Source organism: Serinus canaria, chromosome 1 (assembly GCF_022539315.1).
Source record: "Serinus canaria isolate serCan28SL12 chromosome 1, serCan2020, whole genome shotgun sequence".
NCBI classification, from domain to species: domain Eukaryota; kingdom Metazoa; phylum Chordata; class Aves; order Passeriformes; family Fringillidae; genus Serinus; species Serinus canaria.
Window position 1 is genome coordinate 109,276,892 of NC_066313.1, and position 144,179 is coordinate 109,421,070.

Here is a 144,179-nt window from a genome sequence, read left to right on the forward strand (position 1 = left end):
CTTCCCCAGGAATTGCAATACAAAAATCTAGCCAGAATTGATGTTGCCAGGTCAGTTTTAGGTTTGGGGCATTTTTTTGTGACTTCTAGGTATTTGACATAATGTGGCATCTTGACAGTAATTATTTCAGCATACAGAGCATCCTGGTACAGCTCACTACCCACACTTGATTTATTTTCTAGGCTGCAGAGTTAGAGAAGGAAGGAAGGATGCTCTTGGAAAGGGTTCAGGGAAGGCAGGGAGGAGAGGGGATGAGGTTACACCACGCCGGGTCTGTCACAGCTCCGCGTTCTTGATTACGCCAGTGGCACTAAATACAGTAATTAAGGAAGAAGCTTGTGTGAAAGGCTTTAGTTATTGGCTTCATACATCACCAGCCTTTTATGTGTGTTTTCTTTTGTTCCTTTTGTCTGCATGCACCACAAGGTTCCTGTGTTCCTCCACCTGTGCTCTGTAGGTCTCTGCCATCTTGTAGCCAAAGGAACAGAGAAAGGTGAATGGAAAAGGCAAGCTTTTATGGGGAAGGAGGGCTTGGGGGAGTTCTCAGCACAGATTTGGAGTGTTTCAGACCTGCAATAAAGCAGGTTTCTGTCCATCTGGTCCTGCTTTATGGAACCATGTTACCTAACTATCTCTATTCCAGCCTCACTTTTATGTGACCCTGGAGTCTTGGGTTTTCATGCTGTCCTCCCTACAAATCCTAGAAAATTTTTTATTCTCTTTTTTTTAATGTTATTTTCTCACCTTGTCTTTTCATCTAGGGAAAAAAAAGTTTAGCAAGAAGGAAACAAAATGTTGCTTGTTCCCTGGAGGACATTTTACATTGTCAAAGTGGTGGAAAAGACTTCCACATAGAGGACAGTCATGTCCCTGATGTGAAGAGATTTAAGAGTAACATTCTGAAAAATCTCCCTTTGGGGCTTTTTGCTAAATATATCCTAGCCTAGTTTTGCCCCAGAAGAAGTTTTCAACAAGAAAAAAATTCATTTTCTGTGTACCTGTATACATTCCTACAAGGAAACTAATCCTTTCTAACACACCAAAGTCATCAGCTAAACAATCTTTGCAGCACAGCCTGGTACACAGAACAGGAACCACTGTTCTCCAGCACAGACTTGAACAAAAAGAAAAAAAGATTATGCATGACCTGTCTTGGATCAGACTGTGAAGAATGAAACAGATCTGATTGATGCAAGCTCCACGTGAGAGGTGGTGAATATGTATTAGTTCAGTGCATTACCCTGCTCGTGGTTCAGAGCTCCCCCTTGTCATTACTGCAGGCTTGAAGGTGGTTTGTGATTAGAGCTTTCGTTAGGCTCCTTGGAGAGATTTCCTAAAGTACACATGCAAATGGCTTTCTCTCCAGCTTTTCGAGGTCACCTGCACAAACCTTCACCTCACCTTTCCCAAGCTGGTGCTGTCAGCTTGGTGTGGCAGCACTTTGGGAGATGGGGAAGGTGTGACACCACCTGTCTGGAGCCACATGAGTGGCTGGACCCAACATAGCAGCTCTGCCCCAAACCCACAGACACCCACTGGGATGGTGGCACCTCATAACCTGTGCTGAACACACCAGTGCTGGAACTTTCCTGCAAATCCCAGCAGCCACAATGAAATTGTGAGTGGTGCTGCAGGCATCAGCCCACCACACTCCACTTCTCTCACTCCCCACCAGAACAGTTTTTTCTTTCAGCCACTTTGCTTTGGACTGCCAGTACATGGCTATGGCAGAGCAGTGTACCTGTGACTCCTCCCCACTAACCTGGCTCATGGGTGGGCACAGGAGAACAGTGAGATGGGGCTTTCTGGGTAGCCCAGAGCCAGGTGCCAGCGCATGCCCCAGCTCCTCAGGGCTCTGAGGGAACACAGCAGGGTACAGGTGTTCCACACCAGGCAGAGGGGGCCTTTCCCCAGGAAAAGAGGCTGCTGGAGGAGAGGGAGACAGCTTTGCTGTCCTCCCTGGACATGCCATTGCCAGGGACAGCACCAGAAGGAAATCCTTGCAAAAAACCACCTCTACCCAAGAAAAGATCCAAGAAATCAAGGCTGCTCCATAGCCCTGAACCAGAACACAGATCCAGCATATGGATGTTTTGTGCCCTTCAGAAAGAATTTATTAATGGTATGAGATACACAGGCTTGTGCAGGAGCTGGCTTCTTTGGGAGTTGGCAGCAGGTTTGGAGAGCTTGGCATGGTAGCACATGGGAAGAGCACAGCTCCCCAAGGGCTTCCTGAGGAAAGGATCTGGGCTCTGCCATTCCCACCTTGAAGCTCCATCCCCAGCAGATTCCTGCTGCTGTCAGGGGGTGATTAGTCAGGCTTAGCAGTAACATACCCTGTTGGAGGAATGAGCTTGTTTTCCATTTTGTTCATTGCTGCACCATGTTGAGCACCTAAAATAACTCACATTTCTGCAGAACACACCATCACTTCTGGGAAAACAATAATACAAATTGCAGGGGCCTTTCAGGACAACAAGGGCAGCACAAAGAACCCTCTGTGCTGGTCTGCTGGCTGTTGTTGTCTGGCATTGAAAAGAGGGGCACAAATGACTGTGGAGACCCAGGTGTGACAGACCTGCAGAGCTACATCTGCAGCAAAAGGACAGCAGTTGAGAAACAGGAGGGTTTGTCCCTGTTTGACTCTGGATCCTGGTAGCATTTCCCTTACCAGCTCAGAGAGTAACACAACTCACTGCTGACTCACAGATTTCCATTACTCTCCCCCCTTTTCCATCCTTCTAGTGCAGGGAAGGGTCCCTCCCCAGTGTTTTTCCTCAGGACTGATTACTCATATCATCAACCCTGTTTTCAGCTGCCCCTCATCCTCCTGCAGTACTTTGAGGGAGTTGTGCTCCTCCATACCCTCCTGGCAGATTTTGCCTGATTGGCTCACCCTACGCCTTTTTCCCTGCAGCATCCTTAATGTTGTTTCTTATGACTCCAGATATTTGATTTGCTTGATCTGACTGAGGCACTGGAGAGAAATAAGATGCTACCTGTCATCTCTAAAAGTTTCTCTCCCAAGTTAATACTGTTACCTAAAGGACAGGTGATGTTATCTTCTACCAGTTAGGTCCAGCCAAAAGCTCAGGAAACTTTTCTGTTTGTTTTCCCAGCCTTCACTGTGTGACCACATGTATTATCCAGGTCCTTTCCCCAGATTTTTTTTAATTATTGAGGAATTTGCACAAATATTTTGTGCTGCATGAGTGCAAGACTAGTGATCCTTTCTGAGGAAAGTCAATTTGATTGCATGAACTGATTGAGCTGGACAGGTCAGCCAAGCAAGGTGAGCAGGCTCTCGGTGAACGTGTTTTGGCTCAGCCAGAAGTCCCAAACACAATGACTCAGAGAAAAGGAGGAAACAAACCCAACTTTGTGGTGACCCCTTCAGCTTGTGGACTGTCTGGAGATCAGCTAAGAACACTATTTTATCTGCACTCATCATAAAAGCAGGATCAGGGCAAAAAAACAGGTTCTTTTTTTCTTCCATCACTGCTTATTTCCTTCCTGAAGCGATAATCCTCGGAGCCATCAAAACTGGTTGCTATGGAAGTGACGGAAAGCACAAAAGCACAAAGAGAAGATTATGGTTTCAGGTGAGAAAACAGCAATGGGCACAGACAAGCTCCTAAAATCTAGTTTGGCTCCAAGAAGCAGCAGTGCAGAGAGGCATTAGAGGACTCTCTTTGTTTTGTTTGCCTTATTTATGTGTTAGCTCCAGCTGCACAAGAGCAAAGTAGCAGATTAGAGCTAAAGAAATCACACATAAGTAAATAGAGAGGGGGCTGGAAGGGCTGAGAGGAGGGCTCTGTGGGGAAGCTCTCTGCAATGCAAAAGCACCCTGGAAATCTCTGCTCCTTTCTCTTGCACTCAGATCTCACAAAAACCAGTCAGAAACTTCCTCAATCCAGCAGCCAAAGCTCGATCTGGGTTTTTCTGCAGAATTCTTGCAACTGATGCAATGACAGATATCCATTGATATGTCCTTTGTCACCAAAAGATGTATCTAAAAAATTGTGAGATCATAGACTATCCTGAGTTGGAAGGGACCTACAAGGGTCATCAAAGTCCAGCCAAAAGGAGGTGGCTTTACTGAAGGAGTACACTTTATTCAACCCAGGGATGTACTTGAGAAAGATCCCCAAGGAGTGGTTATGTGAGGTGGTTATGTGATGTCCTTACCAATCCCACAAGCAGAGCAGCAGCCCTGGAGTCCAAATCTGTGTCAGTCAAGGAGTTTGGACAGGGATGGCACCTGGGAAAGGCAAGCACAGTCAGCTGTTCAAAGAGCTTCATTTCTTTCCTTTCAGTTCAATCCAGCCTTGCCAGGGCACTGCTGTGAGTTGTGGCAGTTTGATGGAAGGGGGACAGGCTCGACAAACATTTGTGCATGGTCCTGCTCAGCAAAGATCTCCCTCAGACACAGCCTGTGCTCCCAGCGCGGCGCTACCTGAGGAGCAAAGCCATCCTTTGCACGAGGAGACGTGCAGGCAGCAGGGCCAAAGTGGCTGGAGCCCTGTCTGTGTTCTCAGCACGTGTGGTTAAGCTCAGGTCAGAGGGTAAAGCCCCAGAGATGATGGTAAAAGTGCTTTACGAGAACTCAGGTCATCCTTCCTCCTCCCCACAGCCTCAGCCAGGGCCTGTAACACTACACCGTGTCTAGGTGGAGAATATAGCGCTCTTGGGCTAGATGGGGTCTGAAAATATATTTGTTAAAAAAAAAAAAAAAAGAAAAAAGAGCCTGTTGGCACAGCTTAGGGAAACTGTGCTAGAAATAACTGTGCTTATGCAGAGCTGTCAAAAACAGGCTGTCGCCGGTGCCGCTCGGACGGGAGCGCAGCCAGGGCCGCGCTGCCCGGCGGGAGCAGGGAACAGGCCGTGGCCGAGCCCTGCCTTTGTCTCCACACCGAGGAGGATACCTTCGATTAAAAGCCCGGGAGGTGTTTTTGCTGCCTGCAGAGGAATTTCCCCACTTGGCAGGTGCGGAGGATCGCAGCCCTCCCGGCTCCGGCCTCGGCCGCGTGAGGGCCGGAGGTGGGAGAGGGCGACCGAGCCCCGCTGCTGAGCACAGAGGTAACCCCAGAGGAGCCCTGCGGAGCACATTTGGCAGAAAACTCCTCAGTGGATTTTTCCACTTACACAAACTGGGCTTAATTAGGCCGGACAATTTTAGGAACTCTCAGAGGTTGGCTGGCAGTTTTCTTTGGCCGGCAGCAGCAGCGCCTATCTTGTGAAATTCCCGGTCAGAAAAGGCAGCTACAGGGTCTCAGGTGCTAAGATGAAAGGGGGAAAAACTGAGCAACTTTGTAGAAATTTGTCCTTGCATGGTTAATTACACAGACCCAATAAAATAGTTAATTAACAGTACAGTTGTGAAATAGATAAAACGAATAAGGATGTTTGACATTGATTTAATTGCAGGAAAGCAAAGGCTGATAAACCATAGCAGCTCCCATGTACGGTTTCAGGCTAAAAAGTGAGACCCTTTTCATCTTCTGGGTCTTATAAAAAAAACTCTCAGAGAGAGCAAAGATGACTGTGACTGTATCCCAGGGTACAGGCTGTTCCTTACTTCCCAGTGCTGACATACAGTCGTGACAAGGAATTATATATTGCATTCATCACGCCTGCTCTCCAGGCATGATCCCCAAATAATTAATCCTTTTAGCTTGCAGTAGCTGCCATCTGGCCAGTTTCCAATCAGCCTGGCTGGTTTTACTACGGAGTTGCCAGTTGCCTGTGCTCATGTGGGCATGGATTGCAGTTTGCTTGCCTCAGGTGCCTGGGATTTTTATTTTTTAAATTGTAAGTTTTAAATATGCCACGTGCTGCCCCAGCACGGAGAACAAACCAGCCTTTGCCTCAAAGCACTTAATGTCCAGAGGGAGAAGGAGGGGGAGTTGTTGTACATAATACACAGAGCAAGAATCAAGCAGACCTTTCTTGTTTGTTTTGTGTTGAAAAACTGACTCTGAATAAAAGGCTCAAATAAAATCCAGCTGTTTTTTTTTTTTCCTCAGTCCTTTTGGTCCCACAGCACAAACAATGCAAAGAAGTTAGAAAAGGGGAGAAAATTATTTTGACACTACAACTCTGGAGAAGGGTGATGAAACTGAATTCAGTTTAAAAGAAGCAAAGCTGTGTTTGCTCCAGTGTGTCTGACCTGCCTTAGGTGTGGTGGGCAACCCTGTGGGTGGAACTGATGTTCTGGAGCAGCTGTCCCACAATGGGGACATCTGGAACTCTTTGGAAGGGGATCTCTAGAATCATCCTCAGACCCCCACAGGGCAGAGGATCCTCTCAAGGCTTTGCAGGGACCTATGATGAAGCTCTAACACCCATAAAGAATGAATGCCTGTATGTTTCTGAAAATAATCTGGTTTATGCAAAGTTCATAGTTTTACTTTCATACTCTCCCTCTTTGCTCTGCCACTGGCCCTGGGTCAGGCAGAAGGAGGAGGTGACCTTGGCTCTCAAGCTGCTCCCTGCTGTGGTCAGTGTGGAGCCACATTTGCTTGCTGTTTTAGAAGAACTCCACAGCAAACCGAGCAGGTCTAGAATTCTCTGTGGACCTTTCCAGGCTTGAGCTATGAAACTGCTTGGATCCAAGGGAATTTGGGTAGCTGTCCAGATGAATATCTGCACAGTGGTGGCATCTTCTGTTCTTAAGCCAGGACCCTGGTTAAAGGATACTGAGGAAATGTAAAAGGGAAGGAATTATGGGAAAATGTTTCTGAAAATCCCAGGATTGGAGGAAAAAAAACATAAAAATGAAGTTAAATGTTTTGTGAACGTACCCCCAAGTGAGTATCCTCCAGCCTCCATGACTGGAAAACATATTGTGGTTCTCCGTGATGTAGTTCTTTTCTGAAAAGGGGTTTTGATACAAAAATTAAGATTCTGTAGAGACCATTTGGGTGAAAAGTGAAAACAGGTGTATTTTCATAGCTGTTTTTCTGTCTCAGACTAAAGTCAGAACCTTACTTCCTTAGGCCACCTGGCCAGTGGCAAGAACCAAGGTACTGCTGGATAAATCAGGCTCCTGGTGACACCTGAAGAAGCCATTGTCACCAGCACAGACTCTGCTAGGGCAGGGCTGCTGTGGAGAATTCAGTAGGTAGTTCTGCCAGGATGCAAGTCAAAGAAGATATTTTAGCCTACTGCCTCTGGGGTACTTTATCCCTCTACATGGGAAACAGAAAAAAAGCACCCAAAGCTTTGCTCTTCATTGTGTTTTCATGATCACAGTCTCCTAACAGCATTAATCCCCATGGGAGGAGATCAGCAAGCATCTGTGCAGGTCTGAGTGACTGGGACAGAGCAGCTGTATCAGAATTCAGATTAACAGCTGCTCTGCCAAGGTAAGCCCCTCTCTGAAGTTTGCTTATAATTGGAATAGTTGGGGTAGATGGATAAAGCCTCCAGATACAGCAACCTTCTTTTATTTTTTTTTTTCCCTGAAGCTTTTTGTATTTCCATTGAAAACCCTGAAACTTCTAACTTTTTAATCTCAGTGGCCACCAGTCCATTACCTGAATCAATATCAAAGCTGTTCAGCCAAAATTGTCTCAGAAACCAACTTGTGACGCTCATGGGTTTCTTTTGAATAGAAACAATTAAAGATTACTTCCCTTACACACACACACACACACACACACACACACACACACACACACACACACACTCTTGCACATTAGCATGTGAAATTCCTGGTTGCTAAATCCCAAACTACATAGCAGCACTTTATAGGTATCAGATGGACTGTTATATAGCTGGATAACAACATTTCTCAGCTCAGGAACTCTGTTGGAGCTGGGTGGATGTTGGATATCCTTGGTCTGAGCTGGCTGCTACAGTCCTCTGTGAAAGAGATCCTTTATTTTTAAGGTTATAAAGGAACAGGAATTAAAAACTAACTATGAGTGTGCTAACACCAGAAGAGCAACACATTCTTCCAAACAAAGACATGAACTGGTCAGATCAGCACTGCCATTAACTCTTTTCTGCTTCTGACTTTCAGGTTTGTGATTGGTGAATCCTGTGCTGTCAAGAGATGTTTGGAAAACGGCCTTAGGATCCAGGGCTGCAGAAATCAGTTCAGAGACAGGATGGAGCTGCCACTCAGACCCTGGGGATTTGCCCATCCTTCAACCCAACATCTGATTTATCTTCTTTTCTCCCATGGAAAGCTTTATTTTGTAGTTAAAAAAAGCCCTAAGGGTTAATTCTTTCTTGTTTTCATGATTCATCTCCCAAATGTGGGTGTATTACCTTGTTTTCCCTGCATGGGATACTCCCTTCTTTTTTCCCCAAGCAGAGCTTTGCTGTTATTTCAGTGCCCACTGGCACAGTTCTCAGTGCTTCTTTGTTCACCTAAAAGTAAAATGCTCTTTAAGGAGCAGAAATCCCTTTTCAAGAAAACAAAAGAATAAAGAAATTGGATTTTACAGAAGTGAGGTAAAACATAATTACAAAAAGGGCATCACAAAAATCTGTTCACCAGCCCAGTGGTCTTGCAGCCCAAGACTTCTGGTTTATTTATTTATTTATTTTTTTAATTGCTCTTGTTATATTGGCTGGAAACAACTTTAGGTTCTTAAAGCTTTAACAAGCACCTTCAAGCATCTCAGTGGCTTGTCAGCCTACTTTGGTGTTACAGATTTCTTCAAAACTACTGATTTTTCTGGTAGAAAGAAGCACTGCAAGGTGCAAATCCAGCACAGCCAGAGGAGTAGGTGAGAATAGAGCTTTCACAAGGTAAGGTTTATGAACACCCAGGCTGTGAGAGTTGAAAAAAAAAATAAAGAAAAGTTTTGGGATGTTTTACAGTATCTAATGAGATCTCCATCTCTGCCTGAAGGTAAATGGGTCACTGCTGGATGAGGAATTTGGCTGTGTTTTCTCACTGTCTGACAATTGGGAAAGTGCAGTGTGCCACCCCCTCACCTTCCCAGACCTGCTCTTCTGTAAAAAATATAAACGTAGGGGTGAGAAGGGGAAGTTTTCAAACCTTCTCCTTCTCCTTTTTTGGGCAATCTCAGACAGTAATCTCAAGCATGAGCTCCCTTCTTTCCTGACAAGTCCCATGGAAAGCCAAACTCCTGCTTCAGGAGGGGCAGCTGGAACCTCTTAGCAGCAGATGATCTGCTTTATGTTTTGCATTAAGTAATGAAGGGGTATAAACAAATTACCATCGTTGTCTGGGGCTTTGGTGTACGTTTCAGTCGGGGCTGGATTCTCCCCATAAGGACAAGCACAGGCGGAATAGCCGGGCGGCAGCAGGAGCAGACAGACGTCGCCAAATCTCTGAGAGAGGGTGTGGAGCACTGAGGCAATGGGAGCAGCAGGAAAAAGCACTAAGGAAACGCTGGGGCTGGCGTGGACATACGGATTAACCAGCCAGCAGCTGAGTGTGTGTCCAGGGCTACAACCCTGGTGCGGGGTAGCTGCAAAAATGAACTGAAGTACCGAGTGATTAATGGGGAATGTCAGATAACAGCCTGGGAATATTTGTGTAACTGACAATCCCTTGTAAATAACTCCCATTATCCTCGAATGCTGAGCTACCTTCCTTCAAGCCTAATTGAAAGGGCATTTAAGAAGTTTAATTTAGTGTTTTCCCCATATGACCACGGGATATTTTCACCCTCTCATTCTCTGGGGGGAGGAAACTGAGTCAGCATCTTCCCTTTCTCCAAAGAGGTTCCTCCCGTTTATAAAGTGTCTGGAGGCCATGAGGAGTTTTCCCGGCAAAAATGAAAGAGCTGTTGCTACAACAAACAACTTGGTCCCTTTTTGCCTTTTGCCTGCTTAGGCCCTCGGATACACTTTGAATATGAAAGCATGTGGTGGTGATGATGATGCAAGAGGTCACTAATAATGCTCATACCCATTAATTACAAAAGTATAAATAACATGTAAGTAATAAGTCCTTCATCTGGTAGCCGAACTGCAATAAAGAAAAAATAACAAGAGCAAAACTCTGGTGTGAAATGTTTCAGGGTTTGGGTTTATTTTCCTCCAGTGTGACCCCTCCACAAACACTGCTTTGTTCTGAGTCAGCAAAAGGCAAGCTCAGACCAAAGACTCTGTCTCATCTTCAGGGCAAAGTTTTCCCCTACATCTTTCCTACTTAACATGTACACAGTATGAAACAACAGCTCTATCTTAAAATTAACACTCTGCCTAACTTGTAAAACATCAATTCCTTTCAAAATGTTTTACTCCCTCAATCATTTTTAAAATACAATTTGTCAACCAGAGTCAAGTTGGTAAGTATTTAAATATGTAAATGACACTTATCTCTCCCATCTCTGCTTTTATTATTTGTCATGTTCAAAAAAATATTTTGTTTAGCTCTGACTGTTCATTGCTCAAGTTCTTGTATGTAGATGTGGTGGTCTACTCCCAGTATAGAATGTCCCTTTGTAGGAAACACAACAGGAGGCCTGGTCTTGCCTTCCCTACATCAAATAATTTCACCCCAAGACCTAATCTTATTAGACAATGTGTGGAACTCATCTGATGCAAAAGAAAGAGAAGGGAAAAATACAGTTAGGGTTGTTTTGTTTTGGTTTTTTTTTCCTATGAAAAACTCTTGAAAATAATATACTGGATGCTTTGAGGGTTTTCAGTCAAACACAGAAAATCATAACCTGAATGCTGACCTTTCAGGGAAACATTGGTAATAACAAAGCACTTTTTCACAACTGACATTTTGGGCCAAAGGAAGTGTTTTCTTTGGTTTTGTTTTGCTGGGGATTTTTTTTTTTTTAACTGGATTTTTTTAAAATCCAGTTTAAGAAAGTGTAAAGGTTTGATGACCAGTCATAAATACTACTTTTTAAAAAAAAATTTCTATCAAGGCAATAGCAACCAGATCAGTGCTTTACAGGCCACAAATCCCATTATTGCTCCCAACCTCAAGCCTTGGACAGCAGCTGTAAAGTGGAAGTCCCAGAGGAAGGTGCTGACTCTGTTGCAGGCAGATCAGAGGGTTCCAGGCTGAGAGAGCATTTGAGTGTTGGGCTCTGGGGAAAAGTGAACTGATTGCAGTGACCAGAATTGTGGGTTTTATAAAGAGATTGGGAAGGTGCAGCAGCCCAGTGCTGACACTTTGGAAGTTTGTGTGCCTTGGGCTACCTCTGCTTTGCAGAATTTCCCACTCCACCAGAGCAAGAGTGCAAAGGGGAGCTAGAAAAAGGCAAATGGGAGGTGCAGATGAGAGGGGGGTGGAAGCCAGGATCTGTGTCAGACTGGCAGGAGCGAGGCCAGACGCGGTAAGAAGTGGGTGCTCCATAAATTCCCTGTACATGTGTTTTGGGTGGGTTAATAGCTTGACTCAGCACAGAGGACAGACAGATTTCCTTCTCCAGCACAGCTTACGAGCACAGACCAAGCTTTTGATTCACACTTTGAGTGGGTTAGTTTCACAAGTCTTCTAGTGAGCCTTTGAAATTGGATAAGAGCAAAACCATAGTAAAAAGGGCTTCTTGCATTTCTGAGCTCATAACTGCTGCTGTTTCATTATGATCTAATGTTTCATTGACCAAACCTTGGCTTGGGAAATAGCAGAGACGTGGTAAAATACGATCCCTGAATGACTGATATGTCGGGAAGAGGAAAAAAAGCGAGAACTGTGAAGCAAAAAACCTGGTATTTTTATAATTAAAGTGTGACCTTTTCCCTTTAAATTTATTACTGCTCTGAACCTGAAACTACCAAAAACTAAACAGTAGCAAGAACAGTGCCTGGGTGCCCCAGAAATGGAAATGTGATACTAAATCCCTCATCCCAGGCTGATTTAGTCCAGGCTATAAATCTGGGCTCTTCATAGGTGGGATGTTCTTGGCCAACTCCCAGGCAGCCCTTGAGGATGCTGAGAATGGAGCAGATGAGCTGCATGGGCCACTCGGATGTGGCCCATCTGCACAAAGGACTGTCCAAACTTTAGCAAAACTCAAACTTTTTCTGCTCCTGAGTTGTTCGTGGTGGCCTGTTTCACAATGGGGATTGCCACCAGATACCCCAGTATGAACAGTTTAAATGCAGTCCAGAAAACCTACCCGCTGCACCTCTGGCTTTTTAAACAACAGAAAGCTGAAACTCTTTGCAAAGGACAAATGAGGTCAGAAGAGCTGGAAAGAGGCTGTTTCTTGGTGCCATGTTACTGCTAAATGCCCCTGTCTCTGGAAAACTAGTAGGTGCCTCTGTGAACAAGGCACACATTCCTTTAGATAAGCTGAGAAAATAATCTTCCTGAAACCTGGCCAGACATGTTACAACTACTGCCTTGGTTGGTGTTTTAAAAGCTACCTGTATTTAAAACTTTCCTGCAATTCCTTCACAGAGCAAGAGCCACCTGCAGCTGTGCCACCCAAGAGGGGGGAGCTGCAGGATTAAAACAAAAGCAACACACGTTGAGTTTCCAGCCCTCATGACCATGACTGGGAAGTTTGGAAATTTGATAGCACGCACTTCAAGAGCTCAGAAGGTGGAAAGCAAGGAGATGATCTGGTGTTTGTCATCTTCTAATATTTCCTAGCTTTTAAACCAACAAGGGGCCTTGCTTATTATTTTGCAGAGCTGTCCAGCTGATTTAAACTCTGTGATGAGCTTTAGAAAGCGGCTGAAGCCGCCAACAAACTTCATGCATATCTGAAGAAACAACGAAATAAATCAAAAGCCTGGCCCTAATGCCCATGTTGAGGCAAAAAAACGTTAAAAAAAAAAAAAAAGAAAGTCTTCAAGACTGAAGTAATGGGTACAGGAATCCTGTTGTTGTTTTTTTGTTCCTACGCACATGCCTTTGGTGTGAGGTAGTGTTTGTACTTCGCTCACAGTGGCTGGGAACGTCACTGTCTGGCACTGTGCAGGTAATGAATTCAGGGCAGCTTACAGGTGGTGGCACAAGGCTGCACTTGTTTTTCTTCCCTTTTTGATTAAGGGTGTTCATTCTGCCACCAAGGTCATGGCGTGTGAGAGAGGGAGAAAAATGAAAGGGGGAAAAGAATGGGCAGTGAGAGGTGGGAATTAAGGAGTTCTGGAAAGTGAGAACAGCATGGTGCCTGCTGGAGGAGCTGACTTGGTGCCTGGGGAGCTCAGGAGCCCCCTCTCTCAGGAAGCCCTCCCTGCCAAAAGCCAGGTGCTCTCAGACCTTGGAGGATGGAGGCTTTCAGGGTGGTGTGGGGAAGAGCCAGGAACGTAGGTACATGGTGTGGCCATGGGCTGGGCTCCACTTGTGCTTCCTGGCTGCTCTTTGCATTCAAAATTGGGGTATCAGATCACAGAATATTCTGAATTGGAAGGGACTCACAAGGATCAACAAGTCCAAATCATAAGTGAATGACCCACATGGGGATCAAAGCCATGTGAAGCTCATCAGAACTAACCCAGGTAGGGGTGCAGAGCAGGGGTCAGTGACTTTGCTATTGCCCCCACCCCATTTACAGCCCTCACCTGTGACTCCCCTTGACACAGGACTTCATACTTTAAGTGTTTGAAACTTGTAAGCTGTATGTGCAGTTTTCCACATTTTCTCCCCAAACATAAATTAATTTTCTTAATAGATACTCTATTGGAATCTGGAAGGTGAGTCTTACTGAGATTTGTGTCTATGGTTGAACTTGGGGGAAAGGGAGGAAATTTTGCTCAAAGAGGGTGAAAAAGACACTATTTTTTCACTAGTTCCTGACAAAATCCAGAAAGTTTCTTTTAATCCAGAGGGTGCTCATGATTTCACAGTAGTTTCCTTGTTAGCAAATGCCTGGCTTCATGCATGGGTTTTGTTGCGCTGAATTGATTTGTTTAAAGAGTACACACCATGAAAGAAACATAGGAAGCTGAGGACACTTTACCATTAGAGAAATGCCACCTAACTGAAAGGGAAGTAGTTTTCAGTCAGGCTAAAGTTTACTACACTTTAATTCATGTAGTCAAATGTAACTCAAGCAGCAGAAACAGCCGGGACAAAAGGACAAACTAACCTGGCCCATGTGGGAAGGATTCAGCTCCTTTGCTGCTGCTGTTGAAGCCTTCGGGAGCTGTCTCAAGCCACCCTCCTTGAGGGTTCTTTTGCAGGCTGACTACTAACAAAATGTAAAGAGGAACCTGAAGCATTTCTGATAATTTCAAGGTAAAACAAACCAGTGGTTTAATAAGCAAACAGAAAAAAGTTAACCTTTCAAGGCTATGTCATAAATCATAAAAATATGATTCTTTTACTCAAGTCTCAACACTGTCTTAATTTTTCTGCCACCATTTGTTTTTCTTTTCATGGCTAGGACTCCCAGAGTCACCTGGAAAGATTAAAAATGACTTTACACAAATGAAAAAGAAATTATCAGCCATGGGGACCACTAAACAGTCCCTTGACAGTCCTTCCCTTCTCACATCTCTCCTTCACAAATCCATGCTCTGGCAGATGAAAACACCTCAGCTCAGGAGCCAAAAATGCTCTGATCTTCCAGAAAGGCAGGAGAAAGAGAGCAAGTCTTCATCCCAGTGGGGATCCTAGGAGGTGGATGGTGCTCCATGCCACAGGAAAAGGAAGGGGCCCTACCCCCTCTCCAATCTCACCTTCAGGGTAGCAGGAGGGCTTTATTATACATCCAATAACCAGCTTGACCTTAAGTAGAGAAGTAAGAGAAAAAAACATGGAAATATGCAGGTCTTCCAGCAAATGCAGGTCTTCCCCACATCCTCTCTTCATCTGTATTCCCCCATGTGAGGAAGTGGGACAGGAAAGGGTCTTGGGAAGAAAGGTGTTTTCCAGGCTGTTGTGGCCAGTCATCAGAAACATGTGATCATTTAAATTGCAGACATCAGGTGCTCACAAATACAATCAGGGAATGTTAATTACCTTTCTTTGCTTGAAACCTAGAGGAAGGCTAAAAAATATGTGTCCAGGAGAGATTTTATAAAGCACAGATCATTTGGAGATTTAGGGTCTTAACTTTTTATGAGACTTGCAATACTTGGTGGTTTTGATCACTGAAATGAGAGGAAACCTGATCTGCTATTGTCAGTATTTCTGCTTCCTCTTTGTTCAAAACTGGAAAGGTGTGTGAAGGAGAAAAAAAAAGAGATTAAAGTTGAAACAACCCAGGGCAGGATGAGAGAGGATCATTAAAGTTTTGGGTGTAGTTTCAGGTTGTTTTTTATTTTATCTGAACCAGTTGTCCCACCCCTAATTACAAGGGTATTAACACATTCCTGGGTGTGGTCACTTGAAATTCCTAAGTGGGCAAAAATTTTCAGCTCTGTAATATGCCTAAGCTGTGTATCAGCAGACCACTTTAAATGGTCTGGTGTGGTCCTGCCAGCTTCTCCACCAGCTTCTGACCCCGTGTTGGTTGTAGCTTTGGCACAGAAATGGTCACGTCATTGTTTTTTACTGATCCTGAGCCTTAGTCAGCACCTCAGTGGGCCCTGTTCTCCCAGCCACAGCTCAGATGCTCAGATAAAGCTCTCCAGCTCCTACACAGTCCTACAGAAGGAGCAAAGGGATCAGAGCAGCTCCCACTGCATTCTCAGTGAGAGTCTGCAGGGTTTGTTTATCTCAGGTTGCACTGCTGGTGGTGTTTTCCCTCTTCTCCTCATTGGAGGAGGGTTTTTCTCAAAGCAGGTAAAAATGTCAGTTCACAGAGCAGGTGGTGTAGTGAGACTCTCTGGCTCACCAGGGGCTTTTATCTTGTGTCTTGGGACCTGTTGTAGATCATGGTGCATGTGAGACACCAGTTACAGTAGTGCACAAAACCTACTCTGGGCAATTTGGGAGCTTGTTAGCCACCAGCAGACTAATCTGACTCAAAACACAGAGATTCTGCCTCTTCTGACTCCATGAAAAGCAGGAACATCTGGAAAACTTTCCCAACAAACCCAGATAACCTGCTGCTGTTCAAAATTCCTGTTGTTGCAACTATATGGATATTTAAAACTTACTGTAAACATACAGACATTCAGTAGAACTGGACTGAAAGTCAAGAACAACTGATGCATCATCCAACAGCACAAGCTATATTTCTGGCTCATATTGGATGAGTATAGGAAGCCTCAAAAATTCAGGTTCTGCATTTGCTCTGCTGAGCATCCCAAACTTAGATTGGATATTATGAAAAATTTCACCACAAAGAGGGTTCTCCAGAATTGGAAAGGTGGTGGTGGTCAATATCTCTGAAGGTATTTAAAAGATATGTAAATGTGGAACCTTGTTTAGTGGTGGCCTTGGCAGTGCTGGGATAAAGATTGGATTCAATGATCCTAAAGGTCTTTTCCAACTTAAACAATTCTACCATTTTATGACTCTGTACTGCAGTGCTGTGTGGGAAGCCTCCGGGGGAACTCCAGATTCGTCAGAGGTGTAGCTGTGTCAACACAATGTGAATATTAGGTCAAACCCTCAGTACTAAACCAGCCATTTACACCCTCAAAGTGAAGCCCAACTGCATGGCTTCGGTCTGAGTTGAGCTCATGAGTTTGAGTAAAAACCCCAACAGCTTTGCAGCTAAAAGCCTGGAGGGTGAGCAGGGTGGAGAGCAGAGTTGAACTGTCTCAATTCCATATTCAGAGGGGCAGGGATGAAATCCCACCCTAGTGACAGAGGTACACTTGTGGCAGAGGGGATGGGAACCCTCATCTTCAATTAAGTGGAGGTTTTAAGTTGTCATGCAAAGTGAAACGTCAGCAGGAGAAACTGAGCTGTGCCCTACTTGCTCCCTTTGCTCCTGGCTGTCATCTCATACGTTCAGGACAGTCATCTAAAGGACACAAGGTGCAGGGTCAAACTCTTTTGCATGGAGAAAGGGAAAATATCAGATCTCCTGCACTTCAGATAAATGATGTGACTGCTGGGCCATTAGATAAGGGAGAACATCTGCTCCTCAAGCATCCCAGGAAACGAATTCTTCACTTCCTTCATGCTGTAAAAGAAAAATGTTTTACCTGGGACAGATGCAATATTGATGTCCAGCATCCAGCAATTCTTTTGGTTTACTGTATCACAGGAAAACTGAAAACACAATGGGGTCTGAACACTTTCCTCCACTTTTTTTTCTTTCTCATCAGACTAGGGGAAAACTGTTCCTTCACACTTTTAAAAGGTAGGTAGGTAGGTAGGTAGGTAGGTAGGTAGTCTTGTGCTCTAGGTGCTAAATAAAAAATCCTGTAGAAATTCTAAAAAGAATAACTGAAAGAATATCAAAGAATAAGTGAAACTTTTTGCTTTCTTTATTCACCTTCTCCCTACATTTTTTATTCCAAACTGTTTGTATTAGTTCAATTGTGCAAGCTTACAACTTTTTTGCAAGGTTATGCTTTGAATACTTGGTGCCAAACACCTGATAATTTAGGCCTGTGATTGAGACTGGCCTCATTAAGCAGAGGTACTGGGCTCAAGGTTGCATTGTGCTTTACACAGACCAATAAAAAAAAAAAATCAGACAGGTGGGAGGGTTTCAGGCTGCCTAAAGGTGATACAATTTGCTGATTTCAAAATGCTTGATGGTGATTTTTATTCAAGAAATGAATTTGCATGAGTTGCTTCTACGAAAGACAAGGCACAGCAACATAATAAAGGAGACGGAAACATGGACAGCTCATTGTGGTAAACTCCTTGCTATTAAAATAAATAAAAAGGTTTGAGGTTTGTGGGACTCACACCTCACAAGATTATTCTGGCAAAAGCCTCACCAAGCACTGCACATTAGAAAACCAAGAGCTCTTTCTTGTTATGGCAACAAGAACAACAGCAACACATGAATTCAAGCTCCAGATAAACCAGAAAGGTTATCTTTCTTTTAAAAGCCATCCTAGCCATAGATCACAGAATCACAGAATCATTAAGGTTGGAAAAGACCTGTGAGATCATCGAGTCCAACCTGTGCTTGATCACCACTTTGTCACCTGGCCCAGAGCACTGAGTGCCATGTCCAGTCGTTCCTTGGACACCTCCAGGGATGGGGACTCCAAACCTCCCTGGGCAGCCCCTTCCCAGGCAGGAAATTGCCAAGGTTGAATGATACAATGCTTGCCTGGCCAGTGAGAACTCTGCTCACCTGAGGTGTTCAACCAAGGTGTACAAATAGCATTATCAAATGGATGAAAGTCAGGATAGAGTAGATTATAGTGGGGGAGGTCCTGGCTAGAACAGGTTCTGGGAAGTTTTGAGTCCAGACACTTGAAAGCCTCCCTCCCTGTGGAACCCACCAACGCCTGGCCTGATGTGTTCAACAAGATCCTCCTGCTTTGTGTCCTGCCAAGTGCACAGGGATCCAGCCCCACATCCACACACCTGCTCTCCTAAGGAGCCATTAAAGGATGGATATGGCAGGACAGTTGCTGTCTAAAGCACACCACCACACTTCCCTTTGAGCAGCACAGAGGTTTCAGCTGCTGGGCTCTTCTTCCTGCCCTCTTGCTGCTGGCCTGCATTTCAATCCAGGGAAGTAAGTCCCTAGGGATGAGGACAGGGGGAAGGAGAGCCCAGTCGTGTTCAAAAGCTCCCCCTCCTCTCTCTTATCAGCTGTTTTCTACATCCTTTCCATGTGTTTTGTCTTGCCTTCACCCAGTTCTGAGAGAGGATGCAGTTCAAAGAGTTCCCAAAGCTCTGGGGTTCTGCCGTGCCCGTGAGTCCTGCTGCTCTCCCAGTGACGTACCAGGGCACGTCAGCCAGCTCAGCCAGCCACTGCTTTCCTCCTCAAAGGTTATTCAGCAGCACAGAGGGATTTCCTTAAATGACTGCTACAAGTCTCAATTAGCAACTTCTGAAGCATGAAGGGCTTTTTTCCGTTCCTTTCTGAAGGGGGCCACTTGTGTTACTGTCAGCAAGGTCAGAGTCTCCATCCTTTCCCAGCAGAACTTGTGTCTCTGCCCAGCCTCCTCCCAAACCAAGGAGACACAGGTCTGTCAACTACAAATTTTACCAAGGAAAGCCTAGATACAGCAAAAGGTGACCCTGAAGACAATTCTCTCATTGTGTATGGTTTCTTTTTAATCAAACCAAGGTGATTCAGCCTCTTACAGGGACTGCAGTTGGGGTTCGCAGCAGTCGCTCTGGGCTCCCGTTATCGTCAGGGAGAAGAAGCAGGATTTTCCATGGTGTGAGTCATCTGATCTCTGTCAGACCTCTACAAGAGGATGAGACAAACTGTGTCCCAGAAATGTCCACTTCTCCCCTCTTTCCAGCAGCAGCCAACTCAGCTGTAAATGTCCACTTTTGGTGTTTGCTTCCTATTTGTTCCCAAACACAGATGCTTTCAAAGAAAATAGGAATTTTCCTATCTCTCTCTCTCTCTCTCTCTCTCTTTCCTTTCCCTTATTTAAATATCACATCTCATCTACTTTTGCATGGAAGATCTCTGGGTCATCTGTTGGATTCCAGCCTATGAAACTTATGGGATTAACTGTCTTTTTTCCCTTCCTGGTATGGTATGGGAACCCCAAATCCAGGTGACTGGTTGCCATTTGGTTGCATGGCATTCTTTGAAGAAACAAGTAATTGAGCCTTGCTACAATATCTATGTTTCAGTTGGGGAAAAAGAAAATATTGTTTGTCTTGAAGGATATTGCCTGTTTGACACATTGGATACATAATTGCATTCTGTTACAAATTGGGACACTGTACAAAAATAAACTGTGGCTGTTTGGCAGTCAGTCTGTTCCTTCTCATCCCCATCTCTGTGGCAGACAGCTGGATCCTCACCGGGAGCCTGGGAAGCTTTAGAACAGGGTTTCCACCTTGTATTTACACATTATTATGGCCATGATTTAGTGCTGACTCTAATCCAAAGAGGCTTCTCATGGGCTGAACCTTAATCAGAGGCTACTTGTGACCTGGGCATGTTTTGGGAGCTGTTGGATGAGGACCACCATGCAACTCCTCTTTTTCCTCACTGCTTATTGCTGTTAGTGTTTCTACTCCCCATGGGTGCTGGGAAAGGCATGTCCTTGCTCTCAGTCAGGAATGATATCACCTGCCCTTAGCAATGTTATTCCCTTTCCTGCTGAGCTTGGGCAATGCTCTAACATGCCTAAACAGTGCATCCACAACAAGGAATGGCATCATCTTGCTTTCAAAACAAACCTGTGGTGGGTGGAATTAGCTATGCCAAATGATGCTGGGCTGATTGATAAAGATCAGCCAAGAAATTTCTTCAGCTCTGCTGTCATTCACCTCTGGTCACCCCGGTTGTAGAGAGGGTGGGAGCTGGTTGTGCTCTGGCTTCACACTGCCAAGGTGAAGGAGAACTGCTGGTGTTTCTATGTTTTTTTAGTCCAATGTTCATTTAAATGGATAATGAACCAGGGGAAGAAAAGGGGGCATTTCTACATTACCTGATGTGATTGTACCTAATCTGTCTACTCAGTCTACCTTTGTGTCTGCCCTTAATGCAAATCTATCTGCTCCTGTGAACAACAAAAACCACAGAACACCTACCTGTAGCCTGTCCTGTGCACATTGAGACATAGTATTTCCTTCCTAAGCTGAAAAAATGTCTGAGTAAAGGGAAGAGCATTCACTCAGTGCAGTTTGTGTGAGTTCTGCTGCCTGATCTTGTACATGTGTCCAGTTTTTCAGAAATATGTGACTAATTTCAAAGACACTGTCAGCTCATCCCATCACTGCCTGGGGGGTATATAACATGATGAGTGAGTACACACCTGGGTTATGGGGTGTGGTTTCCTCCCCCTTTTGTAGAAAACCCATTCACATTGTGAAGCTTGTAAAGAGAAGGCTAGAAGGATGGAGAGAGGAATCTGGGCAAGAAGATGGTAAGGGAGATCTGTAAAGAGAGCAGAGTGAGGCCTGGGAGACTGCAGGGGGGATTAGGAACATGATCAGGGCAGGAAAGGATACAGGGATTAGGAGGATAGCTCATGGAAAGAAGGCAGAATGGCTGGTCTGACTCCAGGCAAGGATGGGAGTGGAGTTGGGATCACTGGGACAGAGCTGAGCTTTTCCCTGAGATTTTGAGAGAAAAACCTGAGGATGGGAGAGGACCAAGCCTGCAGAGTGCAGAGGTTGCCCAAGCAAGCAGTGATTTACTGGTGTTCAGTGGCACAAGGGTGATTGCAGAAAGCCTGGCTTGTCTTATTCAAAAACCAGGAGCTGGATGAAGACAGGATTTAGGCATGGGGCAAAGGCTGGTGCCTGTGAATTGAGTGGCTATTACTCAGCTTGTGAGACCTTAGATGGCAGAGAGAGTCAGTGCAGGCAGCTCCAAGGCTGATGGATCTGGCTCAGGAAAGGATGTCTGGAATGGCGAGGACTTTGGCTCATCACAGGAGAGAACAGCCAGGGAGCTAAGAGGGAGAGAAAGATAGGGCTGAAACAAAGATATTTGCTGACCTCTCATTCTTCTTCCCAGCTCCAGGATGTCAAACCAGCAGAGAGCATAAAGAGAAACATGAATTGCCCTGAGAAAATAGCATTCCTGGGCACAGCCAACAGAGCCTCCTGAAAAATGCTGTCTAATTTCCTTTTTTTGGTTGTGTATAGCTTCATACCCAAGATATATGAAATACATATAAGTGTAGCTTACAGTGTATCTAACACGCACCCTAAAGTAGAGATAAGTGCATAAATTCCCTTGAAGGAAGCAGTCAGAATGTCAAACATCTTTTGTCCAAGATCATGTTTTGGTAACAGAACTCTGTTGCAACCTATCCTGCAAAGTTCTTGTTAAGATGCTAAAAAGTGGCTGAAGCCCAGAAGTAATCAGCTGTTCCTTTGGTTTGGTTACAGGTAGAAGCACTGGGATTTACCTAGCAGATGTGCTGTGGTTTTGGTTTTTTTTTATTATTCAGCTAAATTTGGTGGTTTCTGTCCTTACAGATACTTAGCACTGGGAAGGCTCAGGCTCTGAGAGCTTCACATTCCCAGTCTGAGTGCCAAAAATGGAATACTCATTTATTTTCTCTCTTGCTGGTTTCCCACATTTAAATGAACTTTTGTCAAGCTGGACAAGCCCCCACTGCACATGCCCTGATACATTAATGATGGGGAGTTTGGGAAAAGCTTTGAAATAATCATTTTCTGACACACAAAGCCCAGTGTCAGTGGGTACAGAACAGGTCAGAGACCAAACAGCAGTGCACTGCCCACCTTGTGAGCTGAGTGAGTAAGAAACTGTGGAGCAGGCAATTAAGAGAGTGTTTCCCAACACAGACACACGAGGCTGATGAAGAAAAACTGCACAGGTGGCCTTAATCACAGCACTTCCTAACTTTGGACTCTGCACCTCCACAAACATGGCTTTTAGGGGTGTACTTCGTGCTGTAAGGAGCTGATTCTGAAGAACACAGGTCAGCTGTATGAGCAAAATTTCTCTGGTGTGAGAGCAGGCTTTGCACAAAAGACCACTCTGCAGGCTAGGCTGCAGGCACTGGTTAAGAGCTGATAATTTCCATAGAAACACCTCACATCAGGGAGGTGATCTAAGGAAAGAACATGCTTTTAAAGAAGATGGACCCCTCTTCCTGTGGCCCCACACAGCTGCCTCATTTAGTCCCCACAGTGGGCTGGGGGAAAGAATTGGAAAGGTAAAAGTGAAAAAACTGGGTTGAGATAAAGGCATTTTAACAGGTAAAACAAAAGCTGTGCATTTCAGAAGAGGAAAACATGGAATTCATTCCCCACTTGCCATGGCAGGTGTTCAGCCACCCCCAGGACAGCAGGGTTTTATCACAGGAAACAGTGACTTGGGAAGACAAATTAACCACACCAAACATCTCCCCCTTCCTCCTTCTCCCCCCATACTGAGCATGGCCCCATATGGTGTGAGACATCCCTGGGGTCAGGGCTGTGTCCCCTCCCCTCTCCTCGCTGGGCTGAAGGGCAGAAAAGGCCTTGGCTCTGTGTGAGAGCTGCTCAGCAGCAGCTGAAACAGCCCTGTGCTGTCACCACTGCCTCCAGCACAAACCCAAAACACAGCCCCACACCAGAGAAAATCAACTCTCCCCCAGCCCAAACCAGCACAGGGCTCTTCACAATCCTTGATAGCCCTGACCAGTCTTACCAGAAGCTTCACCCCACACCCTGGCCATGGGTTCTGGAGCCTCAGTTCAGCCCCACCTGGGGCTTCTAGTCCCCTCCTGGCCTAAGGTTTAGGTGTGGCTCTCTCCAGCCCTGCCTCTTGGACAGCCCTGAGGTCTGTGCTGTAGGCATCCTGTCTCCAGCCCTGCCCTCAGCCTTGTCTCCTTCAGCTCTTGAGTGGATCCTGATCCTGCCCCATCCCCTCACTCTGCTGGGGGCTGTCCATGGAGCTCCAGAACCCCCCAGGGGTGTCTGCCATGTGTGGATCCTGCAGGATGGTTTCTGTCACTGAGGGCAGGGACAGTGCTGGGGTCAGCTGTGCACCCAGCTGTCTGCTCCCTTCTCTGCATCCTGATGTCCTCCACTGAAATGGGAAGTGGCACTAAACTCCTCCTAGTCTTTTATGGGTTCTTCATCCTCAAGCTTGTCCTGGTACCCTCTGAAGAAACATTTTTAAGAAGGTTGGGAAAGCTGGGATACCAGGAAAAGACCAAGGAACCCTTCCCTGGAGGTGTCCAAGGCCAGGCTGGCCAGGGCTCCGATCAACCTGTGTTAGTGGGAGGTATCCCTGCCCATGGCAGGGGGTTGGAACAAGATGATCTTTAAGGTCCCTTCCAACCCAAAAATATCCTTTGATTCTCTGCTAGCTGGATGATGATCCAACCCCTTGCTTTGCCATCTCCCCTGGAGACTTTGCTGATAGGGGGCAAAAATCTTCTTAAAGTGGTCCATCAGAGCCTGGGAGAGCTGCTGGGCTGCCTGGTGAGGTGGATCAGGCAGGCCATGCACAGTGCCTGCCTGGGTGCCAGTGCTCCTGCTCACTGGCCATGACACTGAGGGTCAGTGTGTAACCTGGGCTGAGGGCTCCAGATGACACTCAGAGCAAACATCCCCCACAAAACCCCCTGTGTGGGAGCACAGTGGTTTTGGAGAGGAAGAGGGAGGTTTGGGCTGAGAATCCAACCTGCCCAAATACAGATATTTTGATCTGCTGAGTCAGAACAGATTCAGGTTCTTGGATGTTTAGAAATATAGATTAACTCATTTTCCTCTCTGCTAGAGGAATCTCTTCCCATTTTCCATGTTAATCTGCAGGAGCAGTGTCAGAAATTCCTCCTGGGATAAGTCTCAAATTGCTGTGGTCTGAAAAAGAGTATTGGGACTCTTACAAGAGACCACCACACTCCCTTGTGACGGGCAGTAGAAAGAGGGTTTGGATTGCTCTTAGAAGAGGATAGAACTCAGTGGAAAGGGGCCCAGAAATTTGCAATAAAATTAAGCCTTGGATATTTCATTCCAAAATAATTTCGAATGTTCTGCAACCTGAGTGTGTCTTGTGGTGTCTCCCTGCTCTTGCCCCTTCTCCCTGCCCTGCATCTGCCCTGGCCTGATCCACATCCATCAGTGCTGCTCCTCTAATCAAACCTCCATCAGGCCATGGACCAGATGGCAGCAATCCTTCTGGCACAGCCCCAGCACAGCCCCAGCACAGCCCCAGCACCTGCCAGGTTGAATTAGCTGCCTAAGTCTATTTAACTTTCACATTTTTTGTGATAGTGCATCATGCAGATAATTTTTTTGTCTTTTTCTCTATTCAGTCCAGAGCAATAATTTATGTCCAGTCTTTACATTTCCTTTTGGCTCATTGCTTTGGTCCTGTCAAGCCCTTTACTGGACCCCATCATACACTGGGCTGTGAGCCTTTGAAGGGAAGAAAAGAATCTTTATAAACCTCCTGGCAAGGTGACTCCCCTTGTCCTGACTGAGGACACCATTAAACAAACAAGGGGAAAATCAGCTTGACTTTCAAAAGTCCTTGGAGCCTGTTTTTACAGCAATTCATTAGTTCATGCCAGTGTAAGGTGACACTGTCAGTCAGCTTTGCTTTGTGCTAGTGGCAAATTACGTGATGGTTCCTTGCTCTTATGATGAATTCTGAATCTTGTGATGTTTGTTGCTTTCTAAATGCCTGGATGTTTGCAGTCACATGACAATCTGAGACGTCAGTTTTTATGCTGTTTCTACGTGTCACAGTCCTAGGGAGATGGTTGAACCCCTCCCCAGTGAACCTGAAAACAAAGATATCAGAAGACAAATAGACCTGGCACTAGGCTGAGGTTTCTTTGTTTGCCTTTTTTCTCATTCCTTTTCAAAGCAAAATACTTAAGTCATTTTTCAATCCAGTGTCACAATTTGGGGAACTTTCAAGCATGGAAATTGGTAATGTTTTATTTAGATTGCAGCTCTGTTTGCCTGTATGTCCTCTTCAGGCTTGCTTTCTATCCTGACATTTAGACCACAAGCATTTTTTTCCTCAGGCACAGAGTGTACAGAAGTTGGATGGGAAACTGGTAAGCAATCAGAGCACTCCTCATCTTTTCTTATCCAAAGTTTTCTAGGGAAAGAAATGCTCCACGCCAAGGTTTTGGACAGCTTTGGAAAGTTCTGTCCTGAGGTTCTGATAAGGTTGCCCTCCTCCCAAGCAGCCTTGGATTCCCCCACACTCCACTCCCTGCTCCAACTTCTAGCTCTCCCAGACATGGAAACTAGCAAATAATGGAAAAAAAGGAGGCAGGGCTGCCCTTTCAGGAGGCATTTTATAATGTCACGGTGTTTCCCTGCTCACAGCCTGTAGGTGCTGATGGTGTTTACAGGAAATGCCATGAGTAATTCACAAAGCAAAAGCGTTCTGTGCTATCAGAGAGGTCGGGGCTTGTCTGACTGGAAAGTGTCCTGCTGTATGGAACAGGGGCTGGGCCAGCTGCCTCCCCATCAGCCTGCCATGCCAGAGGCTTGGAGAGGCCAGGGCAGGGAGCAGGGCCTGGGAACAAGGTTGTGCAATGCTCCTTCCAATATTGGTGTAGAAAAGCAAGGGCAGCTTGCGGATGGAGCTACCCTTCCATGAATTTGCCACCTTCCTGGAGGAAGCCATTTCTAGAGCCTTCTTCACCTTATCCTCTTGTGTATTCCCTGCAGGATGCAGCAGAGCCCCAGAGTCTTTTCCGTCTCCCCATCTCAACCCAACAGCCTGCAACACTTCCCTCCTGCAGGACTCAAAGTGCCTCCATCTGCCCCACCAAATTCCCTCCCTTACTGTAACTCCTTGAGTTTCTGCTGTCCACACCAGGCAAGCTCTGTGCTGTTGGAACTACTTCTAGTTTAACGCAAGCAAGGAACAGCCCTCCCACTACTCTGCACCAGGGTCTGTAGCCTAAAGAAACCTGAATATTCCTGCAAAAACATGAGGAAGATCCAGCTTTGGTTCTCATTGAGCTCCACTGCAAAACTCTGAGGGACTTTTATACACTAGGGAGGCTCCTCCCTAGTGGCTGATATTTGCTCACGTGTGTCTTGGACAGGTCTGTGTGTGCCACACTTGGCTGCAGACCTACCTGGCTTCCCACAGCAGGGATACCTTCACCCCTCAAACTCCTTTTGTACCCCCTGCCTGCTTCTCCCTGTTCCTAGGACTCTCACCAGCTCCCCTCAACAAAGCCACTTTTGCTCCCTGCTCCTCCCATCCCTCTTGGTTTCTGTTCATCTGACAGCTTCATATGTACATCTCCTTCCTCTCTGTCTTCCTGCATTCTCTTCCCTCCCTGTATCAAGATGCTTTCTTGACCCATCCATTTTTACACAGGGGGTGTTGAGACTTTTGTCCTGTCTTCTCTGTCTTCTGCCCCCTTTAGTTCTGCTTGGAGATTAATTAGGAGAGCTCAAATGCCTCAGCAGAAAAGGGAGATGTGGGGGTGAGAAAATTCCCCATGATTAAAAGGATGTCTACACTGCAACCTGCATGGCCTGGTACAGGCAGAGCTTTAACTGTGCAGGAGATGCCCTCTACCACAGGAGTCACTTGTACAGGCTCAGTTGAGCTGTGACACACCAAAGGAGTAGGTCCCCTAGAAAGGAGCCTTGAGAGCCATTCCCTGAGCCCAGATCCCTTACACCACTCCCTTCTCCCAGTCCAGAATCAGAGCTGGGTTTGGCTTTTCTGTGGATTAACACCTGGGCTGAGACAACCCCTCCAGGCACTGTCTGAAAAGAACCACAGTGTTGAAAAGACTCAAGTTCAGGAGTCCCCTACAAGTGGTCTACAGAGTACAGGCAGCTCTTAGTGTGTGGCTGCTGTGCTCTCCAGGTAGTCCTGTTCATGTTCCCAGAAACTCTGCACTGCTGATTTTCCAATTCCTGAGCATCTCAGGAGCTCCCCTTGCTCTGTTCCTCCCCCCTGGACTTTGCTGACATGCTCCCCTTGTTATTCAGAGTGCAAATCTGGGTTAGACAACAGTTTCTTCCCTATAAGTGCTGGTACAAGAATGGAGGGGAATTGGGACAGGTGTGTGGGAAGGAGGAGAGAGATGGTGCAGTATCTGTACAACTCCCTGTTTCACAGCATAATATCAGCTCAGTTCAGAGCTCTAACACCCTCTGTGAGCAGGGTGGGACACTGAACCCACCTGTGCCTCCAACACCACCTGAGGAGTCGGAGCTCTGTTTTCATCTCATGTCCCAGCAGAAATGCAGGGACAGAAATGCAGCTGAGCATGGTCCCCAGCCTGCACCGTCTTTCCATTGACAAACAGCTTCTTCAGTTTGAAAAAAATGAATAAATCCCACCCCTAAGAGGCCTCAAGGGAATCACTCTGGATTTTAGGAATGGTGTAGTGTTGTAGCTGCTTTCAACCTCTTTCCCATTGTCCTGTGCCTGCTGTGGCTCCCATGCCTCCTGTGCCTTTTTCCACAACACCGCAGGTTTGGCAAATTTGGGAAATTGGCCAAGGTGAGAACTGAAGCAGCAGTTGGGGGAAGGCAGCAGAAACTCCAACATGTGCCTGGTAGCAGGGTTTATTTAGCTGGGGAACTCCATCCTGTTAAGCACACAGTGCTTTTCCTTCCCTTTTCCTTGCTTGATCCTTGCTGGCCCTGCTGCACTGCCATTGACAGAAAACAGCAGGACCTGCCTCTGTGGGCAGCCGTTTCTTGAGTGCTCCATTTAGAGCCTGGAGGCTCAGCTTCCCCCTGTGACCACCCCTGCACCCCTTTTCCACTGAGCTTTGTCTCTCTCTTTGGTTCATTCTCATTCTTGTTGCTGCTTGAAGGAGACATTCAGGGAGAGGGTGATGAGTAAGTACTAGGATGAGAACTCTCTCCACAAGGGATACAACGTGCAGTGCAACTCTCATGTTTGATTTCTGTCTTGGACTCCAGACCTAACCAGGCCATCCTCCCTCCTCTGCTTGGTTATCTCTGGCCAGAGTTATTTTGCATTTGATTTTGCTGGGCTGAGCTGTGTCCCTCTGAGCTGGCAGGCTGCAGGCTGGCCTGAACCTCTTCCCACCTCCCAGCTCCTCATCTGCACTACAGGTGCACACCACTCTGAGTACTGGGAGACCAAAACCAGGAGCAGATCCCAGTGCCAGGATCTGTAAGGGATGGTCCTACTGGGCAGCTGACACTGCTGAGCTCCACAAACACATCAGGAAGGGGGTGCACCCCACCCCCGGGGCAAGGGTGACCCTGGCTGCTCCTGGCATTTCTCCCTGATCTTTGCAGAAAGGAAAAGATAAAAGCAGCACACTTTGCACCTGTCCCAGTTGATTTAATGGTCCCTCCTTTTCCCAGGGTGGAGCAGCTCAGGGAGGTGGAGGAACATGGAGGCATTTGTAGAGATGTGGAGCGACATGGAGGGAGATGGGGGGTGGCAGATCTGGGGCAGGTGGGGAGCAGCATCCTGTGAGGAGGAGGTCCCTGGTGAAGAACTCCAGGTTCATCTGGGAAGAAAAAAGAATCACAACATGGTTTGGGTTGGAAAGGACCTTAAAGATCAGCCAGTTCCAACCCCCTGCTATGGCCAGGGACACCTTTCACTGGAATGAGTACAGTAAAGGTGGCAGTGAGACAGCTGCAGCCCAGGTGCCTGCAGGGGTGTGCTGGGCTGGAAATGGCTCTGCCTGGTACATCACAACTACCAGGAATAGGGCTGAGAGCCCCTGCTTAGCTGGGGCTGTCTCTGTACAGTTACAGCAATATCCTGGAATAAGCTCAGCTTTCTCAAAAGAATGTGAGCAAATCTATGTTTCATTTTCTTCTGTTATTTTAATGATAATCTTCCTTTGACTTGGTGTAATATCTGTGGCATGTGTGACAAGTCAAATGCCTCAGGCCTCTTCCTGCTTTGCTGTAGCACAAGCATGCAAAAACTGGTATGAGTTTTGTCTCCTTAAATGTCTCCCTTTGGCTTCATTAAAAGAATTATAACTCATATTGGGTTGTGCTGGTACTTCCATGAAAGATTTAGGTGTGGGAGGTTTTTCCCCCAGCCAAGAAACATATTTGTACCAACCTGGCAGCATGGTTTAATTCTCAAATATTTTCTTTCAGTCTCTCAGCCAAAAGCTTAACTATCTTGGACATCTGGGTACTTCCAGTTTCATTCTGTTGAGAGTTTCCTTATAGCTGGAAATGTGTCCTGCAGTTTTCCAGTTGTTTTGGCTGTACTCTCTCCACTGAGCACCTGCTCTTAATGAGCCCAGATACTTGGAATGCCTTTCACCTCATCCTAATTACTTTTTCTTTTTTGCCTGGTTCCATTAGAAACTCTGTTTTCTTCCAGATTCTCTTATTATCTGTTATTCTTGTACTCCTTCCCTAGTCATGGAAGTGTGAGTCATTCACAGAATCACTGAATGGTTTGGGTTGGAAGGGACCTTCAAAAATCCCTTCATCCCACTCCCTTCCACAGGCAGGTACAGCTGTTCAGCCTGGAGAAGGGGAGGCTCAGGGGAGACCTCACTGCAGTTACAGCTTCCTCACAGGGGCAGAGGAGGGGCAGGCTCTGATCTCTGCTCTGTGGTGACACTGACAGGACTTGGGGAAATGGCCTGAAGTTGTCTCAGGGCAGGTTTAGGTTGGGTGTTAGGAAAAGGTTCCTCCCCCAGAGGGTGGCTGGGCACTGAGCAGGCTCCCCAGGGCAGTGGTCACAGCACCAGCCTGGCAGAGCTCAAGGAGCTTTTGGACAATGCCATCTTTTTGGGTTGAAAGCCCAGCTCATCTGGAGATCTTTGAGGCATTTCAGGATCAAGAGATGTGCAGGTCATTACAGCAGTGTCCTGTTACAGAGACTGCTGCAGGCTCCCTCCACACCTGGAGCTGCACAGAAGCTGACAGACAGGCTCCTCTCCCTTTGGCTAAGCCTGCTCACACTGGAGGGATTTTGCTGTCTCTGAAGGAAGGAGCTTGATTCTTCCCCATGACCTGCTTCAAGCAAAGCCACAGCAACCAAATGGACCATGCTGTGTGAAATGCAGAGTCACACTGGTGTGAGTCAAACCTTCCCCTCTGGTGCTGGAGGGTTTGGTAAAGAGCACAACAAAGGCAAATACATCAGCAGCTCAAAGTGGATGGGGCTTTATTTGCTTTCTTCATGGCAGAGGCCCAGAAGACTCTGACTGAGATCAAAAAGTAACTAATCACCTTGAGGTCTGTGGAGGAGCAGGGAGATGTTGAAACCTCCCACCACTTCCATCATCAAAAGCTTCAGGAGTTTTCTTTCCATGTGTGTTTTCATAGCCAGCCTCGAGGAGAGCAGCTGTTCAAAAGGGACATTAGGTGTACCTTCTGTTGGCTGAACCAGTTAAAACTGCTCTTCAGTGTCACCAGGACCACACACACACACACACAGAGAAGGAAAATTCAAGGAGGAAAAGAGAAACAAGCACAGGGTCTCACTGAGAGAGCTGGCTAGGGACTATATTGATGTGCTTAAAGGTCATGAGCTTGACTTCAGATAAAGTTAGAAACAGATAAAAATTTCTAGTGGTGGCTGCTCAGTGGCCTATATGTAGTTAATAGATAGTCTCTTGTAACTATTTAAAGAGATAACTGCAATATGCTTAGTAAAAAATATCCACAAAGAAAACTTTTAAAGTTCTTAATGAGCTGATGCATGTGGAAATGAATTACAATAGTCTCTGAAATCTTTTGTAATACTTTATTAAATTATCATGTATTCAGACCTCTTCAGTTGTGAACTGCCCTTGTTATTGGAATTGAGTTGTGGAGCTTTAGGACAGAGTTGTTGGCAAAGGATCTTATGTCTGCTTGCAACATATAAAAATGAAAAGTTTGGTTTTGCCAGTAAGGCATGGCTGCCATTACAGATAATTTTTAAGGCCCATGAGGTAGCAGCAGTGCCCAGATTATGGCCATCTTCCATATAACATCCTCACAATTTCCTACAACTTCCTAAGAACACCTTGTCTGGAGAGATGCTGTAGCTTTATGTTGTGTTCCTTGAAAAGGAGAGAAGCCAGTGCTCCTGGTGCAGGACTCTCACAACTTGGATGAGTCCTGTGGTGCTGAGCTCTGTTTTTGCTGAGTTCACCATATTAAAGGTGAAAGTAACAGCAACATTCAATTTTGGCTTTCCTTCACATTTTAAATTATTTTAAAATACCTCCCACACTTCTGTACTGCAGTAAATCTTTCATTTCTTTGGTTTCAGTCAGCTTTGGATAACAGAAGCTGCATATGCTGTTAGAATCAGACCTGTCAAGCCTTCCATTTGGGTAAAGCAGGGTGAAAGAAGAGGCTAAAACTGTTGTCCTTAATTTTGTATGTGATCCTATATATTCACCAACAAGGCACTCAAAATCCATTTGTCCATGCCAAAATCACAACCTGTCCTCACCACAAGGCTCCAGTGCCACTTCTCTGGTCTCCAAGGTATCCTTGTGCCCCCTCAGACAAGGATGTGAGAGGCTGATGCCTCCAGCAACACACCAAGAGCTGGAGCTCTCATCCCGCTGCAGCTGAAGAAGGAAATTGCTATCACCATGCCAAAGCAAACAGCTAAAATATGAAAGTCAAGGAACTCAGTCAAATTAGCTTGACACAAAGACAGGGTGGTGCCAATCAGACACAATTCTTTTGGTTTTTTGCCTTGGTGGTTTTAATATTTTTTCTTGCCTTTCACATCTTTTTTGCTTGAAAACAGAAACTGTTTTGAAGGTCAAAGCTCTGAGAGGCAGAAGTGGTAGAGAAATCTCAAATAATTTCACAGTCATGCTCTGTTCCCCCTCCTGCTGCTAAGAACTCCTGATGTAAATCATCCCCAAAGTAGTCACAAATCAAGCATCCAGTGGAGGTCCAGGGTGTCCCTCAGTGGTTTCATTTTCCAAGATTCCTGTCTGCATGTCCTCACAATTGCATATTGCATCCAGAAAATCTGACTTCCTCCTGTCTCCTCCTCCTCAGAGGAATGCTATGGTTTTATGTGGGGATGAGTGACACTTGTGACAGATGAGCTGCCAAAACATGGCAAAATCCTGAGAGTCTGCAACACCAACAGTCACTTTGGTGTTTGCATGTCCCTGCTGGGGATGGCAGATATTTTGCATTTTGCCATCACTTTTCCTACATATACAACCCAAATGTGTTCAGGAGGGGTAAACTTCCAGCGATGTGATTTTCCAGTGTTGTGTTGTTGTGACAGGAAGAAGCTGGATTCAGTTCTCAGGCATCATAATTCAACATTTATCTTGTCAAAGGACCATTTTCACTCTCTGCTGCCTGCCTGGAGTGACCCCTTTCCTGAATGATTGTCTTTTCCCTGTACTGTCAGAATAAATCCCTGCAATCCACACCATACTTGTCCCTGTGTTCATCTGCTACTTATACAGAAAGTACTACACAGTCATGCATAATTCATGCACCTTAATTAAAATGTAAATTTATTGTCAGCATTTTGGGGCAATTAAAACAGCATTGCAGGAATAGGTTTAAATTCTGTGTTTGGAGTTCATTTTGCTAAAATAAACACAGGATGCTTTGTGCTGTTTGAAGTCAGATTGATCACCAAGTGGGACAGAACTGAACTTTCAGAGGAAGGAGGTCAGTCTAACATTCAGCAGAGTCTGAATCCACTTTGCTATAAAGTGAACTGGATTTCTCTCAAGGTGTTACCTGCATTTCAGGCTTGGCATAGGCAGAAAGGCATATTTGTAACTGTATTTCTCCTCACAAAAAAATCCTGACTATTTTACTGGCCTCAAACTGATCCTCAGGAGCCTTCAGAAGGATGTTTAGTGGATTGCTGTGCTTACTGTAAACAATTGACTTACCAGAGTGTCTTGCAGGTTGGCCTTCATTCCTCATAGACCTTGAAGCCTCACATGCCATTGGATGTCCATTAAATAAATGATTAAGTGCATGGAAAAAAAAAAGCAAGCATATTCCACAAGGATGGGGTAATGACAGAGTGCCCAGTGGGGGGCTTAGCTGTAATTCTTAGTGTTATCCCCCTCCTCCCTCGGAGCAATAAAATCCTTAAATGAAAAAGAATGTAGAGAAGGTGGTCTTGGGGTTCTGGATGAGGCACAGGGAGCTCTCCATGAAAGGAAACAGGCATGGGGCTACTCATGGGGAGAGAGAGAGAGAATTCCCAGCTCCACCATACAAAGAGTCATAGGGATTAGGAGTATTTCACCAGCAGGCTTTTGAATTCTTTCCCTGAAACAAAAACATGACCTCTCGCCTGCCTACGCCCTGTCTCCGTCTGTGTCTGTCTGTCTCTCTCTCTCATGGACAGGCAGACAGAAGGGCATTTCAGCTCTTGGGGAGAGCTTGGGACTCAGCAGAAGTCTCCTGGATACAGAGGGAAAACGCTTCGCTCTGCCATTCCCCGAAGTCACATTATTCTTATGCTACACATGACTCTCTTGGAAAAATCTGGGATTCATTACCCACCTTCTGCCCCGACCTTCTGTCTTTGGAAATACTCAGGGAGTTTCAAGATCAGCTCCAATCTGCGCCAAGGGAGCGCAGTGGCCGCAGGGCAGCCAGGCTGTGTGTGTGGCTCCTGGTGTCCCCAAGCCTGACCCTGCTGCACCATTCCCACCAGCCAAGCAGGGAAAGGAGAGCCAGGGCAGGAATGGACCACCAGCTGCCCCTCGTACCTCGCTGCTTGGCAGCACAGGAGCAATTTTGGAGGAGCCAGCAATTTTGGAGCAGCCATCCCCAGATCACAGTGGACTGGAGGAAGCAGAGTCTGACATTTCTTTTCCAGGCTATGTTTTGACAGATTCTCAAATAAAATTAGGCTCCCTATCACTGCCCTTTCACTTCAGGACAGGGGATCTACCAGAGGTCCTCTGCAGTGGCAGTGTTCAGAGCAGCTGGAGGGGCACTGCCTCCTCTCTTGGTCTCTCCTGGGTCCCAGGGCAGCCAGGAGGGGATCCAGGCAGGTTTTTGGCAGGCAGGGACACAAGGGACAGTGAGAGGAACGGCGTCAGCAGCAGGGCCCTCGCTCAGTGTCAGGGGCTGGATTGAAAGTCAGTCACCAGAGCTGCCTGACGTCAGTTCTGTCGCTGTAGGAAGTATCAAGTTAAACTGATAATTATCTACAGCACGTGTACGAATTACGAACCTTTTGATGTTCAGGCTCATGTGTTTTCAGTTAGCCAGCACATCTTAATCAGATTTTCTTTTCCTTTTAAACGAAGATTTGAAGCTTTCTTATCTCCCATTCCCTTCTCCTCCTTTGAACTTTTACTTCTCTGAGGTTTTCACGGACACAGCCTTTCCTCAGCCAGGTCTCACCAGCTCCCATGCACAAAGCCAGCTCAGCAAGGTAACATGGCAAGTGTTGTTGCAGTAAGAGCTTTGATACAGCCTCAAAACAAGGAGCTCTTTGTCACTGCTACTCCTTCTGCAATATTAAAATCTGTCTTATCAACCACACGGTGTAGTGGAAAGGAGAGAAAGAAAAAGGGGAAAAACAGACCCTCAAAAGAGACCCTAGTGAGTTCAATAAAAGTCTGCCTTTCTTGAGCATGAACAATTTCCTCACTGGTGCAGGAAGCCCGCAGAAAGCAAACCCTAAAACTCATTGACTGCTTGCAAAATTCAGTGTCTTTGTCCTAACCACAAACACTTCACCAGCACCCCACCCGCCACAAAGCACAATAGCTCATTCTCTCTCTGGCCCTCCAAATTTTTCACAGATATTAGTCAACGTTTTTGTTATATTATTACAGCTTTACTTTATTACTCTCCATTTTTTAATAAGGATAAATCCCTCATGCTGCTTTAGCCCAGCATCTTTAAAAAAAAATATTTATAACACAATCTGATTTCATAGCTGTGTTTATGGCTGAGTTGAAGAAGAAGAAGGGTGTAATCTGCTCATTTCAAAATCATGTCTGAAATGTTTCTTTGTCACTTTTAATGGTCTGTATTCCCCCTGGGGGCTTCAGGTGTTGGCCAGTGTTAGCTGACCTTGCTGTAGCTGGCTCTGAGACACAGAATTTTCCCGCTGCACCACTCTGCAGCTCCCCTGGGCTTGTCCCTCTGCCTCTCCTATTGTGCCTGTAAACATCTGCTCCTCCTGCAGGAGACTGGATTGGGATCTCCAAGCCACTGAGCTCAGGTCTCTGCTACAGTCATAACCATCTCCTTCCATAAACTCTGGGAGCTCCAAAGTTAGGGGTTTGCTTCCTGCCTCTGCCAGGAGGGACAGACCTGCTGTGGAGGATGGTGCCTGCAATGGCCAATGACAGGGATGTGGTGACACCTTCTCCCTGTTCCAAGGCCCAGGCAGACCCCACTCTCTGGGATGAGGATGGCTACAGGCTGGATCCTCCCTGGTGCCTGCTCTGAGGTCCCTGTGGCCACCACGAGCCATCCACATAGCCTGGGAGAGCCCCACATCAGGAATGGTGGCTGAGCACATGCAGTGGCTTGGCAGGATTATCTCACCAGACCAGAGTAATTTCCTGGGTGGATTACTCCCAAAGCTGCAGTGAGAGGATGCCATTTCTGGGGTCTCAGACAAAGCACTCATGGAGCTGTTTCTGCCCCTGTTTGCCCAGCAACAGCCAAAGGGCTGCCTCAAAGCCACACGCTGCCTAGGTGACCCTTGGTGCCCACCTGCCCATTGCCAGGGGGAAAGGTTTTTGCAGCTGAGAAGAGCTTTCAGAGGACAGCAGCATTTCACAAGGCTCCTGAACAGCGTTGTCAAGGGAGCAGGCAGTGAGCTGACAACTTTTGGGCCAGTCCCAGAACAGCTTGCCAGGGAAGCCTATCAAGCTCCAGTAATCGGGTTTGATTTAAATCTTTCTCCTTCTCATCACCCCTTCTGGATTAAGTCATCTGCACCAAATGAGAGACTGCACTGGGAGAGGCACAGAGAGGCTCTTGTATGGCTGTTGGGGAGAGGAAGAGGAAGATAAGCAAACCACCATCACTTTTGGGTTTTATCATCTCTGTCCAAATTTTGCTGCTGCACTGGAGTCACAAGATAACAATGATCTAGAAGGCAGCAGCTTTTGAGCTCACTTATTCTCCTCTGGTCAGCTGTTTGATGAATGCTTAGAGTCATTTCCTTGGGCACTCAGGACTTGTGCTGGCTGCAGTGGGGTTTGTGACACTGTGTGGAGAAAGAGGGTCTGTGAGCCCTGACATTTTGGGATTTTATGTACTGAGGGAGGTGATCTCACAGAGCATTTTCTCTTGCTTTGCTCCTCTGTTTCTCACACTGAAAGAATGCAGCTCTTTACCTGAGGCTACAAGCTTGCACAGGCTTCCCTTGTGAGTAAGCAGCACCCTGGTTTGCAGCACAAAGCTCTCTGTGTGCTGCAAGGGCATGAGGACACGGGGGGCTGGCAGGGCTACCTGGTCCTGCTCTCTCCTTTCAGTGTGTCCCCGTGCTGTGACAGAGGAGAAAACACAGTGCTGCTTTGCTCATGGCCTCAGAGGAGCAGGAGGGTGAGTGGGAAAGGTTATTGAGGCAAAGAGCTGGCAAAAGTCAGCTGGAAAAGTCAACAAACACCACCTTTGCAGTTGGTGCCACTCAGAAAAGAGGGGCTTTGTGACATCAAGGTGAAAGAAAGGGGATCTAAACTCCTGGAGGGGGGAAAAATCCAAAGAGGATTCTTTCTTTGCAATGTGTAGAATGGGAGGGTTTTTTCTCCCCAGCCCAGTGAGTGTGAGGGGGAGGTGACTATGCATGTGATCCTGCAGAATAAGAAGGATCACCGAAGGGGTGACGCAGGAAAAGGAGGATTACTCTGCATGTGATGGCAGAAGGAGGATGGAGGAGTGTTCTTGCAAAGGGTGTATGGATGGGGATTACTAAGGGATTTTCCTGGGGATCTAGGTATAACCAAGGAACTCCACCCTCCATCTTGCACAGGGGTAGGTGAAGGGTCATCAGAAGGTGTCACAACTCCTGATGGCTTTCTGTCACCCTTTGAAGCATTTGTTGCTTACTCAGTGAACCCAGCTGCAGGTAGGCTTCACTGGCTTTTAAAGAGCCAATGCCATTTCCAAATCTCTAGTCCAAAGGAAGAAAACGAGGCCATCTTTGTGCAAGCCAAATGTCTGCCTCCACTGAAACTATTCAAACAATTTGGACACTTCCTCCTGTGTAGTCAAAATACAGCTTCTCATGCACACAGGATTTCATAAACAAAAGTGCGAGCAGTACAAAGAGGCTGACACACCTCAGTGCAAGAAGATCTACAACCTGCTGAGTTAATGGGGAGATGCTTCTCTTCATTTTGGGGGGAGCCCATCAAATGCCCTGAACAGACCCAGAAGTGATGCCCTGTTGTGCTCATGCACTTTCAGGCCACTGCTGCCACTTTGTAACAGGCTGAAAAAAATCACAAATTCACATATTCACAGAAAAAAATGAATATTTTTTTGGGACCATAGTCAGCAGCATCACAGCTCTCATGGCAGGAGAGGATGGTGTGACAAGTTGACTATAAATATGACTTCTTTAATAGCAGTAAGAACCCTACATCTGTGAGAGGAAGGCTAAAGTCTGGCTGCAAGTGAGCCTTTAGAAGTAGCAGCCTCTGTGAACAGTCCAGCAAAAATGGTTGAGTTTTGGCTCAGTTGTGAAGTTTTGACAGTGAATAATTGCTGTTATTTACATAACACCCACGCACAAACCATAAATGTTTGGCTTCCTGACCTCAGCCATGACCACAGAGATCTGCAGTGGATGCTCTTCATGTCCTCCCTGTAACACCACTCCCTTCCTTGGCCTGGGCAAGGGGGAGAAGTGCTGCAAGTGATGGCAGGGATAGGGATAGACTCAGCTCAAGGTGGGGAAGCGAAGCTGGAGAGGAGCCAGACTGAGGAAAGCACACGGGAAAAGCAAGGCTGGAGGAATGGAAGAGGACAGAGTGAAGAACCAAAGGATAATTGCAGACAGGGAGTTCTGAGCTGTTTGCCAGAGCAGAGGTGAGAGCAGCCTTTGTATTGTAGGTGCAGACTGTTTGCTGTCTCCACATCCTTCCACAGAGGACACAGCACAATGCCTGTGATGACAGTTGCACTGGCAGAGCAAGAGACAGAAAATTAGCAAACACTGAAGGGGAATTACCAAGAGGGTCAAGGACCAGGAGGGGAAGAAAGGGCAGAGAAAGCTAGGCAAAAAAATGAGCAGCAATTGAAATAAGAAAGCTTTAACAGAAAAAAATAGAAGTTACATTTTTTGTAAGGATAAGGCTTGTTTTTGCCAGTGCCTTCCCTTGTCCCCACTGCACACCTTTCACCTTCTGCAGTCTTTGTCCTTCTCTGCATTCAACCATTCCCCTCTCCTGGCCCCAGCCCTTGCTTGAAGTTCCTCACTGTGCCCTGCCTGCCATTTCCACTCTGTCTCCTCACCCAGTGTCCCCTCTGTCCTTGTCCACCCTGTGGCCCCAGTCTCCTGCAGTCAGCATTTCCACCCACCCCAGGTCATGTCCCTGCCAGGAGCTACCCCTGCCTGCTTTGCCTCCTTTCCCAAGAACCAGTCCATGACCCTGCTGCTCTGTTCTTTTCTATCCAGCCCCCCTTCATCTCCTGCAGACTCCATAACCTTTGTGTCTCTGGGTTTCCAAGCTGAGGCACCTGTGAATTCACAGAATCACAGAATCCCTGGGTTGGAAGAGACCTTCAAGATCATTGAGTCCAACCCTACCCCAACACCTCAACTAAACCCTGGCACCCAGTGCCACATCCAAGCTTTGTTAAACACACCCAGAGATGGGGACTCCACCACCTCCCCAACAGCCATTTCAGAACTTTCTCAACCTTTCTGGAAAAAACTTTTCCCTAATATCCAACCTATATTTCCCTTGGCACAGCTTGAGAATAAGAGGATGTTTTCCCTGTTGCACAGAGAGACAGAACCCCAGGTTAGCTGGTGCTCCATGTTCTACCTGGGAGCTCAGCAGCCTCCTTGTAATGACTGAAACCTGACAGTATGCCTGGCTTGGAGGAAGATACTGTTAGAAAAATTAATCTACAAACACCAGAGGTTTATGTCCAAAAAGGAGACAGAGGAATCCTTTTACTTTATAGGAATAAAGGGAGAGGCCATGGGGCATCTCCTGGGATCTCTCCAGTTTTTGGAGGATGCAGCCTCCTTTTTATCCCAATTTCCCAGCTGCATTTCCCTTCTCTCTTTCCCCATTGGCTGAGGTACTTGAGAGGTACAGACTGCCCAGAATGCCTGATACCAGAGATTTCCCTCTAATGTATAACGCTCCCTTTTAATTTTTAATTCTTATGGAATTTAGGGGCTTTTTTCCCCCATTGTTTCTTTCATCTTTCAATGTCTAATTTCCTTTATCAGCAAACCTAAAGTTTATTTGTAAAAACAAATATCTTTTTCCATTCATCAAGCAGTGGAATCCTTCCCATTGTTTCTTTTATCTCCCAGTGCTAGTTTTATCTACCAGCAGACCCACAGCTTGTTTGGAAAGACAAATCCACTATTCCTCTCAATGCCATCATCCTGCTACAGCTCCACCCCCTGCTGCAGCAGCACATGGCTTTCCCTTGAAGGCACTCATGCCAAGCCTCAGCCAAGCTCAAACCTGTGCTAGGTCTCTTCCCAAGCTGTCCATGTTGTGTCTGTCCTTGGCCCTGTGGGCAGCAGCTGGTTGCTCCCCTTTCCCTCTGTGAGAATCCATGGAGCAGGGATGGAGGGCTCAACCCTTCATGAAGACCACTACAACCTAGCCATCCCTGCAGCTAGAGCTGGAAACAGCCACCTCCCTGTTCACATGGAGCCCAGGGACCCTGCATCAGCTCTGGCAAAGCACTCACTCCACCCTTCCCTCTGAGTTCTGGTGGAAGGGTCACAGCACCCAAGGACCCTCCTCGCTGGGATACAGCAGCATGGGGCACCCCAGGAGCAGCAAGGAGCTCCACCATGTCAGGAGGAGAGGTGCTGGCAGGACAGATGACAGCAGGTTTATCCCTCTGCCTGCCAGCAAGGGTGAAACTGGACAGCTGGGAAGCAATGAACCCTGACCAGTGCTGCTGCTGCAGCAGCAAGAATGCTTATTTTTAAACTAAGCAGAAAGGAAAAGGACTGTCACCACATCTCCTGCAGATCAGTTGCCACCCAGGTCCAAGCTGTGTTTTGGGACCTTGGAAATGTCGTTTTACTGTTTCACAGAACTTATCCACCTGAGAGAGACTGAGCAGATCAGGATTTACTTTCCTTTTACTCCTCCTTCACTCCCTGTCACAGAGCAGTTGCCCTGCACCGCTGCCTGTGCGAGCGTGAAGGTCAGAGCAGCTGGACACCACCTTCCTGCAGCTGTCACACACTGACAGGCTGGGGTGGCAGGATGGCAGCAAGGAGAGGGGCTTCAGAAGGCAGCCAGGAGGGAAATGTGCTGTTGTTTCATTGCTCATAAAGAAAACCAAGAGCAGGTCCACAGATGGGAGCTGGGGAATAGAGAGCCCAGCAGGACTGACCACGTGAGCCCTCCCTGGCTTTGCAGAGGGTTTGGCAGTGAGCTCCCTGCTGCTGTGGCTCTGCTGTGGCTCATACCCACACGAGCTGGTTTAGTTCCAGCCTGGGTATTATGTATTAGTGCTTCAGTTATAGCACAAACAAGCAGGCTGATCCAGCTAAGGTGAAGCAACTTTCGTTTGCAGCCCTGGATCAAACACCTGCCTTGACCAATTTGCCAGAGCACCTGCCTGTGTGTGGCTTTCCTTCACTCCTGCCTGTGAATCAGCAGGAAAGGGAAGTCTCTTCAGCTGCTGGCACCAGGAACAGCAAAGAGATACAAGGAGAGGGATGCCTGAACTCCCACCAACCTCTTCTGTTTACCCTTCAAGAGAAACTCCTGCCCTTCAAGCTGTAAGTGGACTCTTATGTCACGAACCAAAACCCACAAGCCCTGCTCAAGCAAATCTCAGGTGGCAGCTCCAATAACATCTCTGTGTGAGGATGTGCTCCAGCATTTGGCAAACAGTGATAGATAAACAGGTAAATCTGTTAGCAGAGAGAAGGGGAGGTAATTTGTTGTGGGGATTTGGGATTGTAGCCACAGTGGCTAGAACAGACACTCTGAGGTATCCCTGCCTAATTAGGAAAACAGCTGGGTTTTGTCAAGGCAGGTAGCTTCTCTGATGTCTGCTAATGGACTAAATTGCATTTGTGTAGACTGGATTTTGGTCTCCCTGACTGCTGGGAATAAGAAGTAGATTGGGCCTTGCCACAAGCAGCTTTCTCTCCCAGTAACTCATCCAAGGTCTAGAGCTGTTACATCCTGCCAGCATCCCCTGGCTGCTGGGCATGCATTTCCCATTACAGCTTCCTTGTTGATCACACTTAGCCAGAGCTTGATCTGATCCCTTATCTCAATCTTACAGCCTGGGGTTGACCACACAACTCTGGGAAAACCAAGGAACTCGATCTGTTTGAAGATCTTTCCTTCAGCTGCCCAAGCATAAGCGCTGGCACCTCCAAAAGAGCACCTGTGCCTTAAGAGAGGGAGAAAACCACAGGGAAAATGGCAGATGCTGGAGCACTGCTCTGTACTGTGTCCCACTGAGGTGTGTCCCATGCTGTTGCAAGCATTTCTTTTGAAAAATTGAAGCAGCAATTGAAGCTGAAGTGATGAAGTGAAAGCACCTGCCTGCTGAGAAATGTTAAAGAACCTAAATTTACCTGGGAGGCATTTGGAGACAGGGTCATTTGTTTTTCCTGGCTTCCTGCCAGCTAATCCTTCTTCTGTGAGACCTCTGCCTTTGAGGGGCTTTGTGTCCTCTGACTCTGCAGCTCTTCCAGCTCCAGATGGCCCAAGGAAGAAATTAAAACTGGGGAGGTTTCAGAAACTTGCCTCCTCTGGTCTGAGAGGAGCTGACAAAAGTCAGCTGCCAAGCCAGGGGCTGAACTTCAGCTCTCTTGCTTCCTTCAGCTACTGTGCTGTGTGATGTTATTAGACTTGTTGCTCCCAAAAGCATCGCTTTTAGGATCAGCTCCAGAATGACTGTGGAATAAAGGCAGCTTACGATCCAGGCGTAATTCCTAAGGTTTCTAACCCTCTCAGAGCAGTTGAATAATGAGAGCAAGAAGCAGAAACCATCTGGAACAAATCCTTCAGCCTCTGGCATGCAGTGTTTTGATACTCCCCTGTGACCTGAAAGCTTGTCCAGAGCTACTTCACCTACCCAAGCCCGGATGTCCTTATGGGTGGGAAAGCTGTGCCTTCCTAGTGCAGCTAGGGAAAAGATTTTAGAAGAGGTGCAGACCCAGTTCTCAGCAAGTTTTTCAGTCCAAGGGCTTCATGGGATGTTCTCTTCAACTTCTGCCAGGCATTGTCCACAAAAACGCAGAAAAGTCTCCTGTTCTACATAGACTGTCCAGGAAAATTGGAAAGCCTCTGTCTAAACTGTGTCCAGGGGAAAACCATGCTAACAATCACTCAACAAGGCTGAATGTCCTTGGCAGCTATTAATTATTATCAGTCCTTTACTTCAGCAAAGTGCATGAGAGGCTTTCAAATGTTGCATTCCTCAATCCCCGCACAAGCTGTTATTGATTTGGCGCACGAAAACCAGGGTGATAAGTTTGTGTTTGGAGTGAGCTGGAAGCACATGAATAAAACCCTACAGTCAGGAAAGTATGTGCTTTGTTCTGAAGGACGTGTTGCTTTTTGCTTGTTCAGTTTAACCATTCTTTGCTGTCAAGGTCTCTTTCCTCCTTTTGGGAGGTGATTGATTGATGGAGAAGAAGCTTACTTTTGACGTATTTCACGGAGGAAACTAGAATTAGTGGTTACTGAATGCTGGTAAAACATTCATGGATTTAGATTCAGTCCTTTCATAACCATTTTCTGAGAGCCCTTGACAAGGTTTGCCCCTGTATGTTTTTCCTTTGGTTCCCAGGCTCCTCAGTGCTGGGACAGAAACACAGAAATCCACGAGGATGGTGGATCCCTAACAGGACAAAAAGCAGGGATCTTATAGCTCCTATCCTGAAGATCTTTGGCACTATGGTTGGCTTCTCAGTTTGCCAGCACAGCAGAAAGTTGAACCACCCTCATTTGCACAATAGCCTAAACCAACCTTGTGATTTGCCTTTAATTTGCAGTTTGCTTTCCTCTCTCTCCTGCTCCTTTCCCTCCTCCTTTTGTGCACCTCGTTCACACTGCAATCAGAGGTGGGTTAGCACAATGCAAGCGTGATTCAGGTTTCAATGACTGCCACCATCTGTGATGAATCCGAGGAGATGCAGCAGGCAGGGATGGCTCAAAGGGAGGTGGTTTTCCCTTTGGAGATTTTAAACAGAAGGGACTCACGCAGCCTGCTTCAGGCACTCAGCTGAGGTGCCTGCACATTTAGGGGGACAAACTCCCTGAGTGGATGCTGGACAGAAGCAGATACCCCCAGATGTGGTTCAAAGCTGCTCCACACTGATAGTTAAGGTGGCAAGATATGAAACCTGCTCATCCTCCTCCCTGGCATGGGCCTGGTCCATCACATGCACCTCATACAAAGAAAATATCTCTACTAATAAATAGATTGCTGCCCTGGGATATCCCCAGGCACTGGCTGCTGCTGGTATATCCACACAACCAGGATGGTCCCTAGCCTGATTTCGGCTTGGATCCACTCCCCAGGGATTCTCCCAGATGGTTTGGGAGTTGTTGGGAGCCAAGGAACGTTTCCATGAAGCATTTTGCAGAGGCCATGCTGAGCTGCAAGGTGAGCCAGCCTGGCTGTGGCTGCTGCCTGGGGAAGGGTCTCAGGGAAGTTTGATGTCCAAGCACAGGCACAGCCCATTTCTCTGGGGTTTCTCTTCACTTTCTTCCTCTCCCGTGCCAGAAGAGCCCTGCCTGAGCCCAGCAGATGGCACTCCACCATGAATTTACACCGAAAAGCCCCTGTCCTATCTCTGGGGGTGCAGTGTGGTGGGACAGGGCTGCTCTGCTTACCCACACCCCACAGGGCTGCTGCTGTAATGGGAAAGCCATGCCACATCTGGGCATGAATTTGAGGACTTTGAATAAAATTCCTTCATTTATACATGTATCCATATCTATGCACACACAATTACCTGCCTACCTGCCTACCTTTGTTTAGTTGTCTTTTTCTGAGCTAATTCTCTCAGACAGCTCTCCCTTTTTGTTGCTTCTGCCAGCTTTTCACCCATCTCCAGCAGCAATAGATGCTTGCAAGCACAGAGTTTTAGCCCCCTCTTGTACCAGATGAAGCCCAAAGCTCAACTGTTGTCACCTGTAGTGGATGGCTGGGTTCCTTGCTGGGCTGGGGCATTACTTTATTTTTTGCCATAAGCAAATTGAAATTGGGCTTGGAAAGTGGAAAGTTCCTGCTTGGCAGCAAACTGCTGCTCCCAGGGTCAGTGTCTGCACACAGGCTCCTCGCCTGAAACTGGAGTGGGCTCAGGGCAGCTAATGTGGCATTTCAGGGCTGCTGAGCCAACAACCACAGCTTCCTACCAAGCATTTTAGCTCTCCCTAAGTGGCTTTGGATTTCGTCTGTCTCCTTTTTTCCCTCTGACATTTCAAAAATGTTCAGACTCCTCAGAATTTGTGCTGCCGTTTTGAAACAGTTGCCTCCATGATGCTGATTTCTCTCTTAAGGGCACAAGATGCCCCTTGTAAGTGTTCCGGTTGGATGGCAATGCCTGCCCTGACCTTTGCTGAGTTGTCCATTTATTCCCATCTCCAGTCTCAGGCAACAAAACTGTTCCCTGAACAACCTGAACTGGCAGCTGCACGTGTCTAATCTTGGAGGAAAAAGAACAGAAAGGAAGAGATGAAGGGAGAGAGGCAGCCTAGCTCTTTCCTGGAAGAAAAGAGAAAAAAAAAGCTGCCATGAGCATTGGGATGTCTCCTTCGCTCTCTGAAAGTCAGTCAGTTCATAAGAACCATGAATAGGCCTGAGAGCATCTCAGAAGGTGAAATCCCTTCCTTCCCCTCTCTTCAATTTTGGTGCTTGCTGTTTGTCCTCTGCTTTGCCAGCTTGTGTGGTCTTTCCTCCTCAGTCCCAGCTGGCAGAGCTCAGCTCTCCTTCCCTTAACAAGCAGAGTTTGGCCTGTGGCTGCTTCCTTGGCCCTTTCCATCACAAACTTTGTTTCTGCTACATCTGTGCTTCACCAGGAGTGAACAGCTCAAACCAAAATCACCCTCAATCTGCATCCCTTTGGGTTTTCAGTCAAAACATTTCAGGACATTTCATTCAAATAGCTGTCCTGGGAAGGGAAAGGCTGAAAAACTGAGGGACTGCAGAAAGGGATTTGGCATGGAGGGAGAGAAGTTTGTGTGGTGTTTGTGAGGCCCCCAGGATGAGGTGAAAGATGAGAATTTGACTCCATGTTCTCAGAAGGCTGATATATTATATTATATTATATTATATTATATTATATTATATTATATTATATTATATTATATTATATTATATTATATTATATTATATTATATTATATTATATTCTATTATATTATATTATATTATATTATATTATATTTATATTATCTTCTATTATCTTATATTATATTCTATTATATTATATTATATTATCTTATATTATATTATATTATATTCTATTATATTATGCTATACTAAAACTATACTAAAAAAGAGAAAGGATACATCAGAAAGCTTAACAAGAATGAATAATAAAAACTCGTGACTGACTCAGTTTGACACAGCTGGCTGTGATTGGTCATTAAGTAAAAACAAATCACATGGAGCCAATCAAACATTCACCTGTTGGTAAACAATGTCCAGACCACATTCCAAAGCAGCAAACACAGGAGCAGCAGTCAGATAATTATTGGTTTTATTCCTCTCTGAGGCTTCTCAGCTTCCCAGGAGAAAATCCTGGGCAAAGAAGATTTTTCAGAAAATATCTTGGTGACAGGTGTGCAAGAGGCAGGGAAGAGTGTGTAGGTGCTGAGGTTTTGGTGCAGGAGAAGCAGAGAAGCTTTAGCCCCAGCCACCTTCCCTGAGCAGACATCTCTCTGCCATAGCCCTGAAGGTAAAGTCATCAGGGCTGGGGCAGGAGAAAAGCTGCTGAGCCTTTCAGGATGGCCTTTTGCCTCCCTGCTTGGCATCCACGTGTGGTGGGGCCACCCCCAGCATGATGGGAGGTTGGGATGTGGCTCCTTCCAAGTAACCCTGGGTGGCACAGAGCTATAGGTAATTACCTAGGGCTTTCAGAGTATAGAATTTGAGGTATTTTCTCCTCCCTGGGCTTGTTCCAGCCTGGATTCACATGCACTTTTTTTTATGGTGCTGACCTCAGGGCTTAGATCAGTGAAGGCACCAGCAAATATGCAATTCCCTTTCCATGGGGAAAAGGATAAGTATGGCTCATGTGCAGCCAAAAAAGTGGTTTATCCAGGCTTCTTCTCCTCCTTGGTCTGTGCTGCTGACAGGAATCTCACAGGACATCTGCCTGCAAAGGGAGAGAGAAAGTCACTCTCCTTCTGCATTTGATGCCCTTGAAATTTGTCTGGGCAAATAAATGAGCACAGAGAAATGACCCATTGCTGGGACAGAGCTGCACTCAGTCTGCAGCAAGAGCAGAGACTTCTCTGGTGGGTGCAGCTTCCCTTGTAACAAAAACCTTCTGTGGATATACAAAACTTTCATCTGCAGGACTGTAATTTCAGTGTCTTTATTGAAAGTTACATTTCTGCCTAAAGTTAGAAAAAGGAGCAACAGCTCTTGATTCAGACAGTGGCAGAAGACTGAGTCGTGTATCCATGAGATTTTTTTCTTTATAGAGTAAGAAGGAAAAGGATCATCCAACACCTAAAGTGTCCAAAACCTGAAAGAAAAAAAAAAAAAAAAAAAAGGAAATTGTGTCTATACTAATGTTTTTTTCTTGCCATTTCCACCATCTGACTTAGAAGCCTAATGCAAAGGCTGCACTTCCATCCCAAGCTGTGATGCCAGCCCTGGGTACTGCTGTCATAAGCACTTCCCAATTTATCCAAAAGAGAAGACACAACAGCACAGAGACAAAGCGACAAAATGTGCAGTTTTTACTTAAGCGTTTCATTCCTGCAATTGCTCCCATTGGTTTTCTTTTCTTTTTTTTTTTTTTTCCTTTTTTCTTTTTTTTTCCCCCAACTCTCCTCTTTACTTTCATTACTTTCACCTCGGAGGGCTGGCTCAGCCCAGCGCCCAGAGCTGTTGTGTGCCCACAAAACCCACAGCCAGACAAAGCAGCCTGGCTTGGCACCGCATTTTTGCTAAAACCCTGCAATTTCTAGGTCTCCCCCTCCACGGCATTCTCCAGCATCATCCCTCCACGTGTGCCCACAGAAGCCCTTTGTCTCTCCAGACGCCTCGGGGGCAGCTGTCCGGATCTCCAGAGAGCAGCCCGGCCGGGGAAGGCGATAAGCCCCACGTTTATCTGCCCTGCAGGGAGAGAACAGCGTGTCCTTGACCCGGCAGGTGCTGGGCACGCCGGGTGCCGGCAGCTGGGCTGGGGAATGCTGTCCCACATCCTACAGGAGCAGCACAAGCAGGGCTGCAGCCCCCAGCTGGCAGCCACCCATCCCGGTCAGAGTTTGGGGTGATGCCACCTCACGTCCTGTCGGAACCCAGGACATTCCTCTGGCTGCCCTGGAGGACTCCAGACCCTGGCAGGGGGCTCAGAGACCTTGGCACAGAGTCAAAAACACCTGTGCCTTCCATTTTAACCCATGGAAACTATTACCAACTTTGTGTGAGGATTTACAAGCCACAAGGGTTTGAGTAGAATGATAGTGAATTTGTCACAGGGTGAAAATGTAGAATTTTGAGGATTTAGAATGGGGGTTCAAGAGGCAAGATGGAGGAATCTGGGTTTGTCCTGTCCTTCTTCTTCTTGTCCTCCATTGTCTGCTGTGATGGTGACACTTTTGGATTGGTTTAGAGTAGAGACAGACTGTCTAACATAGGTGAAAGGTATTGGAAAACTATTGTCAATAAAGTACATGTAGCTCTTAGTATAAAAAACTAACACCACCCCAAGGGCGGTCAGTGTGCCTCAACCCGACCTGCTGGACAGACCTCAGCAGGTCAGAGAAAGAATGGATAAGAGAAAAGAAACAACCTTGAAAAGCAGAGCTGAGGAATCTTGACTTCTTCAGTCACAGGGCTGAGAAAAAAGACTCTCTAATACCTCAGGAGCCATTTCAGCAACACGAAACCCAAGAACATCCCTGACACCTGGGTGTCTCACAGGGGACATGGAGATACAGGATAGGCAGCAATCAGCAGTGCTGGAGGGAAAATGAGGCAGGCACCGTGTGTGGCTTTCCATTTTCTTCGAATTTTCCCTCCTTGTCTGTTTTCTTGCAAAATATAAAAGCTCTTTAATTGTGTGAGCTACCCCATTGTGAACAATAAGCTTAGGTTGTAACTGCATTTATTCTGGGTAGGTTTCTTCTTGCAAGTGGTTTTAATGCCTTGGGCCTCCCTGGTACATTCAGCTAAAGGAGCAGAGTTAATTGGAGGCGTCTGGCTCAAAATACTACAAGTTCCTTGAAACCTGCAATTTTGGACAGATTAAAGAAATCTGTGAAAGCACTTAAATGAACCACAGATCTTGCAGCATACCCAGAGTACAACTTCTATTAGGCTGCAGTAGACCACAGATGTGGAAAAATGCTTTCAGTGAATATTCGTTGAGGAGAAAGCTAAACATTTTTGATTTAAAAAATACCCACGGCAACGTGTTAAGTTGGCAGCCACAGCACAGTCTTGCCTTCCTTACTAAAGCAGCTGGGCTATGGTTTACAGCATCTCTGGGAAGATTTTGTAGGATAAAGAATTATCTTTAATATCTTTAGTATTTTTAGGAAAATCTTAGCCAAGAAACATCCTTTTCCTCTGTCTCTAACTCCTCACACCAGCCCTCTCACCTCTCTTCTGTCCCAAGACCATCTGAGCACTCCCCTGGGGCCTGTGATAAAGTTGAAATGGTTGCATTGATTTCCAGATGTTGTTGGAGGAGCACCAGCATATTTGGTTTTGGCCACTTATCCCTCCATCACCACCACATCCTCCTGTGTCAGAGACAGGCAGGCACCTCCAATCAGGATCCCTGAGGTGAGCCACAAGAGCCATGAGCTGTGAAAAGGAGGGACTGGGAGGCAGCTGAGCATCCCCTGGGCTTGTGACACATTGCCTGGACTCTTCCTCCAGTTCAGGGTGGGAAGGGCTTTCCCTGACCAGCAGAGACAGGAAATATCCCCTCCATCCTGGCACAAGGCTGTGCTGGGCATCTGTGAGGGATGAGGGCAAAGGAGAATAAAGACAACATGCTTAAAGCCAGCTGTCTCTTTGGAGGGAACAGCTGGCAAGTTGGTGTGTGATTGACATTGATCAGACCCCATGTGGGAATGATGTCTTCCAGGGAGAAGCCAAATGCCTGGGCTTTGTGGGCTAACAGGCCACAGGCTCAGAAGAGACCATCCTCCTTTGGTCCCACATCTCCCTGAGTTTTGTGTGTGCTGCTTTTTGTGGTTGGGGGTTGGAGAACAAAAGAGAGCTTGTTAAACACAGGGCTTGTTCAACGTGTTCATTTCATATTCTTGGGATGCTGAGTTGGCCTGGCTGTGCTGAAATCAAGAAGCCAAGCTAGTTTTGGTTGTGCATCAAAATTTATCAGTAAAACAAGGATGGATGTTCTGGCAACGGAAAGCCCATCTCAGTTCTGTTGCTGGGAGGGCTTTTCCTGGGACAGATTTTACTTCCAGATCCCAAATCTGGAAAGAACCAACACAGAAAAGGAAAGCAACCAGGCAAGAGAGACCTGTTGCTTTTAATACCTTGTCAGAAAAGGAAAAACCTTGTCGGGAAGGGAAGGGAAGGGAAGGGAAGGGAAGGGAAGGGAAGGGAAGGGAAGGGAAGGGAAGGGAAGGGAAGGGAAGGGAAGGGAAGGGAAGGGAAGGGAAGGGAAGGGAAGGGAAGGGAAGGGAAGGGAAGGGAAGGGAAGGGAAGGGAAGGGAAGGGAAGGGAAGGGAAGGAAGGGAAGGGAAGGGAAGGAAGGGAAGGGAAGGGAAGGGAAGGGAAGGGAAGGGAAGGGAAGGGAAGGGAAGGGAAGGGAAGGGAAGGGAAGGGAAGGGAAGGGAAGGGAAGGGAAGGGAAGGGAAGGGAAGGGAAGGAAAGGAAAGGAAAGGAAAGGAAAGGAAAGGAAAGGAAAGGAAAGGAAAGGAAAGGAAAGGAAAGGAAAGGAAAGGAAAGGAAAGGAAAGGAAAGGAAAGGAAAGGAAAGGAAAGGAAAGGAAAGGAAAGGAAAGGAAAGGAAGAAGGATGTTGCTGTTGTCCCTGTACAAAAGGCTCTAAGCTGTGAGAGTTCTGATCAGAATTTCTCTGAAATGCTGAAGAAAGTCTTCGTTTATTCTCATACTTTTGTCTATTGCCCTTTAGGAAATTTCAGTCAGCTGTGCCATTTTGCCTTTTATCCCATAACTCTGCTGCTTTGACATTCAGGTTATGGACCAGGAACACACACTGGCACCAGTGACAGCCATTGTTTTCCTTACAATGCTTGGGTCACGAACCAGTAGGAGAAAATTGGCATTCAATTCATGAGAACTGTTGCAAAATCCCAAATGCTGCAAAGCAAATGCCCCATCTCTCTTCTGGCTTCTCGGTGCTGTGAGAATTTTGCTGGGCGTCAACAAACTACCTTATTTTATTTTATTTTATTTTATTTTATTTTATTTTATTTTATTTTATTTTATTTTATTTTATGGTTTTTTTTTTTTTTTTGGCTTTGTTTGGATATTCTGTGGCAACAGGGTCAACATAAGGGTGAAAAGTACTGGAGGGGAAGGAAGAATGGAAAGTCAATAAAGAAAAGAGGGGAGTTGTGAGCAGAAGAAAAGGCAGAAATAGGTGATTAAAAAGGAATGTCAATAGTGGCAGGAGAAGCTTGGGAGAGGGAAATGCAACTCCATAATCCCAGTCCACAGAAGGAAGCAAAGTAAGTTCTTAACCCCAGCATAGGGGGGAGGGGTGTGTAGCCATTTGTACCACAGGTGGCTAAATAATAAATAAGTCCAACTGCATCTGCTGTCCTCATTGTTAACAAAGGCTTGAAATCCTCTGCCCTAAGACCATGCAGTCCTTTGAGACCATCCAGCCAAAAATCCATTTATTTCTGTTGTATTAATAGAAGCAGCTCAGGAAACCCTCAGCCCAGCACGGTTTCAACACTTTATACAGCAGGGGGTCTTAATGGGATCTCTTCCATCCAGGGTGCCATTAGTTCCCTTCCCCATCTTTCCACTCCCCCCTTTCTAATAAAATACTAGTCTAAACACACACTGGGGTGTTAAGAGCAGGGCTTTCTGCACTGGGTGGGTGTGAAGTTGCTCTGACCCATTTTAGACTTTAGTTTTAAATATTTGTGCCTGTGTAAAAAAAAAAAAAACAACAACCCCAACAAAACCCTTCTAAGTAAGTCTGAGTGATCCACCAGGTGCTGCTTTTCTTACTTCTGCATCACCATTTCTGCTTTTTTGCCCTCTCTGTCCCTCAGTCTGCTGTCTCATGTCAGGGACACTCAGTACCTGTTGACAGTTTCCATCACACACTCCTGCTGGGTGGGACTGCAGCTGGGCACGGCTCTGGGCTGTGTGGGAAGCGTTTCAGATGGCCTCAGCTGTGGGATGTTGTTTCTTATGGCATAGTTGGCAGATGGGAAACATCTGTGTCCATCATACATTTCAAAAACTGCTCCTCAGCACCCCTGCCCAGGACTGGCTGGCTGGGGACTTGAGTCAGTCATCTTTTGGGGCTTGAAAGTCCTTCAGGGAAGTAGTCACTGAAAGCAGCACCAAGTGATTTGGTATCATTTTGTGGCCAGTTGACACTGATGGCCTGGGCAGTTCCCATCAGAAAAATATTGATTTTTTTGAGAAGTTCTTAGAGACAATTTTTCAAATGGGTCTGTAGTCACGAAAAGAACGAATACTTGGTAAAAAGCTTTCTGTTTGTGGCATTCTGGTTTATTGTTTTTTGGGTTTCTTTTTAATTCTTTGGCCTGGATGTTGACTGGCCCCTTATTCCAGCTGTCCTGGTCTGACCATTTACAAACTAACCTGGCACAGCAGCTTTTTGGACTTTCTCCCCCCCCTCCCCTGAAAGAGCAGGCAGCTTTCTGCATAAAAACAGCCAAGCAGTTCACAGGTCCTGCTCAGGGGACCTTGCTTGCTTGACAAAACTTGCTGTTGGTTATGTTTTCAAGTAACTTGAGTGCTACAAGGATGCCCTGTTCTTGTGCTTCCCAACATAAAGCTGTGATAGAAATCATAAATTTGAAAGAAGCAAAATCTCTCTCCTTTCCCTGCTGCCCCCTGGTTTCCTCATGTTTCTATTGAACCATTTGGAGCCAGAGTTTGGTGAGAGACTGGAGTAAAGTGCCCTGGAAGTGAAGTGGAGCCCTTGGAAAACAGCTTGTTTCCACACAGTCTCCAGTCTGTGGGAACAGCAAACTGCTTTGTGTCCCACTTCATCTGCCGCATTTCATTATGCTTCTGGACTGATCTGCTCAGTATCTCTCTCTCCCTCTCCTGCAGCTGTGGGCAGAAGATGATAAATTAGATGTATTAAAGCAAACACTCCCCATCCCCTCAGGTCTGTGCCATTCCAGCTGTCTGAAATCATGCTTTCTTGCCCAGCCAGAGCATTGCAACAAATGAGGAGAGTCCCTCAGTGACCGTGGTTGGTGTCGGCGGGGACTTTGAAAGCAGAGTCTGGTTCTGGGAAGTGAAGGCTGCTTCAGGCAGAACAAATACAAATGCTGCCATCTTACCGACCTCTTCCCTTTGTCTCTGCCTCATTCCTCTCCATTTGTGTTTTTGTGGGCAAACCAAGCAATGCATAGCTCGCTCGTTACTGTCACGCACTTGGGTCACCCCAGGGAGTCACGATGCAGATTTTCCATTAGCGTCAAACGTACATGGATTTATGAACTCCCATAACCTGGAGCTGATGAGAGCAGATTAGGGAGCAACTGTTTTTAGATAGCTTGCATACCTAAGAAATCAGCTAATATAAAGCTGTCTGCTGAAAGGTCACTTATTTCCCAAAGAGCGTGAGAGAATATTGCGGTGACCCCTTTTTGTTATGTTGTCACTTTGTTATATACATGTACATACACATGGAGGGTTTGGTGTTCATTTCTCTCTCTCTCTCCTCACCCTGAGCTAATTCCCTGTGCTTTATGAAGTGCCTCCTGTGCAAGGACTTCTCATTGAGTATGAGACCTTTGGGATGCAAGCCTAAAGACACAAGTGAATAGTTTTAATAGAGAAAGTTGTGCCAGAGCTCACCAGGATAACAGATGGACCAGGTCACCAAGATGAAGAATCTGTACCCTGCAGTTGCAATACAGCCCTTTTGGAAAGAGCTGACTGCACAAAAAGAGCTGTGAGAGAGAGACTGCAGTATCCAAGTATCCCATCAGCAGCAGGTCTCTGGTCTCATTCAAGGTGTGGCTGTGCCCTCCTACAACACCCCTGCAATACAGAAAGGACTGTCCCTTGTTTATGTGTTCCATAGTAGGCTCTGTCCCACATCACAGGCTCTGAGGCTTTAAGATGAGTGTCTTGTGCCCAGACACACCAGAAATCCCCTAATAAAATGAAAACTGAATCCTGCACTTTGATACAAGATCATGTCTGTCCATAGCACCGAATTTCTGGTTTTGGATTTAGAGAAAAGCTTCATTTGAAGCTGTTTGTTCTTTCCACAATTGTGTTTGTGATTAAGTTCAGGTTGCAAGCACAGGGAGAGAGTTCATCTGGCACTCGAATTCAGCCTTTGTTTGGAGCTGTGTTGGGGAACATCCCACAGTGAAATGCGATGGAAATATTCAACTTTGGAAATATCCAAATTAGCTTAATTCTCAACTTTTACCGTATCACATCTCCCTGTCCTTTTAGATCTTCTTTGTAATGCCTCATTTTTGGATTAAGATCAAGTGGTGCATTTGTTCTTGGGGGAGGGGGGGCTTGAAAGCAGCATTTCTCCGGTGAATGCAGCAAAATGCATCTGGTAACTTGAATTTTGAGTAGCCCCAAGTGCTGAGAGAGGTTGGAGAGATCAGAAATGGTCATGACAGAGTGCTGGTCATCCCTAATCCTGTAAGAACCTTAGCAGCCTTGCTCAGTGCAGGGAGAGTCATGCCAGGGGAGCAGAGCAGTGCCTCTGAGCTCTTTGACACTCACTGCATGGAGCCAATGGAAGTGGCAAGAGATCTCCTTGGACCAGGTGCTTTATCTGACAGAGGGTTTGTGAGTAGAGTTGCTTCCCTCCCATGTGGTGAACGGACTGATATGGGCTAGGCAGGGAGAAGAGGGAGAAGACAGGTTCACTTTCCTGGTAAAAATACACAGGCTGAGAGTGCACCCTGCTCCTGTGTTCTGTTTTGTTCAAGAGATTAATGGTTCCAATGCAGGGAATCAGAATTCTTCACTTGACCCTTTCTGTTGCAAGAATAACATGTGGGACTTCAGGGGAAGGGAAGATGAATTTTTCCTCAGCTTCTACATACCTCTGCCATCCCCCAGGCAGACAGGAGACTCTCACAGACTTGGGCTCCCTGGTGCCTCAAAAGATTGTCAGGTCCCAACCTCACTGAAGGCAGCCCCATGTGCATGATATCTCCCAGGAAGCAGCCACAGGGATTTCTCTGTAAGGAAAATTGCTGTAAGATTCCTATGCCACTTGTCAGCAGCGCTCACAGCCACCCCAGCACTCCCCTGTGCTACTTGAGGGTCCTGGCAGGGCAAAGGCACAGGCAGCTGCTCATCACCAAGATCAGCACTGCCTGGGCTGAGAGCAGATTCCACCAAGAGATCCAGAACAGCCTTGTCCAGCTCGGATGCCCCTGAATACTTTGCATTTCCCAGTCATGGTGACAGTCCTTGTTCAAATATTTTCCTGAGGAGAAGGCATTCAAGTCACTGATGGCAGCACCAAAAATTCAGAACATTTGAGAGCCCATGGGTGAACCAAGCTGAAATGTTGATGCAGCTCACCATACCCTCAAGCAGAACTGAAGAAGATTGGGTGAAAAGAGCTCAAAAAATGTACATTTCACTCCATGTTCTTGCAAGGAATGTCTTGGCTAGACAGGCATGGGTGAACTCTAGGTGTCCACAGGTCAGAGATAAATCCCAGTCTCCCTCATGCCTAACAGGAAAATAACACAATGTCACTCTGATTTTTTAAGATTTTCTAAGCCTTCTGATGTTTATATTCTTGTAACGAACTTTCTCACACACTTTCTGTAAATAACTCATTGTTTTGCATTCTTTTATAGAGAAGGAGAAATCTGATAGACTGTTAGTTTGTCCAGTGTCATTGGAGAGGTAGCACTGTCACCCTCAAATCCTCTGTCACTTTTAGAAAACTATAAATGTTGGAGTCAAAAAATAAACCTTCCCTTTTTTCGTCACCTTGAGAGCAGTTTGTGCACTTGTGTTCTTTCATGTCCTATAGTGACAACACAACTTCCTTCTTCTCAGGAAACTGAAGAAACAAGGATGCTCAGGTGAATTTCTCAATCCTAACAACTATTTGGTGGTGCCCAAAGAACATCAGCTATAAATGCCTTTCCAATCCAGCTGAAAGAGGAAAGCAGACTGCCCTACTGGGGCTTGTTCCTCTCTGCTGCACTTCTGGGGACATTTCAAAAGTAACTTGGAGATGGAAATGGAGTGAGGGTGTTCCAGCCCTCTGGCCCAGCCATCACAGCAGCTCTCATCGACCCCAGCCCAGAGCAGACACTCCTGGTGACAGGAGCTGAGTGAAACCATGAAGGCAGAGGGAATCCTGTCTCCCTTGGAGCAGAAGGAACAGGACAGAGGCATGATGATTCCTCAGCAGATGGCTTGTCCACGGAAACCAATGCTAACTTAATGAGCTGTGCTCTGCATGCCTCCCAGAGGGGAGCAGCAGCCAGATAAAGATTTCAAAACTGACCACTTTAGCTCAGGATCTGAGCTGCTTAAAAACCTAATGGTGCTTAGGAGGCAGAAAGGAAAGTCCAGATTGTCTTCATATTCTCTGCTTGAGGCATTTTACTCCATCCTGGAGGGAAAAGACAGAAAGAATAAGGTGTGCTGTGATGCAGTTTAATTAGCAAGTTTGGAAAAAACAGTTGTGATCGTGGCTTGAACAGCTAAACTGGATAAACTCTCAGTCCTTACCTGGTCTAGTTAAAGACTTTGCAATCCTACTCTGGATGAACGTGCTTTTTTATGTTTTGTTTTGGGTTTTTTTGAGGTTTTTGCTGTTTAACTTGGCTTTGTGTACGTGAAATGTGGTAGAATGGATTACAGATGTGTGTAAAGATCTGTAAATAGCAGTTTCTTGCTTACAGTTGTGAGTGTATACTGTTTATCATGCTAAATGCATTCACTATTTCATTCAGAATCAGCAATTGCAAAATATTTTAAAACAGATTATTTTTAAAAGAGAGGGGGAAAAAAAATCAAACAAAGTTGGTTGTTTTCTTTTTAAGATTTATGACTAAATAGTTGAGCATAAGCCAAGGCCTGAGGACAATCTTGGACCCTTTAAAAATAATATCCCTGAATAAAATAATAATAACAAAAAAAAGAACCTACTTTTAAGACTGTGCTTTTCTATAGTTTTATACCACCACAACCTTTCTACCTTACCTACAAACACTCTGTCATGAATACAAGAAAAATCTTGGAAATTGTTTTTACTCAGGAAAAAAAAAATAAGCCACCCAACAAGATGGATTACTGCTGGGAAAAAAAAGTATTCAGAGGAAAAGTAGAGTTGAGTGATTAAACAAGTGATTCTCCTTTAAGAAAAGGAAGAATCCATGATATTTTAGGGAAATTCCTAGTAATGAATACATGTATTTGGCTTCAGTCATTTCTTTTAATCTTTGACCGTTTCTGTAAGATATTAATGACAGGAGTTTGGACTCACTTGTCCCAGTATGTCATGCCTGCTTACTCACTGTGGGAGAAATACAATTTTTAAATAACCTAAAATCGAAACAAATATTTAAATGACAATTTAAAAAATTACTCAATATATTGTACCCTTCAGTGCAGTATGAATGTCTTCCAAATATTCTGCATGTGCTTGAAGACACCCCCCCTGGGTCTGTATTTTTAAGAGGTCCTGGGTGTTTGGGGAGCCTGGCATCCTCACAGGGATTGTGCTGTACCTCTTCTGCTTGTGTTTAAAGCAGGACCCTCATCCCAGAGCCCATCCATGGTCTGTCACATTCCCAGAAATTGGTAGATCAGGGCTCTTGTGCAGCCCCTCTTGGACCCCGTGTCCACAGTGACAGATTTTGCTCAGCCCTGGGTGCTGTACAACTCCAGGTCTCTTACCTCATAGGGATTTACCCAAGTGAGACAGGACTCTGCCCATTTTTTGGCATGGGGCCACAGTTTCCCAACGACTTCTGGCACTGAAGATGAGCATTAATTACCTTCCACTGCCTGGAATTTTGGCTCCTTCATCTCACCCATCTAGGCACGAATACAATTGTTAACAAACTCGTAAAGATCCAAATCACACACATCAAGCTCATACAACACTCTGTGGAAATACCACAAGCCCACAGCACCCATTGCATCAGGTTTGAGCTGGGCTGTGCTGCCAGAGCCCTGTGAGGAGGCTGCCAGCTTTATCCCAATCCAGCCCAGCCTGCCGACCCTTTATTTGCACAGGCCTTATCTCATCTACCTCAACTGCATGCAAATAGTTCCACTCATCTGGGCCACTCCAAATCTGCCACACAGAGCATGAAAAACCCCTCAGCCTCATAAAGCAGCAAATAAAGAGAAGCTTGGCAGATGTGGGGAGCTGTGGCTGCCTCTGCTGGGCTGGAGGGTGTCCAAGGTTAGGGAGTGTGCCCAAGGCCTGCACCCACAGGGGCTGAGCAGTGAGGGAGCTGCGTAGCACAGGGAGGTTTTTGGAGGTGGATGGTTACCCACTAAGTTTTTGTAGGAGCATTGTGGGGTAGGACAGTCAGGATGGATGGAGATGAGAGATCTCTGCAGCCAGGGCTTGGAACTTGGGGTTTATTGCAAAGGGCCTGGGGGCAGGGCCCTGCTGGGAGCTGCCAGCCACAGCTCGGAGCAGGCCCGAGAGTGGAGAGGGGGAGAGAGGATGAGAGGGTGAGAGGGTAAGGTTCCTGTTACAAAATATAAATCTTCTTCTGTGCTGAATATTCTAATTCTCACTAGCCAATCTAGTACAAGATACAAATCCTCTAGCATTTACATACAGCCTATAAGAATCACTACATGACCATACTGTGTTACATTTTAAACCCTAAAAACTCCTCTTTGGGCCCCTTCTGCTAAGCTAGTAGGGTCTGCTCTGACCCTTGGAGCTGTCTGCAAGCAGAGGGTGTTGTTTCATCCAAAGGGATTACCTTCAGCCAGCCACACCATTGTTTTCCAGTTGTTCAGTAACTAAGGGATCTCAGAGCTTGCTTTCATTTCAATCTCGCTTATAGTTTCTATATTCTCAAAATCTTTTGCCAGACAATCATATTTATAAGGCTTTCTTGTTGCATCTTCCCCAAAAAGTTATTACCTTGAAACAGCTAAATCTGTCCGCTTTATCTATCAGGGTCAGTAAGCCCACAGCATTATTTGTCTTGGCACCAGGCAGAGGATCCCTGTACCAAAGAGGATCCCCCCAGAGGTGACCCCATCACCAGGGAATTAAGACCACGTGCTCCCACAGACCTTCAGCTTCCCACTGTGTCTGTGAAAGGGGACTGAACCCAAATCCTACATTTAAACATCCCCAGATTTGGTCTGGATGTGAGCAGCAGGGTCACCTGTTGGGGACAGGCCCAGACACTCCGTGGCCTGTGCTCCAACCCCGCCAAACCAAGAGTCCTGCTCCTCAGGGCCACTTGCAGATCCTTTCACCCTGGGAAAAAAAACAAACCTCTCACTCCACTTGCAGATAGATGGACATTTTCCATCTCCTGAGTTGTCCTGGTAGTTTTACCCTTTCTGTGCCTCAGCTAGCTGTCATAGAATCATAGAATGGTTTGGGTTGGAAGGGACCTTAAAGATCATCTCATCCAACTCCCCCACCACCTGCTAGACCAGGTTATTCAAAGCATCTGATTATCCAGTCTGGCCTTGAACTCTTCCAAGGATGGGGCATCCACAGCTTCTCTGGGCAACCTGTGCCAGTACCTCTTTACTCTCTTCTTATCATCTAATTTAAACCTCTCCCCTTAGAGTTTACAAGAGCTGTGCATAAAAAAAAAAAAAAAAAAAAAAAAAGAAAAAAAATTAAAATTAAAAAAAAAAAGTGCAGGTGAACCAAACTGCAGGGATTTGGCTTGGCAAGCTGCTCTTGCTGAAGCTGTGACAGCAACATGGTTTGCACACTTAGAGTTCAAACCCAGGTTAAAAAACCCCACACATGTCCCACCCCTGTGCTGTGCAGGGGACATGGTGTGCAGGTCAGATGCTGCTTCTTGAAGGGCAAGCAAAAATCCTACCTCTCCCTCCCTGCCAGCAGTGCTTGCTGGTGCCCAGTGCATGCACAAGATCCCTTTCCCCTCACCATCTGGGCTTTCACCACTTTGGTAGCCTGCTGCACTTCACAGCTGCTTCCTTTGTTCCTCCTAAACCCAGCCCCAGTTTTGCATACAGATGAATATGTGTTACATCTCGTGCTGGATGAGCAGCTCCCACAGAAAGCCAAGGCTCCACAGAGACTGATTTCCATCATGTCCATCCCTGCCACATCCACAGGGAGCTCTGGGGCTGTCATGTGCTTTAGTTTCCCTGCCTCTCCTCACCATCACCAATTATCCTTTCCATGTGTGCACCTTCTGCTGCCATTATGCAAAGCTGCTCTGCTGCAGCTCCTCACCCTTATCTTTTGGTGCCTGTGGAACAGCAGGGATAATGGAGGGACAGATTATCAAAGCAGGGGCTGCAGGGCAGCCTGCACTAGCCACCTCAGAGCAGGCACCCAGCACAGCTACACACAGGAGTGCTCAGGTGCCGCCTTCATCAGGTATTTTATAAACAGAACACACCATCACATGTGCAGTAAATCCCCATTACAAAGCAGATAATTATGTGTACCAAACAGAGCCCTGCAGAGTGCAGCTGGCCAGGGAAGGCTTTTCTCATCACATCCAACAGAAACCCTTCTTTTTTTTTCCTTTTAGGGAGAGGAAAAGCATCTTCTGAAGCTTCACTGAGCAGCTTCTGGCATCAGGTATAAGGCACATCTCAGCCATACCAGCTGAGCAGAAGGGATTTGTGGTGAGTTAATGGACCTTGGGAGGCAGCAGCCCCTTGAGATGAGGTCTGCTGCTGCTAAAATGCAGAGCTCCTGGAATTGTATGTGATGAACAAAGACACCCTGCAAGAATAGGGGCTCTCAGAGCACTTGGCTTTCCACCCAAGCACAAGATCCCAGCTCAGGTGGCAGGAACCACATCAGTTATGTGGTGGTTCTGTTTAGTTTTCTGCTTTCAGGAGCTGTCTGCTCACAGTGGTACAGAGCTGGACCCTCATACTGATGGTGCTGGAAGTGCCCCCACCTGAATTCCCTTTCAGCTGTCCAGTGCAGACACCCTGTGGTTAGCACAGGTCACTGGCATCCCATGTGGTGTGGGATTTTTTTGCTGGTGAAAGCTGTTGTGTATCTGGATGGTCCAAGTGCTGAGAAATGGGACAGAAAAAGTGATTTTGTCTGGTGGAAATGGAGATGACAAGTATCAAAAATACATGAGCAAAGAAAAATTTAATCTATTTAGCAAGTGTCTGCCTTCCTGCCGTTGTGGTTTCCAGAGAACTTAATTAGCTGAAGGTTGAGCTCAATATTGTCTTAACTCACAGCAACCCAATGACTGGCCTGTGGTTTTTCTGTCCTTTGATAAAATCATTGTGAAAGTTCATGCTGCTAATGAAGAGTTCTGCTTCTCTTTTTCTAGGGTTTCTTCCTCCTTCCTCTGTCTTTCTTCAGACTGGTGAGTAGGAAAGTCTGGGGATCTGAAACTGGGTGTCTCTGCATCAGTTCTTTCTGTGCTATCCAGACATGTTCACACAGGCACCTTTAGTGTGTGTGCAGCACCTCATTTCTGCATCAGGCTGCTGTTAGAGGGACCTGAAACAGCTTTATGGAGATTGTGAATCAAGATTTAGTATTAAGAGGTCCTAAGCAGAGTGGTTATGTTGCCACATTTGCCATGATGTTGGACCAAAGGCAAACGTGCACTCAGCACATTCTCCCTCTCAGCACGGGCATAAGTCATGGGAGATCCTTAAGTCTTGTTCAGGCTGTAAATCAGCTTAGGACATGGAGTTGTTGAGCTGCTGCAGCCTTTTTCTACTTGAGAACCATTATATCAATGTCTTTAATACAGACATGAGGTAACCAGTTGAAGAATGTGTATGAGGGTGTTTGACTGAATTGCCCACATCCACTGCTGATGGTTTGTTTGTGCCTAATTGCACTGCAAATCCCTCATTGTGAAAGAAGTGGTTGATTTTCAGATTACTGAAGCGTGCCTGGTATCAGCTGAAGTTGCAGCGCAAGAGCAGCACTCTTGCTGTGACCAGGCTGAGCTCCAGCTTCAGTCAGACTCTTCAGCCCCTCCACTGAAGTGCCAGAGCTGATGCTGCAAGCGACCTGTCTGCCTAAACAGCAGTGGAGAAAACAGACACAGTGGAGGAAGGGAGGTGAAATGAGGGCTGAAGTGCCTTGCTGGGGGTGTCCATGCCCTCCTCTGCTGCTGGCACCAGTGCAAGGCGGGGGATGCAGCCCTGACCTGCCTTGGCTGGATGCAGCTGCAGCTGAAAGGGGCAGCCCCTCTCCAGCACCATCCATTTTATTTGTCTGGATTCCTTGTCCTCCTTTCTCTCGCTTTTCTTTCCCTGGCAAACTACCTAGCATTTTTGTGTCTGAGTGATTGTGAAATCACAGGAACAATACTGTGTACGTAAAAGAGATACTGGACATCTTAACCTTTGTAGGGACATGAACTCCTTGTCCCTATTCCCACTTAAATGTACCGAACTGGGAGCACTTTCAGCAGGGAAAGAGGAGAATGAGATCTCAGCTTTGGACACTGAACTCTCCAGCTGTGTGAAAGATTAAAGCAATAGTCATAATCACTGCTGTAGTCACTTGTTTCTTATCTTAAAACATGGTGCAAAACTTCCCAAGCATGTCTGTGAGCACACTGAGATTTATACCCACATTAATAATCACAAATTCGGTTTGTTCTTGCAACTAATAAAATAATTAGCAGCAGTCACGTAAAAGGAGAGAGAAATGTGCTAATTCATGCTGGCTTTCAAATGAAAACTATTAAAAAAAAAGCCCAACCCACAGAGATGGTGAAGGCTGTTCTGTTTAGCTCCCTCCCAACCCCATTTGGTAGTGGGCAGTGGAAGAGCATCCAGATCTCCCACTGATGCCCTTCTGCCTTTCCCAGCCAACATGTGGCCATCCAGGGGGATTATCTGGAAGGGCAAAACCTAACAAAACAGAAGACTAAAAAACAATCCAAAAAGCATTTGCACACAGATCAGGCACCCGTGGAGATTTGGAAAAAGCCATGCTGGAGGTTTCTTCTTGGCAGCACAGCCAGGCCTCATGATCCCCATTAGCAGGCTGCAGCTAGGGGACAGAACATTTAAATGCTCATCAGTGAGGAAGGATACAGCATTTTGTTGATTACAGAGCTGGAACAGAAAAGCCTCCAGATATTCATTCAACCTTTTTATTATTTTTATTATTATTATTATTTCTAACAACTTGTCTGGGAACTTGGAGAAGGCACGAAGGCTGCCTTTCCCTCTGACCCATGCTTGTGTCCCAGGGAGAGGGGAGCAATGTCCCAATGTTCAGGGGCTATTCTCAGCATCTGGAGACCAAAGCCAGCTTCTCACCAGCCAGCTGGCAACCCCTGCAGCACCAGTCCTGCCTGCTGGAAGAAGGAGCAGCTCTGTCCACCTTCCCAGCCACGTGCTCCTTTCCTCTCCCTCGTGCCAGCAACAGCACTCACACAGCCCATGGCGAGCCCAGGCAGAAAACCAGTCCAGCAACCTGCTTTGGAAAAGCAGAGCTCATCTCCCCAGAACACATTGGTTTTCAATGAGATCAGGTGCCTGAAGGCAAGGCTGCATTTTTCTGCAGCATTTCAGACTTAAATCAGCACGAACTCTCAGAGGTTTTTTTCCTGTATGCTTTGGAGATGGTGAAACTCCCCCTTTTTCACAGAGCTCTTCTTAGGACAAGGAAGAGGTGACAACACAAAGGAACCTCCTGGTCAATCACAGCCCTGAGAGACAGCAGCATGGATGGTCAAGCAATACATTATTCAGGCCTTCTGAAGGCACATGGCCTTCAGCCCACTCAAAGGGCTTTTAGAGCACAAATCTGACCCCCAAAATCATGTAATCAACCCCAAAGTCACAATTAATGAACATTTTAAAAGTAGATATTTCTGATTGATTTTATTTGCCTTCAGATATCACAACATCATTATTTTTTCAAGCTTTTTCTCTGCCATCATACTTTCTCTCCCAACCATAATTTTTTTTTAAGTAGAGAAAGTTGAGATCCAGATTTTAAAAAACCCAAAAAGTATAATTTGGAGAAAACCACCAGCTGTGAGGAGACCTGTGCTTGCATTGCTGGCTTGGCTGTGGGTCCATGTGGGACGGCAGGACAGGTCTTGGGAGGACAGGGCTGGTCTGACAACTCCCAGCCTTTTTTTTTTTTTGGAAGAATGTGGAGGATCACACATTGCTTGTATAACTGATGAGGAAGGGTGCTTAAAACTTGTGAGCTTGAGTGTGTGTGCCAGAAGTGCTGCGTTTTTATGGGAGATTAGACACTGCTTGACACAGCAGGTCCTCTTGCCAGATCCCTGGTGCACAGACAATTAAATGAGCCAAATAACCACATCTATCTCAGCATGCCCATGCATGTGCAAACAATTACTCTGTGGGACTGTTATTAAAGAAAATTAAATTTTAAATCTGTACCAGTCCAGGAAATCTTAAGGGAGACTAATTTTCTAGAAACCATCTAGTGGGCATAGCCTGGGTACCCCTGGAAAGGTTTATAAATCTGGTCTTAGAGTCCCTAATCCTGTTTATCTGCTACTGTACTTATTTCAAAAACCCAGAACTTCTGAGAAATTTAGGAATTCAAAGCCCCAGGGACTCATGTAAGCTCTCTGGACTTGCAAGAACTCGGGCATTTGTTTCTAGTCAAGGCAGTTTTTGGTTGCATAGGGCTTCATCATTGGTTAAATTCTGAGCTGGAATAAGACTGATTTCTTGCTCTGCCTTAGCAGCAAGTTCACTTTTTACCATTTTACATGAAATTTGCTTCTCTGCTTTTGAGGAGATAAATCACAGAATCACTGGGTTGGAAGAGACCTTCAAGACCATCGAGTCCAGCCCAGCCCCAACAGCTCAACTAAACCCTGGCACCCAGTGCCACATCCAGGCTTTGTTAAACACACCCAGGGATGGGGACTCTGCCACCTCCCTGGGCAGCCATTCCAGAACTTTATCACTCTTTGTGTGAAAAACTTTTCCCTGATATCCAACCTGTATTTCCCTTGGTGTAGCTTGAGACTGCGTCCTGTGGTTGTGTCAGTGCTGCCTGGAGAAAGAGCCCAGCCCCAGCTGAGCACAGGCACCTTTCAGGAGCTGTGAGAGTGATGAGGGCACCCCTGAGTCTCCTTTTTTCCAGGCTGAGCACCCCCAGCTCCCTCAGTGGTTCCTCATAGGGTTTGTGTTCCCAGCCCCTCTCCAGCCTTGTGGCCTCCTCTGGATGCGCTTGAGCATCCCAAGCTCCTTCCCAAACTGAGGGGCCCAGAACTGGACACTGTAAAGACTGACAAAGCCTTGCAAATAAAACAAACCACCATTTTTAGCCTCTAAAATAAACTGATGTTGGGCTTTGCCTGGCTGCTGCCTGGAATTTTGATAAAGGCAGTGAGATTGAGGGAGTCCTTGCTGTGGTCAGATGTGTGGTGTCTATAGAAGTGGGGTTGCCCTGGAGTGTCTGGGAGAGTTCCTTAGTGGAGCTGGTGCACATTTGGACATCTCAGTGGGAACTGGCACACAAAGAGGAAGGGCAGGGAGGGAGAGTGGAGGATTCTGGAGACATCTTCACAGCCCTGGCAGTTTGACAAAGTCATCAAAAGGACATTTGCTGTCAGCTGCAGAATCACCACTCAAAAATGCTTAAAAAAACCCCCAGTGTCTGCAGGAGAGAGAGAAATAAACACAAAAGTGTTCATGGCTTTAGCTAGGTGTTAAAGCACAAGGATTGGGCAGGAGGAGGATGAGGAGGCTCAAGGATGGTGATGAGGATGATAAAGAGGGGCAGCACCAGGCTGGGATTTGAGTGCCTTAGTCCCAGCTCTTCTGCTCAGACATAGGGTGACTTTCAACAAGCCCTACTGGGCTGGGAGGTCGCCACTTCTCCATTGCCTGATAACAAAACCGAGGTCTCTGCAGATCTTTGGAGATCTGCTGCTGCAAAGAACCATACAAGTGCAAGGTACCTTTAATCCTTGATATGATAAATGCTCCTTTAAAGCCCCCTCAGACTGCTCAGATGATTCCCACTCCTAATGGGGACAGCTGGCTCATTGATGTAAGAGGCCATCCATCAGGATGACCCACTGAAAGGTTTCTACTGTGGCTCCAGTTGTAGCTGCCAAAAGAAGCACTCCAGAAGTGCCTTTGAAATATTGTGTTTTTTAAGTGGATAAGGAGGGATTGGAATGTCCTCATCCAGCCTTTATTATTTGGCTGCTTTTGAATGACCCTTTTCAAAAAGAAGCTGGGCAGCTATGGGGAAAGAAAGAAAAAGAGAGAGAATAACAGGGCTTAATGCTCCTTTATGCATTTTATAGATTTAATATAAAAATAGTTATAACAAAAACACAAATCCCATGGCCTGCCTTCCTATTTGCACAGGCTATAATGAGTTGACATTTGAATAAGCCTGGAAAATTGTATTTAATAACTCCTCAGAGGCTCTAGAGTGGGAAAACATATTATTGCTGCCTGATTTGGAAGTTATTGTTTTTTAAGGACATTTTCAGAGTTGCACACCTCTTTGAGGCTGCAATTCTGCATCTTCTGAGCAACTGAATTCTTCACTCGTGATCCCTGTGTGACTGTGTGCACTGTCCCATATTTTGAAGCTCCAGTAGACTGTCAAGGACAGGGAACTCCCCCTGAGGTTTTGCTTCACATTTGTTTTCAGAGGTGAAAAAAATTGAGTTTAAATTCATTGATATCTGATTTCTGCTTACATCAATAAATACCCTGTGAGGGAGAAGGGATGGACCAGGAGAATAACACGCTGGACTAAACAGCACAAGATCTTCAGTGGAGAATCAGCTCCATGCTCCTGAAGAAGCAGAGATTCCTGCAGTTTGCCAGGGCTTATTACTCACCTTGCTTCAGCAGGGAGTTTGCTGGAAGAACCTCTGCCTTGGTTAACACTCTGTTCACATGTGCCTGCTTGGATATTAATTTTTAAAAGCCAGCCTGTAACCTTCCTGGGGTTACCAAGGGGACTGGGTGACATCTCCTGCCATATTGATGGGTGGCACCTGGCTCTGGTGTTCCTCAGCCCTGGCAAGCCAGCAGCTGAGCCCAGTTTATGTCTAGTGCCAGTTTTTTTACATGTTTCCAAAGGGAAGAAAGGGTTCTACTGCCCAGTTTGACTCCATCTCCCCTTTAATTCATCACCCAAGATCAGTCTAACCTGCAGAAGTACAGGGTATCTCTCAAGGGAGTGATGCTCCTACATGCCTCAGGAGGGTCTGTGGCTGTGTGGACAAGAGACGTCCCCAAAGTGGTGCCACAGGCAGCGTGAAGCAAAGGTGGCAGTGCTGTGTATGTGCCATTTAGCATCCAGACCTCACTGATCTGTACATGCATTTGTTGTTCAGAAAAAAAAACTCAGAAAAAGCCTTTTTCTAGATACAGACAGAGATTTAGGTGGGGGACAGAGATTAGGATGAACTGTGATTATTTTGGCAGGAGGTGTGAGACTACATACCAAAATTCATAGGAAGAGAGCCTTTATTAACTCCATTGTCTAATAAACAACCTGAATTTTGGAAATACATCCCTCAGCTCCAACAGAAATTCCTCAGGACTGAGGTTCTCTGAAGAACAGGTTGCTTATTTTAAGATACAAAATGTAGTTTCAGAGCTCCACACATGAAAAAAACAAAGTTATGAAGGCCCTAATTATAGGAAGAAGGAGCCCACTTGTACAAAGCAATAACTTCCATGAAGAAAAAAATGGTTTAAGCTCAGCTATAAAATTCTCCTCTTGCCTGAATTATTGAAATGCCAATTGTGGGGTTGATCCCTGTGACAGAGAGAGGAACTGCAGATGGATTTTGGTAGGAATATTAGCACTGCATGACAAAGCAGCAGCTATTGACAGCACATGAGGCTGAGTGTGATGACTGGTCTGCTGCCTGAGCCTGTCAATTAACAAACGAGTCACAGGGCTGGGATCTGGAGGATGGACACACTCTAATGGCCTGGAGCAGGAAGTCACAGCCCTGACTAACACAGACATGTGTCTGTAGGAGGTGAGTGCTGCTGCTTTGGGGTGACAAAGAGCTGTGTGTGTGTGCAAACATTCATTATGTACATACTGCGCTCAGTACTGGGGGATTAAAATTTCATTAGCTCTCACAGTGCTCCTGGATGGTAATCCCTGGATGGCAGTTCTGGGATGGCAAGCACAAAGATCTGCAGATGAGGCTATGTACAGGCCTTATTTCTTCCAAGTGGAGAACAGTTTATGTGCTTAAATAAAAATGAAGCAGAAAGCTGACATACTCATTTTAGCATCTGTAGTTAATATCTGAATGGCAAAGTGTTCCCAAAATGCTCTCTCTCCTCTGTGCATTTGCAGAAGTCCTTAAAGAAGTCTGGTTTAGCTCTGAAATATCCATCTCTGCCTATTCACAGAGTGCCTTTTAGACTTTTAAACATCCCTTTCTCCGTATCTAATGGGAAATGGGATGGCAATGACAAGTCCTACCCCCTTTCCAGAGGGGTAACATCCCAAAATGCAAAGCTGGGACCTCTTCTAATTGCCTCCCACTTCCCAAAGTGGAGGCAGGAGCTGGCTGGGTGGGGGGTGGCTTTTGCTCCTCTTTCCTTCCCTCTGAGCCCCCCCACCCCAAGCAGGCAGATGCTCAGTTTTGTCCCTCAGTGTCCAAGTGACCAGGCCAGGATTTGGGTTCCCTGTGGATGGCAAACCAAGCCACTCTGAGGGATGACTGATGGGGGCTGCCCTTCCCCTGCCCAGGAGCCCCCACAGGAAGCAAGAGCCCACGGTTTGCAAGCTCAGCTTTGGAAAATGGAGAAATGCTTTTGAGGAAATGTTGGCTTGGCACCCTCAGCCTTCTTGGCACAGTGCCTGGAATAGGGAAGAAGCTGAAACTGTCCTGTGGAGGAGAGGAAGGTGCTCTGAAAACCAAGGTGGCTTCATGTTCCTTTGTGGGTCTCTGGATTTGGGGGAAAGCATCCTCTTTTCAGGGGCCTGTAGAGACAGTTTTGCTCCAGGACAGAAACAGATTTGTAGATACCAATATCAGACAGAGGAATGAAATTTAAATGGCCCGTTCTTCCCCTCCTCCCTGAGATTTCAGAAACGTCTCTCTTTGCAGGGGTTGTGCATTTGTATGTAATTATTTCTTTTTCTGTATATTGATCCTTTTCTCCTTCCCCTGAATGCACAGTAATTACATTTCCCTTTGGCGAGTGTGAGGAGTGAACTGTCACTGCTGCACAATGGCTCAACTGTATCAAACCAGGAGAGAAAGAGCCCCTGTTTTGGGGGAGGGCTGACAATTGCAGGTTCTGATTCATACCTGTGGAACTGCTACTCTGTAATCAGGCAGAGATTAGTCACCACCAGCCAATTACCAAGCTCAGCTTCCCAAAGCAATTTGTCTATGGGGAAATTTATAAATCCTGGTTAACTCTGCAGGGAAAAACTTCACTGGGTTGGGAGCAGGCAGAGAGCAAGTGCATCCTCCTGGGTGCCATCCTGGTCACACTGGTGCTGGCAGGGGGGTGAGGTGCTTGCCCTTAACCAGGTGGGCAAGAGCAGCCTCCCCTGACAGAGAAGTGTCAGCTCTGCAGGCTCTGCCACTTTTATGCACCTTCCTCTATGGGATGAGTGTGTTTTCTGAAATCATCGTGGCAAACAGCAATGGTGAGCCCTCTCTGCCTGCTGGGATCTTCCCCAGGAGGTTTTGCATGCTGGAGTTGGGCACAGATCTGCATGAGGGGTACCTCAATATCCTGACAGCTCCCTGTTCTCTGCAGTGGGACCACCCTCCCTTTCTCCAGGTGGGCTTTCTGCAGGGTTCAGAGAAACCCCAAACACCATGGGTGTAGGGGAAGCTGCTGCCTGCTGGGAGGTTATTCTTGCCCAAGTGGAAATGAGCTGTGTTTGCTGCAAGCACTTTTACACTGGTGAAGTAACTGTGAAGGAGCAGCAGCTGCTGTTTTAACCATTCCAGCAAGTGTGGAGTGCCAGAGTGTTTCTGGATAGAGGAACCAGCAGTGTCTTCTTTCCTGCCAAGGCCACATTGCTTTGAAGAGCAGTGCAAAAGCAGCTGCTGAAGTTGGTGTTTACAAAACAGCAGGGCCAGAAGGAGGAGAGGACCCTGGAAGGGGCACAGGGTGATCCAGGCTGTCCCTGGGTTCTTGGGAGGTCTGGAGTGGGGAATTCCCAGGTGAGCCTCAGCTTTTGTGTGGCAGGGGATGGGGATGGGGATGGGGATGGGGGTGGGGGTGGGGATGGGGATGGGGATGGGGAGGGGGATGGGACTGCACAGAGAAGGTACAAAGGGAAACTAAGTCCCTGATGTGGGACTTAGGATGTGGGGGACAGTCCCTCTTCTCCTGGGTGGAAGAGGGAAGGGTGGAAGCCCCTGGAGCTGGCTGGCTGCCCTCATTCTGCTGGAGCATGCCTTGGGTAAAACTGCACTTTTTGCCGTAACAACTTCCTTATTTTTCTTTGCAGGTCCTTGTCTTGCTGCTGTGTCTAGAGAGCCTGGGTTCTTGGGGCAGGTTCCCTGGACCTCCTTGGTTTCCAAACTTCTGCCCAGCGCCAGCTGAGTCTGACAGTCTGAATTCAAATCTGAAACACACCAGGAAAACATGAGACATGTCAGACAACCTAATGCAAGTCCACCAGACAAAGAGCTGAGAAAAAGATAGGGGCCCTCACAAAAAAAAGCACTAGCTGTGTCTGGCTCTCCTTTATTAATCTTATTGACATACAATGACATTCACAATTTCCACCTGTTTTTTCCCCCATTTGCAACAGAAAACAAAAACTAAAGTAGTTTATTTTCTCATCCCTTACATCTTCTAACCACATCTGTCCCTGAGGCCCCTAGCCTCAAGGTACTGTTTCACTGCAGTATTTTTTGCTCCATACAAATCCACTGAACCTGAATTTCCTGTATTTCCATACCACATGGAGAAGGCTAAGTTTAGCTCTTGTACATTTTAGGTATCTATCAAGAAAAAACTTGGACTGCAAGGAGTCTCTGGCATGCTCAGCCATACTGAACGTGCACAGTGACACAAGCATTTCCTCTCCTTACTCTGTCTCTGAATAAATCACTTCAGCATTATTAATTTCACATAAAGTTTCCCTGTGCATGCTCCAGGGACCTGCTAGAGCTCAGTGAATGCTTGGAAATGAGCCTTGTGACTTCATGGCTGTCAACCATGACCTACAATGTTCTCAATGTTCTCCCTTCTTTCATTAGCCTTGGTTTTGGCCACTTCATATAGAGTGTTAAAAACTTGTTGTGTTTAATACCCATAAAATGATGTCTTCACCCCACTACCCAGGCCTCTGCTGAGCAGAGATGAGAATTGCTTTTTGTGGAGAAGAAACATGTTGGAAACTATCATTTGAAGAAATTTCTGTGAATTTACTTTTGCCTCAAAACAGGCCACCTTTTAAGGGGTTAAAAAGAGTGACATCATTCAACAAATGAAATGTCCTATTTTGGTTGCAGTGAAGCATTTTGCAGTAACTCCAAATGATTTTTTTTATTTTTTGTATGTGAGTGGAAAAGCAAATGCAGTTTGACCTCAATTTCTTCATTGTCCCTCTTCTTTATTGTAGTAACTAGACTTAAAAAGTAGTTATTTGCTTCTTACCCCTCTTGTAGACATTCATGGGAATATTTTGCCTTTCTTTACATGGACTTTTCTTCTTTAGATTGTTTCATGTCTTCCCTGGGAGGCTGAAATCTCTGTAAATACTGTCTGTTCCTTATCCTGCTTCCTATTACTGTTTTCTAACTGTGACGCTGCACAATATTAATGAACAGTCCATTGAAAGAATGAGTGCACGCAGCAAACAGTAAGCAAGAAAAATCTCTGTTAATCCTCACAAGAGAGTTTTCTCAGACCTTTTGTCTGTGCTCATGCTGACTTAACCTGTCCATTTCCTCCTGTGAGGAGGTGGGAGACCCAACCTATACTAGTAATGTCTGGGAGCTGGGGGAAAACTCCCTTTCCAGCTTTTTCAGGTCTTCCCTTGTCTTGAAAATTAATCTTTGAGAAGTTCTGTGTTTCAGATTAGATATTAGGGGAAAAAAATCACTTTAAGTATTGTAAATGCAGGTTCACCGATGAGGGGAGAGAATGATGCATCTGACTCCATGTTCTCAGAAGGCTAATTTATTACTTTATAATGCTATATTATATTAAAGAATACTATACTATACTTAAGAATACAGAAAATATAGTGACTGTCTGCTAAAAAGATAAAAATGAAAACTTGTGACTCTTTCCAGTGTCTCGACACAGCTTAGACCCAATTGGCCAAAGAGTGAAAACAACTCACACCAGAATCCAAGCAGGCAGTCACCTGTGGGTAGACAATCTCCAAACACATTCCACATGAGCACAACACAGAAGAAGCAAACGAGATAAGAATTGTTTTCCTTTTCTCTGAGGCCTCTCTTGCTGCCTTTCAGCTTCCCAGGAGAAAAACCCTGGGCGGAGGAATTTTTTCAGAGAATGTGAATGCCACATTACAGAGTGGTTATAGGCATTGGAATAAGTTGCCCAGTGAGTTGGTGGAGCTGCTATCCCTGGAAGTGCTCAAGTAGCATCTGGATGTGGAACTTGGGGACATGGTTTAGGGTTGATTATGGTGGTGCTGTGCTGATGTGGGGCTTGATGATCTTGAAGGTGTCTCCCAGCCTTGATGATTCCCTGTGATTCAGTGTCTCTGGGATTGCCCTGCCCCAGGTGCAGCACCCTGCACTTGGCCTTGTTGAACCTCGTGAGATTCTTGTGCTTTCACTTCCCAAGCTTGCTCAGGTCCCTCTGCATGGTCCCATCCTTCCATAGTGTCACCTGCCCCTCTCAGCTTCCCATCCCCTGCAAACGTGCTGAGGGTGAGCTGGATCCACTGTCTGTGTCATTGGGGAAGCCATGCAAGAGCCCTGGGGCCAAGGTAGAGCCCTGAGGGACACCACCCATCCCAGCCTGCAGCTGGACATGGAGCTGTCACTGAAAGTGCAGGAAAAGCAGGAACTCTCCAACAACACCTTTGAAGAATAGAGAATCAGGCATTCCTTTATTCTGGCCAGGATGTGCAATGGAATCCTTTCCTTCACACATGGCCCGAGTGGTGCAGTGGAAATCATTCCTTTACACATGGTTCTTTACCAGACTTTTCACATATTTATGCATAAAAAACCTGAAATAGTTCTTGTTCACTGGTTCTGAATCACACAATTCTTAGTATTCAATCTCCTCTTGGTTATTGATCCCTTTGCCTTCAATGCTAATTTGGTGATCATTCTGTGGTTCTCTATCAATCTTTTCCCAGAGCAGGTATCTCCATCTGCACTGGGGGGTCAGGTTTGCTAATATCCACTTATGTCCTCTGTATCTTCTGGCTTTTCCCAACCTGTAGATGTTAAACTTTCAGAGTCTAGGAATCTTCTTCTTGTGGGCTGAAGCTCATCAGGCCTCACCCAAAAAAACTCAAACTCAAAACCTCAAAACTTTGGTGAAAAGAGTCTTTTGGAGCAAAACTTCAATTTCCCCCCTACCTTGGCAAAAGTGAATAAACCAATGACAAAAGTCACTTAAAAATTTGAAAGGTTGTACAATTTCCAACAGAGCCCTCTGTCTGTGTCCATCTGGCCAATTGCTTGTGCCCCAAATAGGGGCACAGGGAGACAGTGATAACCAACCCTCAGCCCAGTGACCCCAGAAACCCAGTGAGAAAAAAGGAACCTCTTCAAAAGAAGAGACACACTGAGCAGAGAAAAAGACTAGTTAGCATAAGAAGCAAAGGAATCTTATATCCAATAAAATAAAACATTAAGATATTCATATTAGTTAATGATAAATTACAGTTAATAATATCAGCTAATAATAACAGAAGCTATTACATTAATATTTAATAAATAGCAAAACATAATACTAATATAACATACAGACCTAAATATTCTATATTCTTTAATATTTATAATGTCTATATATAATAAATAGTGAGAAATAATATATTTTGAATATTGTTAGATATCATATATGTAATATATGCCATAGAACATTACAAATTACATATAATATAAATATAACATAGAAATATTTAGATATAATGCTATAAAGATATTAAATAATTTTAAAAATAAATAATATGTGAAATTAAAATTAGTAAGAGAGCCATATAACTGGTAGCCAATGAGCATGAATGCCTTTGTTCACTAAAATGTATAAATAGTGAAAAGTTTTGATAGTTACTGTGCTGGCTCTGTGGATTTCCCACCCAGCACCTCCTTCTGTGCAGAACTGTAAATAAAGGAAATAGCTGAACTCTGTGGGGATTGGTTTCTTGCACACAGGGTGAAAGAATCCCTTTTGGGACAGCAGCTTTGCCATGGCCACATGGATAAAAGATGCTGCTTTTCCAGCCAGGCTCAGCTGTGCCTGGCCCATCTCAGAGCCAGCCGGGCACAGCAGAGCAGCAGAGATCTGAAACTCGGCGGCTGCGCGGTCGCTGTGGCCCAGACAATCCCACAGCAGCCACGAGAGCCCCTCTGGGAACGAGCACCAAATCCCAGAGGGCACCTCTGCGAGCCGGCTCCCCGAGTCCCTGCACCGAGGAGTTGTCCTCCAGGTATTTGGGGAACCTCCTGGGGCTGCTTGGACCAGCTGTGTGGTGTTCCAGTGAGCACCTGGCAAGCTGAGTTCCCCCACAGGGACAAGGGCAGCTGGTTTGGAGGTGTTCCCTTGGTTACTTAAAGAATCATTTGTTGGTGTTGACCTCCTGGCTGGGTGGCCAAGAGCAGCCTCCCACAGTGACACCCTCTCCCTTGGTTTGTCCCTCAATCCTTCCCCAGAGGCTTTCAGGTGGCCTTGCCAGCTGCAGCTCTGGACATTCCAGTACCTCCGAAGCTCAGGGCAGTGCCCTGCACGCTCCCAGTGGTGCCCTGCACACCCCACACACGTCCTGCCTGCACAAGTGCCAGGTTCCTCTCGTGCCCCGCAAGCACTGCCCACTGTGACACACAACATGCCCTGCCCTGTGCCCTACCATGGGGATGGATGTGGCATTTGGGGACACAATTTCAGGGTCATGATGGTGGTACTGAATGATCTTGCAGATCTCTTCTAACCTTGACGATTCCAGGATTTTGTGATTCTTACTTCCTCTTGTATTTGAATAAGAATTATAGTGTCTAACTGAAGGAGACAGAGAGATTGTCATGACTGATTAATATTTCAAAAGGGCCTCATAAATCAATAATCTCGTCACTGTGGTATAATTCACAACCAATGCTTTCTTCCCCTGGTTGGCCTTTGAATCCCCTCACAAGCTCTCAGTTTGCAACAGAGATGTAATTGAACAGACAAAAAGGGAAACAAAAAAAAAAACCATTAAATGACAGGGATGTCGAGTGGAAAAGTTTAGAGTCCATTTCCTCCTCCATCAAAGAGCATTTTATTGATAAAATTAAATATTGGTATTTTTATTTTATTTGCTGTTGTTTTATTGATATTTTGTTGATATCATATAAATATAGTGATAGGTTTATATTTCTTTGATAATATTTATAGTTATAACATTTACTTGTATTAATAGTATAAAGGAGTAGAATACAAACTCTTTCTGAATGTCCACAACAGTGAGGGACAACAGGCACAGGACACACAAGGGAAAACTCCAGTGAGCTTTACATGAAAGGTGGTTCTGCACAGGGACAGGCTGGAAAAAAAGGCTGGAAAATCTCCATCCTTGGAGACAGCCCCAAAAAAGGAGCACAACACCCTGAGCAACCCAACCTAACCTCATCTGCTGCCATGCTCTGAGCTGAGGATGGGAGCAGATGCCCTTCAGAGATCCCTTCCAATTTAAGTTAGTCTTTGATACTTAGCTCAAAATAAACAATTTTTGATGGTAGCTGCTCTGACTTGGCTTTTCCCTATCATCCAACCCCAGAGGCAATCCAAGCCTGTAGGACAGCTTGGAGGAGCTCTCATTCCTGGAAAAGAATAAGGGCAGCAAGCAGAGGGAGACTTGGCAGGGTGCTTGAGGCTTTCATGATCTAATTGAAAGGAAGGTGAATTTTCTCTGATTTGACCCTGATTTAAATCCTCTACTCTCGTTCTCTGAAGTTTACAACCTCTTCTTTTACTTCCAGCAGAGTTCCACCTCTTTTAGAGCCAGGGCTGCTGTGACTCATCCTGGAGGGCATTGCTGTGCCTGGTCCTTTGCCTGAGCTGAGGCCCTGCTGTGAGAAATCTGCCATAAGAGAAAGCTGGAAACAAACTTAACCTCGTTTTGGATTGTCCACTGCCATCTAGGAGCAGTGAGTATTTGGAATCCATTTTTATTTATTCATTTTAAAGTGAATTGTTCTGCCTGTCCATGGAAACATGGGGTGCATCTGAGGAAGATGCTGCTTTTGTGCAAGAAGTGCTGCAAGGATTAAAGTGCTCCAAGGTACAATGTGGAGGATGAGTCAGGAGATCCTGGCTTCAAATGGGAGCTCTTCAAAGTGGCATCTGTCTTTTTTGGTGAGCCTCTCACAGGACTCTCATTTAAAAAATGCAAAACCATAACAAAAGGCTGAATGGTTCTGATGTGTGAACTGAGGCTGCAAAGCAGGGCTCCCCAAGGGTTTCTTTCTGCCCCAGCTGGATGAAATACTGCTGCCTTTCTTGGAGAATGGAGATGGGGCACGTGGGGGCTGCCCACCCTGGAGGTTTCCTGCTCCCACCAGCCAGGAGTGCTGCCAGCTCTGCCCCAAAGCTGCCTGGCAAGGCAGACATTCCCTGATTGTTAAAAAGAGATAAAGGACAAACTCCACACCGAGTTCAGCTATTTCCTTTATTTACAGTTCTGCACAGAAGGAGGTGCTGGGTGGCAAATCCACAAAGCCAGCACAGTGACTATCAAATCTTTTCACTATTTATACATTTTAGTGAACAAAGGCATTCATGTTCATTGGCTACCAGTTATATGGTTCTCTTACTAATTTACCATATTATTTCTTTCTAAAATTATTTTTATATTTTTATAGTATCATATCTAAATATTTAGATGTTGCACTTATATTATATGTAATTTGTAATGTTCTGCACCACAGATTATGAGTAAAACAAGTTATTTCCACTTGGAAGGCCTGCCAGCCCACCAGGACACCACTTTCTCTGGGCTTTGAGAAGGTGCCATGCCAAGCTCTCAGGTCTGTGTCAGTTCAGAGGTTCATAGAATAGTTTGGGTTGGAAGAGATATTTAGAGATCACCTAGTTCCAGTCCTCTTCCATGGACAGGGGCATCTTCCACTTGTTCAAAGTCTCATCCAGCCTGGCCTTGAACACCTCCAGGGATGGGGCATCCACAGCTTGTGGATGGGAATGGGAAGAAGATCTACCCTTGAATTAGAGGTCTGCTCCTCAGTGTCTGCTCCACACTCCACAGGCTTGAAGCCTGGCCTGAAGCCCTTCAGACACTGTGTTTTTAATTAATTTTGGTATTAACCCAATATCTCTACACTATCCTCCTCTGACTCCACAGAGCAGCACTCTTTCAGCATTACTTCACTACATGCAGTCCGATCTGTGGCTTAAACCCGGCCTCTTTAATTAACTGACGACTTTAATCCACATGTTACACTCTGCTTATCTGGAAACTGACTTTTACTTCTGATAAGCCATGATCTAATTGCCCCCTGTCCTCATCCTCTGCAGAAGTGCAGAGTCAATGCACTGCTTCTCCCAGGCAGTTGCCCAATATGCAAAAACTCTCCTGCTCTTCTTAATCCCCAGCATTTAAACCTGGCATTGGATGCAGCAGAGATGGCAAGGAGTTCTTGCAGCCCCTCTGCCCCATTCCTCTCTCTCTCCTTCCCACCTGGACCATGCTCAGCTGGAAAGGAACTGAGGCAGCATCACAGGCTGCCAGCATTTTACCCTCCTGCCTGCATAGGGCACCCATTTCTAGTCTTTGGAAGCAGAAGACAGTTTTGCAGTAAGAGGCAAAGTTCTTGGTGTCACTGAACTCAAAATACAAGGAACTGATGGGAGTCTGGCTAGTTTATTCTGGGTTTATTTGCCATCTACTTTTTTTAACTTCCAGGAAACTTTCAGGCCCCAGAATGCAAGCTGGTATGTGCAATTAGCAAATGCTTTTCAGGCATTTGCTTCTCTTCAGATATAAGAGGTTTCCAAAAAGATGTCAAATACATTTCAAGCTGTTTTTCTAGAGTTTTGGAAGAGAATTTATACACTGAATTTGGGTGTATGTTTAACTGTCATTAGGTCCTACCAGTTTTAACCTGTCCAGACAGCTCTCTGCTGTTGTCCTGGACATCAGGCAAATTATATTGATTCAAAGCTGTGGATCCAGTCACAGATATCTTCCCTTTCATCCCCCTCTTGTGGAGAGACAAATGAGAGGGAGGCTTTTCAAGGAGACACTGAAAAATACCAGCTCAAAACAAGATGAGTTTGTGTCCTTTGTTACCACAGGCAAGGACAGAGATGTGAAAAGAACAGGAATCAACTCACAAGGAAAATGTGGGAGCTGGGAGGATGCTTGGTGTCACCCATTGCTATTTTGGAGGTTGAGTTTCCAGTATTTTTGCACGTTATGAGGAGGATCAGGGAGACCTACGCTGTGCTTCTCTGGTGCCTCAGCAGTTCTCTCCATCCCACGTGGCTGCCTGCCCTCAGAATGCAGGGATTTGGCTGCTTGATGTCAGTGATTACACGGGAGAAACTCTTAGCAACGCTCTGAGCCATTTGCACCACTTCAATATGACAATATAGATGTCACTGCTGCAGCAGGCCAGACATGGAGATTGGGTCCTGTAGTGCTCCCTCCGTGCCAAGCAGATTTCCATGAGCTGCTCCTCGAGCGGCATTGGAAGTGACAGGCACTGATTGTCCCCCAGCCTCCTGCAGGGAGGGACAAGGCTGCACGGGGACATGGAACAGAGTGGAGGCAAGCTCTCAGGCACTCCTCACACAAAGAGCTACTTCAAAGAACAATTGTTTTTCAGGGATCCCAGTGACAAATATCCTACACAGCCTCCTGCTCTCTGCAGTTGAAACCTTGGGTTCTTTCCCTCCATCCTTATTTCCTCCCCATCCATCAATCCCGGTGCCCTTTCAGCCCCTCGGTTTTGCGATGTCAGCAGCGATCCCAAAATGCTCCAAAGTCATTTCCACTCTGCTTCCCCTGACACAGAGACTTCGTTATCCTGCATTGCCTGAGTCCATCTGCCCTTTCCTCGGGGATTTTATTCCTATGGGGTACAGATATTTTTACAAATGACAGAAGCAGTGCTGTGGGAACTGGGGGAAGAAGCACGTTCTTCCTGCCTCGGCAGGGATGTCCATACAGACAGCGCACACTGAGCTGGTCAGAAAGCTGTGGTAACAACAGCACAGCCCCCAAAGCACAAACAGAGAGAGGAAAGCTGATGATGTTGGCAGGGTGAGCCCACCTGTGCCTGTGTGACTCCCCCAAAAAGTAGAGAAAATCTCTTTGGCTCTCACCTAAGTCATGAGCTGTGACAGGGATTGAGCTGCCTTCTCCCATTTTCTCAGGAAAAGAAAGAGACTTCTGTTGGAGAAGCTGTTTTATGTTTTTTATTTATGTCTTAGTAACCTTTAAGTCATGGTTTAATCACATTTGATCAATAAAACGTGGCTGGAAAATGAAAAGTCAGATGTTTAAGATTTTGAAAGCACCCAACAATGCTCTGAGGTTTTTTAGCTCTGATTTTGTTTTTCCCCTCTGGATTGTTTTAGCAGAGAAATTCTGCACTTCTTCAGTTCAAATTTGAAAAAGAGTTTAATTTGACCTAAAATGCCCCTTTTTTTTTTTTTTTTTTTTTTCAGTGAGTGATCCATTCATTCTGAAAACAAAATACATGGCAACATCCAGGCAGAACACCCTAGTCACCCTCTCCAGCCACCCCTCCCCTCCAGGTTTAGCAAAGTGAGGCACTACATGTGAACATGTTTTTATCCTCCTTCCCAGCCTGGAAAAAGAAGTCCCATCCCTACACCCCAGTGAGATCAGCAGGGAACCCCTCAGGCAGCAGTTGTCACACCCTGTTTGTGGCTCTTTAGGCTGTTTTGTGCTCTTTGGACCTCCCTGCCCGGTGAGTTTTGCCCCAAGGGTCCGAGACAGCCCAGGGCACAGCAGGACAGAAAAGAAAGGCACAGTTGTGTGCAGACATCAAGCTCAGAGAGAATAAAGAAGATATTTCCCCCCCTTTTTGTGGCTGGCCTTGGCCTTTTGCTGCCTGGCATTTGCTGTTTTTCTCCAGGTCCATGTGGCATTGACTGGAATTCACTGGAATTGGTTAACTGGCTTGCACAGGCAGCAAGGAGAGAGAAAAGCTGTTTTATCATCAGCTCAAAGCCATCATTTAGTTGCATGAAATACCCATAAATGGAAGCAACAGCAGACCAGGGCTTGATGAGAAAACCACTTGCAAGCCCTGCTCAATACTGAGCTCTTGCAAACTCCCTGCTGGAGCTCCAGCACCCCAGGCAGCTCCACCTCAGGGCTGGTGAGGAGGCAGGGAATTTGTACCTTTCAAACCTTCTCCAGCCACACACAGGCCTAATGGATCTCTTCTACCAATCATCTCTGTTTTCTTGGGTTTCTCCATCTTTCTATCTCCTCTTCTGGGACAATCTGTATTTTTTTGGTTTTTAAAAATTTTGTTTTAGCCTACAACCAGAGTAAAAACAGGAAGTATTTTTAAGTGGGAAGTTAGGAGATTAAGGACTGTAGAAGATCTTAGAACCAACCCCCCCCCCCCCCCCCAAGGTATCTGACACGTTAGGCATGCAAATAAAAGGAGATCAACAGGTAGATCAGGTTGTTCCACCTCAAATATAACTATTTTCCTGGCCCAGAAAGGAAATCATGAAAAATTGAGAGGAAGCCTTGAATAGTTTGGTAGCACAGAAAGATGCAGCTGAGGCAGCCAAGACAGGCAAACGTGGAAGAAAACACATCTCCTTTTCTGAAAAGGACGTCTTAAAAGAATCATTTTTGAGGCATTTCTGCCTGAGACAGGCATTTGGCTCCTGGAGCTGGAATTTGGGCCAGAAGTAATCAGGGACAGCGGGCAGAGGCAGCATACATAACGAGGGAGCCTGCATGTGGGCTCTTATCACTTAGAAGCTAATAGATGACGAAGGCAGCTTAATCCATGCAAATATAGAATAACGACAACCTTGACTTCATGCCTCACAAAAATAGTGGGAATGGGAGGGGGGAAAAAGAGAGGGTGAGAAGTAAAAAGCAACAGCATTTGAATCAAAGTGCGTCATTAATGGATGGGGCCAGGGAGAGAGAGAGGAATAATCAATCCCAAGGCAGGGTGGAGTGATGGCTGCTGCTCGTGGGCACAGGGAAACCTGCAGGAGGGGAAGGGAGAGGAGAGGACGTCAGAGGAAATGCCTGGCCAGGCACAAAGTGATGCTGATCTGCTTGGTGCCAACCTGATTTCTCAGCCTGGCTGCTGGCAGTGCTGACTTCAGCCCAGCATCCTCCTGCCAAGCCCAGCCACTGGCATGGAGTGGGTTCTCCAGGAGGGTAAAAGCTCACCCTTCCCCTCGGTGGTGGAGCAAACGTTGTGGTTTGTGACCATCTGGTGAAAAGGCAGCAGCTGAAGCTCTGCTATGGTAATGGTGAGATTAATTAATAACCATTGGAATAACTGGAGAGGGGTCGTTGTGGGTTTAGTCATCACTAGGAAATTTTAATTAGCCATTGGATATTTTCTTTCCCAGGCATAATGTGATGTCTGTGAAGCAGAACCTCCTGCAGGACAAAAGCTGAGATGGGACCACATGGCTGGAGAGGTCCCCAGTGCCATAGGGGGGATGTGACAGGATGTCAGCCCACAGGAGATGGATGAGCACACAGCCAGATGCAAGCAGCACATCCAGTTTTCCCCAAAATGAGGATATGGATGTGTCTGAGTCTTTGTTTGAAGTGTAAAAGGTACAACTGTGGACGGAGAGGACTTTCAGAACCATCTGTAGGCATCTCATCCTTGACCTACTATTTGCCCTCTTAACTCCTAACAACCCACTCCTCCACTTACTACTGGGGAGGGGGCCAGATAGATGAGATCCATGGCGTCTTCTTGAATGTAACCTCAGCTATTTTTACAATAAATACATTGTGTTAGACAGGTCAGATTTATTTTTGGTAACCTCCCTGTTGCATTTGATACCATTTTCTATTAAATTTCTTGCATTATTCCTCCCTTCAAAATTAGTCAAATGCCTGTCATACTCCTGAGGTTAAGCTAACAGATCAATTATTGTCTGGATTAATTTCCCTATTAATGCAGCCTCAGCTGTTTTCCAGCCTTGTGGCCCCTTGTTTTCTTGGGCAGACAGGTCTGAAAGCCTGGCTGCCAGGCAGGTAATGTCAAGGGCCTGCTTTTCTAATATTTTGGGATGGAGATATTTTTATACTGGCCATCTGCATCCATGGATTTCCTCTGCCTCCTCTTCAGATATCAGTGCCCCTCCATACTGGTGATTCCATTAAATGTCTTGTCTTTGCCTCATGTGCCATCACATCACTCTGGTTCTGGTTTGTATTGTTGTCTCACTCTTCAGCTGCCAAAATCTTGGTGTACCAAAGTCTTCTCCTTGTCTCTCAGTCAGAGACCTCCTAAAATTCAGCTTGGCATTGTCACTTTAGCTACTCATGGTACATCTGGAGGAAGAATCCAGAGTTACTGAAGCTCTGCGTGTTCATGGAGAGAGACTTTTCACAAGGGCATGGAGTGACAGGACAAGGGGCATGGTTTCACACTGAAACAGATTAGGTTTGGACTGGATATTAGGAAGAAATTCTTTACCATGAGGGTGGTGAAGCACTGGAAAAGATTGTCCAGAGGAGTTGTGGCTGCCCCATCCCTGCAAGTGTTCAGGACCAGGTTGGACAGGGCTTGGAGCAACCTGGTCTAGTGGAATGTGCCCCTGCCCATGGGGGAAAAGTTGGAACTAAATGATCTCTGAGGTCCCTTCCAACCTAAACCATTCTGTGATTCTGTGACTTATGCTGAATGAATATGTGCTGTTAATAACTACATTTTAACTACCCTTTCACTCAGTTTTCCTGAACCTGCAGTAAGATTCCCCATGCTGTGCAGTCACACTGGCATTCTTTCTACAGATGAGTGCAAGATTTTTTTTTTTCTTTTTTGGTTCTCTAATAAAATATCATGCTTTAAGGAAATATTGTATATTTTCAGTTTAGCTATTACATTTCTTTATCCCTTTGCAAAAATTTAACCATTGTTTTTTCATTAGTACAATTTATAGATATAATACAGTATCCAGTTCCTCTGGGACACTTTTAAAAGTTTGGGTACTTGCAACTTGTTATTTAATATATTAGTTTGGGCCAGTTCCCTTCTTTTGGCACTTCAATTCCTGATGAAGCTTCATCCATTTTCATCTGAAAGTCATATACTTGTCATGCAAATACATCTCCAAACCTCCTCTGCAGTGTCCTTAGCCTTTTAAATAGCCCAGCCAGCTCGTTTATAGACCAGTAGTTCAACAACAACCCTCTGCCAAGCTTCGTGCTTCCTGTGTGCCTGAAATGATCTTGTTTGCTTTAATATCTTCAGCACTTGCCTGTTCTGGACCCTTCTCAGCTGTCATCATTTTTTTATATCACATTTCTCTTGACGTTGCCTGCACGTCTTTCCACTGGCGTTACTCACTGTAGGTCACTGCTCCCTGAAGGAAGAATTTTTGGGGTCAGACTTCCTTTTAACCCTCCCTGAACTTCAGGAGGTGTTGGTTATCATGGGTGGCATGTACCAAAAGCTGAGCTGTGGCAAGGCCTGGCAGTGCCCAGAGTGCATCAGGTAGCCCTGCCTGTCCCTTGGCATCCAGAGAAATACCTGACCTCACTCTCTGCCTGGCAGGGTAAGGAGCCAGGAGCAGCAGTTTCTTTAATACCTTCCAGGCCTTTCCACTGATTCTCAGTAATCAGAAAGCTGGAGAGGAAACAGAAAGCAGAGCATTACCTGGAGATTTTAATGCTGGTCATTCCCTCTGGACTGTGCTAATTAGGAGAGATTGCATCACCTGTCCCATTCTGCAGACTTCAAAGGCATTGCACAATGATAAAATCTGCTGTACAAACAAGCTGCTCAGGACTTGCACAGCCAAATTGTTCTCCTGCAGTAGTCCCTGACAGAGTCTCTGAGTCCCCAGCTCAGCTGAGAGCAGGGCAGTGACCCACAGGCACACAGAGTTTGCTCTGGGCTCTGTGTCACACTGCTTGAGTCCTGCCACCCTACTTGGGGAAGTGTCCCCGAGGACACAGTGACATCAGCAGGCACCAGGAGATGTTTTAGAGAGCAAGGTGCTTCAAGAAGTCAGACAGTCTGCAAGCCCTCTCACTCACCACTGTGGGGGCTTTGGAAATGGGGAGTCATGTTGGCTGTACAATTCCCTTTGGAAAAAACATGTTTAGGGCAGTGCTGAAAATCTGAGGCTATTTCCACTGAGTAGTCCTAGGCAAGCAAATAACACTGTAGAAAGAGTCTATCAAAGCTCTGCACCACTCAGTTTGAACTCTAAATGCTGTCATCTCACAAATAAACACCTGAGCTCATTTCTCTGAAAAGGGCTTGTTTTGCCTTGATACTTTGCTGAAGTAGGGATCTACAGCTTCTCTGCACAGCCTGTGCCAGGGCCTCACCACCCTCACAGGGAAGAATTTCTTCCCAACATCTAATCTAACCCTACTCTTTCAATTTGAAGCCATTCCCTCTAGTCCTCCAGGCTCTTCTAAATAGTCTCTTTCCCTCTTTCTTATCAGCTCCATCAGGTGCTGGAGGGCTGCAATTAGTTCACCCCAAAGCTTCTCTTTTCCAGGCTGAACAATCCCAGTTCTCTCCACACAGGAGAGCCTTTCCACACAGGAGAGGTGCTCCATCCTTCTGATCATCTTGGCCTCCAATGGACTGACTCCAGACCAGGAGCAGTTGCTCTCTTCTGCAGCAGCACTCACTGAGCAGCTTCCAGTCCCGAGGAGGAGGAGAGAGAAGAGCAGGTAATCATGCCCAGGGAAACTGTCCTGGTTTGAACAGACAGGTGTCTGCTAAGGAAGGCAGGAGCCTCCCATGAAATGGAAAATGTAAACCCTCTCCCTCTGAATTATTATGATTTTGAAATTAAAAGGCTCTCAGGCAAAGATATGGGAATAGGAATAACAGTTCTTTAATATGAAAATTAAAAAATACAAATGTAATAGTACAAAAAAAAAAAAAAAAAAAAATCACTGCCAGAGTCAGAGCATGCCCTGGCCCCTGTGTGTCAGGCTGGTGGCACAGTGCCATCCCAGGGGGGCTCAGGGTGGTGGCACAGTCCCTTCCCAGGGGGGCTCAGCCCTCCTGCAGTGCCAGCTGTGGTTCTGCTGGAGCAGGGATCCTGGATCCTGCCCAAGGGGGGAGTTTTCCTCTGCAGCTCCAGGGCTGCTGGAGATGGGCCTGCTCTCCCTCTGGGAATGCAGGGCAGCAGAAAGCTGCTCCTCTGGGAATGCAGGGGGCAAAGGCTGCTGGGCTGTTCCCAGGGCAGATTGGATCCAGGTAGGAATGCTTGGCTCCTCCCCTGGGTGGAGCATCTCCCATGGGATGGTGGAATTTGATCAGCCCTGCAGGGACACTCCCTGGCCATGGACAGCAGAGATCTCCTGGAGGGAGGATGGGCTGTGGGAGAGATAAAGAAAAAAACTGCCCCATGAACAGAAGATATCTGCTCCACAGATTAGAATACACACTCCCATTTCCAACCTAAGACGGGGAAAAAACACTCCTCTGCTCCCAGCCAGGGCTTTGGCTCTCAAAAGTGCAGTCTCTCAATGCCCCACCCAAGTTTTCACTTTTACATTGTGGCTCACCCTCAACCTGAGCATCTGGAAATGGTCGTTCCACTGCAGTGGGCACATCCAGGCAGGCTGAGGTGCCCTGAACAGCTCCCTGCTCCTTGCTGTGATGCTCAGGCCTTAGAGCTTTAATCTGCCAGCCCGCTGGTGGGCTGGGCTGCAGCTCCTGCTTGTTCACTGCTCACAGCCAAAGCCATAACCCACCATGAAGGATTTTTGATCCAAAGCCTCCTGTGCAGTTCCAGTGTTGAGGCTGAGTGTGCTGTCTGTCACCTGTCTCTGCTCCTCTGAGGGAAAAGCTAAAACCTGAGGGAGACACAGAGAGAGAGAGAGGTAAATCCTATTATAGTTTCACAGGTCTAATCTGCCAAAGCAGAACAGGAGCAATTTTTAATTTTATAAGCACCCACTTTTAACCTTTTTCAAGGATACTACTCATTTCCACAATCAAATATTAGTTTAAACTGTCTTAAGCTTAACACCTTATTACACAAAGCTTCTTAGAAATAGAAATAAAATAAATAATCTCACACAAAGAGTGTCAGACTGAAAGGGCCTGCAAATGCATGGCTAATTCAAAGTCAATGAGATTTCAGGTGTAAGGTACATACATTTAAAAAGCTATTATTCTCCTTCCTCAGAAAATGCTCTTAGTTACAATTTTAATCCAGCTGAGGTGTCTGCTGGAGGGGGGGGGGGTGTCTTTCCCTGGAAGGTGAGATAGAGAATTTTCCTCTGATTTCAGACAGCATAAGGCCAGAGATCTCCTACTGCAAACCATGGTGTGACAGGATTTCACCCTAATTTTACATCGCTTGCATTGAGTATTTACCCTCTGTTTTTACACAGGCTTCTGATAGGAATTTTCTTTTCTGAAAGGTAATTAAACTGAAACAAAGAGCTGAATCCCTCTGTAAGCTCTATAAGAGATTAGACCACTTCTGGGTATCACTCCAGAGATAATAAGAGCTCTGGGAGCTTTTCAGGGAGTAATTTATTGGACATAATGAGCTTCTTACTGGGGCACCTGCCACCAGTGCTGCTTAAGAGTGTGTGTTCCCAAAGGTCTCTTGAAATTTAACTGTGTTTTTTTTTTTTTCCTAGTCAACTGATGACTTTATCCCTCAGAGGCACCACTGGAAATGGCTCTCTGGGAGTCTCACATGGTGTTTCACTCTCAGATTGGAGAGGGACCTTTGACTTCGGGTCTGTGAGACTCCAGTGGTCCAAGCTTTGCTTGAAGAGTGCTGCTCCTCCTTGGCTCCCCTGAAATGATGGCACTGGGAGCACAAGAGGCCCTGCTGTGGGTTATAAGGGGTGCAGAGAGACCAGGTAGGAGAAGCAGCTCCAGCCCTGGAGCTGAGGAGTGCACAGGGCTTGTGCAGGAGTGCTGTGAAAGGGGGAGTGATGTGCTCATGTACCTGCAGACAGAGGTGAAGAGGACCCAAAGCTCTTACAAAGAGCAGAAAGGAGCTGATGTAGGTAAGCAGACAGCAGGTGAGTCAGCATTCCCCCCTTCAGAAAGGTGCTGATTTCATTTGCTTTTCTGATGGCACTGCAGGGCTTATAGAACTGCAGGCTTATTTCAGGCTCCCTAAGCAGCTCTTTCCCACCTCCAGAAAGTGCTGGTGTGTACCCACAGCATGGCAAAAACCTCTGGGAGCACAGTTACAGATGGGTTACATCTACACCCACCCCAGAGACCTGTGGGTGTGCATGAGGGGGGTTAAGTTCAGCCTGAGGGATGTCCAGGTGGGAAGTGCAGCAGCAAAGCCTTTGGAGATGCCTGGGACAGCCCAGGGGGACACTGCAGTCCCAGAGACATAACTGGGGCTTGGTAGTGCTTTGAGGGCTGTGTCCAGGCTGGGGAGGACAGGCAGCACAGCAGTGATGGTTTTGGTACAGGCTTCCTCTGATGAAATCCTCCTCTTGAGGGGATGTTCTCCTTGGGAGCAGGGTCTGGGTCTTGGGTTGATGTCAGGCTGCTGTTAGCATTGCCTCCAGCCCTCCTCCTTTTTGTCCCTTTCCACTTATGTCAGGGCTGTCCATTGGGAATGATGCTGCCCATTCCTCCCTCTGCAGAGCTGGGAGTTCCCACTCAGTAACCTCAAGACCTGTGCATTTATCCTGCCTCCTGCTCCCTCAAATCTGGGTCAGCTCAGTCCAGGCTCTTGCAGTTTCTGAGCCCAGACATCACCCTTGGTACCTGTGCATAGCTCAGCCCAGCTGCTCAGGGTGTGGAGGTGGGGAACAGAACTAAACCAGAGACCAGGCTGCTTGACCAGACCCTGAAGGCATCAGGCTTCCCTTCACCCTGGGGATAACCAAACTCCATAGCTCTCAAAACCTGATAAGCCTGACACTTCCCACAGCACCTCACTGCCTATGGCATCACCTCTGCCTCAGCCCAGAAAAAAAGAAAAAAGAACACTATTCTGGTCCTGCAAAAAGGTTGGCCCATCTCTGTATGTGGCAACTTAGTCAAACAAGTTGCCCAGAAGCAGCAGAGTCTCCTTGAAGGTACAAAGACTGCAGTTACCATTCCTGGGCTGACCTGATGCTGGCAATATCCCTGTTTTCAGGGCAGAATGGGGGTGGACTAGATGAAATCCATGGTTCTGATTCTGTGACTCTTTACTGCTGCTCAGTTGATTTTATCCTCTCCCTTATGCTTTAGACAGAAACGCTGTAGCCCAAAGGAAAGGTTTAGCAGGGAAAATGATTGCTTTTGACAATACTCAGTGTGGCCCGTGCTGAAAAGAAGACGGGCGGGCAGTAGCTCTTTCTTTTTAAGATGACAGATGGGAACACTAACATCAGTGCCTTTGCTTTGCTTCATTTTGCACAGAAGTCATTTGAAACTGCAAGCACCTCTCCCACAGCCCTGAAATATGGCAGCCATAAATCCAGATACTCCTTCTGTGGCACTCCTGGAATTGTGCAGCTCTCTGCAATGGCACCTCAGCAAAGGGAGCCTTCGTGTGGAGATTACAGGAGCACCGTGCGCTCGGCTGGCTGCCCTGAGATAGTCAAGAGCCAGTGCACACACACACACTCTGCAAGAATCAAATTTCATTATGGAAACTTTTTACTTGTTGCTGCTTTTAAATAATCCCCAGCTGGGCCTGTTCTCTCTTTCCCCCCATCTGTTTCATATCTGTAGTGAAGAAATTTAAAAAGCCCCTGTTGGAGGGAGAGGAGGAAGGCTCGTACCTTCTTGCTCACTCACTAACCCAGCACACTAAAAACCCTTGGCTTTGCCTTCACCTTCATCACTGGATGGTTTTTTTCCCAAACTTCACACGTAAACTCATTAACATCACTTTTCCATCTGACCCACTTAGAGATCTGCGTCACTGGCGATGTTTCAGCACTGAGCAATCTCCCTCCACTTTTCTGCTCACATCCTTGGGGGGAGGGAGGGAGGTGTGCATGTGGGTCTTTGCTGAGCAGCACAGCCTCTTACGTGGATCTATATTTATACATTTGACATCTGAATGGGCTCAGACGTGCAAGAGTTGTCAAGAGCAAGCTGTGACACCTTGGTGCAGCACCTAATGGGGCCCTTTCACCTCTGGATGCTGATGTGGCGCGTTCTGCGCCACCGGTGCAGCGCCGGCTCTGCGCAGTCAAACAAAGCTGCTTTTTTTAGACTGACAACCCATAATACTGCTGGTGCTGTGGAGAAGTGATAAAGGTAACATTTCACATCGCCAGTCAGAAACTGCCTCTCTTAGGATAACTTGGCAGGGGAAAAAAAAGAGGAGGGGAACGAGCACAAAGCGGAGCGCGCGCTTGTGAGCAGCGATGACGTCTGCTGTCACATAACCTCTCCTGAGCCACGTTGTGAGCAGGATTGGGTGACACTTCTGGAGGAAAAGTAAGAACCAGACACCAAAGGGATGCTGCCCCATTGCCCTCCAAACCAGAATGCTACTCTGCAAGTCATAGGTGAAAAGAAAGATATTTCTAAAATGCCATGTTGCTGTAAACGGTGACCACGAACACACAGTTTTCTGTGGCCAAAATGGTGCCAGTGAGGGGGCCATGGCTGCAGGGAGCCCCCAAAGCTGTGGTGGTTTCCCTGGCTTCCAGAACTACTCAGTTTGTCCCAAGGAGAAGGCAGCATGCAAGGAAGAGAGGCTTGGCTCTAGCTGCCAGCTTGGCAAACCCACCCTGGGCTCCGACAGGCAAGCTGGGACTGTTCCATCCCCTGCTTTATCACCTCTAATGGAAGAGCAGCTGGCCACTTTAAACCCCCCGGCTGGGGAGCTGCAAGGCAAAACATTCCATGGGAATGTCAGAAGCACACTCACCACTCCAGCCCCAAGTGCCCCAGTGCTCCCTTCTGCTCTGTGAGGGGACACCCCACTGGCAGGGCACACTGCAAGCCAAATCACAGGACTGATAATACCTTCTTTTGCCAGTTTTTTTTTTTTCTTGTTTCGTTTGATTTGGATTTTTTTTTGTTTATTTGTTTGTTTTTGGTTTTATGGTTATTGGTTTTTTTTTTTGGTTTTTTTTTTTTGGTCTGGTTGACTTGACTTCCAGGCCTTCCCTAACACGGCTCTTTTGAATGTGGTCCTGGTATAAACTGGGTGTGGAGTGTTACAGTGTGGGGATGGGCTGCACCTTGGAGACTGCTCAGCTTGAGGATTAACAGGGATTTTTGTTCAATGTGTAGTGAAACCACTTTGGTGATCAGACCAGTGCCAGCGGCAGGGCCTGTCAGCTTCACCCTCCTTGCCTCTGTGCCAAACAAAGCTACAGGGGCTTGGCAAATCCTCCTCAGTGCCAGACTGCTCTGGGGCTCATTGCTAAACCAGTACTGTGTCCAGAGAAGACCCTTGGATACCTGTCTAAACCTGCTGATGTGCCCCCATGGAGGGTTGGAGCCAAAATTCAAGGTTCATGTTGAACGGGGAAAGTCTCTTGCATGCCTCAGTTTGCAGTGAGCTCTTCCCCAGTTGCCTCCCCTGCAGGCTCCAGGCAGATCCTTGAGCCCTCTACTTGCTTCTCAAGGCCTGGAGCAACTCCACTGTGGGGCTTTTGGGAATTCCACAAGAAATTGCTTCACTTTCTCTGACAGTAACCCTCCTGAATGTTAAAAAAGTGGTGGTTCACCTGACATGCTGGTTTGAAGGGCAGATTGGGATTTTCCCCATGGCTTCCCACCTTACTCCAGCCCCATCAGTGGTACCTCTCCCTGCACACCTGGGCTCACCTTCCTTGCTAGACTATGTCAGGTTCCAAATGTCCTTTCCAAAGCTGCATCATTTTACTTGGAGGTCAAAAAAAACTTTGGTGCAGAAACTTCCTCCCATCCAGAGAGCACAGGAGCACCATTTACACAGAGCTGTCGTAGCAGGTGGTCCTGCCCCTTCACTCAATCCCACCAGTAACCTGCTTCCAGAACAAAGGGCAACAGAAAAAAGGGCCTAAACTCAGACTCCTCTATGTTATGAAATCACCTGGGAGATTTTTTCCTCGCTGTAACAAAAGCTGTGCTGTGTGTGTGCTGACAGAGAAGCTGCCTGCAGGAGAAGAGTCTGGAGGATCTGAAAGTTCACTGCTCAGGGGCGAGGGAAAAGGGTCAGCACTGGCTTTTCCTTGGTGTTTTGGGTCTGAGCTTGTGGTTTTTTAATAGAACATTTTAGCAAATGGATTCTTCTCCCTGGATGCTGGTGGTCCTCCTGCCTCCTGGCTGTTATGCCCTTTTTTTGATCCTCCTTTGGGACCCTTCAGCTCTGCAGGTCACAGGAGAAGCACTGAGCAGCCATTTTTAGGCTCAGGTGTAGGAGTGAAGCTGCAGAGGGAGACTGCAGGCTATTGACCCAGCAGGATCTGAATGAACATGATATTTGATCTGTAATTATACAGCCAGAGAGGCTCTGCAGGGCACGCAGAGTCAGCATCTTGGATTGGATGTGATGTGCTGTTTTCCTGTGCCTGTAAATCAGCTGTGAACGCTTCTTTACATCTCATCTTGCACTGCTCCCTGTCAGAGATCTCTGCCTCCAGCCCTGGGCAGGGGAGCAGCACCAAGCACACAGAATGAAAACCTTGCTGCATCTCCCCCAATGCCCTTTTCACATGCCATTCTTGGCTTGCTTCCTGGCAGGGTTTCACCAGGCTGTAAAAGTTAACTGCGTGCTGGAGTCGTACTTTATGAGGCTGCAATTTAATTTAGAAGCTAATTTATGCAAGTTATGCATCTCTCCCTCTCTTCCATTAGAAGGCAGCTGTTGGATCCACCCTGTGTGCAGTGGAACTGTGGCTGTGGATAATTGAAGGGCTGGGAATTCACCACTGGACTCTGATGAGAAAAGGCAGTAACAGGAGGTTTAAGCAAATTTGTGAATAAGGGATTTAGGAACACTGCCCAGGTGTGTGGTGGTGTTTGAGGGTCCCCAGGATGAGGGAAGAGATGAGAATCTTGACTCAGTTTCAGAAGGCTGATTTATTATTTTATGATATTATTATATTAAAAGAAAATGATATACTAAAACTGTACTAAAGAAAGAGAAAGGAGACATCAGAAAGCTAGAAAGGAATGAATAATAAAATCTTATGACAGAGAGTCCGACACAGCTGAATGTCATTGGCCATTAATTAAAAACAATTCACATGAGACCAGTCAAAGATGCACCTGTTGGTAAACCATCTCCAGACCACATTCCAAGCCATCACATAGTCATTGTTTACATTTCTTTTCTGAGGCTTCTCAGCTCCTCAGGAGAAAAATCCTAGCGAAAGGATTTTCATAAAAAATGTCAGTGACACAGGTGTGTGGGGCAGTGCTAGGAAGGGCAAAACCCATCTAAAGGTGGCACTTGTCAAATGCAACACAAGGGGTTTCTACTCCAGCATTAGAAGTAAAAAGCTGAATGAGGAAAACTGGGTCACATCCAGTTGCATCAGGTGATTTAGTGACAGGTAAGGCAGAGCCATCCATGGCCTTATCTGCCTCAGCCTTGACCAACAAGGTCACCCAGACCTCTTAGGGACCAGCTGAAGGGGAACAATCAGCAGTGGGAGAGGATCAGGTCAGAGTTTGTTTGAGGGAACATCCTGCACGTGGGACCCACCATTCTCCACCCAAGTATGCCAAGGGAGGTGGGTGTTGTCCTCACAGGAATGTTCTCATAATGCTTGAAAGGCTGTGGGGATCAGGGGGAGAAACTGGAGAACTGGAGAAAAGCAAACATGGTGCCCTTTTCAGAAAAGGACAATCTGGGAGACTGCAGCCCAGCCAGTCTCAGGTCAGTCCCTGGGAAAATCATGGAGTGAGCTCCCTTGGAGCATGTTTGTGGACACAGGAGGGAACAGCCAGCATGGACTGAAGAAGGGTAAACTGTGTTGGACCAACCTGACTGCCCACTGGGTTAAAAACGCAGAGGGAGCTGTGAATGAGGAGTCAGCTCCCCAGGCCACACACTCCTGGGGGTGCTGAACTGCAAAATACCTGGTCCAGATATTTTAAATGGCAGGAGATGTCCTGCCATTCTGCATTTTACAGTAGAACCCAAATAAATAATGCTGCAAAACCTTTGGTGCCAAAGGAGAGAAGGGAAACAAACTTAGCAGAAATCAGCCAGATCACATGTCCTAGTACTGGTGCACCTCAGTCCTCAGGAATTTTCTTTACCCTCCTAGAGAAAATGATGCTTTCCAACCACTGCTGCTCTTCTTTCCATGCCTCTTGGCGATGCTGGTGGATGAGGGGGTCTGGCAGTGCATTCTCGGTGGGCTGTTTTATGAGGATTGTCCATACCTCAGTCCCATAAAAGTACATTTCCAAGGGATTTCACAGTCTCCAGGGAGCAGTGACACTGTCTGATTTGTCCAGGAGTCTTCACAGAGAGTGAGAAATTACAACTTTGCCAAAAAATTTAGGGCAGCATCTCTCCTTGCTGGGGATGAGTGCACACCTGGTTGTGGACACATGGGATTGCAGCTTTTGGACATTCTAGAAAAGCTGGGATTTCAGAGGAAATACAGCCCTATTGGCTTTCAGGCCAAATTTCTCTTGAAAAAAATAATTTCCTCTAAAAATAAAAAGTTCAGACATGCAAAACCAAATAATCATCATCATAATAATGAGGTGGTTTCCCCAGATAATTACATATTTCAAGATCAGACATTCTGTACTGGCACACAAAATATGCTCCCCGCAGGTTTTACAGAGCTCATTTTTCTTTCAGGAAACTGCATTTTTGTGTGGATTGTTGCTGCTGGTTTCCTACAAAGGTAAATGTTTGTTTGTATACAGCTCCAGCCCTTTTTTTCCTGGCCATTAATAACTATATGCTAACAGACTACAGAAAGCCTTAATTGGTAGAGTATGAGTATTATGCTGTAAATTGGAGTAAGGCAGTTGCATTTATTAGTATACATTATTTGCACAGTGTCTGCAGAGGGTTCTGTACCCTGGTGGTGAATATGTATGTGAATAAATCAGTGAGCATTAATTGCTGAGGCTTAGCCTATGGGCCCTGGATTCAGCTGGAACATTCCTGTTAAATTTATGAAGAGAAGATTGAGTCCAGCAAAACTCCTGAGTTTTGGTTGCAGTGAAAAATTCTTGAAACCTGTGTGGTTTGTCGTTGAGTTTTAGCCTAAACTGGGGTTTACAAGCAGTTTTGACAGACTTCAAGGGTCTTCCTGGTTTAAAAGCTTCCCTGCATGTCTATAGAAGCAGGATCAGGGCAAAAAGCTGGAGGCAGAAAAGCCAATCTGTTAGGGTGGTGTACAGATCTAACATTTGCCTATTGCTGTTGCTGTCTTTGGCACATTTGAAGAAAGGCAGCTGCCAGAATTTTTTATTCCTCTTGGCTCTGAACTTTCTCAGTAGAACTTCCTAATACCCCAAATGAAACTTGAAAAGAAATGAGGATTTTTTTTTTCCTTTACATTGTGTCCTCCATAGATGTGAGAAGTTTGTTTCCTTGGAGCAACCCCCCGAATCTGCTCTGCCAAACATGCAGATTTAATAAAACATGCAGCTGAGGCAGTTCCCAGTCTGTCAGTGGCACAGGACCAGTGATGGATCAGCATTCCATGGGTCCCTGTTCCATATCCCACTGCCCACAGCCTGATGGACACTGTGCTAATGAAGCAATGCAGATGTAAATGCTGAGCATCACCTGTGGGTACATGGCAGCTCAAAGGGATCCTGAAGGTAACTTCTCTTTCTGTGCTGCCCATGAAGTTTCTTTCACAGAGATTTTTTTTTTTGTCTGTGTTACCTCACACCTCTTGATTGAAAATGCTTTTATCACCCCTCATTGCACACAGAAGCAAAGTTGCTTTTCTGACACCAACGTGCAAAAGCCGTGGTCTGTCCCTCTCCTCGGTGCAGGGGAGGCACTGGAGATGAGCAAAGCATCTGTAGCCCTCTGACAAACCCTGGGATCCACGGGAAAAGGCAGAGACATCTCTGGGATCACGCTCCCCTCCCGAAGCTGGGTGCCAGGGTGTGTCACTCCTGCCTCTGGTGTGTCACTCCTGCCTCTGGTGGCAGCAGCGGGGCAGGGTGAGGGGTGAACCCACAGGTGAGAGCAACACGTGTCCCCTATTCCCAGCTTTGAGGAGGTTACCCACAACCTCTTTGCTCTATGAATTGTTCTAATTTTTTCATTTTTTCTAATTTTCAAGATTATTTTTAAGATAATTTCTAATTTTTTAAGATAATTTCTAATTTTTTAAGATAATTTCTAAGGCCAGCTGCCTTTGTGCTGTGGTCACCAGGAGCAAGCAGCTTTGTGATGATCCCAGCGTGTCTGTGGTGTTCAGCAGTGACACCTGACCTGCAGCTTGCTGCTGTCCTGAGCTAGCACAGGATGCTTGGGAGTGCACTTGTGTGCTTGTGTGGGGCACAGAAAGCTCCTGTCCCTGTCCCATTGCATTGCCCTGGCATTTGGGCACTGCTGAGTGGTGACAGAAAAAGCAGCTTGTACAAGTCAAGGCTCAGCAGGGGAGGTGATGGCTTTGTGTGGAACTCACCTGTGAGTTACAGACCCTCAGAGAGAGGAAGAGGAGATGGCTGGGGCTGGGGGAGGCAGCACATTCTGGCTTGGCCACCAAATTCCCACTGGGAGTGGGGGACAAAGCCACTGGGAGTCAGAGCACTGCAGTGCCCATGGGAAAACCCTCTGCCTGCTGCCAGATGAAACCCCCAGCCTGTGGGGCATGAAGATGTGTGACACTGGCTCTGGATTCACTTGCCACATACAAGAGCAGAAGGGCTGCTTGTTTCCAGGTGCATGCCTTTGGCATTCTGTGTCTGAGGGCACAAATTAATTACTTAACAAATTTATGCTCCTGTTTTGCCTGGGATTCCTGCCCTATCCCAGGACTTGGGGATCCCTGAAATTCCCTTGGGCAGGGTGAGGGGAGGAGAATGGCCATGCCCAGAGCAGGAACAGTGCCAAGCCCTGGCAAGGGTGTCAGCTAGGACAAGGAGAATGCCAAGGTTCAGCAGCACCGAGCTGCATCCTTGGGCTTCCCAATGAGAGGAATGACAGATTTGTCTTTCCAAACAAGCTGGGGGTCTGCTGGTAGATAGAACCAGCACTGGGAGATAAAAGAAACAATGGGAAGGATTCCACTGATTGAGGAATGGAAAAAGAGATTTGCTTTTATAAACTGTAGGTTGGCTGATAAATGAAATTAGACATTGAAAGAGGAAAGAAACAATGGGGAAAACCCTAAATTCCATAAGAATTAAAAATTAAAAGGGAGGGTTATACATTAGAGGGGAATCTCTGGTATCAGGCATTCTGGGCAGGCTGTACCTCTCAAGTACCTCAGCCAATGGGGAAAGAGAGAAGGGAAATGTGCCCAGGAAATTGGGATAAAAAGGAGATTGCATCCCCCAAAAATTGGAGAGACCTCAGGGGAATGCCCCATGGCCTCTCCTTTTATTCAAATAAAGCAAAAAGGACTCCTCTGTCTCCTTTTTGGACATAAACCTCTGGTGTTTGTAGATTAATTTTCCTGCCACCAGCGCTCACTTTGATCCTGATTCTGCTCAGCACCAGGCTGCCAAGGGTTCACTGCTCCCCTCTGTGTTTGCCCAGCTTTCCCTGGACCTGATCTCCCCTGGGAACTCAGACAAGGCTGGAAGAGCACTGGTGATATAGGGGTCTCCTTGAGCCAGGTCTGATGAGCTCTTGGAGATCTGTATCACACCCAGGATGGCTCAGCTACCTCAGATGGCATAAAATCAGCAGGATGGATTCTGTGGTAATGTTGGAAACAGAAAAGTTTTAATAAAACGCAAAATAACAAAGCACTTTACAGACAAAACTCAAGCCACGGGCAAGACGATCTTGCTCCTGGTAAAACACCCCACAAAAACAATTAGATCCTTTGTTCTCTTCTTCTTCTAGAGGGGACTTTTTGACTTCTGTCCAACTGGCTATCCTAAAGTTTGAGGTGAAGTCCCCAAGGTTCTATGAAATGTCTTTTTACCTAATTGAAGAGAGAAACTTCTGGGCTCTTTTCCTTTTTAAGGAGACAAAGGATAAACCAGTCAGTCAACAGGGGGCACATTCCTGCAGACAGGGAGTGGGGGGCAGGACACTCATGCCTGGAGGTGCTGTGAGAGACAACTGCTCACTTTGAAAATTTAAAAAGGTTTATTAAACCTTGACAGAAATACAACAAAGGACTACATAAGGAAAAAGTTGCAGTGCTGGGAGCTGCCACTCGTGCACACCACATGGCCAGTTCATCTTCAAGCTGGATGCTCAGTCTTTTACACCCCTGGGGTTGCATCAGCCAGCTCTGGCCCCTCCCAAAGTCTGTCAGTCAGCTCTGCTTTGCCATTTATCAGTGCAAACTGCTTTCTTGTCACTGGATTGGAGGTCAGGTGTTGCCATGCCTCACCCCCTAAGCACCCCCTGAGCTTTTCCATTCCCACCTGCCCCAGGTAAGGGACACCTGTGCAGCTTCTTTGTACCTGTCCTGGACAGCCCAGGCTGTCTGCTGGCAACAGTACAGGGGGGAAAGGGAACTGTGGGGAGAACAGAGGGCATCTAAACTACAATAACATAACTATACATCACTAAAGCTTTTCTTAATATTCACACAATAGTTATCTTTTAATTGTGAGAGCCAATCATCTCATTATCCATCTATAACAGATGCCCAAGCTGCAGCCACTGGGATCAGGCTTGCACTGCCACGGGCAAGTGCTGGATCAGGACTCGCCAGCTCAGCGGTGAGGGATGAGAAGGGGGTGATTAGCTGGGTTTGTGCTCTCCACGACCTGGAGGCAGCCAAGCAGGGCCCCTTCAGTCTGTGCTGTTTGTTATTCAGCCCTGTGAAAAATATGTATTTTATGATTGGCTTTTCACAAGTATTAAAATGAATATTATGTGTGTTATGTTCGAAAGTTATGCTGTATTAATTTGCTTAAGTAGTGTGTTAAATATAGTTTTAGGTTGTAACATAAGGTTAAAATAGAAACTACGCTATGTAAGATACTTTATTTAAAGAAAGGACTTGCACTGAGGTAGCAGCCACAGGACACCTAAATCTTTCAGAGAAAAACAATTTATTGCCCCATCATAAGAAGAAATGAACTTCTTCCTGCCTCACTCAGTCCTGAAGATGCCGTCAGGATTAAGATGAAGAAGCTGACACTGACCAGACAGAATCCTTTGTTTGAATGCAATTTATGTATGAGGTGTATGAATATGCAACAGGCTGTTGCTTTTAAGGCTTGATCCTCTGTTAACGTGGGTCCTTTTTCGGGCTTATTTTGCCCAGAAAGAGGTACCCTGACCGTCCGTAACTCTTTGTTCTATTGTCTCATATTGTCCTAATCTCAATTGTTCAAATTTTTATTACTCTAATTATATTACTATTTTTATAACCATTTTGTTAGCATTAAACTTTTAAAATTTTAAAAACAAGTGACTGGCGTTTTTCACAAGCCCCCTCCAGGAGGATTAGGGCACGAGGCAAAAAATTTTTTTGGCTTGTGATAAGATTTTCGTCCTGAATTTCACGCTGAGCTTGAGCTCACTAATCTTCCCCTCGGAGCACGGCAGACGGCTCCTCATAGCACTGGCACAACATTTTAATCCCTCGCCTAGATCTGGCTGCGCAGAACCCACTCGCAACACCCCTCTCGTCATCCCAGAGCATCCCGGGGAGCCTGAGCATCCCGGCGAGTGCCACCAAGCAAATGCCAGGGTGGAGGCGACCCCGCGGGGTCCCTCGGCAGCCCATCCCTCCCCTGGCCTGCTGACATCAGCAGACGTCGGCACAAAGCGGCTCAGGAGGCGGCACGAAAGGATCAGGCAGCAAAGCCGACAATTGAATTAGCGCCGATTAGAAGGGCGGCTGGAAACGCCGCGGAGCAGCCACGTGTGATCCGCCGTGTCACACACGAGAGGCTGCAGCACACGGGGGACACCCCTGTGCCTGCACCCAGCCACAGTGGGGGAGCCAAACCCCGCCTTCCTCCTCCTCCTCCTCCTCCTCCTGCTCCGCGAAGGACACACGTCAGGGCCGAGGCTGTGGAAAAGCTCCACGCGGGAGAGGGAAGGGAGTTGGTGGCTTTGGAGAGCTGAAATGCCCCGAGTGATAAAAACGAGAGCAGGCTCTCGGTACTGAAGTGATTTCAGCATTTATTATGAGAAAAAGAAAGGCCCAAAGCCAGGGGTACTAAAAGTGATTTCAGCATTTATTATAATAAAAAGAAAGGCCCAAAGCGAGGGGGCCGGGGCCGAGCAGGAGCGTTCCCGTTCCCGTTCCCGTTCCCTTCCCGCTCCCGTTCCCGTTCCCGTTCCCGTTCCCGTTCCCGTTCCCGTTCCCGTTCCCGTTCCCTCGAGGCTGCTGCAGCGCCGGCGCTGGGGCTGCTCAGCAGCGATGGCCCCGATGGCCCAGATGTAGCTGCACACATTCAGTGGGTCAGAAGCTCCTTTTTATCCTGTTTTTTGTCCCTTTGGTTTGGTTTCTCTTTGGATCCTTCATTTGCATGAAGGTTTAAGGCGCTTGATTGCCATTACAGCTCTGTCCGGGCTGGCTCGTGGTGCACTTCACTGAGGTGTGTTATGGTACCTTGAGTACCACATTTCTCATAACTACCCTTTTAACCCCTTTCACAATGTCATAACCAAACTAACAGTACATGCCTAATGATCTATCAACTATTTTACCACAGTTTCTAACCTATTTTTAACACAGAGCAGGGGACCTTGGCGTCACAGAGGTGGCAGCTGTGTGTGTCCCCCCTCTCTGGCAGCTCTGTAAGCAGCCGAGCCTGTGTGCTAATTGCATTACTAAGCAGAGTCCTCATTAGACAGGAGACCAAAAGGGACTCCCAAGTCAGTGTCAAGCCTATATGTGGGGGAAATTTACATTGGAGCTCGTATTTAATGCTCCAGCTGGGGCATCTTGCAGGTCCCAGTGTGAGCAGGATTGAGCTGCAGTGGATTGAAGCAGTCAGCAGCAGCAGGATGCAGCAGGTCCCCAAATGTCCTTTCACATCTGCATCTATGATGTGCTGCAATGTCACGGGGCACTAAAACCAAGGAAGGGTCATCAGGGGCTGGGTGGGTTTGTCTTACACTTTCAGGTTTGATTTATGATCCCTTCTCTCGGGTTTTCTGTTGTTGAGGTGACCCCAAGGTATTAGAAAGTCTCTTTTTCCCAGCCCCATGACTGCAGAAGAAGTTGAGATTTGTCAGTTCTGCTTTTCAAGGTTGTTTATTTTCTTTTATCCATTATATTCTTTCTCTGACCTGCTGAGGTCTGACCAGGAGGTTGGGTTGTGGCACAGTCCCTACCCTTGGGGTGGTGTTAGCTTTTTATACAACGAACTACCTGTACTTTATTTATAATAATTTTCCAATACCTATCACCTATGTTAGACAGTCTGTCTCTAAACCAATCCAAAAGTGTCGCCATCACAGCAGAAGATGGAGGACAAGAAGAAGAAGAAGAAGGACAGGACACGCTCAGATTCCTCCATCTTGCCTCTTGAATCCCCATTCTAAAAGCCCAAAATTCTACTTTTTCACCCTGTGACAAATTCACTATCATTCTACTCAAACTCTTGTGGCTTGTAAATCTTCACACAAAGTTGGTAATGGTTTCCATGGGTTAAAATGGAAGGCACAGGTGTTTTTGACTCCATGCCAGGGTCTCTGAGCCCCCTTGCCAGGGTCTCGAGCCATCCAGGGCAGCCAGAGGAATATCCTGGGTCCTGACACCTTCAGCTCCTGGTGGATTGGAATGCCCTCTGTAACAAGGCCCATGCCAAGGGAGCTCTTTGCAGCTCCATATTTAAAGAAAAGTGCTTGGCTACTGTTAATCTTCCTAATAACATGGGTCTGCCTCTAGATGTAAGCGCTAGTTATTAATTCAAGGAGTTTCTTACATGTTCAAAGGACATTAAGATCCCTTTCATTGCTTTGTACCTGCCCATCCTCCTTGCAGACAGATTGCTTGGTGAGACAAAAAAGAGCTGTTTCACCACGTCCCCTTTGTCAGAAATGCTGCCTGTCCCAAAAACAGCGTCCTAATATTAAATATTTCACAGGGCTGCGTGGGAATGTGCTGCCTCAAAAGCTGTTTAGTGCTTGATGCTTTTGACACTGAATAGTTGAGAGGGCTCAAAATGTGGGAGGAATGTGTGGCAGAAGAGGAAAACTGCTTGGGGCCAGGATGGGACCTGGTCACCCTCAGTCTTCCTGAGAATGCTGGGACAGGGATGGCCCCCTGTGGTCCCTTCCAGCCTGACCCATTCTGTAATTCCATGATTCTGTGCCTTAACCTGCACATCTTCTCAGGGCTCCTCAGGGAGCATTTAGTTCAGCTTGACCATGCACATGGAATTCTCAGACTTTGTAGCACATCTCACCCTTTCCCTGCATCTTCTTCTCTCCCCATGCACTGAGTGCAGGCTCAGCACTCAAAATATTCCAGTTTTGAGATTTCCCAGCATATACTGGCAGAGTGCTGCTAATTCCAGTTCTCCTCTCAGGGCACACACTCCTGGCTGTGTTTCTGCTGGACTTTGCTGGCTGAGCCAAAGAAGGAAAGGGCAATATCATTGCAGATGGATGCAAAGGACTCCCTTCTGTGTTTGGCAAAAGAGAAACCCTGACCACTTTGAGTCACTGCAAGTATTAAATCTGTTTCCAATAAATGCTTTGCAGTACTTTGATTCTATCTTTATCTTTCTCTTCTTCATTCTTTTCAGTGGTGTTGGGGAATTTTAAATATCCCAACAGTAAGTGGTTTTCTTTAAAATGTCATAAAGAAGGTGCTTGGATTTTTCCTTGGGCTGAAATATTTGTCCAATGGAGCACAAATCTGCTGTTGGCTCCTTACAGCCCAGGACTGCAGGTCTCCAGGACCTATAAATGCTTTGAAAAATGTGGACCAGTTTTATTTGTCTGACTCAGCTCCACACCCTCCAACAAGATCACCATGGCTAACAGGAACCTCTTGAGCTCAATTATATGGATATTGACATTTATTCCTCTCTGACGCTCACAGCTAGAGATGATAAGTGATTTTTTTATTTCCTTTTCCCAGCGTTACCTCAGCAATGCTGCTATGCACGGGGAAACACAAGCACGTGGCACTTTGCACTGAGCACCTCTTGTAAACTTTGCTGTGCTGACTGACACATTCTGCTCTGGTCAGACAAACACGTTTCTGCTGCACCTGTGTCTGACAGGAGTGAGTTTCTATAGTTACTGTCCCAAGAAAACCCAAGCAGTCAGTCAATTATTTCTCTTTATAGTCAGATTTAGTGCCTGATACAGAGCTGAACAGTCAACAGAATCACACTGTGTGAGCCAATTCATTCTGAACCGGTCTTGCTGCAGCTAAAATCCTCCCACTGCACAAATGTTTAAAGTAGCAGTCCCCCGCTCCATTGCCAGCCTTTGGCTTGATGGGATGAGGAGGAAAGAGGAGAAGGCATCACATTGCCCCCATTAACACAGTGACAGGGCAGGGCTCTGAGCCCACCACAAGCAGGGGTCTGTAGGAGCATCCCTGCTGTCAGGGATAGGCCTTTTTTCAGTGCTGCCCAAAGACTAGGAGGGAAGACTTGGCAGGCAGCAAGGCAGGAAGGTCAAAGGAGGAATTTTGTCACTGGAGATCCAGGCAGTGACATTACCCCATTCCCCTGCTTTTCTATACCCTGGGTACAGACTACCCAGAGAAACTGTGGATTCCCCATCATCTAGTAGAAGGTGTTCTTGCTCATGGCAGGGGAGCTGGACTTGTACTTTGGAGGTCCCTTCCAACCCAAACCATTTCATGGGATGAAGAAAATGCTTGGACAACTAAGGAGATGTTGGAACTGAGTGAATAAAAACATTTTGAGAAGGCCTTGGTGAAGAAAATTGCTTCTATCCTCTAGAGTCCTTCTACAAAGATAAAGCTGCACAGCCATGGAAATTAAAAAAAAAAAAGGAAAAAAATAAAAAAAGAAAAGGAGTGGAGGATGGGGATTTAAATAAAATAAATTGAAGGCTCTTGCCTTGTAGTTCAGGGATTCCTGCACCATCTGTGAGCAAGCTCCAGGGTGCCTCAGTGGGAGCACAGAGGTAGCTCAGTCATGCAAAACCCACGACTGCAAAGCATTTGACTAAAAAACTGAAACCCCAGGAAAAAAAATCTTTGTCCCTGCTTTTGCCTGGATGAACTAGAAAAGTGTGCCTGTCTTTTCAAGAGGCAGCACTGCACAGATTCCTCTGTGCCCATACAGGCTGCAGCCCACTCCTTTGTTTCTCCTTTCAGCTTCCCACAAATACCATCTCCAGCCGATGCCAGGTTTTTCTTTTATCGATATATTGCTGGGCTTTATCAGCAAAGCTTTTATTGCAGCTCTCCCTGTGGTGAATAAAGGTTGAAAAGACCATCCCTGAGTGTCTCTGGGAAGGGAGCTTGCATAATCAGGGAGCTGCTGGTGCAGGGCTCCGCTGACGTAACCGGCTGGGGAAAATTACTGAGGCGCCTGCTGAGGGACAGAAGTAACTCCCGTCAGCAGAGCCCCTGATTCTGAAGGAGCTGCTGCTCAGGCAAAGGGCTAAAATAGACCTGGAGGGAAGCTGATTGTGAACAGCAAGGGCCCTTTTATTTGTTTTTATAAAGAGCGTTCAGTGCGGATTGCGTGTGAACTCTTTGTGTGCCTCGGTAGGAATCGGAGGGATAAACAAACCTGGAAGCCACTGCTGGAGCTTGACATCCTTTTGTTGGCATTTATCATCCTCTGGCAGGATCCCCACGAGGCTCCCAAGGGCAGCTGAGGCCTGGCCAGACCACAGGCTGTCCTGCCTCAGTCCTGGGTTAGATAAGCAGAGCTGTTCCTCGGAGCGCCATCCTGCTCCAAAAAGGAGGGAAGTTCTCCAGCCAGGAGCCTGCATAAGGAGCCAGAGCCATCAGGCACAGGTCTTTTGCCTGCAGCTGGCTGCATGATTTTGGGGATGCTGAGTGCTGCCTCAGGCTGTGCAGCTGGCTGGAAGCCACGAAATCTCAAGCATGAAGAAAACTGGGGCAAAGCCCCAGTGAAAGCCCTGGGAGCACATCTAGGGCCAGGGATTCAGGGTTTGACCCTTGGGGGAAGCCAGCAACAATCCCATTCACCTGCTCAGGCCTGGGGGAGGGAAAAGTTTTTTTCCAGCCTTGCCCTGTGTCCTTCACACTTGGTGGTGGCCCAGGAGGGGCCCCCAGTGCTTCTTATGGAGCAGGCAGGGGGACCTGAGCAGAGGGGGAGTCCTTGGCCGTGAGCTCCTCCAGCACCAAGCTCCAAAGCAGAGGTGTCCCCTCTCTGTGCCACCCCCACAGCCAGATGCAAGGCACACCTCATGCCCTGGTCCTCATGGGGCTGTGCCAAGCTCTGCACCCCTGCCAGAATATTGTATTTGCAGGGTGTCCCAACGAAGGAAGGAATGATGCATCTGACTCCATGTTCTCAGAAGGCTAATTTATTACTTTATTATACTATATTTGTATTAAATACTATACTGTACTATACTATACTGTACTAAAGAATACAGAAAAGATATTTACTGAATGCTAAAAAGATAATAATGAAAACTCTCAATTTTTTCCAGAGTCCTGACACAGCTTGGCCCCAATTGGCCAAAGAGTCAAAACAACTCACACCAGAATGCAATCAGGCAATCACCTGTGAGTAAACAATCTCCAAACACATTCCACATGAGCACAACACAGGAGAAGCAAATGAGATAAGGATTGTTTTCCTTTTCATTGAGGCCTCTCAGCTTCCCAGGAGTAAAATCCTCGGTGAAGGAATTTTTTCAGAGAACATGAATGCCACACCATGACCCCAGCCCCACTCCTGACCCCTCTCCCTGTGTCACTTCTGGGCTGCAGATGTGCCACAGTGCTTTCCTGTCTGAGCCTATACAGCTGAAAAACCCCATCTGGAGTCAGATAAAGAGGAAATCAGATTGTGTCTCATCCTCTGCCAAGCTGGAAGGCAATTACAGGCTCAGAGCAGAATCTCCTGCCTCGGTTTCCTCTGGGAAGGCACAAGGGGCTGGATGTAAGGAGAGCAGCAGATCCATGCTGCTGGTGCTGGTCACTGTGAGGAGGGTGCTGGTCTTGCTGTCACTGGTGGGGACACAGAGGCTGCACTGGTCTGCCCAGTGACTGAACACCAGCACCAAGAGGCACCCAGATGTCCAAGGTGGGACACTAAAAGTGACCCCATGGCAAAGGCAGAGCATCTCCTCTGCCAGCTGTGGATTGCACTCGTGTGTGGGATGTGGTCAGTGGGTACCTCTGGCAATGAGATCTCAGGCTGGACAGCCAACCCAGGACAGCCTGGAAACATTTCACCATCTTTTTCCAGCTGCTTAGGAAGCACAAAGCTTTTGCACAAACATTAACTGTGGTGCAGTGTAAGAAGCAGCCACCTTCCACCAAATCCTATGCACAAACCACGTACTATCACCATGTGCAGAGAAGCTGTAGCTGTGTTTATGGACTGCTGGCTGTTGTAAATGTATCCCTGTAGGCTTTAAATCCATGCCTGCTTGTCTGATGATTGGTTTAACTAGTGCTAATTCCCTGAAAATGAATGGAGCTACTCATCAAATGTTTCTCCTGATGAAATGTGCATTTTTCCCTCAGGCAAAATCAAGAGGTGCCCTGGGAGGGTGAGGAAAGCCCTGGAAAGCAATGATAGCTCAAACCCCAGCTGTGAGTCTGAGAGGAGTCCTAATGAGCCTGGAGGTGGCTGTCACGAGCTGAAGGGATGAACAGGCCCTGGGAAGCCCTGGCTCCTCTGTGTCCTGAGTGGCTTTGGCTGTCAAAGCACCAAGAGAGACACGGAGCTCTCCAGGTCAAACAAATCAAAAGCAAGCTGTCCTCACCAGATCTGTGGCTGTGGGGAAGAAGACTCCCCTTTGCATCTCTGCCCTGCTCTCCTGTAAATCTGCAATCTGCAGGGGGACAGGGAGAACCCCCTGAGGGCAGCAGCATCCCCTGCCCACAAATGGGTACAGCTGGAGGGAGATGTGGCTGTGGGGTCATGGCCCTGCCCTCAGCCCCACCACAACCAGTGCAGAGAGATGTTCTGCCTGTTCAGAGGGCACATAACCACGTGCCAAACCCTGGGCTGGTTGGATTCCTGGCTAGCATGAGGCCTCTAGCCCATCCACAGTAGTTGGCCCGTGTTGGTGTACGTGCAGCAAACATCTCTGAGGTGGATCGAGTCACAGAACAATGCAAATTACAAAGCAGCTTTGCTGGTGTTGCATGGAAGCAAACAGCACCAGCTTGGGCTGTGGAAGAGGTTCTGAAGGTGTATCCACATGAAGGCAGTGAGGGAAATTCCTCCAGAACAGGAGACTCAGGGGTGCCCTCATCACTCTCACAGCTCCTGAAAGGTGCCTGTGCTCAGCTGGGGCTGGGCTCTGTCTCCAGCAGCACTGACACAACCAGAGCTCACAGCCTCGAGCTGTGCCAAGGGAACTACAGGTTGGATAGCAGGGAAAAGGTTTTTCCAGCAAAGGTGATAAAGTTCTGGCATGGCTGCCCAGGGAGGTGGTGGAGTGCCCATCCCTGGGGGTGTTTAACAAAGCCTGGAGGTGGCACTGGGTGCCAGGATTTAGTTGGGGTGCTGGGGCTGGGTTGGACTCGATGGGCTTGGAGGTCTCTTCCAACCTGGTCATTCTGTGATTCTGTGAATTTGTGTCATGTTGCCATATGGTGGTGGCTGAGTTAAGGTTTAATTGCTGAGGTGGCTCCCTGGGGTGAAACTGAAGCAGGCACGACTGAAAGCTGGAAGTCAAAGTAATTGTCTTCCCCCTCTCTATAACTGAATAATCTTTTCTCCTCAGTTCCAACTCACCTGCTGCCAGGAGCATGCAGAACCACGAAGAGGTTGTGTGAGAGAGAGCTGGTGCTCTGCAGGAGTGTCAGCCAACCCTCAGGGTACCTAAATCTGCCCAGAGGTACATGGTTAGGCAGTGGCTGATTGCACTTTGCTATCTTGACTAGAAAAAGGCTCAGAATTAGTGGTGGAGAAGTGCTGCTCTGCTACAGTCCTTCTGCATGACCTTGTGCTGCTCCCTGTGTCTCATTTTCTGGAGCAGCACCACCCATCACCCAGATTTGCTGCAAGCTAACCCGGTAATTACTGCTAAGGTGCTTTAAGAAGCTGTGCTAAGTTCTAGAAAGAAACCACTGCTGAAATTATTTCAAAGCTGAGCACCTCAGGCAGGCTGGAAATGGCTCTGGACAGGAAAAAGGGACTTTCACAATGTGTGGGGGCCCTTTAGGGCTCGGGATTTGAGCTGGCTCAACGGTGAAAAAAGGATTTATTCAGTGAGTGAACACAGGTGTGCTGAAAAGGCACTGCAACTGCTTCTTTCAAAACAGGTTTAAAAACACTGCTATTTATTTACTGTCTCTGATGTCACTCCTTGTGTACCTCAGGGGTGCTCCCATGCAGCCACAATTGCCATCCATGCCTGGGGTCTGGTGCATGCAGATGGCTGATGTATGATCTGCAAAGGAAATATATGTTAGAAGGTGCAACCCATAAGAGCAAAAATCTTCATCACTGTGCTGCTTTTATTTTTTTTTAATCAGACTCCTCCCAAAATATGAGGTTTTCTGGGAGATCACACTCCATCTTTATCTCACTCAAGTGGTCCTGGGGGCATTTTTTGTGGGGGAAAATGGAGCCTGAAGCCTGAACCTATATGACCCCACATCCACCCATCCCTGCCAGCAGCCACCTCTTTTGCTGCACCACAGAGTTTGTGCACCACACTTGGTGTGGTAGATTTTTCCCAGGCTGCAGGTGACACTTTAGTGACTTATCCAGCTCAGAGCTTGAAAAAGCTGATCTCTCAGCATAACCAGAGAGCAGCTGGCTCTGAGTAACTCCCAAAAATACTCAGGAGGGCCAAAACAGATGAAATGGATGGCACAGAGTTCATTTCCCAGCAATATTAATTATCTATTCCTTTTCTCTGCTTCCCTGCCTTCTTTGCACTCAGATACACAATCACAATTTTACTCTGCCATAAAACAGTTTCAGAGCTCTAAAGCAGGGAGGAGAGAAAAGGCAGATTTTTAACCTTGCTTAAAGTTTTAAAATCACCTCTGTTGTGCCAGCTGAAGGAGTTTTGAGTGCTGGGGAAAAAATAAATATAATATTTCAAAAACATCCTGAGCTGTAAGAATATTACACCCATAAAAATGCCAGCCTGAGCTTATAAAACTTTAACAGTGGTAATATTAAAAATGCAGAGGGGACCAACAGAGTGCAAAAGGGAGGGCAGTAAAGAAAAGAAGAACCTGGCAGGAAGAAATACACAAAAATATGTGGCTCAGCTCAGGTACTTAGTGCATCAGCCCAGCATGAAAGAAATACTTTGTCACCCCAGCAGGCACTTTTTTGTCAGCAGCAGCTACTGGCAGCAGCAGGGGGCAAAGGGAAATGGGAGCAAGTGCCTGGGATTTATGAGATAAAGGGAGCATCAGGTCTAGGAGACAAGGATATCTCCAACCTGGTGTGCAGGAAGGACCATCATTTGTAACTGCAAGGCTGACAGCTGCTGATGAAGCCACTGAGCCAGGGGCTGTGGAAAAGGATGGGAGAAGAGCTGATGTGGTAACTGGGAGGAGGGAAGGCAAAGGGATTGGGGAATGAAGTGGGAATAACCATGCACCAATGTCCTCTGCAGGAGAGAGGGGTTGGGACCAGCTCTGCAGGGAGGATGGTGAAACACAGGGGAAATGGAGCAAAGGGAGGGATGGGTTTCCCAGCTGCAGCCTGTGTGTGACTTGCTGGAGTCAGGACACAGGGGAGACCAGGTCTGCCTGATTCCTTGTTGCCAAGCAGGAGTCTGCTCATTAAGATGAGGTGCCCTGAAAGAGATTTAGTCTGGGGCAAGAACCAGCCAATGGAGAGAAAACAGGCCATGCTGAAAGGGGAATTGAAATTTGGCAGTGAGCTCCTGGTGGAATTTGTCGAGGAGCTGTCTTGGATGCTATCTTAATCCTTATTTTCTTTAAATGACCCTAGCAGAGAAGGCAGGAATGACGTGGAGCTGGGAGTCACTGCTGGTGCTGATAAGGGCTGGAATATTGTCTAGGAGGGGCTGAGTGCCCTTAAGGGTGAGACTGAGACAAATGAGATGTAATTTAGCAGTAAAAAATGCATCGCTGTGTGCTTGGACACCACGAACAAGAATTCCTGCTCCATGCTGGCAGCTTATCCACAAAGGAGCAGAGATAGATCACTCAGGCATGGGATGGCTGTGAGCCACGGGGGAAGGAGAATGCAAAGGGAATCAGCATTTCCAGAAGGGCCTGGAGAGAGCAGTGCCAGGGGATGAGGGCTCACTGAGACCTTGGGACTGTGCCCTGAGCTGCTGGGGACATCTCCTGTGCCAGCTTAGGCCTTGGCTCTGCGCCCTGGGATGGACCCTGGCAGCTCCCTGCAGCTTGAGGGGCTCTGGGGGGATGTGGCCACTCTGCCATAACCACTTTTCTTTTCCCAACATGTCCACTGAAAAGAGGGATGAGTGATTTAAGCCAGAGGATAATGCTGGCTGCTGAGCAAATGCCTCCAAACCATTCCTGACTATGTTTAGCCAAGGAATGACAGCATTAATGACTGCTGGAGGAATGAAACTCTGCAAAGGCTTTCCTGAAGGAATCCTAGGGGCAAAGCTCTACCTAATTTTTGCAAGCCTATGAAAGCAATTGCATAACACGACTGTGGGTGACAGAGGAAGATGAGACACAACAACACAGGAGATCCTGTCCAGTCCCATGATTTTAAACTTGTTCTCTGCAAGCAGAGCTGCAGAAATCAGTAGATCAGGGGCATCCAGCGAGACAGTGGTATGAAATTTGCAGATGAATCATGGCCACTGCTTTGGGGCAAATAAACAAGGTAAGACTTATTTCAGACTTGTCTTTGGAAAGCCCCTCTCATGGCCTGAGAATTTAGGTGTCCCCAGGGCGAGGCAAGTGAAGGGAGCCAGGACAGACAAAGCCCCTGCACCCAAGTGCCTCCTTTGAAGGGCAATGCCCATTTCTGATGTGCTCCTAAAGAGGCAATACCAGGACAGACACAGCTCTTAAGCTGTGCCTGCTATCCCACAGGCTTAAAGGGACCTCTAGAAAAGACTAGAAAGCCCCAAACCAGCCCATCCTTTTAATCCAACTCATTAGTTACAGAAGCTGGCAATAAATGAAGACATGATAAGAATTTACCTAGACACCAGCTTCTTCTGCAGAACCATAAATGTTTCTATCACACCCTTTTTAATCAAAATGACCAAAATTCATAACCACAAGGTCCAGCCATCATGGCATGTGCATGGGTTTGGAGGGCCAAGGCAGAGGCCAGCAGGGTGGTGACCTCTCAGGATCAGTGCTGGCTGCAGGGTCCAGGCAGATCCATAGCAAGGGGAGCATCTCAGGAGCCTTGGTGCATCTTTGCTCTGCCCAGGATTGGGCTTTTGGGGCATACTGGGCCCAAGGTAAATCAGAGAATAACAAGGGCAGTTTCTGAGGCTATGTTAAACTCTGCCCCTGATTACTGCACTTGCTCAGTAGATTAACAGGACTGGAAAGAAGAACTTTTCAGAGCTATGTTCATGGATTCTCTGATCCCAGTTCTTGAAGGAGTCACTCTTTAAAAGCATAAATTCCAGTAAAGAAAATAGAAAACCTGTTAGAGAAATATTGTGTGTTTTATGCCATTGGTGTATCTGGCATGACAGAAGAGGAAATGTGTGCAGAAAAGTAAAACAGCCATCTAAAAAGAGGGTTGGTGTGCCAAGAGGATCAGAAGGAGGTTTGTGTAGGGTGCCCACAGGACAGGGAGTGACATCCCTAGAGGGTGTTGGTGACACCTCTTCAGGTGAGGGGACACAGCATCCTTCAGCCCCACCTGTGACAGTGTCCCGAGGGTGGCTTGGGCCAAGGAGGACACTGCCCTTCACACTCACTGCACTGTTAGGGCAGCTCCCTCTGTTCCCTCCTGACCATCACCTTCCCAAGGTCTTCTGACCTGGACAGTAGATCAGGAAGACCAACATGAGGGGAACTTGGGAACTTGCAGAGAGGAAATTCTGGTACTTGTGACTGCACTCAAAATAGCAGTTTGACTTCTGTGCTGCAGAAAGCTTTATCTGTCAGAGAGCTTTACCTGTCCTTTCCCAAACATGTGGTTTTTGGTTTTGTTCTGACAGTGACAACAGGACCATCAGAAAGAAAAGAGTAATTGGAGAGCAATTACAGGATTTAACATGCAAGAGATGATCACCTGTTCTCTGGGGCCTGTATTTCTCTCCCACCTCAGGTACTCTGGAGTTAACAGCAGATTGGTGGCATGGGAGCACGTGCATCTGCTTAAATTCCTCACTGATCCTTCCCTTTTCCTACCAAGTCTCATGCCTTGAGGAGTGCTTGATGAGAAGACAGCCCAGTGCTGTAAGATGTACCCACCCAGGAAATCATCTTGACTCCTGCAGAGGTCAGGTCAGGCTGGAATGTAGGAAAAACGAGCAGGAGAACTTTGTAGACCCTTTGTCTGGCATGAAACCTGAAATGCAGGTGCCAAAGGATCAGCTGCTGGACATCAAAGTACCCACAGCACTCCATCCTGTGCCAGCTGGGAAGCTGCAATGACCTCCAGTGAAAAGATGCAGACTAATTCCACTGTCTCTGACCCTTTTAGAGAAAATTGTTTCTTTCCCTCAAGAGAGGAACGTTTGAGGATTTGAAAATCTAGCAGCCAGCTCACTCTGGCCTCTGGATTGCTTTTAAAGCACTGGTCCTCTGAGAATCCTCCACTTCAGTTCACCTCCTCATGTCTTCTATCTACCTCCATACTAAAAACCCAAACCTCTCAGTTTTTCACCCTGTGATAAACTATCTATTTCACACACTCACAGATTCCAGTTCATCCCAAAGTCTTGGAAGCTTTCTCCATGGACAAAGGTTAAAAGCAGTGTTCTCCTGGAGATCAGGATTTCTCAGGACAGGCAGAGAAATATTCCCTGTGCCCTGGGTTCCAACATCTCCCCCTCCTGTTTGAACTAAAACCACTTTATTAATAGTTTTGTTTATTGTTTGTTGGATACACTGAAGTAGATATGGTACTAACATTTAAAGGATTATGATACTAATTAGAATATATATGCTTTTTTTAAAGTTCTCTCTATGTTGGTGTAAGGTTAAATTAATTGAATTTATTATCTAATTAAATTTACTTTCTTTTTGAAGTTTGGTTATGCTATTTTTTAATTGTTGCATATTTTTATGACTGGATTTTGAACAACAACCTCCTGCCCTCCCAGTGCAGGGCAGCCTCCTCTGGCTCCTTGCAGACCAAGCTGGCAGCCTGAAGTTAAGACTCCTTCAGTGGTTCATCCTCTGCCAAGCAAAAGAAGATCAGAGCCCTTGATCCCAGCTCAGGAAATGAGAGAGGTTCTGAGTGAGCTCCAAGTTAGCAAGCCCTGGCCTTGCCAAGCCTGGCTTTAGGAAGCAGCACCTGCCTTGGGAGCTGCCTCCTCTCTTCCCTTGGTGTTGCCCTGTTCTTGTAAGCCTTCTGATGTTTACATTCTTGTAACAGACTTCCTCACACTGTTTTATGTAAATAATTATTGTTTTACATTCTTTTATGGAGGAGGAGAAATTTGACGGGCTGTTGGTTTGTCCAGTGTCATTGGAGAGGTGGCACTGTCATCCTCCAGTCCACTGTCACTTTTGAAAGTCTATTAATGTTGGAGTCAGAAATTAAACTTCCCTTCTTTTTACCTTAGAAGTTCCAGTGTCCATGTCATTTTATTTCATGTCCTATAGTGACACCCTGGCAGAAGGACCTGCCCACATGGGGTGGGCTGGCCTGGGAGATGGGTCAGGGTCTCCTCTGGCTGAGCTGGGCAGGTGTGAAGCCCTGGGCTGTGTTTCCAGAGGAATGGATGTGGGTCTCAGGGCTGGCCCCTGCTCACACCACAGGTTGGAGAAGACCTTTAAGATGATCAAGTTCAGCTGTTAAGCCAGCACTGCCAAGGTCACCCCTAAAACATGTCCCTAAGTGCCACTGGTTTGGAACATTTCCATGGCTGATGATTCCACCCCTTCCCTAGGAAGCCTGTTTTAATCACAGAATTCCCAGAATCCCTGGGTTGGAAGAGACCTCCAAGATCATCGAGTCCAACCCAGTCCTAACACCCCAACTAAACCCTCGCACCCAGTGCCACATCCAGGCTTTGTTAAACACACCCAGGGATGGGGACTCCACCACCTCCCTGGGCAGCCATGCCAGAACTTCATCACCTTTCTGGAAAAACCTTTTCCCTGCTCTCCAACCTGTATTTCCCTTGGTGCAGCTCCAGGCTGTGTGCTCTGGTTGTGTCAGTGCTGCTGGAGACAGAGCCCAGCCCCAGCTGAGCACAGGCACCTTTCAGGAGCTGTGAGAGTGATGAGGGCACTCCTGAGTCTCCTTTTCTCCAGACTGAGCAACCCCAGCTCCCTCAGCTGCTCCTCAGCAGACTTGTGCTCCAGACCCTTCCCCAGCTCCTTTGCCCTTCTCTGGACACACTCCAGAAAACCCTGGAGAACAGACCCTTCCTGGGCCCCAAGCCCCCCCCTCTGGGGCAGGAACCCCATCCCTCTGACAGGACTGGGGTCACTTGTCTCATGAAGCTTTTGGCAAGAGTGACCTGGCAAAGGGTCTCTCATCCTTTCCACATTCACTCCCTGCCCTCTCAGCTGTGATTTTATAAACACTGCTCTCTGCTCTTCCTGCTCTGCCTGGGCCAGAAAGTTAAACACAGGGCTTGTTTCTCTCCCATCCTTGGGGAGTGCCTTCCACCCTCAGGTGATTCTAGGTGGGCTTGGGCGCCCACCTGAGAGCGTGGACTCCTGACCCCTCTTCCACCTTACATTTGACTTGGACTTGCACAACCTCCTGACACAAGAGGGGAAAAATCCATGTAGTGAGCTGGCTAATCAGGCTAAAGAAACATGCATTGTCTGGCTTGTCAGAGGGAAACTCAGGAGCTGATGTGACCATGGCTGACAAGCCCTGCCCCTGGGAAGAGCTGTGCCCAGTGGATCCATCGGGGAGGCATGACACGATGCCACGGCTGTGCAGAGGCAGGGCAGCTCAGACTGGGGATAAAGGCAGCCATTTACTCCACTGGGATAATTAACCACTTCAACAGCCTGCCCAGGGACACGGCACAGTGGCTTGCAGCCTTTACAACCAGGACTGACTGTCTTTGCCAGTGATTTATTGGATCTGCAAAGCGAGTCCTGGGCTTGACGCACAAATCATGCTCTGTGTTCTATCAGGGGTCAGGCTGGCCGACTGTAATGACTGCTCCTGGCCTTGAAATTTATGGCTGGTGTCAGAGGGGCAAATAACTCCTCCAGCAGAGCCTGCTGGAGGAGACAGAGCTCCCAGGTGTGACCATCTTTAAGTAGAGAGTGGCAGAAACGCTGCCCAGGTGGCCCCGTCCATCCTGCTCAGCTCAGTGGCAGCACCTCCAGTGCTGTGCCAGGTGACAGTGTGGGGACACAGCCCCCATCCTCCCCAGGCTGCCCCTCCTTGGTGACCCAAAACCCTCAATGGAACTGGTGACTTGGCAGAAGGAAAGAGCTGACAAATGTTCTGCTTATCTTGCAGGGAGATTTTATGTAGCAAATGAGGTTTAAAAGAAAAAAGTCTTCTGCCAGTCTTGTTTTAAGACTGACACAGCAAAAGGATCTCTGGGTGTGAGCAGATGTTCTATGAGGCTGGAGGGGGAGGTCCAGGCTCCACTCTTCCCACTCTGCCTGTCTCTCCATAACCCATCCCTGATGCAGATTTCCATTTCCTGTCCAAGTCACTCTTCCTCCTGCACAGGGACTTCCAATTTTCCCTCCACAGAATGACTGCAGCAAAGGCTCTGAAAGGGGGAGGGGAAGTCTCATCTCTGTAAAATACTGACCTGAGGGGTAAATCTTCAACGGGATCTGGTCAGTTTTAGCTGTGCAATTGTCATTGACACTAATGGGAGACATGCAGCAAAATAAGCGTACTGGAAATACCCTGGTCCCCAGCTGCCCAGTCTAAATAATAATCATATCATAAAAAACCAAACCAGAGAGGAAGGAACAAAAAGGCTCTGTTGTCCCACCACAGGAGGCCAAGAGAAAATCCGTGGCAGAGGCAGAGATGTCACTCACTCCTCACCCATCACAGCACAGGGCAGCAGGGAATAAGCATCCGTGATGCTGGGGGAAGGCCAGCAGCTCTGTGGGCATATGTTACTGTAAATTTGAAATTAGAGCCACTGAGGGGATGCAAAATGACAAACCCAGCTGCCGACGGGGGTGCTGGCTGCCAGCAGAGTAAAGTGTCAATTATTCACCATTTGCTAAAGGACACTGCTCTCTGCAGTCATGCTGGAGTGTGTGTGAAGTGCATCTTAATCTCCCTCCCCAGCGTGTGGGCTGGAGGAAGCAGTCCCAGCCCTTCCCTCTGCTGGAGCAAGGCTGGGGGCTGAGCCATCCCAGCGTGACTCCTGGCCATGCAGGAATGGCTGGAGCCTGTGCTGGATCCCCTGGGACCAACCCAGGAATGGCTGGAGCCTGTGCTGGGTCCCCTGTGAGAGGAACAGCAGATTTGTCTTTACAAACAAGCTGTGGGTCTGCTGGTAGATAAAACCAGCACTGGGAGATAAAAGAAACAATGGGAAGGATTCCACTGATTGATCAATGGGAAAAGATATTTGCTTTTATAAATAAATTTTAGGTTTACTGATAAAGGAAATTAGACATTGAAAGATGAAAGAAACAATAGGGAAGACCAGAAATTCCATAAGAATTAATAATTTCAAAGGAGGGTTATACCTTAGAGGGAAATCTCTGGTATCAGGCCTTCTGGGCAGTCTATACCTCTCAAGTACCTCAGCCAATGGGGATTGGCTGAGGTACTTGAGAGGTACTTGGGAGAGAAGGGAAATATGCCCAGGAAATTGGGATAAAAAGGAGGCTGCGTCCTCCAAAAATCTGAGAGACCCCAGGGGAATGCCCCATGGCCTCTCCCTTTATTCCAATAAAGTAAAAGGACTCCTCTGTCTCCTTTTTGGGCATAAACCTCTGGTGTTTGTGGATTAATTTTCCCAACACCTGGGACCAGCCCAGGAATGGCTGGAGCCCGTGCTGGATGCCCTGGGACCAACCCTGATGGCCAGGGCACAAAGCTGGGCTGTGGAACCTGAGGTTGGGCAGGGTTGGACACACAGGTGGTGTCACCTCACTGCCCTGTCTGTAGAGCTGTGGCTTCTCCTGTGAGAGGGGAGAGCAGGAGGCACTGTGTGCCTGCCACAGCACTCCTGGGATGGGATCCAGGTGTTTGGGACAGCTCCACTTCACTTGCAGTGGGGTGGGTGGCTTGAAAAAGCAACAGGGGAGAATTGGATTTTTATAAACTGAGTGTGTTTGTGTGTTTGTGCAAGTGAAGCAGATGGTGAGGGCGTTTGCATTAGCATTCATGCCCAAAGTCCCTAGATTATATCTTCTTTCTTAGCCAAGTTTGGGCTGGGAGCATCACTTTAAAAAAAATCACTTTTCTTCCTGCTGTTGGCAAATGTGGGCTCCCCTGGAAATCTTTATTCATCAAAACATTGCTCCGGTCTGACCAAAACCTTCTATATTTGGGGCCCTGACAAGTCAAGGCACTTCACAAGTGCTGGTGGCTGCTTAATCACAGGACTCTCATGAGGTTCAGTCATCCTAAATAAGTCACCAAGGCCATGAGTCATGTCACAGGTGGGCTCCACAGTGATTCAAGGATGACATGCTCCCTCCTGATTTATTTCATGATATCATTACCCCAAAGAAAACTCATTTGAAAGAAGTATTTCCAAGCTCTTCTGCTTGAGCATGAAGTCACTCCTTAGGGTCCCCTAGGACAGCTGGCCAGAGGAGACAGAGATGCTGCTCCATCCCCTGGGCTTGAAGGAAAGCTTTAGGAAAAGCCTTTACTTTTGCCTCCCAGGGCTGGGCAAGGCTTTTCCCTGCCTGGCTGTGGGACTGCATTTATCCTCTGAGGACTTCCAGCAGTCAGGCACAAAACAAGCGCTGCTTTTTGGATGATAAACCAAAAGGGAGGTATGAAACCCATGTCACACTGTCTGTTGAGACACCTTGGCTGCAGCATTTACACCCCCTGTCCTGTGTCACCTCAAGGGCAGCCACATGGGATTGATGCTGCTGGCATTGGTGCATCGTGGCTGCAGGTGGCTGTATCAGAGCTCTTTGAATGCTCTGTGCACAGAGCCCAAGGGTCAGGAGTTGTTTTCTTTACCTACTGTGTGTATCTGTGTGTCTCATGGCCACCATGGCCACTGGCATCCTGCTCACCATGTGCACCACGTTTTTTAAGAGCCACACCCGAGGTGAAGGAAGAGAAGACAGGAGCTTTCTGCATGCCCCAGTGAAGCAAAAATTCATTTTTGCTGTTCATTTTCTGCTCATGGGGATACAGTTTCTCCCTCATTTATCAGGCTGAGAGCAAAGAGAAAATTTCTGCCTGCAGTCTGTTACCAGAACTATTAGTGATAACTCCTGTATCAGCATTTCAGGTGGAAGGTAGGGAATGCCACACCCCAGCAAAACTATCTGGGAACCCCAAAATCAAAGATTATTGATCTGGAGTCAGACTTTTTTGTTATAAAACCAATGAGCATTGAAAGAACCCCATTTTAAGCCGTGTGTGTCTGTATCTGAATGTGTGTATATGCATATGCAAAAGGACAAGGCTCATAAGACAAACAGCAGGGATAAATGAAACTCCTGGGTGTAATTGAGGTCTGCACCATGATCTGTGGGAATTTTGTCACTGCCTCCAGCACGGCTTCACCCTGTGTTACAGCAGCAGCTGTGACCTGGGAGCTCTGCACTGCTCAAAGGGGAAATGTCAGGACAAGGACCAGGCACTCACTCCTGGCCTTGGGAGGACCAAAGATGTCAGAGGCTGCTGTAGAGGATAATTCATTTTACAGCACTTGTATGGCAGCTGCTGTCTTCCAGTGAGCCCTGCACATCTGGAGCCCAGGATGACTAAGTCAACTGGCTGTGCAGGAGGTAGGGTTAGAAAAATTGCTCCATTAAAAAAAAATTAAAACAGTAAAACTTCCCTGCAGTTGGTTTTCACTGCTCTGCAGGAGGCCACCAGAGAAACACAAGGAGATGCTCTTCTCAAAAGCAGAAGCAAGGAGCATCCATCCTCCTCAGGAGCAGGGCAGGGAGGAGCTGAACAATGCTCAGTGGAAGTCAAAACCATGCAGGAGAGTGTGTTCAATGGGAACATCCAGCAGCAAGGATACCCCAGGTGGAAGCTGCTGGTGGAAGCTGCTGTTACCCTCTCTGCCCATCCAGCTTCCCAAACGGAGCAGAGAAGCTCCTGGAGGGCTGATCCAGAGGCTAAGGTCCTTCTGGGTTTTCATGATTATAAAGCAATGTCTTTGCTCAGGGAGTCCCTTTGGGAGCTGGGGAGAAGCCATGGGGGGGTCCTTGGCAATGTCTTTGCCAGAAGGGAGGTGATCACCCCAGCACAGCACCAGACACTGCCTTTGGAGCTCATGGCACTGCTGGCACAAGGCTGGAATGGGATATACCAAAGTTTAAAGAAGTTCCAGCCAATTTGCTGCTCCCCTCCCCACTTTAACCAGCCAAGGGCAATGAGATGTCTGTGCTCAGGCCAGTCAGCCACAGTTTTCTTGACTAATTTTTGGGGGGGATTGGTTCAACTTGTTTCAGTAGCAATCTCTTCCTTGCATAATCTCCTTTTTTAGTGAATGGCAATGTTCCTTTTACATAATAAACAGAGTGCAGAGTGCCACCCCTCTCCTGCACACTCACTACCCCCCTGGCCAAACCCACATCTTGGCACCCCTTGGCACTGCTCAGAGTGAGCACCAGCACCCAAACAGCCCTAGGGGAAATATCAAAGGTGAAGAGTTTGGCTCTTTGGCTGAGAAACACACAGGCAATCTCAAAACATTTGACTTTCCCCTGCTTTGCATTTACTTTCTCGTTGTGATAACAGGTAGCAACAAATCACTGCCTGTGTGGTCATTGAGGCAGCTCCTCTGTCAACAGGCTCCAATCCTGGTCCCTTCCTCCCTTTCTCTTCACAGGTTAATACTCACCAAAATGGAGAATTATCTTCAGATGATGCTGACAGGAAGACAAATCAGGTGGTGGGCATGAACCATAAATTTGTTATTTCAGCTTGTGTTCCCTGACTTCTGGGAGATTATATTTAGCATTAAAAAATGCTGGTGTGTGTGTGTCAAGAGCACAGTGTCACATTTGCCACTCCGTATCAGAGTGACACATTGGCACCCTGGTGAGGTGAGACCCAAAAAACAGCATCAGATGGTTGGAGAATTTGCAGATCAAAGACAGGGACAAGAAAGGGGAAATCACAGGTGAATTAAACTGATCTAAGTTGCACATAGGCTCTAGGTAATTGCTTCAGGAAAAAATAATTACAAGTGTGGTAGTAAGGGAGGGAAATGCATAGGTTGGCTGGAAATCACCAAGCTGAGCTCTGTGTTTCACAGAATTAACTTACTTCAGATGTTTTAGGGCATATCCAAAATGATATTTCCATTAGAGGAAGGTGAAGCAGTCAATGTGGTTGTACCAGTCACTTCCCAGGGTTCAGCAGGGACACACAGGGCTCACTGCTGATCTCCCACTGAGATGAGCTGACTCTGGTTCTCCACCTCTGCCCTGCTCTGGTGAGACCCCATCTGCAGTGCTGGGTCCAGATCTGGTGTACCCAACAAAAGAAGGATGTCTTCCATCCACCCAAAAGGATGTGGAATTGTTGGAACAAGTCCAGAGGAGGTACAACATTGCTAAGAGGACTGGAGCACCTTGCCTTTGAAGACAGGCTGGGAAAGCTGTGGCTGTTCAGCCAGAAGAGAAGGTGATATGGAGACCTCAGAGCACCTTACAGAGTCTGAAGGGGCTACAGGGAAGCTGGAGAAGGACTCTTTGTCTGGAACTGCAGTGACAGGACAGAGGGAAATGGGTACAAATTGAAAGAGTAAGAAGATTTTGTCTTAGATATTAGGAAGAAATTCTTTACTGTGATCATGGTGAGGCCCTGACACAGGTTCCCTCATCCCTGGAGGTGTTCAAAGCCAGGTTGGATGGGGCCTTGGCCAACCTGGGACAGTGGGAGGTGTCCCTGCCCATGGAAGGGGGTTGGGATGAGATGATCTCTAAGGTTCATTCCCACCCCTTGACATTCTGTGGTTCTCTGGTCCTTACTGAACAACCCTGAAAGACCCAAGAGTCTGATAACTTTTTCTACACCTTCGCAATGCACACAAGGAAAAAAAAGTGAATTACTTCTGATCATCAGAAAACCACATAGGCTAGAACTTAGTTTTGAAGAGTGAGGAGGTTTTGGAACATTTTCCAAAATGCAAGAGAGGCAGCAGGACCCTCCCCCTTCTCTTCTCCCCCAGCAGCATCTCTTGGCTGCAATGTGGTAAATTTATGTATGAGCTCGTGGGACTTGGCTGTCTGCCACAGCAGGGGCAGGAATTCAGTGACCCAGGAGTTCCCTTCACCTCTGTGCTTTCTGTGTGCCTCTGACACAAAATGGTGATGGCCCTCACAGCTTGTAAAAATGCTTCTGTTAATCCATTAATAAATTCTGCTTAGTGTCCACAATGCAGGGTCCTAAAAGCTTTGCAGAGCTAGGGTTTTCAGAAGGGTGTTGTATCCTGGGCTCAGACAACAAGGGGCAGCTAGACCTGCAAGAGCCAAAGGTTGTTGGTTTTTGCAGAACCACAGCATTCCTGTAATGACTGCCAGGGAAAAGCTTCTTTGATTCATGGAGATTTTTACAAACTGAAATGGCAGTGATGAGTTGCTGTGTTTTGCCTAAGAACTGGGTTTGCTTTCTCTGTAAGAAATTACCAGATATTAGAGAGTGCCAGAATGGTGTAGAGGGGAAAGAGAAACCAGGAAAATTTATTTTTAAAGAAAGTGCAAATGGGGAGGATGGAAATCAGACACTTTGCCATTGATTAAAATGCCTTTGAAACAAAAAGGCAACAAGAAAACTGAAGATCAGTACTACCAATCCAAGAAGGGCCTCTTAGGAAAGACATTCAGATCCACTGGTGTCATAATCTAAGCAAGATAATAGTACTTTACATATTAATATAATTAGTATTTATCACATTCATCACACACATAAAATGCATTGAAATATAAAACACACCTGTATGTAATTAATCATATTTTGCTAAGGAGGCAATGTCATTTATATTTATATTTATATTTATATTTATATTTATATTTATATTTATATTTATATTTATATTTATATTTATATTTATATTTATATTTATATTTATATTTATATTTATAGTTTAGTTATATTTATAGTTATAGTTATATCTATATCTATATTTATAGTTATATCTATACCTATAGTTATATATATTATATTATATTATATTATATTATATTATATTATATTATATTATATTATATTATATTATATTATATTATATTATATTATATTATATTATATTATATTATATTATATTATATTATATTATATTATATTATATGTTATGTTATGTTATGTTATGTTATGTTATGTTATGTTATGTTATGTTATGTTATGTTATGTTATATTAAATTTATATTTTTATATAAATATATATTTCTAGATTATATTTATATATACTTTATTTTCTCAGGAAGGCCATGTAGGAATCAAAATCCAGAAAAACCAGCATTGCTTTTAACTGCATGCCTTCATATGAAAGACAATAAACCCCAAACACAAATTTTTTCATCTTTACTTAAGGGTAGAGCCTTTTTTTTATTTTTTTGTCTTTGTATTGGCCTTTGCATGTGTGCCCTTCCCTGCCAGACTAATCTGTCTGCTGCCTTGCTGCCGTTCTGCAAAGATAATACGTATTCCTGATCCCTCTTCTTGAAAAGCCCTTAGGAAAACATGACTCAAAGGAGGAATAAAAAGCTGCAGCAAAGGACTCAATTTCTAGGTAATTTCTTCTAAGTCCTGCTTTCAGTTTATTACCCTGACAAAGAGTCTCTCAGCTGCAGAGCAGAGCCCAACCTCCCGCAGGGGATATACCGAGGATTATCTACCCTGAAATGAAAGTCTGTTGACCTAGGGAAAACATTTCACTAAATAACAGCAGTTGTGAATTGAAGGGACCTGTGGGGCATTAGACACGGTGTAATAGCAATTTGAACAGAGTAAAGAAAATAAGTGGGAACGGTTTTGGGTAGGAAGGATAGGTGAGGCATGTAAATGAACGCATTTGTGGAGTGGGGAAATGAAAACACTTTTGCACTGCTGCCCTCTGAAATGGCAACTGCAGAGGGATTCCAGCCCAGACAGAGTCCCACAGCTTCCAAAGGCGTCACCCAGCCAGAGGTGACCTGGCCCTGTTGGGACCCGGGATATTCCTCTGACTGCCCTGGATGACTCAAGACCCTGGCAAGGGGCTCAGAGACCTTGGCATGGAGTCAAAAACACCTGTGCCTATGATTTTAGTGCATGGAAACCATTACCAACTTTGTGTGAAGATTTACAAGCCACAAGAGTTTGAGTAGAATGATAGTGAATTTGTCACTGGGTGAAAATGTAGAATTTTGGGGATTTAGAATGGGGGTTCAAGAGGCAAGATGGAGGAATCTGGGTGTGTCCTGTCCTTCTTCTTGTTCTCCATTTTCTGCTGGGATGGTGGCACTGCTGGATTGGTTTAGAGTAGAGACAGACTGTCTAACATAGCTGGTAGGTATTGGAAAATTATTGCAAATAAAGTACACGTAGTTTGTTGTATAAAAAGCTAACACCACCCCAAAGGGTGGGCACTGTGCCACAACCCAACCTGCTGAACAGACCTCAGCAGGTAAGAGAAAGAATGTAATAGATAAGAGAAAATAAACAACCTTGAAAAGCAGAACTGACAAGTCTCAACTTCTTCTGTGGTCACAAGGCTGGAAAAAGAGACTTTGTAATACCCCAAGAACCATTTCAATCACAAAAACCCAAAATGGCCCCACACACTTGCTGCTGTCCAGCAGGACTCAGGGATTCTGGGATGCTCCCTGCACCTCCACCTGCAGGGCCCTGGAGTACCAGTCTCATCATGATAGCGTTCAGGAACACATAATCACGAAAAATTATTAAATGCTGGTGCTTTTATTGAAGAGCTCTGGGTGTCAGGGGTACAAACCTAAATCTGACTCTGACAAGGGTTCGGGATGAATATGCTTTTATATTCTACTGTTATATAACTTTCATGTTAATTATTAAACTTATATTCCTCTATTGTATACATAGATTTCAGCCAACAGTCAGCACAGTAGTGGAGGCAAAGGCATTAACACCAAATACATCTGCCCAGAAGGCAGAACTGGTTGCTTTAACCTGGGCACTAGAATTAAGTGAAAGAAAAAAGGTAAATATATGGACTGACTCAAAATATGCATTTGGAGTGGTGCATGTACACTGAGCACTGTGGAAAGAAAGAGGATTATTTTCTTCTCAGGTACACACATTAAATACCAAGATGCAGTCCTGCAATTGATAAAAGCAGTACAAAAACCTGAACAAGTGGCAATTATACCCTGTAAAGCACACCAAACAAGAAACTCCAAAATCTGTGAAAGAAATTGAAAGGCAGACTGGGTAGCCCGACATGTTGCTCGAGAGGTGCAAACAACAATGACATTGATACCTTCAAAGCTCAAAATATCCCAATTTAATTTGCCTCCAAAATCAAAATATTCAGTAGAAGATGAGAGACTGGCTTGTTTACTAAATGCACAAAAGAATTCGGAAGGATAGTATGTGACTGCACAAAGACAGATAGTGGTACCCCCCTTGATAATGAGAGAAGTTCTACAAATTAAACATAACGAATGTCATTGGAGTACAGAGGCATTGGTAAAATTGCTAAAGCAGAGTTATCTGATGATACCAATGGGGGTACCCCAAACCTGGGAATATTTCCTGTAGTAACCACTTAACTGTTTCCTTTGCTTGGTTTGTGCGACAGGGAAGGGCTTCTGGCCATCCAGAAAATGTGTCAACACCTACTAACAGGTATTTGTGTCCTAGAGTTCTTGGCAATTCTACAAAATCTACCTGCCAATAGTCTCTTGGCTCTATTCCTATCTGAAGGCTTCCTAGCTGTGCCTGTCGCCTAGCCACTGGATTGTTTTTCAAGCAGATATCACATTTTGACATGACTGATTTTGCCATTGTTAACATCCGTACCGAAATTAAACTCTGCTTATCTCCAATTTTTCCTTGTAGATCATTCAGCACAGAATATGTAGCTCCAGTATCCACTAGAAATTTGACCTCCTTATGCCCTAACTGTATAGTTATGACAAGTTCTTCAACCTGCTTTACAGGTTCCACGTCTAGTCAGCTGTTATATTCACCTAACACCATGGCCTTGGCAATGTTTTCATGCTGGAGCTGTTTGCCCTGGTGAAGCCAGTTGTTTGGGCACTTTCTCTTCCAATGCCCCTCTCTTTTGCAATATGCCCATTGATTTAGGCTTAACCCTTGCATAACTGGTCTTCTACTACATCTACCTCTGCCACGTCCCCTGAAATTTGGGTTCCCTTTTCCTTGTATTACTGCCAAAAGATTTTGCTGCTGCCTTTTACTAGCTTCTCTTTTGTGATTATTACATACCTTCCAGGCTACCTCAAGCAGCTTATCCAGATTCCTTAATTCCTCCCTTTCTAATTTTTGCAATTTCTTCCGAATATCATCTTGTGATTGTCCCAAGAATATGAGAGCGAGCTGAACCTTTGCTTGTTCTGTGTATGTTTGGAGATCTGTATATTTCCTTGCTGCCTCCTTAAGCCTCTCCAAAAACGCAGTGGGAAATTCTTTCTTTTCCCGCTGAACCTCATATAGTTTAGACCAATTTATAGTTTTGGGCACAGCATTCTGAACTCCTATTTGGATCCACTCCTGATATCTCTGTAGTCTCCTCATACCCCAAGGCAAGTTAGGGTCCCATTTTGGATCCTCAATTGGAAAATTTTCATCTAGAGTTCTTGTTACGAGCCCGTTTCTGACATCCTCCCTTGCCCTTCCTTTGGCTGCCTTAAGTACCATCTCTTTCTCAGTAGAATCCATCAAAGTTTCTAATGTTACTTGTATGTCATCCCAGTCAGGATTATGAGTTTTCAGAACCATTTTTACTACTCATGCCACCATTTCAGGGTTTTCTCTATAAGTTCCAGCTGACTGTTTCCAAATAATTAAATCTGCAGGAGAAAAAGGCAGTTTGTTACAAACACTGGCCCTTCCGCTTCTACACCTTGTTGCAAGGGAGCGATCACAGTCCATTTTTGTCTGCCTATGTCTTTTCTTTCTACAACCGGGGCAAGCTTTGACTGGCTTCAGGTTCTGTGGGCTACTGGGGTCGCTGATTCATTACTATTGCTATCTTTCCTACTTGCATCCCTCCCCCTCCTTTCTGTCACAGTTAGGTTTTGCTCATCTTCCCAGGAAGAGGAATCAGGTGATGATGGGAGAGGAGGATAAAGAGAGAAAGGTGTACTAGATGAAACAGGTTCAGGATCAGGTGAGGTAGGGGCAGGCAGTGGGTAGGGACAGATGAAGCAGGTGGGATAGGGTTAGGTTCTCTTGGTCTTATTGGAGCTACCTGTAAATCAATATCTGTATAATTTTCCCTACTCAGACTTTCTTTCAACGCCAAGTGTTCTAGACAATGTTTCTCGCAAACCCTACACTTATCACTTGCAGATGCTCTAATCACCATTAATCCACATTCATCCCACCATTCTGGCTTTCCCCATAAATAGAAAAACAAATTAACATACAGAACCTCATTCCATTTTCTTTCTTGCTTACAAAACAACATTAACTGCAAAATGGTGTTATATTGCAAAGTCTCGTATTTTGGGCATTTTTCGCCATTCTCTAAGACATATTCTGGCCACCATGTATTACAATAATTAATCAACTTCGCTTTACGTAATTCTTCCCTAAAATTACCCTGTTTCCAACGTGCTAATAAGCACCCCAAAGGAGAAGTTTGTGGAATAGAGGCATTGCTGCCCAAAATCCCTTTGAGCTTCTCCATCCAAAAATACACCACAAATGCCGAACCTGCAACGCTTTCGCGATTGTGTTACAGAACGGCGCCTAGGCAATACCACAGGAATTCCTTAGCCCAACCAAGTGTAGCTTTTGCTGCATCTTACTGGCAGGCACCCAAACTAAAATAAAAGCACCTTACCTCTCTCCCGGGGATGTAGGGCTCCCTGAGAATCCCTCGGTGCTGGCTGGAGCGTGATCAAGTCGCAAACTCGCTCAGCAGCACTCACAGGGTCCCATCTGGGTGGCCAAAATGTTAGCGTTCAGGAACACATAATCACAAAAAATTATTATATGCAGGTGCTTTTATTGAAGAGCTCTGGGTGTCAGGGGTACAAACCCAAGTCTGACTCTGACATGGGTTCGGGATGAACATGTTTTTACATTCTACCGTTATATAATTTCATGTTAATTATTAAACTTATATTGCTCTGTTGTATACATAGATTTCAGCCAAGCATAGCCTCCTTAGATTAGGAACACATAGTTTCTTATGATTCTTCTTATGATTATACAATAATTATATTTAATTACTAAACAATCATCACATCTAACGATTATATCGTTTATCATACTACTTATGCAGGTGCAATGCAAAGCTTAACATTTCAGAGTCTATCTTGACATTTTCCAGGGCCCCGCTATCAATCTCAGACTGTCCATGGCTGTGCCTCTGGATAATCCTGCCCTGGCCAGCACCTTGTTCTCAAGGAAGTTAGGTAGCCACCAATGCTTGAGCTATAGCAAATCAAAATTAAAAGAAAGAAAAAAATATTAAATTTCTAATCTTGAGGTTATCTTCCCAGCCCACAGCCCAGTAGAAACACAGACCCATTGGCAGCTTTGAGTAAAGTGACTTTAATGTTAACAAACCAAAGAGCTGGGATGGTGCCTGATGCTCTCTCTTTGCTTCATTAACACTAAGAGCAGGAGCAAATAATTGCTGGCATCCCACCTGGCCTTGGACCACAGGAATGAAAGCATTTTTGCTGTTCTGGGCAGAGTTATGTAGATCCTGTTGCCCTTTTGTGCTGTGTTCCAGTGATGTCCTGGCAGTTTTTATTAAACCACCCTCTCCTCCCCTGCCCTGAGTAAATTGGTTTCTTTTTCTGCATGGTGAAAGAGAGTTTCTGAAGGGTGGCATCACAGAGGGGAGAATGGCAGGGGATTTGCTAGGCTCAGTCTCCATGCTCATAAACTTGCTTTTTAAATCCTGCATAAGACAAAAAGTGATGTGAAATATGTTGTTGGACTGGGGAATATCTCTGGCAGGGAAATTTTTCAGTTGTTGAATAACAATCTGAGGCAGTGATGGAATTGCTGCAGCCTAAGATGTACAAAATGAGGGTGGAAAAAAAGACCTTGACTCTTTTATGGAGTTTCTACAAATCCAGGACTCAGCTCTGCCAGGCAGTGTGAGTTACAATAGTGAGTTACAAAAGCTCTTGGAAGTGACCAGTGATGTTCACGCTCCTCAGATTTTGGGGAGCTTCCAAGAACTCTTTTTTTTTTTTTTCCAAACCAGATTTTTTTTTCCAAACCAGATTTTATTTTCCCAGATACACCAGGCCTGTGAGAAATAAACCCTTCCATGTGCTAGGTGGATACCAGAGATTCAGCAACTAATTGCTGACCCTTGATCAGAGCTTTTGTAAAAAAATACTAATTAAAAAAACTCCATTTGAGAAAAGGGTGAGGATGTGGTGCTGTTACAACACCTCTCCGGCAAAGCTGCTGTAAGAGATGTTTTTATGCCCCACTTGTCCAGATTAAGGACATTTTATTGACCCTCTGCAACAGTTTGTACATCCACTGAATGCCCTCAGCTAGAAGGAATAGATATAAATCTCATATTTTGGGGTCAGGTGATGCAGTGGGACAGGAAGGGTTTGGGAATGGCAGGACTCTGCCAGGGCAGGGCAGGGCAGCTGCCCAGGGATGCTGCAGATCCCTGGGTGCCCCTAGAGCCCTGCTCTCCCTGAGTTTGTTGCTGTCCTTGCTTCACATCCTCTCATTCGGGATGATTTGCATGACTCAGCCAGAGATGAGTTGGAAAAGGAATGTCATCATTTTGATCCAGTTAAAAATAATTTATCTGCTGCTTTCTCTCTATCCTGTCTCGTCATCCCTCCCTCCCCACCCCCCCCACCCCCTTTCTTTTTTTTTTCTTTTTTGTTTTTTCTTTTTTTTCTTGAAGAGAACTATTAGCATATATTTTGGAAGGTAAATCGTCCCCTGAGTTAAATTAGCACCTGATCAAATGCGAGCAAAGTGCTAATTGAGCTTTGCAAGCAAACCCGGCTGAAAACAAGCTTTTGAGACTCCAGCAAGCAGGCATGAAAATTGAGGCCATCCCGAAGGAAGGGGAGCACTTTCAGACAGCTGCCTGCAGTATAACTCAGTGAGAGAAGTCAGAGCATTTCATCCCAAACAGAGGGAGCCCCCGGGCCAGCATTTCTGAAGTGAGCAGCTCTTTTGGCCCTGCTGGCCACTTCCAGAGGACAGACATTTTCTTGCAGGAAGCAGCAGGTCCATAAGTCTGGTCCCAGTGTCAGACACGTGTATTCCTCATGGTCTGAATACTCAGGGAGTGTTTCCTCGATGATGCTGGTTGGTCCTTGCACACTCTGATGCCTCAGGGTTTAGCTTTTCTATGTTTCAGATTCTGTGCTGCTTTAGTGTGTGGGTCTGGGCTTCATATTATGGGATGGTGAACTCTCTGCACAGAGCAGGGAGACAAAACAATTCCTGCTCCAGCTGGGCACCAAGGACAAATGAGCCAAATCTCAGCCCAGGAGCACAAACCCGGTGGGCTGGAAAGAGAAAAATAAGCAGGGTGGGAGTGCCTGGGCTAAAGCTGGGCTGGGACAATGAACTGCAAGGTGGGAATGGAGCAGAGCTGATCCCAGGGAGAGACCCCGTGCCCGGCCGGGCATTTTAGGACCATTTTGGGTCATCTTGGGTGCAGCCCTGGCTGGGCTCTGGTGCTGCCCAAGGTGGATCCATGGAGGAGATCCTTGGAATAAATCCCTGCTTTATTCTTTAGCTCTGTCCAGCCTCTGTTCTGGTCAGCCTTCACAAGGCATGAACTCAGCCTCCCATTCCTGATGGACTGGGCAGGAGGGACCATTCCCAGCACTGCAGCAGGATCTGTGGGGAGGACATAAGACAAGGCAGCACAGTCCCTTGCCAGGCAGGAGCCCTCTGGGATGCCCCAAAAATAAGAGAGGGCATTGCCAGGAGCCTCCAGCTCTTGGTTTCTAGCAGAACTACAGGTCTGCATTTATTTTAAAAAGATATCAGATGGTTTGAGGTAACTGCTGTGGTTTCCTGGGAAGAAAGGTACCGAAGCTTTCAGTGCTTTGATGGTGCAGACACGAGGAGAAAATGGACCCATAGAGTCAGGGGCCATTGAAGACAGCAGAGACGCTGCAGGAAACTGAAGAGCTGAATGTTGTTGCTCCCAGAGGGGTGGGACAGCCAATGGGGCTGGCTGAGCCATTTGATTGGGAAAGAGGAGCAGGACATCCCCACTGCTGCAGCAAGTGGGTTTTGCTGATATGGCAACTGCTCAAAAGTTGCTGTTTTCCTTTCTCCCCTTTGGGCTCCTTCTAAAAAACTGTGACTTTGTCTTAAGAAGGGGCGGGGGGGGTAAGCAAGTGATCTTGGGAACTTTCAATCAAATAGCAATTTTCAAAATGGTGATTAGATGGCAAAGCCTCCTCATGGACACCTCTGGCTGTGCAGAGGAGCTGCTCTTTGTGCCATCCTTACAGCAGCCAGTCAATATGACAGCATTGATACTTGTGCTTTTTTTCTTTTTTTTAAGTCATCCCTGCTCCTAATTTGATATAATTGCTTTGATAATTAACCAAACCACGACGTTACTACTTCTCCCCCCTCCAAGCATCTCCACCTCTGTGCAGGAAGCATGCTAATTTGCCAGAGAGCCACACAGCATTTGCATGTTTTTTTCCATCTAATTTGGTAGCCTTGGTGCTTAAAGCAGGTGTGATGCTAATAAGGTAACTTGAGCAATCAGCCCAGGTAGAGATTTGTGGATTGCACAAGGATTTGTCTGGAGTGTCTTTCCATGTCTGCTGCTCAGACTAAATATAGCTGGAAGGGGGGGAAGGAGAGAACCTCAGCATGTAATATGGGCTAGGAGGAAGGCTGTGGCATTTGGATTTTCTGAAAGCCTTTGAACAGAGGGTCCTGTCCCTCAACCCAGCCAGAACATCTTTGTGTTCAATGAATGACTGGATGCGCATTCAGTGCCATGGTCTGGTTGGTAAGCCAAAGGTTAGACTCTATCTCAGAAGTCTTTTCCAGCCTCATTTATTCTGTGATTTTCCTCTCTGGCCATGCTCAAAAGTGATGTTTCCAGAGAAATGGAGGGTCCCTGTCCTGTTCCCTGTCCCTTTCCCTGTCCCATCTCCTGCTGCCTTTGGTGCTGAGCAAAGCACACACATCAATAGGGCCAGTGGCAAAATAAGGCTGGGAGCTTTGGTACCTGCAGTTTATGTTTCTCCTGGGCCTCACAGACATTGCTATTTACCTCCTTAAAACCCTGATCTGCACCACAGAGGTCTCACAGGAGTCTCCAGCACGTGGAGTCCTGTCCTGCTCTGCTCTGGCAGTCAGTGTGGGGAGGTTCCACCAGGTTCAGCCTGCCCAGGTCACCACAGCACGAGGTTGTTCCTCACCTTCCTCCAGCCTGGTCCCTCCTTGTGTCCCCCTTTCCTCATTGCTCCTCTCCTCCCCTCTGAGCTGTGCAGCCCCACAGGGGAGTGATCCATGCTCTGGGGTGGGTGTGGGGTCTCTCCCAGGGGAGGGATGTGCAGCTTTTCCCTGGCTGAGGGCCCAGGTTCAGGACCTGCCACCCATCCCATTAGCAGGAGTGTCCTTTGGGCAGGCAGGGATGGCAGGACTGTCTGGACAAATTAAAATCACTTCAGTCTTTGCTGTCACATCAGCTCCTGCTTTGCCTTCTCGCTTTTCCTACTTGGCTCCTGCTGGCACTGCAATGCTTGAAGTGAGAGAGGCATTGCAGAAGTTTTCCAGAAGCAAGAGTTTAGATTGCTGTAGGTGGAAACTGCATCTCTCAGGACAAAGAATTTGGTTTTCCCTGTCATCTCTATTACATTTGTTGTTGTTTATACAGTTTTTTCTACTGCTACTATTGCTATTACTATTGCCATCACTTTTTACTATTATTATTACTATTACTAATACTAATACTAGTATTATTTTATTCCAACTAAGCTAGGCTATGAGTTGAGAAAACACTCAAGGAGATCTCCTGTCTGCCTGCTGTCACCCCAGGAGTTACAGATGTAGGACTCTGGCTTTGGGGAGGAAAGGATCTATCTCAAGACACAGAAATGACTCCTGTTGTGTGATTTAGGTATTCCTGACAATTGAGGATGGCGGGGACATCTAACTCAGCTGCCCAAATGGCCTCTGTGATTCCAGGTGGATAAAAGCCTGGATGTGGATCCTACCTTGCATGGCAGTGTTTGCCATCAGGATCTGCACATGGATTGCAGCATATATCAGCACTAGCAGAGAAAATCCGAGGAACTGGCTGCTTTCAGACACCCTCTGGGAAAAAATATCTTTTTTCTAAATCAGAAAATGCTCCCATCATGTATAAATGTGTGGAGCAGGGGATCACTCTCACTCTTGTCTCCCTGTTCTCTTTTGGGACAGAGCAACAGCCCCAAATCAGCTAGAAAGGGACCTTTTCCCATGGAGTTTCTGGCTCTGGAGAGCAGGAAAAACTGGGTATTTCACAGACAACTCCTTCATTTTCTGCTGCCTCCTGGGGTGTGCTGGACCAGGGTGTCACAGCCCTGCAGACACTCCCACTGCTCCCAGGACTGTTCCAAGGTTAAATCCTCCTTGACTTATATTTCCTTCCACTGCAAACATTTCCTTGAATTAATAGTTTCTCAACAATAGATAATCAAAACACTTGCCTGTATTTCATTGTTAAATAAAGCAGGTGAGGGTCAAAAGCAGATAGAAACAGACTGATTAATGAAAGAGGGTGCTGGGGAGTTTTTTGGTTTTTTTTTTTTTCACTTTCAACAGATGGAAAAACAATTAATTTTTGGTCTGATTCCATTGTTTTGATTTATTTTTCATGGGAATCCTTAGAAAGGCTTCCAGCAAGTTGTGTCCCCAGTCAAAAGTGCAGCTGGGAAGGAGGCCACAGCCCAGCACCGTGCAGGAGGGCCAGCAGGGCTCTCTGGGGAGGAGGAGAGAGGATGGGATGTGTCAGACAGCTGAAGCAAAGCAGGAACTTTCATTTGTTTCAAATACCTTCTCTAAACAAGTAAGAGGATCACAGGCAGGGACACAATTGAAAGGAATATCTCTCTCTTTTCAAATCCTAAAGATTTTACCTCTATCTGCCCAAATGTCACCTGGAAAGTTTTGTCTCAGCCAAGGGCAGGCAGGAACTGTCAGAGTACTGGGCCCTGGCATTCTGGCCTCACTCCCCAGCACATCAGCACCCAGCCTGACTGAGACTCCACAGCCACATGGCCACAGCACAGTGTGGGCCATCCTTGGCTTGTGTCTTGGTTTGGAAAGACAGGTATTTGATAAGGAAGGCAGGAGCCTCCCTGATATGGAAAGTGCAAACCCCCTCCCTCCAAATTGCTATAAAAATGAAATTAAGGGGCTCTCAGACAAAAAAAAAAAAAAAAAACCAAACAGGGAGCAGGAATAACAGTTCTTTACTAGGGAAGAAAATAAGATAAAATATACAATGCAGTAAACTAAAACAACACTGACAGAGTCAGAACACACCCTGACACCCTGTGGGTCAGGGTGTTGGTAGCAGTCCCATTGGAATTGTGGCTGCAGCCCTTCTGGAGTGTCAGGGGTGGTTCTGCTGGAGCAGGGATCCTGTAGAAAAGGGTGTATTCTTCCTCTGAAGATCCAGGGGAAGAGGCAGCCGCTGTTCCTCTGGAAATCCAGTGGAGAAGCCGCGCTGGGGTTCCAGAATCTCCAGATTCTATCCAGGTAGGAATGCTTGGCTCCTCCCTCTGGGCTCACATCTCCCAATGGGATGCTGTAGTTCTTATAAGCCATGCAGGGACATCCAATGGCCTGTTATCAGCAGGTGTCTCCCCAGAGGGAGGAGTGGGTGTGGAAGAGATAAGGAAAACTGCCCACTGAACAGAAGACAGCTGCCATCCAGATGGCAAACAGAATACAATTTGCTGGCAATCCAGGACAGCTTGGTACTGGGAGCTGCCAGCCTCCCCTTAAAGTCATTCACATGCTCAGGGTGGGTTGAGGTGCCCAGCATTTCACTTACAAACCCCAAATGCACTTTTTTTGCCTGCCCTGGTTTTGGTGGTGTATAAGCTGCCTGAATATTTCTGAGCACAGGTGCTTTTAAACTGGAAATATTTATTTCCAGGTTGCCCCAGGCAGAGACTGTCACCCAGAAGAGTGGAAGCAGAAGGAAACAGAGCAGGGGCTGCCTGGCTTCTCCAAAAATTGTCTGGCTCTAACTTCTGCCCTTCTTCAGAGAAAAGACAAAGCCTGATTTTAGTCTGCCTGAACTCACTGACCTTCACTGAGCTGACCTTGCCCATGAGCCAGAGGAATCTCCAGCCTCTCCCACGTGATATTTGTGCCCAGGAACACCTGGATTAAGTGACCTGTGTCAAACTCAAAGCAACAGCCACGTGGTTTGCTCAGCACTGACCCGTGGCTGTGTGCTGAAACCTTCCAAAGAAGGAGGCATCATTCAGCAGGCAAAAACACCTGTGGATGCCCTGGCAGGGCTTTGCAGTGCCAGACCTGGGTGGCCAGGGATGGAAACACCTGGGAATGTGCAGTTCAAGAGCAGCATCTGCTGCCAGCTCCCAGTGGCTCCCAGTGACAGGACCTGGGCTTGTGCCCTGAGCCAGGGTCAGGCCTGATTTTTTTCCCCAAGAGCACAGGCTGGCTGGTGAGTTGTCACAGATTTGCAGTACCAGGAATTAGGGGCATTTTTTCCTGTGAACACAATGTTATCTCATTATGTGTGCTCCCAGGGCACTGCAGCAGCTTGAGGAGAGATAGAAACATCTCTGTCCTCAGGGCAAGGCCATTTTCTAACTGGGACAAGAAAAGAGGTGTGCTGGGCCCAAGCCAGGCACAAGGGAGAAGCTTTAGTCCTCTAAAGTGTCTCCAAAATCCCATTGGCAAAGCTGGGTTACACCGTAGAGAAGGAAACATCCTGATTTTCAGATGAGCTGCAGCACCCAGAGCTGCACAAAGCACAGGCAGTGGGCACTGGGGCTTGGCACAGAACTCACATTTCACTCTGCCTCAGTCACAAAGCTCTGGACCTTAAGCCTGGCTTGACCCAAGGGACCTTCCTAAGAACCTTCTTAAACTCGGCCTAGACTCACGTGGTTCTCACCTCAGGGTTGCTGAACCTTTACAATCCTTTGTAAGGCACCTCAGGTTAGAACTAGACCTGAAACCTGGGGAATCCTGCAGAGCACAGCTCAAAGCAGAAACAAAACCTTCAGCCTGTTCACTGGGAGACTCCCACCAAGACCTAAGGCTGCCCTGTGGAAACTCAGTAATTAAAATCCTGCCTACTCTACAGCCACAATGCAGATAAATTACTTGTGTTGCCTTAAAAAATTAAAATATTTTATCCTTTTAAATTAAAATGCAGGAATATATCTTCCCCTATCAGTGAAAAGCATCTTACTGTCTATTTTAGCTGGCAGACTGGTGCCAGAAAGGAAATGAGAATATTATCCCTAATGAGTCTTCTCATAATGGTAATTTTCCAAAAGAGGTACCAATTCTAGGTTTGTGTCAACAGTCCCACATCTGCAAGACTTGGAATAAGCCTTCCAAGCCTGTTACAGAATGCAGGCTCACTCCTCCACAGCTGATGTAGTATTTAAAACAGCAATTCTTGTTTTAATAGTGATACAGATCCTTCCCCTGTGTGTGCAAACACAGCAGGGTCCACGCTGTGCCTCTGGTCTCCTCTGAAGCTCCCAGTCTAACCCACATTTCCCTTCCCCACTGATCTCTTGGTTCTTTGCCACATTCAGGCTGCCCCCAGGGATGGCATCCTGCCTCATTTCTGGGTGGCCTCACATTTTCAGCCGTTTGACCACAGTCTGCCAAACCATTTGAGGGAATTAAAGCAGCATCTCCAAAGGTCTGGCTGGCCTCTGTGGGAAGTACAAACCCACAGTGCTCCCCCACACCTGCAAGAGAGCCAAAGCATCCACCTGCCTCCCTCTGGAGCTTGGCAGAATACAGCCCTGATCAAATATCCCTCTGGCCTTCAGGCTTTGAAGAACCAAGGTTAATCTCCTTTCAAGCCTGTCTCCAGGAATGGCTGGGATGTGTCAGAAGCCTTTGATCCTGCACCATGTGGCAGGTGAAGGGATGTGCTGGTTTTGGCTGGGGTTGAGTAATTTTCATCACAGTGGCTGGTGTGGGGTTGTGTGGGGCTCCACTGGGCTTATTTGCCAGCTGGAGCTCAACCACAAAAAGTGAAAAATCAAGAACAAAAGTCTGCAAACTAATTCCATTCTTTTCAATTTGTGTTTGGTAAGATTTTTGCAGAATCATCCCTGTGCCTGGCCTTTGCACAAAAAGGCTGTTTTTAGGTGAATGCCTTATTGGTTCATCTGGTCTGGGTTTGATCCTTTTCTCCATTTCTAAAGTGAATGTGGGTTAAAAAATTAAGAAATTCTTGGGGAATACCAAGAAATTTGTAGGTGCTGTATAACCCCTTGTGGAGAAGGATGTCTGAAATATGGCAACACTGATAGAGGTGTGCAGCTGAACAGGGCAGGATTTTAACAGACACTGAAGTAGAAATTCCAGCCTTGGAGTACACACTGAGCTTACATTCCATTGGCTGGTTTATCCCAGTGGGCAAAGACTCTGGCAATCCAACCCACACTGCCCCCTCACTGTGCCTTGGTTCCCCAGGAATTTGTCTCCAGAAAATATTGAGCCAGCCTCAGACCAGAGGTGTGGCAGTACCAGCTGTGGGTTTCTCTGGGTCTGGATTGAAGGCACTTGAGACAGTAATTCCTGTTCAGACTCAGGTGTTTATTATTTCTTATCAGTGAAACAGTCTCACTGCTGGGAGTTTGGCAGCTTTTCATTAGAAGGCACAAAATGCCCAACAATCTCTTGTTCCAAGGACTTTTAAGACTGAACTATCCAATGAAGAACTGACACTTGGATTATTTTCCCTTTTACCTCAATAACTGAACCAAAGAGCTGCAATGGGGACTTTTCTGCCCAATTACAAAATGCCACCCAAACCCATGGAGAAGGAGGAAGAAGAAGAAGGTGAAGAAGAAACCCAGGATCACACCCTGTGCTCTCCATCTTGCTTCCATCCACAACACACTAAAAACCCCAGAACCTCAATTTCTCACCCAGTGACACACCTACACTGCTCTCTATAATCTATTTCACACTTCTGTGGATTCCAGTCTATCTTGAAGTCTGGGAAACTTTCTCCATGGATGAGGGTCAAAGTCAGTGCTGCCCTGGGGGCCAGGGCACCCCAGAGCAGATAGAGAAATATTCCCTGTCTCCTGGGCTTCCACAAGAAGGAAGGCACCTTTCCCATGTGAATATCTGCTTTAAACTTCCAAGGAAAAATAGATTCAAGGAAAAGAGTAGAAGCCCAGAGTCAGGCTCTCCATAGGGATCACAGACCAAGGGGCAGCACAGTGGCCCAGGGGCTCCAGATCCACCCTTGCCAGCGCTGCACTGGCTTATCTGGCTGTTCTCATGTTTGGGAAACGTTCTCAGGAACTGGGGGGATTCCTGGGGCTGTCCCATGCAGGGCCAGGAGCTGGCTGTGATGATTCTTGTGGGTCCCTTCCAGCTCAGAGTAGTTTGTGATCAGTCCAGCAGCGAATTTCTTGTACTTCATCAGGAGTCTGTAAAAGTGAGCCAAAGCTGAAGGGTTTCAGGGATTCACAGACCTGTCAGCCAAGCCAAAGCCAGGTCTGAAGCAAACCTGAGCCAATGCCTTTCACTTGGAAATTCAGAGTAAGCTCTGATGGAGCTTAGCACCACAGAGGCCCTGTAAGTACAGATCCACCAGGATGCCTTAAGACCCTTCCAGGACCAGAGACCATGTCCAAGCCTATTTCCAAGTCAAGACTTGTTTCAATGCTGCAAAATGAATAAAAACGCAATAAGTTCAATGCCTGACCTGATAAGAGGAGAAGAGAGATTTATTTTTAAACAAAATGAAAGTCACTACCTCCTACTGTCACAGTCACATAACCCTAAGCACTAAGGAGCTCATATCCACCTGATCTGGCCACAGTTCCTCATGCTGGCACAGAGGACCAAGAGCACTGGCTGCCCAGTCCTCACCAGGTCTTCTGAGTGACATTGTCCAGGTTCAGAGATGTTTTTCACTCATCAGACTCTGATAAGTCTCTCCATACTGCCACAGCTCCCCATGAGTCATCAGCATTTTGTCTCCTGAGTCCTTTTTCTCCTGCTCTGGGTGTTCTGAGGAGCTGTCCCTGCCTGTGCTTCTCTAGACCTGCCAGTCCAGGTGCCACCAACAGCTGCCATCCCTCCTGTCTCCCTCCTGCCAGTTACTCCTTTGGGAGTTTTCCATACCAATATTCCCATTTATTCTCCTTTCTTACCAATCCTCACACTTCTGTCACAATTTCCTCTACCACCATGTGGGCTCTGCATGAGTCTGTGCTTGTGCACACCTCTCATCTGAGCTCCAGGATGCTTCCAACAGGGAGAGCCTGGCACACTCTCATTCCACAAGGAAGGCTTCAAGGCACTCAGATGAAGAGCAAAGTCATCCAGCAGGTCTTCTGAAGTCAGGTCTTTCTGAGCACCAGGTGGGCGCTTTGGATAAGATTTATCCACTCAGATATAGATTAATTATCTCCTCCTAAGCCCCCTGGCCCAAGGACAGAGCCCATCCTGGCAGCAGCACCTCCCTTCCTGGTGGAGATGGCCAAGAGTGGGTCAGCTGGATGGTGTCTGTCCATGGAGCAGCTATTCCTGTCCACTGCCTGCCCAGGGAGAAAAGGACAGTGAGCTCAGATGAGATGTCTGCCCCAGGCCTCCAGAGTTAGGAGAGGTGGATCCCGTCCTTGCAGCCCAGAGAAGAGTAATTAATAGGGGTGGGAAATGGATGGATGAATGGTGGGGCTTGCCATTCACAACCTGATCCCAAATCCTTTCCTACCTGCTCATTGCATGCCAGTTTGAGCTTCCCCACACTTCCTACAAACTTACTAAAAACATGAGCAAGCTGAAAGCAGGATTATTCCTCTGCAGACTGTTCCCTGCATTTTCATCTCCAAGCATCCCTCTCCTGATGGGATGCTGGCAAGGCCCTTGAGCTGACCTGCAGCCACCCCCATCTCCCCCCTCCCAGAGCAGCAGAATTTGGGTCTTTTGATCTTTCACCCTATTGATCTAAACTGGCTCAAGGGTGGTCAGGAACTGCTCTGCATTCTAGAGTGCACTGAGGCTTGGGAAGAAAATGTTCTGTGAGCCATGCTGGGCAGGACAGGCTTTCAAGTTGCTGTTCATGACAGGAGGGACTGGATGGGGTGAAGCCGGCAATCCCTTCCCCACTGACATTCCCAAATGTACCAGGGCAGCTCAGCAGCCTCCACCTCACCTGTCCCACTGGTGTGCAGCCTTCTGGTTTTTGCCTGGGGCTTTGATTCTTAAAAAAGTGAAGGGAAATTCACAGAACTGCTGGGGGGAGTTCTGCTGCCAAGCCAGATCCAACTGCAAGCAAAATAAATGCAAAGGCAGGGTCCAAGGGGAGCCCCGGACACCAGCCAGCATGTTGGTGACAGCTGGAAAATTGGTGGGCTCTGAAGTGTTGCAGGAGACCTTGATAACTCCACACATCTCTGATGCATGTGAGTGCACTGGTTAACTCAGGAACAGGTGTCCAAATGTCCCAGCTTTCTGGGAATAGGCTTTGTCACCCTCCCTCTCCTTGTAAAATCCTATTTTCAGCACTCTGGCAATAAATAACCCCCTTGTCATGCACCGTGGGCTCAAACAGGACCATCCTTTGGAAGGGAGAGTTATTTTCAGCTGTTATTTTAGATGGAAAGGGAAGCTCTGCTATTGTACTTGTGAGGTGCTCTGTGGCAGGAAGGAATGATAAATTTGACTCCATGTTCTTGAGGGCTAATTTATTATTTTATGATACTATGTTAAATTAAAGAATACTAAACTAAACTATAGTAAAGAATACAGAAAGGATACAGACAGAAGACTAAAAAGATAATAATTAAAAACTCGTGACTCTTTCCAGAGCCCCGACACAGCTTGGCACTGATTGGCCTATAAGTGAAAACAATTCACATGAAACCATTGAAACAACCACCTGTTGGTAAACAATCTCCAAACACATTCCACATGTGAGCACAACACAGGAGAAGCAAATCAGATAATTATTGTTTTCCTTTTTCTCTGAGGCTTCTCAGCTTCCCAGGAGAAAAATCCTGGGTGAAGGGATTTTTCAGAAAATATGAATGTGACTCTCTGTATAGAGGTTCTGGCACTTTGCAAGGCTCAGCTGAATTGTTGGTGCCTGCTGGTCCCCATGGTGCTCCTGGCGTGGTGGTGTCACTGTGTCCATACAACCCAGGGTGAAGTGATAAATTGAATAATGTCAGCAGCCTGGCCCTTGGCTGGAAATAGATGATCTTTAGGGTGCTTTCCAACCCAAACCCCTCTGTGAGCCTGTGATTCTGTCACTTCTTTGGCATTCCCACTGCACATGCACGGCACAGAGATCAGCACCTTCCTTTGCACACACCAGAGGTGTCTGCTCGCTGCCTGCCATCCCAGCTCAGAAATGGCTCTTTGGGAAAGCACTGCTGCCAAATTCACCTGGCTGAGCAGCTGCCCCAGGGGTGCAACATGAGGAATGAATCCCACAGGTGAGAGGAGCCAGCTGCTGGAGGAGCTGGCTGCAGAAGGGAGGTGACACAGAGGGAGAGCTGGAGCCAGTTTGGATGTGGGGCACTGCCAGGGACTGGTGGAGTGATCAAAAGGCAGTGGCTTTAGGGGGAAGACACTGCCCAGAAGACAGATGGATTCAAAGGGAACCCAGTAAAAAAAACCTCTCCGTTTCCCTTGGTGCTTTGCTGTGGAGCACATAACTCATAATTATTACAAAACCCAAACAACAAACTAAAAAAGTGGCTGTTGTTCCCTCTCTCCATGTTTTCCCTGGAGGAGCCCAGCTAATGCCCTGGAGATGCCCCAGGTAGTGTCACTGTGCCCCCAGCCCAAAGCCAGGCCCTGGGCCCTCCCTTTGGGGTGAACAGGGGGGTTTCCACCTATGCACAACTTCATCTCCACCCTTGAGACTGCTTCTCCACCACCTCATGGTGGGGATAGTCTGGGGCTTTCCCAAGGAGTGTTTGGCTCTCTAGCTACTGGGACTTTCCCCAGGAGATTTTTCTCCACACCAGGACATGTCTGAATTTTGTCCATCCTCTGTGAGCAGATGCTGCCACAGAGTTCTAACAAGAGTAAGAGCACCCACACTTTTTTCCCAGGGCACCCACCCACCAGGCCCAAAATACCACAAAAGCCTCCTCCAGGCACAGATCCTGGCACTCAGCCCTTGAGTATTCCCAGCTGATATCCCGTGGTTGCTGATCACAGAATCCTAGGATGGTTTGGAAGGGAACTTAAAGAACATCTCGTTCCACCCCCCTCTCATGGGCAGGGACACCTTCCACTGCCCCAGGCTGCTCCAAGCCCTGTTCAACCTGGCCTGGGACACATTCAGGGATGGGGCAGCCACAGCTGCTCTGGGGACCCTGTGCCAGGGCCTCCCCACCCTCACAGGGAAGAATTTCTCTTTAATATTTGATCTAAACCTACTCTCTTTCAGTTTGAAGCCATTCCCCCTGTCCTTGCTCTTGCAAATGTTCCTCCCTCATGTACCTCCTCTTCTGCCTTTCCTCTGTCTTCTTCAATCTTGTCACACTTAAACTTTGGTCCCCACTATCAAGGGGCTCAATAATTCCCTCTCCCTGTCCCAGCCCTGCCTGTGCAGGGCTCGTGCAGCCACCTGAGCTCATGTAATCTGTCTGCCCAGGGCTACCCAAGCAGCTTTTGTACCCAGAGCATCCAGCCTCAAAGCAGTCCCATGGTCTAGAAGAGTTTTCTGCCAGGTTTCTGTACTCTGTATCTCTACAGTGCACTTTTTAACATAAAGAATTATGACAAATTTTCATGCTTATCTTATAACAAGAAGTAATAAGAGTTGAACTGTATCCTGCCCACCTTTTTACCCCTTTGTAAGTTCCAGACTTCCATCTTCTCTTTCTTTAAGGTTTATCAGAGAAGTGAACTCAGCAGATGTGGTATTTGCTGGGTCCTTAGGATGAAGGAGGAATTGAGAATCCGATCTTATGTTCTTAGAAGGCTAATTTATTATTTTATGATATAATATTATATTACAGAATGCTATACTAAAACTATACTAAAGAATAGAGAAAGGAAACTCACAGAAGGCTTAACTTAAGATAATTAAAAACCCGTGACTCTCCAGAGTCATTGGTCATTAAGTAAAAACAATTCACATGTTGGATAAACAACCTCCCAACTACATTCTAAAGCAGCAAAACAGGGAGAGGCAAATGAGATAATATTGTTTTCTTTTTTCTCTGAGACTTCTCAGCTTCCCAGGAGAAGAAATCCTGGCAAAGGGATTTTTCCAGAAAATATGACAATAACAATCAGACAAGAGGTTAAACCAGATTTCTGCTGCAGTTGCATGGTCTCCCAGCTCTGCTCCTATTCACTGGCAGACACATGAGTGCTGACAGCACCTGTGAACCCATGGAAGGGTGCTGAAAAATCTTTCTTGCTCCAAGGTCAGAGTGAATAAAACCCAGGAGACATTGTTTTTGAAGTCTCACTCTGAATTTATTATCCTTATCTATTACAAACTCACAAGATGTGAGCTGTCTCTAACAAGTTGAGAAAGTGAGCTAAAATGGTGTCTGTTCAAGGCTATTTAAGTCCCAATTACCCAATAAAGAGTTGACATCTATTTTATTTATGCTTCTAACCACCAAAAACCCGCAATGTGGACATCCTTCACCCAACTGGAGAAAACTACTCAGATTCGTGAAGAATAAGGTGCAAAGAAACATCAAACTCACACCCAAAATTCTCCATCTTGGCTCCCATATATCACCATATACTAAAACCCCAAATCTAAGTTTTTTCACCCTGTGAGGTCACACAATACTACCCAAACTACACACATATTGTTTCTGTGCTATCCCTCAATTTTTGAAGCCTTTTCCAAGCTCTCAGGTCAAACGAGGTGTTTACTTGAGGGTTGGCACCCTTAAGTTCAGAAAGCTCAAAGTTTTCAGCCATCAGAGTTCCAACAGAAGGGCTGCACAGGCATCAAGCAGGAAAACTTTGGCAGAAAGTCTGGGAAATGTGGCTGCTGCCACTGTCCTCCCCTGCAGACCAAGCCACAGCAGTGGAAGGGGGTGATGTCAAACCTCCCATAACAACCAGAGTCAAGGCTCATCTCTCAAAGTCCTCACTGACTTGCAGATTGGCTTCAGAGCTCAAAATCTCTAATTTTTCCAGCTGTTCTGGTGGATGTAATGACAAATATTCCCTCTGTCTACAACCCTTTGACCTGGCTGTGTCCTGAGACACTGCAGCTGCAGCAAAATGTGCCAGAGACTTCAGTGTCTGGTTCTGTTTCAAGGTAAGGAGAGCATTTTACCTCAGAGGCCTGAGAACCTTGAGTTCACATCTGATTTATTGGGGGGCTTCATTCTGTGGTGCACGTGCTGAGGAACCCCTCTCTGACCCAAGGGCTGTGGTGGTCACAGGCAGAGGGTTTTTTTTGGCACAGTGGCTGCTCACCTCAGTGATTCCTGTCCTGTTCACATCATCCCTGCTGCAAACCCCTCCTGCAAGGGCTGGCAGTGAAAACTCTCAGGAAGTGAAATCACAAGTGCTGTGGGTGTGAGTTTTTCCTTCCATTTATGCTGCCTTACTCCAAAACATGCAGGTAAAATTCTGTCAGATTCTTCTGTATTATTTTAATTACTTTTTTGGTTGGTTGGTTGGTTGTTTTTCTTTTGTTTTTTGGGGGTGGAATTTTTAATCTCTTGGTTTAATTAATGCATTTTCAGCTGCTTGGTTAATGATCCAAACATGGAAGTCACACAGTGAGGCAACCTCCTGCAATTTGAATGGGAAAAAATGTGAATGAGAATCTCAAGTTCCAGTTCAGTCCCCCTCAGTGGCTGAACCCTGAGCATCAGTTGGTGGGAGGGAGAGCAGGACAGCCCAGCTGCACAGTGACCACAGCTGATTTCTGCTACACTCCTCTGGAGAGAATTTACAAACATTTCAGGTGCTGCAGTGGCTCCTGCACTTCATCTTATCAAAGGAGAAAAATACATATATTGGCTCTAATCTGTGTTTTGGTTTGGATTTTTTTTAATTTTGTGTTACTGAAGCATAAAGGAGTTGATGTGTCCATAATACTTTAGCTGGAGACTTTACCTCTGAGTTATCTGCCAGTCCCCCAGGTGAGGTGGGGT